Source organism: Vitis riparia, chromosome 19, assembly GCF_004353265.1.
Source record: "Vitis riparia cultivar Riparia Gloire de Montpellier isolate 1030 chromosome 19, EGFV_Vit.rip_1.0, whole genome shotgun sequence".
NCBI lineage: Eukaryota > Viridiplantae > Streptophyta > Magnoliopsida > Vitales > Vitaceae > Vitis > Vitis riparia.
Window position 1 is genome coordinate 5611165 of NC_048449.1, and position 107655 is coordinate 5718819.

Below are 107655 nucleotides of genomic sequence, written 5' to 3' on the forward strand. Positions count from 1 at the left end.
TGGGTGAACAGCAGAGCTAGTGATGGCTTGTCAAAGAAGAGAGAAACAAGAAAAAAGAAAAGGAGTTTTAGCGGGGGGAGCCGGAGGTCGGGTGAAGAGCTGGTGCGAGAACATGGGGGCGCGGCAGATTACGAGAGACAGAGAGGTGCCAGAGGAGCAAGGGATGAAAGCAGAGGAGCTTTTAAAATCTGGCTGGTAGAGGAGGCAGAGAGGGCGGTAAGATAAGTGGGCTTCATTGGAGAGGAGTTTCACAGGTATGGAGTATCGTTTTTTTTTTTTTAGGGTTTTCCTCATTATCATTGTTCCTCATCATCTTTTCTTACTACTTAAGCATTGTTAGTTTGTCTAGTTGTAAATTGAGTTTTGCTAAATTTGAGTTTGTTTTTATGCATGCTCTGTTTTGGTTCTTTTCTACCCTCTTTGATTTCTCCTGTCAATAACTGATGTATGGATTGTTTTTGAGCTGGATGTTTGATTAATCATGCCACTGCTCTCTACTTGTCTCACCTGTTTAGACCCATTAAGTGTAGCATGAGATGGAGTCTTGATTAACGGACTTTGAGTGTGCTCTGTTTCTTGAGCCTTCCCCTTTTGCTTTTGAAAAATACCAACCATTATTATGTAAACTACCTGGAAGTCCCGGGACTATGGTAGTATAGGATGGAAGTTTGAGGCATCATTTAGGTTGCGGAGCCTTCTAGATTTTCGCCAGCACCAGTCAGCATGTTCATTGCTGACACACAAGCTGATAAGCTTCATGGAAATGATGTCCTCGGGAGGGAGGTCCGACGAGGAGGATGAGAGGCAAGCTTCACTTTTATTCTTCCATAAGTGGCAGCCCACTGTGACATGTAAAAGATTAAAAAAAAAGTGAAAAGTGGCAATTCTAAGGTGACCTGGGAATCACCATAAGTGGCATAAACATGTGACCAAATTTGATTCCTACAAATTCTTTTTTTTTTTTAAAAAAAAAAAACAATCCTTGAAGTCCCGGTTTTTTTAGATAATTTCATGTCAAGTCCAAATTTCAAATGACTACTAAAAATTTGATTTCCGAAACTCCGTTTTTTTTAAAAAAGAAAAGAAAAAAATTATTTCTTCAAGATTCAATTCTCAACATTATTTTCTAAAATCATAATTTTAAATTTAACTTTCCAAGGTTCAAACTTTTAAATTCAATTTTTCAAAATCTCGACTTCCGAATTTAATTTCTCATTTAAAAAAATTCTCATATTCACGTCCATTTCTTTAATTATTTATTTTTCATTATCATTATTCTATTAATTTATTCATTTATTTATTTTAAAATTTCATCCTTAGACAATTTATCAAAATCCCGACTCCCGAATTTAATTTCCCGTTTCAGAATTTCTAATGTTCACTAATCATTTATTTTCGTTATTATCATTCCGTTTATTTATTCATTTTAAAATTCTATCTTTAAACAATTTTCGAAACTCTTATCTCCAAACTTAATTTCCTATTTTCAAAATTCTAATTTTCACATTTATTTATTTAACCATCATTTTGTTACTATTATTATTTATTTATTTATTTATTTATCTATTTCTAAAATTCCATCCTTAAATAAATTTTTCAAAATTCCGATTTCGGATATTAAGTTCCGGGCTTCAAAAATTCCACTATTCATTTTTTATTCGTTTAAATATTATTTTCGTTAATTAGCATTATTATTCCATATTTATTTATTTATCCAATCATTATTATTTTCGTTATTTTACTTATTTATTTACTTGGTTGTTCGTTCATTTAAAATTTCATTCCTAAGTAATTCATCAAATTTCCAATCCCTAAGTCCAATTCCCAATTTCCGAAACCCCTAACTTCCGCAATTATTTATCCAACCATTATTAATTCGTCATCATTATTTCATTCATTTATTTATTCACTTATTCATTTATTTAAAATTCCGTCTTTAAATAGTTCCTCAAAATTCCAATTTCGAAATTTAGTTCTCTAAAATTCCAATTCTCTAATTTCCAAACTTAATTTTCAGTTTCCCATGCTCCAATTCTCGTATTTATCCCGTTACTTATTATTATCATTATCACTATTATTTTATTCATTATTTCTAAAAATTCTGCCTTCGAATGATTTACAAGATTTCCAATTTTTTATAATTCAATTTCCATAGTTTCTGCTTCTCAAATGACTTTCAATTCTGATTTCTTTTAAATTTTAATTTCCAAGGTCCCAATTTTCGTAATTGATTTTTTTTTTAAAAATCCCAAACTCTCAAATCATTTTCAAAATTCCAATCTCTTTCAAATTTAATTTCTAAAATTCTCATTCTTACACTTAATTTCTAAAAGTCTGATCTTCAAATAAACTCTAAAACTCCAATTTTCAAGTAATCTTCGAGATTCCAATTTTTCAAATAAATTTCAAAAATCCAATTTTCTCTCAAATAGTTTTAATTCCACTCTGGTTTTCAAACAATCTTCTGCTCCTCTTGATTTTAATAAGCATGAACGAATTTTTCGTAATTCCGAATAATGGAGTTTATGGAATTAATTCATGCAAAAATAAATGGGTTTTGGTGAGGGCCCGACATATATGATTTTATGATCGATTAATTGATTGACTAATTTAACTGCCATGCATGATTGATCTTATTCTGCTTTATGACACGCATGCTATTATTCCTTAAATGTGCACTAACCCTTTCTCTTGATAGCGCACTGTGGCTCGTTACCCAGGTACGCACCTACTTTCACTCTGGTAATTGTCTAAGCATATTTTGATTCTCACGTGTGCATGATTTATTCTGGGTACTCATTGTTTTCCTCATCAATTGCCATGATTGCTTCATTTTATTAGTAGAGACCCGACTTTAGGGGCTTAAAAGGGTGCTACGGTTTTTACCGTACCTTCCCGATGAGTAACCTGACCCCCGAACCCGATCCGGTTTTTCGCAGACCGTCTTTTCCAAAATAAGGAGTCACTCTTAGGGTTTTCTTTCTTATTTTGTTTACCCTTTTAAAAATAAAACAAAAATAAGTGGCGACTCCAAGTCATTTTCTTAATCAATTAAAATCAATTTTTCAAATAAAAATCGAGCTTGCCATCGAGTGGGAAACGCATGAGCCGAAATGCGGGGTCCACAAAATGGTGACTCCACTGGGGATCTTTTAGAGGGTCAAGCTTGAATTTAGGATGAAGCAAATGTGGCATTTGATGAGTCGATCGGTGGATACCTATTTCTTGATTGCACATTGAGAGTTCCCGATATCATTGGATGCATGCTTAGGAGTTTGTTTTTACTTGGGACATTGACATGTTGATTATGATGCTTGTTTATCTTGATTGAGGATCCCGATTGTGGTGACGTTTCCCGTGCTTCATTGTTATTATTTGTTCGAGACATTGATATGCTGTTTATGTTGACTGATCATCTTACCTTGCTTAGCATAGTGACCCTGTTTTTGCCATGTTTTGTTATGATCACTTCACATGTATAGACTCACCATTGTATATCATTTGATTCGACATGATTGATTCTCTCGGCTATATATTATCTTGTTTATCATAGAACATGCTATCATTTGTCAGATATTCTTCTTGATTAGCTTATGTGTAGATTTGGATGATATATACCTATTTTGCATGACTGTCTGTTGCATGACTTCTCTTGTTCCGTGTGATTGCATGAGTTGCCTGTCTATGTGGGACACACACTTATCCCCTTATTTCCAGGTCCCTAGTCTCGGTCGACATTGTTTTCCTTGCTCTTGTATTTGATATGAGACTTGTTGCCTTGTTTGTTCTTCGACCAAGCTAGAGATTAGGAGTAGGGTCTAGTGACGGGCTATATTGATGTACGGGAGCATTCTGGAAGAGATCGACATATCGATGCTGATTGGAGTTCGATCATTGAAGACCTGTATAGCCCGGAGCTAGGTTTCATGGATATTTGTGCGACCAGTGTGTTTCACATTCTGCCTTAGCTTCATAGGGTTTCGGATGCACCCACACCATTCACTGTGCACTCTAGTTGACTTTTGAGCGTTGAGAGTTTGAGAGGTTTCACCATAGGAAACCCCTTGGGATACGAGGTAGTGCATGTGTGGAAGTGATGACCACCTTGCATGGAAGCGCCCCGTCTCTTCGGAGGCGTGCAGAGGGTTGCGTATCGCCGGAGGGTACGATCGCTTCTGCTAAGGATCTTTTAAAGTCCACCCATCTTATTTTAGGGCCACCTTGACCTTGTAGGTTGAGCCATAGATCCTTCGATTAGGACTTCCTCCCTACACGTGGGTGCATCTGAGGGCCTTCAGAGCCTCTTTAGTTACAGTTCGGATCCAGTATTCCCTCTTTTTAGTCTCCATTTGAGAGTGCTCGAAGATAGGTATGAGTTTGAGTATCGGTTGGATCACCTTTCGTCTTGTCACTTTAGTTTGTTCTTGTCACTCGATGAGTTTAGCATATTTTCTCTTCAGGGCTTTCATCTTCCTTTTCTTGGCTCGACACATCCATTCACTTTGTTTTCACTCACTCGATGCTTTGGGATATGTTCATCGGTCATCTTTTTACACTGTACACCTATCATGGGCTTAGTACCTCATGCTTTGTTTGATCCTTAGTTCGATTTTCGACTCGATGCTCATATTTTCATTACGGAAAGGTGAAAGACACGTTTTCATATTCACACTTTTTTCGAGAGAGTTGCCTTGATCACCTTATTATTTTTCTCTTATGGAGCTCGAGTTGAAGGTTGATTCAAGGATATGTGGTTACAGATGGAGTATTGATCTCGTGATAGCGTATTTTTCACACCTCTTTTATCTTGGATTATTGATAGGAATTCTCTGGTCACATTTGTAGCCATCTCACAGTGGACACCTTTATGACTCAAGAGTTCTCGTCATACATCCAGATTTTGGATTGCCATCACAGGACCGTATTTCATATGATGTATTGTACTTTTGATTTGAGATTTTCACTTATACATCATGATCACTTTGGCCTGACCTATCATAGAGGATATTGAGCCTTTTGACCTAGGATCAGGAGATCGACCTAGGGAGTTCGAGATTGTGACCCATTTCATCTTTCATTCAGAGCAGTACCATATCCATATTCGTACTTTGGCTCTGTGGACTTGATGACCTATCCATTTTGAGCCTGACATGACACCACCCCTTGGTACCATTACACGACTTTACTACCCTTGTTCGCCTTATCATGCTACAGTACCATTGCCTTTCCTTTCCATTATTTCCTTGATTTGACTAGGTAGAATCCGAGATGGCTATACCCGAGGTGAGCTTTACACGATGATAGATGGATCATGATGAGAGAGTGGTTTGACTGTTTGGCGATATTGTTGAGATAGAGGGGTTATCATGGAGCATCCAGATTTGAGTCATTGCACATGACTTCAGAGAGTCGGGATGATTAGAGATGGTGATTTTATGAAATGATGGTGAGTGGCTTATGATGATGGAGTGAGTTGATTTTCAGAGTACATTGATGGTTGTCATAGAGCATCAGTGGGAGCTTTCGCACGATTTCAGAGGAGTCGCCATGACTATGTTAGATGGATGTCAGTCTTTAGTATCGGCCATGTGAGATCTCGAAAGCACGATGTTCGAGGTTTTGGTCAAAGGATGGGTGGCCATCATTTCATGAGTCTATTTACTTTATCACCCTCACATATAGAGTTACCCGTTGCTAGCCCTTTGAGCCTCACATGAGCACATAACCTTTTCTTTCATCACCTCATTTACCTATTACACCGGGTTGGGGACCCTGTAGTGCTTGCATGCTATGTTCGGATGCGTCATGAGTTCCAGACCTGACATATTTGTTCGAGCCTCATTCTTCACTCTTCACTGTGATATTTTCCACTTAGACATCATTTCATCACTATTTTTCTTATATCACATATCACCACTTGTGATATTCGTTCTCTGTCTTTTCTTTCATTATTGCTTACTCGACATTATCTGTGTTTCACCTTGAGTGGTGGTTTTCACACGTCACTGCATGGAGGATTGTCATGTTCCTCCCCCGTTCGCCCTATGGGCAGTGGTTCAGAGATGTTATTTTGAGAGGTAGTCTTGTTAGTGAGGATTCATGTTACATTCGTATGTGGAGAGGGTTTGATCATTTGGGTATGTATTTTCATGGGAGTTCATTCATTATTGATCAGAGTAAGCGCAAAAAAAAAAAAAAAAAAAAAAAAAAAAAAAAAAAAAAACCAAGGAAAAAAAAAAAAGAGGCGCATTCTTCATTTTATCATTCACCATTGGGCATGTGTATGAACGTGCTAGTTTGCTTCATTGAGTTCATGTGTTAGAAAGAGTTCGTATGAGAGCTTCTTTCTGGGATTCATCTTGATGTATATTTTGGGTGAGAGTATGAATCATCCATTCGATTTTTGTGAGAGAGGCGAGCGACCTTTTCTTTAGTATCTCTAGATCCTTGCTCTATCCATCATTCCATCTATTTCAGATATGACTATTTTCCATGCTTTGATGCGAGTTGACCATCACTCACTTTTCTATCTCTTCGTCTTCTTCTATCTTTATTTTATTCCTCCATTCCACTCTACCTCATCTGATTTCTTTCTTTTCTCATCCTGCTTGATGTTTGACTTGGGTTCAGCATCCACACATCATACTTGTTCATTCGCTGTGACCATTCATTTATCATCACTTTTCGTGTGGGGACCCCTAGGTCCGGGACTCAAGACGTTTTCTACGCATTGCATCTCATGCATGAGGGGTATGGGGATTATATCATTGGGATCTTTGAGCCTAGTTTCCTTTCATTTCTTTCACCCTATTATCTTGGCCTACGTTAGGTCCCGTGTCTGAAGACCACCCTGAGGCCATTACTTCACATTGTGTTTGATAGCTCACATGTGGGCAATACTCGAGATTAGTCGGAGATTTCCTTGGAGCATGATGGATGAGGAGTCGAGATGATGATTTACACTGGGGCATACCCCTCTTATCAGTGACGGATTTTCGGAGGCGCCGTTATCTACACTGGGGCATACCCCCCTCATCGATGACGTTTTTCTTTCGGGATGATGCTTTACACTGAGGCATAGTCAGTTCGTTTCTTCGCATGGATTATGATGGATTAGGAGTTGTGGGATGACCCTACACTGGGGTATAGCCCTTTCAGAGAGCACTTTTATTGGAGATACAGTCACTCTACTCGATATTCTGCATTGGGACACATTCTACTCATTGATGGTTGATTTTTGAGATGACGTTTTATTTGAGACGTAGCCCTCTCATTGGTGATGGACTTTGATTTTCATTGGAGCATAGTCACTTCAGGTGGTTTATACCGGGGCATAGCCAGTTCATTCGTACTCATAGAGCTCGGGGATTGTGATTCATATGGATTATGTTGAGATGTTTCCATTTTTGGCGTCAGGAGTGGAGATCGATTGATTTATTGATATGCACTATGCGTGGTCCTTTTCAGCAGTTGTTGACTTGGATGCATTGATTTACACTGGGGCATAGCCGGGATGGAGAGCATTTTTTTGGAGCATAGCCACCTTATTTGGATCCGTTACACTAGGGCATGTCCATCTTTTGGAGGGAGATCAGATTGGTTCTTGACATTGGAGCATCTGACAAGTGATATGGAGATCATTGGATTATTTCATGTTGTCCTCATTGCATACTGGAGCATAGCCACCTAGTTGGATGTTTCGACACCGAGATTTGACTTTCTATTTGTGATTGCCGCTTTCGATGGGTTATGGAGTTATCGACACCTCGGGTTTAGTCTTCTCGGCATACTTGGATGATCTCGGATATCTCCCTACCTTTCATTTCATACTCAGACATTTCACCCTGGATACTTTCATGCCTCCTATCATATCAGAGCCTGATCATCACCTTATTTTATCCTACACATCCCACCGTGACACCTGACCTCACCCTTATCTCGATTAGGAGGAGACGTGGATCAGTCCTTGGTCACTTTGGTTGTGTTTTCATACATCTTTCGGACTTTAGGTTCAACATCTTCCATGATGGCAGGGCCTGACAGATTGCTGATTTATTAGTGACGATGTTTTCACTTTGACAGTTGGCATGTTGAGTATTGTTTTGCTTGTTCTTTGTATTTCGAGCACTAGTCATCACTGTTTTATCCATTAGTTATTTTTTGTTTTGTCAGCATGGTATCACGATACATGGTCTTGTTTGGCATTACCTATTTGAGATTGGACATTTTCATTGCATGATGGATGAGCATATTTCAGAGCATACTGGTTTTGAGGCATTGTGTATCCTGGTTTGTTCACCGTCACATACTGAGGCATATCCCCCTTCCCTAGGAACATCAGACCTTCCACATGTTTCATTCACTTTTTGATCTAGTTGTTGACTCCCTTGAGTTACATACTGGGGCATACCTTCCTTCCCTAGGATCATCGGACCTCTCATGGGCTTCGTTATCTTTTGACCTAGTTGTCAATCCTCATGAGTTGTCATGCTGGGGCATATTCCCTCTAGCCGAGTTTGCTTGCATCATTATCTGAGTCATCCTTTGGTTTTGGGTCACTTGATCAGGTCAGTCATTTCTTTGTCATGTCAGTTCAGTTTCTGGGACCGCACCTATATCGATCGGTCATTATCGTGTCAGTTTGAGTCGGGACCGAACCTATATCGATCAGTCATTATCGTGTCAGTTTGAGTCGGGGCCGCACCTATATCGATCGGCCATCTCATTGTCATGTCAGTTCAGTTTCTGGGACCGCACCTATATCGATCGGCCATCTCATTGTCATGTCAGTTTAGTTTTTGGGACCGCACCTATATCGATCGGTCATTATCGTGTCAGTTTGAGTCGGGGCCGCACCTATATCGATCGGTCATCTCCTTGTCATGTCAGTTTGTGTTTCTGGGACCGTACCTATATCGATCGGTCATTATCGTGTCAGTTTGAGTCGGGGCCACACCCATATCGATCGGTCATCTCCTTATCATGACAGTTCAGTTTCTGGGACCGCACCTATATCGATCGGCCATCTCCTTGTCATGTCAGTTTGTATTTCTGGGACCGCACCTATATCGATCGATCATTATCGTGTCAATTTGAGTCGGGGCCGCACCTATATCGATCGACCATCTCCTTGTCATGTCAGTTTGTGTTTTTGGGACCGCACCTATATCGATCGGTCATTTTCATTCATCGTGTCAGTTCGAGTTCTGTTTGAGTCGGGGCCGCACCCATATCGATCGGCCAGCCATTTTCCTATCAGTTTGTGTTTAGTTTGAGTCGAGACCGCACCCATATAGATCGGTCATTCATTTTTCCTATCAGGTCAGTTCAACGTCCAGGTCTTTGTTTCAGTATGACATTCAGAGTCACTTTCCTCACCCGGCTACTCTGGAGCTTATTGCTTATTCATCAGGCTCTTCTAGATTTCCCCTTTCACTACACATGGCATAGTCCTTTGAGATCACGAGACGTACTTCTGTCATGTTGTTAGGCACTCTACACCTATCATTCTCATGTAGGTCACATAGGGAGTCTCCTTTGGACACGTTCTTTCTCGTACTTCAAGGTGGTTCGACCGTTACTCATCTTTGACATCGACCTTTGAGTCACTCTCGGAGACGTTTTAGAGGGAGTCTGGGTCCTTCGTGTGGCTTCAGAGGCATTTTGGGATATCATTTTCCTTTAGGGTTAGAGCCTTTGTTCATTTGTTGGCTTGAGTGAGTTCTGGTTTCACTCGTGTCCTTTTGGGGGTCTCCTTTGTTCTTCGGTAGAGTTCACTTCATTCCACTCATTACTCACACTTACTTTTCACTTCAGTGTTCACATTCCTTACACTCGTGAGCTCTACCGAAGAAGGGCATATTTGTAGACCCCTTTTGTGGGGGACCCGGGAGAGAGTTTTTTTTTTTTACTTATTTGCATTTCTTTTTTAAATAAGTAGGGGGACCCCTTTTTCTGTTGGAGGGAAGCCGGATTGGACGGGCAGCAAAAGAGCAAGGAGGCCATGCTGCTGATGGAGGAGGCCATGCTGCTGATGGGTGAACAGCAGAGCTGGTGATGGCTTGTCAAAGAAGAGAGAAACAAGAAAAAAGAAAAGGAGTTTTAGCGGAAGGGGAGCCGGAGGTCAGGTGAAGAGCTGGTGCGAGAACATGGGGGTGCGGCAGATTACGAGAGACAGAGAGGTACTAGAGGAGCAAGGGATGAAAGCAGAGGAGCTTTTAAAATTTGGCTGGTAGAGGAGGCAGAGAGGGCGGTAAGATAAGTGAGCTTCATTGGAGAGGAGTTTCACAGGTATGGAGTATCGTTTTTTTTTTTTTAAGGTCTTCCTCATTATCATTGTTCCTCATCATCTTTTCTTACTACTTAAGCATTGTTAGTTTGTTTGGTTGTAGATTGAGTTTTGCTAAATTTGAGTTTGTTTTTATGCATGCTCTGTTTTGGTTCTTTTCTACCCTCTTTGATTTCTCCTATCAATAACTGATGTATGGATTGTTTTTGAGCTGGATGTTTGATTAATCATGCCACTGCTCTCTACTTGTCTCACCTGTTTAGACCCATTAAGTGTAGCATGAGATGGAGTCTTGATTAACGGACTTTGAGTGTGCTCTGTTTCTTGAGCCTTCCCCTTTTGCTTTTGAAAAATACCAACCATTATTATGTAAACTACCTGGAAGTCCCGGGACTATGGTAGTATAGGATGGAAGTTTGAGGCATCATTTAGGTTGCGGAGCCTTCTAGATTTTCGCCAGCACCAGTCAGCATGTTCATTGCTGACACACAAGCTGATAAGCTTCATGGAAATGATGTCCTCGGGAGAGAGGTCCGACGAGGAGGATGAGAGGCAAGCTTCACTTTTATTCTTCCATAAGTGGCAGCCCACTGTGACATGTAAAAGATTAAAAAAAAAGTGAAAAGTGGCAATTCTAAGGTGACCTGGGAATCACCATAAGTGGCATAAACATGTGACCAAATTTGATTCCTACAAATTCTTTTTTTTAAAAAAAAAAAAAAAAAACAATCCTTGAAGTCCCGGTTTTTTTAGATAATTTCATGTCAAGTCCAAATTTCAAATGACTACTAAAAATTTGATTTCCGAAACTCCGTTTTTTTTAAAAAAAAAAAGAAAAAAATTATTTCTTCAAGATTCAATTCTCAACATTATTTTCTAAAATCATAATTTTAAATTTAACTTTCCAAGGTTCAAACTTTTAAATTCAATTTTTCAAAATCTCGACTTCCGAATTTAATTTCTCATTTAAAAAAATTCTCATATTCACGTCCATTTCTTTAATTATTTATTTTTCATTATCATTATTCTATTAATTTATTCATTTATTTATTTTACAATTTCATCCTTAGACAATTTATCAAAATCCCGACTCCCGAATTTAATTTCCCGTTTCAAAATTTCTAATGTTCACTAATCATTTATTTTCGTTATTATCATTCCGTTTATTTATTCATTTTAAAATTCTATCTTTAAACAATTTTTCGAAACTCTTATCTCCAAACTTAATTTCCTATTTTCAAAATTCTAATTTTCATATTTATTTATTTAACCATCATTTTGTTACTATTATTATTTATTTATTTATTTATTTATCTATTTCTAAAATTCCATCCTTAAATAAATTTTTCAAAATTCCGATTTCGGATATTAAGTTCCGGGCTTCAAAAATTCCACTATTCATTTTTTATTCGTTTAAATATTATTTTCGTTAATTAGCATTATTATTCCATATTTATTTATTTATCCAATCATTATTATTTTCGTTATTTTACTCATTTATTTACTTGGTTGTTCGTTCATTTAAAATTTCATTCCTAAGTAATTCATCAAATTTCCAATCCCTAAGTCCAATTCCCAATTTCCGAAACCCCTAACTTCCGCAATTATTTATCCAACCATTATTACTTCGTCATCATTATTTCATTCATTTATTTATTCACTTATTCATTTATTTAAAATTCCGTCTTTAAATAGTTCCTCAAAATTCCAATTTCGAAATTTAGTTCTCTAAAATTCCAATTCTCTAATTTACAAACTTAATTTTCAGTTTCCCATGCTCCAATTCTCGTATTTATCCCGTTACTTATTATTATCATTATCATTATCACTATTATTTTATTCATTATTTCTAAAAATTCTGCCTTCGAATGATTTACAAGATTTCCAATTTTTATAATTCAATTTCCATAGTTTCTGTTTCTCAAATGACTTTCAATTCTGATTTCTTTTAAATTTTAATTTCCAAGGTCCCAATTTTCGTAATTGATTTTTTTTTTTTAAATCCCGAACTCTCAAATCATTTTCAAAATTCCAATCTCTTTCAAATTTAATTTCTAAAATTCTCATTCTCACACTTAATTTCTAAAAGTCTGATTTTCAAATAAACTCTAAAACTCCAATTTTCAAGTAATCTTCGAGACTCCAATTTTTCAAATAAATTTCAAAAATCCAATTTTCTCTCAAATAGTTTTAATTCCACTCTGGTTTTCAAACAATCTTCTGCTCCTCTTGATTTTAATAAGCATGAACGAATTTTTCGTAATTCCGAATAATGGAGTTTATGGAATTAATTCATGCAAAAATAAATGGGTTTTGGTGAGGGCCCGACATATATGATTTTATGATCGATTAATTGATTGACTAATTTAAATGTCATGCATGATTGATCTTATTCTGCTCTATGACACGCATGCTATTATTCCTTAAATGTGCACTAACCCTCTCTCTTGATAGCGCACTGTGGCTCGTTACCCAGGTACGCACCTACTTTCACTTTGGTAATTGTCTAAGCATATTTTGATTCTCACGTGTGCATGATTTATTCTGGGTACTCATTGTTTTCCTCATCAATTGCCATGATTGCTTCATTTTATTAGTAGAGACCCGACTTTAGGGGCTTAAAGGGGTGCTACGGTTTTTACCGTACCTTCCCGATGAGTAACTTGACCCCCGAACCCGATCCGGTTTTTCGCAGACCGTCTTTTCCAAAATAAGGAGTCACTATTAGGGTTTTTCTTTCTTATTTTGTTTACCCTTTTAAAAATAAAACAAAAATAAGTAGCGACTCCAAGTCATTTTCTTAATCAATTAAAATCAATTTTTCAAATAAAAATCGAGCTCGCCATCGAGTGGGAAACGCATGAGCCGAAATGCGGGGTCCACACAACTATTATAAGTCATTCAATAATGATTTATGTAAAATAAATAAGGGTTGGAAGTACACTAATCTAATCTAAGATGTTGGATTGAACTCTTTTTTATGCATTAAGAAATGATTTAAAAAATTAGAGGTCTATATGGATGGCCAAATTGAAGTTGTACGTCATATAGTTTAAATTAAAAGGTCTTATTGACTCATGTCAAGCTTTATTACATCAAGGGATTGGTTGTGTAAAGTCAACACCGTGGAATTTTGGTGCATATTGAGGTTGTTGGGGGTGGAAAGAAATTTTGACCATAAATTAGAATGTGAATATGTCAAGAATTTAGGTGTGTCATGGTGTTATGGTCACCTAATAAAAAGAATATTTGCCCCATTTTCACTTATGAAAATTTGTCATACTCATTTGGTATTACATATATACATACATACATACCTATATATATTTTTTTATTAGATGAAAATTTTTAAAAAAAATTATTTAAGATTATTTTTTGATGTGGGATTGAAAAGTGACTTCATCCATAAAAATAAGTAATTTTTCTTTGGCTATATTTGCTTTTTGGAAATATTTAAGGAATAATGTAAAGGAAAAAATAGCAAAAATAAAATAAAAATGAAAGAGAATAAAAATTAAATTTGAAGATAATAAATATTTTTATATGTTATTTTAAACTTTTTTTTTCTGTTTTTGCCTCTTTTTTAGATATAAATTAAATGATTTAAAAATATATAATTTTTTAATTAATTTTAATTATATTTAATTTGCTTTCTAATTTTCCTTAGTAAAACCCAATATAGAAAAAAAAACTCTCTCTATCGCTTTTATTTTTTTATGGGAAAAAAAAAGACAAAGAGAACTCGGGAAGAAAAGTTTTCTACAAAAGAAAATAAAAGGTTTTTATATTGTGAAATGAAGTAGTTATCGATTTTATTATGGTTCCATTCACGACTTGAGGTGAAAAATTATACGGTGAAACAATTATTATTATTATTATTATTAATATTGGGCATTTTAAAAAGGTAATCCGAAGTTTTCCTATACAATCAATATAATTCATACATTCAAAGAGTCATAATTCATACTTAAGAATCCATTAATCAAATAAAAAAAAAAGTTCTAATAGTGAAGACTCTTCCTCTTTTCTTAATTGTAACCATATTTTGATTTTTTTTTTTTTCCTTTGTCTAAAATCAACATTCTAAATTACAAGGGCATTAAAATATAGTGTAGATAAGCTCATCATTTAATAAATAAATAAAAATGTCTAACCTGATCACAAAGCACATTATGATTGATTTAGACTTAATAATTCAACATGTTTTACATGTAATATATGAATAACATGTATAATGAGAATTCATGAAGGGAATACCACATCTCTTAAAGGTGACAATAGGATGAGTTTTTTCGGGTACCTGTGTTCACCTCACTTCCAATGGGATAGGGTTCAAATTAAAAAAAATAAGTTAGGGACGAGTTTGGGATTTTTTTTAAAAAAACCTTGGATAGGTTTGGGGCGGATTTAATTATTGCCTTGTTTCTTTCCATCTCACTCTAAAGGGACGGGTTTGAAATTTAAATAAATGGATTAAGGGTATATTTGAATTTTTGTTTTAAAAGTGGAAAGGGTTTGGGGTGGGTTCAAGTGTTGTTTTGCCCTACCCCACCTCGCCGATTATATATAAAATTAATTTAATTTAATTTTTATTTTTCTATAATAATAATAATAATAAATACTTTTCAATAAAATAGGTTATAAAAAAAATATAATATTTTAATTATTTATAAAATATATTCATTTTGATGTAATTAAAATAATTTAAATTTAAAAAAAAAAATTAAACTAGATAGAGTAAGTATGAGAAATTTGTATACTTGCCTCATTTCGTTTAAATTTTTTTAATAGAATAAAAATAAGAATTATTTTGAATAAACACGCAAAGTTGAGATGAAAGCAAAAGTAAAGCTTCATTATCATCCTGACCTCTCTTAAGCATTGGTCTCATAAAGGGAATACAAACAAGACCACCTCCCCTGATACAAAAGCCCATATATGCATCAAGTAGCTCCCTTCAACATCAAAGGAAAACCAGCTCTCTCCTAGGTTAGTTACCAAACAAACTCTAATAAAAATTAAAGAAAAAAAAACTTTTTCGACTTATTTGTTGTATTATATAATATGCAATACAAAAGTTTTCAAAATATTCTCTATTTTTTCAATTTAGTTCACAAACTCTAAAAAAACAACTAAAAACACCTCAAAAGTATTCTAAAAAACAACATATTTTAAAACAAATTCTTGAAAAACTATTTCCTAAAAAAAATAGTCATTCATGTTTTTTAAATTAAAAAAAATAGTTTTTTTGTTCTTAAGAACAAATAGTTGTTCATAAGAACCCTTTATTTTTTATTTTTTAATTTTTAGATATTTGGTTGAAAAAAGTTAGGAAAAGAAAATTAGATTTGATATCATGAAAAGAAAAAGAAAAAAAAAAAGAATGTTTGCCGGGCCTGAGACGGGCCAATAACTGGGCCCGTACTGCAATCTCTGTTTTTGAGGGTTCATATCTACCAAGTCCCTCCAACTAACCATGTGACTCCCATGTGATACTACTTAATTTTTTTATTAATAAAATTAGTGAGAATATATTTGGAACGTGGGAGCAAGAAATTGAAGACGATGGAAAAATGGGAATACCCAAGAGAAAAAGTCAACCAAAATTGATGGAGTTAAAAGGGTGGATTTGGTTAAGGGTCATTCATCTTATAATCTTATCCAATTTATTTACCCATTCTTGTCCTAAAATTTTATTTCCATTTCCATCAAAAAAATTAAAAATTAAAAAATAATCGAGATAGGTGAGATAGATATAAAAAGTTTTCATCCTATTTAAATTTTTTGAAAATTATATATATATAATCTTACAAATAGATGAAACAATATTTAAGTTCAACTCAAGTTTTTAAAAAAAAATCTCAAATTCATTATTAATCCGTATATGCCCGTCTTAAATTTGTCCCATAAGGAATGTGACAAATTTGTCCATTAGAAATGAAACGGATGCTCAAAAAAATCTATAATTATTGTCCTAATTGAGGAGAGAATGGAGAAAAATTCAGCCATTGTCTTCCCTTCATGAGGAGGGGAAAGAGACTAAAGACAAGAAATAAAAAAAGAAAATAGGAGAAGAGTGGAAGTGAAGATGAGTTGGATTGGGACACCTTAATCATATCTCCATATGAGAGTCCTCCAAGTACATGTTGAGAGAGTATGGGAGCATTGAGAGGGAGAATGGCACATGGGATACAGGTGTGCTGTCATGATGAAGGAGAAAGAGGGAAGAATGAATAGTGATGTGGCTTCCCTTGAAAGTTAACAGGCCACCTTGTCCTCCACGTTAATCCTACGTGACAGCGCACACACCAGAAAATAATTCTTCCTCCTTTGAAGCCTAAGTTGGATGTTCATGGTTTAAGGCCCCTTTCCACTTCTTTTGCCGGGACGCTAACGTGATAGAGAGTGAGGGTTTTTTAATTTAATATTAACATACCATCTATTATTTATTTCACCTGCTCTTTCCATATTTTTAATGTCTAAATCTTCTAAGTTTTCGTCAAATATGTTGTCTTGGGTCAAAAGTCACCTCCAATTACAAATAAGCTTTCACTCCCGTCTTCTATAATCTGAAATTAAATGGTATTTAGCGAGGGTGGGGTGAACTTGTCATTTGGGTAATACTTTTTTTAACGATACCTTCTGGAATACAAGGCTCTCGTGACTTAAATCTGTAATCTTTGACTTTTTAACCAACTTTTAGATAAGATTTTGATTATCTTATCTAAAAACCAATTGATGTTCAACAAAAGTGGATCAAGTCTTTTATAATATTTAACATCACATCTTACATGTTTGTTCTATGAACATCATTTAGGTGACCCATTTTTGGGTTTAAGAGTAACATTGTTACACTCCAAGATAATATTAATTTTTTAATTAAAAAACTTAATTACAAAATAGCTCTAATAAGAAATAATATTTTTACTCTTTAAAAAAAAATTAAAGATAGTAGTAACATGCTTCAAGCCTGTTTGATAGTGCTTTTTAAAAACAATTTTAAGGTAAAAAATAAATGTTTGGCAATATTTTGAAATTTTAAAAAAAAAATTAGAAAAACATTTGAAGTGTTTCCCATAAAAGTACTTGGGAGGTGTTTTTTTTTCTTTAAATACTTTCAAAAATTTCATAATTTCTAAAATACCCTTTTCCCGCTATCCTTCGTTTTACTCTCTACTTTCTTCTATCTCTCATTTTCCTCTTTCACTTTCCTTTCATAAAAATATATTTTTTTAACAATATAAATATTTATATTTTTTTATAATAAAAGTTTTTTATTTATTTATAATATTTTGTTTTTGTAATACATATACTTTTTAATAATTTATTATTATTAAAAATGTTTTGTCCTTATACAATATATTATCAAAAACGCTATTACAACCACTTTTTTAGATTTTCATAAAAGCATTTTTTATATAAATATTATAAAAGAAAACACCTCCACTAAAAATAATGTCAAACGGGGTATCACTTTGACTGCTTAATTATATAATAATTATTTGATATTCAAAAAACGATTCCCATTTATTAAATGAAATTTTTTATCCATATCATCATCTATCATCCAATAATATAATAAAAATAAATGGTCATATCACCAATATTTTTTAAATTAAACTACTTAAAACATATATAAAATTCTATTTAAAATTTTTTAAGACAACTATTATAAGTCATTCAATAATGATTTATGTAAAATAAATAAGGGTTGGAAGTACACTAATCTAATCTATGATGTTTGATTGAACTCTTTTTTATGCATTAAGAAATGATTTAAAAAATTAGAGGTCTGGATGGCCAAATTGAAGTTGTACGTCATATAGTTTAAATTAAAAGGTCTTATTGACTCATGTCAAGCTTTATTACATCAAGGGATTGGTTGTGTAAAGTCAATACCGTGGAATTTTGGTGCATATTGAAGTTGTTGGGGGTGGAAAGAAATGTTATGGTCACCTAATAAAAAGAATATTTGCCCAATTTTCACTTATGAAAATTTGTCCGCTCATTTGGTATTATATATATATATATATATATATATATATATATATATATATCCCTTATTTTGATTTTTATTTAAGATTATTTTTTGATGTGGGATTGAAAATAAAAAGAATATTTGCCCAATTTTCACTTATAAAAATTTGTCTGGCTCATTTGGTACATATATATATATATATATATATATATATATATATATATATATATATATATATATATATATATATATGTCCCTTATTTTGATTTTTATTTAAGATTATTTTTTGATATGGGATTGAAAAGTGACTTCTTTGGCTATATTTGCTTTTTGGAAATATTCAAGGAAAAAATAGCAAAAAAAAAAGGAAAAATAAAATAAAATAGAATAAAAATTAAATTTGAAGATAATAAATATTTTTATATATTATTATTTTTTTTTTTCTGTTTTTGCTCTCTTTTTTAGATATAAATTAAATGATTTAAAAATATATAAAATTTTAATTAATTTTAATGATATTTAATTTGCTTTCTAATTTTCCTTGGTAAAACCCAATATAGAAAAGAAAAAAAAAACATTCTCCTTCATTTTTTTTCCCAAACCTTACTTCTTATTTGCTAATATTTTTTAAAATTGGAAAGGAATAATATAAAGGAATAAATTAATTTTTTCTTATTTTACTCAAATAAAAATATAAATGAAATTATATTAAAACTACAAACAATATTATACTATTTTTAAATTTATGTATCTTAAACTCATATTTTACCTTAGTTTTTTTTTTTTTTTGAAAATTTCCTCCCCCATTTTATTTATGTATTTTTAAAAAATAAATAAAGCATAACTAGTATATCTTGCACCTTAAGAATCAGACCAAGAACCACCATTAGAGCCCAAGTTTAGCATCAAATCATCCAAAAATTTGCTCCACTTTATTAAACCAAAATTATTCTAAAAATAGAAAGAAACAAAAATCCCACCCACCAACCCTTAAAAAGGAAAATAATAATAATAATAATAATAATAATTTCCGATTATTGATCCACATCTAAAGTTTAAACTCACAATAAAACCAAAGGAATTAATGATTAAAATGTCACCCAAACAGGCCCGTTTGGCATACTTTCGGCTTGGGAATTTAGACAAAGAGACAATGCCGTTTCCCATTCCCAAAGGCAACTTTCTATCTTTTTCTTTTTTTAATTTTTGGCCTCAATTGACCGTTTTGTTGATAATTAAATTGGCCACATTCCCTTAACCTTATGGAAGATTGAAAATGAAGTGTGATCTAATTTTCCTTCCTCAAAATCATGGCGGCCAAACACTGCTTTGCCACTTTCTTCTTTAAGCTTTCTAGTTTCACTTTTATTATATTATTTCATTTTCCTTTCTTTCGAGGGCATATGCACATTTCGCGCTTCCTTGTCCTTTTTCTTGGAAGCATCATGGGTACCTAGTCAAAAACATTCCTCTACACCTTATTGTTAGGTTGGAATTACCAAAATAACCTCATATATTTGGTATTAAATGGTTTAGGGTTTGCCAAATAGCAAAAATATAAATAAACTTTTTGAAATATACGCAAATGTTTTATATTGAAAAGCAGGATCAATAAAAAATTGTTGCGTAACCGGTCTCATTACTTTGTATCGTGATCTTATTTTTTCTATATACTCATCTTTTTTTTTTTTTACCTTATATTTATTTTTATTATTACTCAATAATTTAGATTTTACGGTACACTTTCAATAGTTCAGACCTTATATTCAATAAATAATCAATACCCCCGAAATTTCCATGATCTACAAGGATTAGAAAATTTTAAAGCTTATTTGAGAAGAGTTTATTAAAAAATGAAAAGTATTATTTCAATTTAAAATCAATTTTTAAAAATATGAACATAAAACTCTTAACTAAAATTTATAGTTCTGAATATGATTGATTCACATTTTGAAAAAGCATTAGATCCATGTTATATTCAAACATAAAATTCAATAGCAAATATTAGCACTTTCTCGATCTTTTGTCGGTAAAAAATCTCTTGTCATTTTCAATTATCCTATAATCCAATAAGAAGTTAATTGTAGGGCTTAAAATGAGATGATATGATATTTTCAATTAAACAAGAAGTGTTTATACAAACTTGGACTCAATACTCATGTTGACATGAGGTGTTTTTAAATGGCATTCAAAGTCAAATAATTAGAATAGACATTAAAGATTACATAATATCTTGGTATGATACACATGTATTAATATCATGGGTTCCAATTTAAGGTGTCATCTTCAATAGTATTGAAGTCACCTTCATATGGGCCAATTTTTTTCTCCAAGTGTCCTAATCTTGATACAATGTTTAGGGTTTTGGAGTCATTTTCAAAGTGTGGGTTTCACTTGCTCTCTCCCAAAATTTCTTCTTCTTTTTGTAGTTTGATTGATTATATCGTAGACAATTTAGGTGTGTTAGGTTGGGAGTTACTAGCATCCTTCTTTCTTTTTCTCACCTATTAACTGCCCACACATCAACTACCATTTCCATTTTCTAAATTATAAGAAATTCTACCATCTAACTGCTCATATGTCATACATGATACCTAATCACCATTTTTTTTTTGTTATAAGATGGCATTAGTCCAATTTTTCTAGCTTCATTTTAATTTTAATTTCAATTTTAATTTCAACGGACTTTTTGTCGTTTCTGTATTTATATATTTTATGTTCGGATGTTTTTGACATATCGAAAGAGGACGAAAATAAGATGAAAAAAAGTTGAATCAGAAGTAGAAAAAAAGAAATCAAAATCCTAAGGAAAACAAGGTTTGATTTCTGTTCGGGTGTAATAATATCGCTTTTAATTATAGAGACTAGTGACTCAAATGATGTGAATGTTATAAAAGATTTAACTCATTTTGACTATAAGCCAATTAATTTTAGTATAAGATTGTGAAAACTCGCTCCAAAATTTGGTATAAGAGCTAGTAGTCTTGAATCTCAAGTCATGAAAATCTCTTGTTAGAAGAAAGATTATTGGGGTGCAATAATGTTTACAAATGATGATGATCATTAATGAGTTACTCAATAAAAACATAAATGCAACCTTAAATTAAATCATTTCATATGTCCTATGTTACATTAATGATCTTACCATTACACTTACTATCTTTTGTTTAAATATGCATATGAAGCTACAAATCATGGCCTTAAATCTATGATTAACCCAACCGGGGTTAATTTCAAACCCAAAATCTATTTATTAATGAATGGAAGTAATCCAATCGGATGGTCCATAATCAGCAATCTCAATCTCAAACTCCACTAACGAAGCCTACACGTGCCAGTTGCTCAAACAAGAGAGTGGTCCGAGAAGCTCTCTATCCTTTCCCACCACGAAGGCAAATCGGTCTTTTCCTTGGTAAGGGTAGTTTGGGAATAACACAAAAATCCCCGTCCCCGAGGCGCGGTTTATTACACAAACGGCGACTCACGGTATTTCAAAAACAGCCCACACTAGTTTATTTTTTTTACTTTTGAAAATTCATTTTTGTGTTGGCTCTGTTTTCTGAAAGCACTTTCACTCCAGAACAGGTCGAATTCGAATCTCTTCCGCTCCAAACTCAAACTCTCCACTCCTGATTCCTTTCTTTGTTCTCATCCTTCAACTCTTTTTTCTTGGAACCCATCTTTTGTTTCCAAATTCTTTAAAATACTTTCAGTGTTGTTTTTTGAAAAAAAAAATATATATGTATATATATCATGTAACTGTTTCAAGTGGTGTCCCTCGCTTTTGCAGGTAACAGCCTCCGAACTCTTACCAATTCTGTCAAAATGCTTTATTGTTGCTGTTTTCAGGACATGTTTTCCTTTCTGTGATATCTTGATCTGTGTTTGTTTCCTTCGCTTGAGTTTTGGTGTTTGCTTGCTGAGAAAAGAAAAGGGAGGAAAGGAAGTGTTGAATTTTGTGATGTGGGGTTTTCTGGTTGCCAAGAAAAGTTAGAGACTCTCATCAGCTTAAGGGTGGGTGTAGTTGTTTTTCTACCTTTTTCTCAGCAACCACCCATAGGCGGTAGTGTTGGTGGTGGTTTTTAATCTGCAGGTGGAGGTTTTGATGTGATTTGAATTGGTATCAATCGACGAAGAGAAATCAGATCAAAAAATGTTTGTTTGCCAGTTCAAGCTGAGATGGGCTTTGAATCATATCCGAACTGTCGTTGCTGAGTCTTTCTAATTTTTTTTTTTTCCTTTACGTATGTTTGGTTTCTGAGAAAATTCAGGGAAAGAAATGAAATTACTGGGAAACAGAGAACCTCCCAGTCCTCGAACGGGTTTCCCACTATGTGACTATTCTTCGTAATGCGAAATGGTCCTTTGTGTCAATGTGGATCTGTTGCCCTGATCTCCAATTGACTTTTTCATGCTTTGAATAGCGTCTGAGCTCTCTATATTGACCAGCCGGTTATCAAGTTGGATTAATCAACTATACTGCAGAATAGGAAACCAATAATACACTTTGACCGGTTTTTTTCTTTTCAGATATTGATTTGCCATTTTTGCAGTTCTGCCAATGGCCTTGATGCTTGAATAGCGAGTGCAGCGAAGCCCAAAAGGAGAGATGAAAGGCGAGTCATCGGGACTGATAATCGGGATTTCCATAGGGTTGGTAATTGGAGTGCTTTTGGCTATATTGGCCTTGTTCTGCTTTAGATACCATAGGAAGCGATCACAGATAGGGAATAGCAGTTCCAGGAGGGCTGCAACCATCCCTATCCGATCAAATGGAGCTGATTCTTGTACTATATTATCGGACTCCACCATCGGTCCGGATTCACCCAAAGCATCTGGACGGAACGGCATGTCCTTTTGGCTAGAAGGATTTAAGAGGAGTAACGTGGTTTCTGTTTCTGGGATACCCGAGTACTCTTACAAGTAAGAATTTTCTTAAATATTTTTGGATTCATGCATTTATTTCTTCATTTATTTATTGATATTTGTACTCACCCTTCTCTTCTAGGAATTATTTTCTTGATGTTGTGTGAAGCTTGGAATATTGCTTGATGGTAGATTTTCCATATTTAGACTGTTGAATCATGAAACTGGGACTTTAGTTTTTTCTTTCACCCCTGAGCATGCGAAAGAGTGGAATGATTCTAGATAAGGGGCTTTTATCAGTAGGCCTTTCATTAGGCTATGTTTGGTTTTTGGAAAGTACAAAGAAAAAAAATGCTTAGGAAAATTATTTTCTCTTTGGTTTTGCTACGAAAATGTTAAAAGAAAGTAAAATATAATTAAAATTATTATGAAATTTTGATATCTTTAAATTATTTAATCTTTACATAAAATAGTTAAATCCGTGAAAAAAGTATACAAAAATAATTTATTAACTTAAAATCTATTTTTTATATTCCTTCACTGTTTTTTTTTTTTCTTAATACTTTTCCTCTCTATTTTCTTTCCTTCACATTTTCCTTAAAACTTTCTGGAAACCAAACACAGCCTTGGTGTTTGGATACAAACTAAAAAAAAGGGATGCTTTTGTAGTGTTTTTGGTAATGTGTTATATAAAAAGTGAGTTTTAGGTTATCTATGAATCACTTCAAGTCATTTTCTATGTTTTTGAAAGTGAATTTATTAAATTTGTCAAACATTTAATTTTTGTGAGAAAGTTCCAAGTATGAGGAAACACTTTTAACCATTTTCAAAATTACTCCAGAACGGGCTCTCAATCACTTTTTTTTTTCTTTATATATTATTATTAAAATTTATATCCAAAAATTTTAGTAATTTTCCTCTAAAGTGTTTCTAATGGAAGTACTACTAACAAAAGTACTACAAACTAAAAGCACTTTAACCAAAATCACTCTTAAATGGGTTTAAAATATATAGCTTGGGAAAAGGGAGACCATGCTGAATTGACTTTGCACTGCCGCTAATCATCTGGTACTAGCTAAATCCTTAGCATGTAAACTGAAAGAAGAGACAAAGATGATAGTTCTCTTAAATGTGGCAGAATGGTTTGAATGATTTGGATGGGGCAGAAAAAGATTACTTACAGTTATGGGTATACACAGACCTCTGATATTCAAGTGTGTTTCCTGCTGTCAAGGCTTGAACACGGGAGTCTTTCTTGATCCATACATTTTGTTACTGAAAGCAGATAATGCTACTTCTGCCTATCAATAAAATTCACAATTATGTTTGATTTATTGTGAAAAACATCTATCTCACACACCAAGTGCTTTCCCTTTTAGTCTGTTTGCTCTCACTTTTGGTTCCTGTCAATTTATAAATTTCTTGATTTTCTTTTATATTTACTGTGCTTTTGGTGATATTGATGCAGGGATCTGCAAAAAGCAACTTATAATTTTACAACATTGATAGGACAAGGTGCATTTGGTCCTGTTTATAAAGCTCAGATGTCAACCGGTGAGACGGTTGCTGTTAAAGTGCTTGCAACTGACTCTAAGCAAGGGGAGAAGGAGTTCCAAACAGAGGTAATAATTAATTTTTAGGCGGCCATGTTAGATACAAGTATTCTTCCTGAATAAGTTCCAACACACATAGACATATGTGTACCTTGGGCATGAACATTATTTGGTTGTTTTAATAAATTTTTGATTACTTTTAACAGGTGGCGATTTTTTGGGGCCGTGGATTTGGTAAAAAAAATTTCTTACAGTACTTAATAGAATAGAAATATTGCTGACGCCTTGTTGAAAACAAATATGTCTCATAAATTCTTATAGTTGCATTTGCAGCATGAGAAGCTATGACATGCTAGTTTCTGACAATGCTCATTAGAGTAGAGATATATGTTTATTGTTGTTGCATCTGCAACATGAGAACCTATGATACATAGACCCTCCAAATGTATGAGTACCCTGTTGAAGCGTATAGATGCACCTAACAGATTTGCCAACAAGAAGAGAGGTTTTTTGTTCACTGTAAGAACCCTAGGTACTGTCTTGATCTGTCCCTATTACATTGATATTTCAATGTAAGTGAATTATCCTTGCTGGATGCTATGTTTCCCACACTAACACCATAAAGTTGGACATTCCTGTTGTTCAACTATCCATAAGGTTGGAGTTTAGACTGATCCAGCACTAGGAAAAACCACATTCAACATGCATACCCAAGTCCATGCAACATCAATGAAGAGAAGAGTAAGGCAAGAATGAAACTATTACTCTGCCAAGTCTAGTTTTCATAAGTCTAGTTTTCATACTACCAAGATGCGTCTTTGACAAAGGAAGAGAAAACCTTCATAAGTTGCTTCCATTTGCAAGGATGTTTGTAAATGGGTATTCACAAATGTATAGTAGAGAAAGTTGAATGCTTCCTCCAATAATTCAGTTTGCCTGCTTGTCCTAAGATATGGGGACCTAATGGCTCAGACACTGAGCAACACTGATACCAGTTTTGCCAGCCCGCACGTACCAATTTGGATTAGGAAAAAGGGTTTTTCAATTGGAAAGGTTAAACTAGAAATCATGTTTAAGAAATTTATTTTGCCCAAAGTGGATATGTCCTGGTTCTGCCTCCTATGCATGGCATGAATGTTCCTGCCTCTTACTGCAAAATGTAATAAACACTTTTCCCCTTATGGTAGCTTTGCTTGTTATTACATTTAGCCTATTTTTATTTGTTCTCAGGTTCACTTACTGGGAAGGTTACATCATAGAAACCTCGTGAATTTGGTTGGGTATTGTGCCGAAAAGGGCCAGCATATGCTTATATATGTCTACATGAGTAAAGGCAGTTTGGCTTCTCATTTGTATGGTAAGCTGGCAATCAACTCTCTCTATTTTATTCTCTATGCAAGTGACAAGTTGTAAATTGGTTGACACCTGACTCCTTAACAGGATTAGAGTGTGTCTGAATGCATAATTTTTAGACTTCTGGCATTACTAAGGATTCAGTAGTAAAAGGGCATAGACTTTGTACACAAAAAAGAACGCTGTTTTCTGAGGCATGTCCATATTCCCTCTGGTTGGAAAACATCTAATCAAATGAAGTGAACACTATTCTTGCAGCCTTTCATCTCTGCATAAAACATCCAATGCACCTACCTACTTGTAAACTGTAAGCCTGTCCAGAAAATGCATAAATGTGTCTCTGTGGCCTCTTCATTTGGACAGGACTCAGCATTTTATGGTTCTCTAGTGTTAACACTGCTAGCCTATTGTTAATAAGCTAGATATACATTTCTGGCTCATCAACTAACTGCTTAAGTTTCCATTCTAAATTGGTAGTTTGACACTTACTATTGCATTGAAAAAAAAAAAAAAAAATAGAAGTTGGGAATAAGGTTTATGTATTGGCTGTCCACAATTTCTCTGTTGTCTGTCTTTTTGGTGTGCTAAATCCCCTCAGTGTTTGCCACATATTCAAGTTGCCATAATCAAATCAACTTTGTATGGCATGTTGACCTTTTATACTTTCAAGAACAGTTGACTTGGAGACAATGTATTCTGTGTATTTTCCTTTTTCCACCAGCATATAATAATCTCATGGACAATAACATGTAACTTCAATTTTTGAACATGCAGATGGGAAGTATGAGCCATTGAGTTGGGATTTGAGGATTTACATAGCTTTAGATGTGGCAAGGGGCTTGGAGTATCTTCATGATGGGGTAAGCTTTCATCTAATATGCACTAAAACATGGATCTATTGTGTGTTTGTGCGTAAAAACATGCTTGCATGTTGTGCTTATGTTAATTATTTTATCTTACTCCAGGCTGTTCCTCCTGTCATACACCGGGACATCAAATCATCCAATATTCTATTGGACCAGTCCATGAGAGCAAGGGTATGCCTCAATTTTTATTTTTAATTGTTTTTTATTTCTTAGAAAGAAAGACATGATAAGCATAAGAAAAAAAAAAATGATTTACACCATATTTGTCCATGCCAAGTGGACTGTTAGACTTTATCCTTTCTTGAACATCTCAGTATGTCCTTGTCATTTTGGATTGAGGAAATAAAATTATCTGATGTGGACTGAAAATAGAGGTCTTAATTGTGTTTTTTCATATTAAGCACCTAGGTTCTTACAATCTTGTTGGATGTTTAAAACAGGTTGCTGATTTTGGGCTTTCGAGGGAAGAGATGGTTAGCAAACATGCATCTAATATACGAGGAACTTTTGGATATCTTGATCCTGAGTATGTATCAACAAGGGCCTTCACTAAGAAGAGTGATGTTTACAGTTTTGGGGTATTGCTTTTTGAACTTATTGCTGGCCGGAATCCTCAACAGGGGCTCATGGAATATGTTGAGCTTGTAAGATCTCTTTCGCTCTCTCTCACACACACATATGCGTGCATGCACACACAAATAAGCATATCAGAGGAAGTGAAAAAAGTATGGAATGCTAATGGCTGTTATTATGCCAGCATGAGTGAACAGAACCAATATTGAGTCATCATAATGTTTATTTTCTTTGAGAAACGAACAAAATTGAAAATCAAAGAACCTATGATCACATATTGGCTTGTATTGCTTAATTGGTACCAGTAGCACATAAGCTATCTGCTTTCTGATTTTGTCTTATGTGATGGTGATTAACAGGCAGCAATGAATACTGAGGGGAAAGTTGGATGGGAGGAAATTGTGGATTCCCGTCTTGATGGTAAATTTGATACGCAAGAACTCGATGACATGGCAGCTCTTGCATACAAATGTATCAACCGTGTTCCAAAAAAGCGACCGTCCATGAGGGATATAGTGCAAGTTTTGTCAAGGATCCCAAAAATGAGGCATAGCAGGAAGCATCATACGCAATCCTTGTCTAGCACAGCCAATGACATTGCCATCGATGTCGATCAACCAGACAGTCACACTCCAGTCAGTGAACACAAGAGGGAGGAGTCCATGGACAGCACTGCTGACACCTTTGAAGTTTAAGTGACAGTTTCTTTCATTTTTTCATTTTTTCTTTCCTTGTTTTTCAGTTTTGTTTGCTTTGTGACAGAAGGGTAGCATAGCTGCTGTAGCTTGGAGTTCTGCTTGAGTGAGTGAGAATTCAGTTCAGTTTCCCTTGTAACCATCTCTTGTAACATAATACATTCTCTATCTCTTCCTTTTGCTAGATTGACAGATCCCAAATTCTTGTATATTAATACTAGAGAAATGGAAGTGAAGGAAAAATAGCCTTTCTTTCTTTCTGTACCCTTTTTCCTCCATCTACATGTTTAGCAGTGATGGATCCCAAAAATATTCCATTTCAATCAAAGTCTTTGTCAACACTTATAATGTAGTTTGGCAACTTCTTGTGTGTCCCTCATCAAAATAACATGGGATTCCATGTGAAACTACTGCATCTGCAGGTGGGGAATGGGGGGATATCATCACATGTATCCCTTCAAATGGGGTCAGCCCTGCTTTCCAAAGATTGAGTTTTGGCCATGATTTGGCATAAGAGAGATGCCAACCTTCCCTTCATACTCATAATATTCACTCCTAACTCTTGTCAGTCTTTTATTTGCTTCCAAGAATGCCTGCCTCCACTGAATAAATATTTTTAATTTTGTGTGAAATAACATGACATATTTTTTAAAATATACTAACTTTTAAAAATTATTTTTTAAAAAAATTTGAGGTATTAAAATATTTTTACTACCCCAAATTTTAAAAATTTTAAAAATAATTTCTCAAGAATAAAATAAGTTCATATTTTTTGTTGAAGAGTTATTATATTTTATATAAAAAGTCATTACTATTTTCTATTTTAAAAAATAAAAAACAAGAAGTATATGCAATGACACCAAGTAAATCATTTTTTTTCTTTTTCTAGATGGCATGTATCATGTGTGTATATTTGGGGAGGGGTAAAATATGGGGCTGAACATTGGGCTAGGCTAACCCAAGGTCCAGTCACGTAGCCCAATCTAGTGATTTTGGACATGGGCCCTGGTCCAAATTTTAACGCCTCAACTTGAAGTCTTGAACTAACCCAGTCTCCTGCATTCCAAGAGGCGCACTTTATCCTCAATGCTTGGTGCCGCCTCTACCATACACCCCAGGTGCGCAATACTCCTCATCCTCTCTCCACAGTCCCCACCAGTCCTATCTTTGAATAGATAATCCTTACTCTTAAACTGCAACAGCAAAACTCAGAGGGGTTGAAACAACAAAAATGGCAGCCATGGCTGCTCTGCAGAGCTCATTTACTTCGCTTTCTCTCTCCTCCAACTCTTTCTTAGGCCAACCCTTCTCTCCCCTTCTTTATCCTTCTCTGGTATGTCGTCTTCCTCTTCTTATTTATCTTTTATTATAATTTGTGGCTTTTAATTTATCATATTTGAAGCTCTATATGATTTTATGGTGATGTCTGAGAAATTTTTGCTCGAAGTGTGATTTTAAGCGGGTGTGGCAGAAATTGGGTATATTAATGAAAACCCATTTGTAGTGATAGTGTAGCTTATAGAGAATTTTCAGTATTTGTTGATGAGTTTGAAATGGGTCTTGCTCAGATTTGGGGAATTAGTCTTGGTTTAGTGAATGGATATCAAATGTTTGTCTCCAATTGGTGACCATGGATTTGAATTTTGACATGCTTGAGGAAAACAAGTCCAAGTTAGAGTGATGTTTTAGGGCCTTTATCACCTTGGTGGCACTTTACTGTTTGGTAGTGTGGGGGAACAAATGCAGATTCTCCGGTGTCTGCATTTTTGTCCCTGTGCTTGGTTAGGTCTATGTATCCTTGCTACTAAAATCTGCCTTTAGGGTTTAATTGTAGCTTGGGCGTCAGCTTGTAGTGTGATTCTGATTTTTTTAGGTTCCTTTTCATTCACAATGTGGCTGGCTGATAGTTATTCTGAAAATATACATCTAGGAAAGATCACTGGTTCATTTCACAGCTTCAGTTCTTCCTCAACCTCACTTTTCCCCTTGATTGTGCTGATGCTTTCAATAGATTAAAAGGAGTAGTGGTGATAATTTTCATTCCTGTCAATAGAAATTGTAAAGGCTCAATCTGCAATAGAAATGGATCCTAAGTCTTTCAACTTTAATTAACCTGAGTAGAATGGTGTCATTTGCAAGTGTTACTATTGAGGGAAGTTTGAAGAATTGAGGGGTATGATGGGGAGAAAACTGACAGTACAGAAGAAATATCATGAGGGAAGAAGATAATATGCAAAGGTCACTGTGAAGCAAGCTGCATTAACCGACTTTTGCATTTAAGGAACATCAAGATTATTGAAATGAATGGATCCTCCATTTATTATTACTTTTCTTTTTTATAGGTGATACTCTCTTCATTTATGTTCCATGTAATATGCAAATGACCTCTTCCCCTATGTATCACGGACACAACATGGCATAGATACACTAACACATTATGGGCCTTGAGGAGAGCAAGGATATGATAGTCTGTTACCCACATGATACCTTTGAGTTATGCCCTTCAACAGGATAGTTTTTAAAATTATGTTCTTGGTACAGAGGACCTTGGTTTTAGGATAATTACCAAGTGATGAAATTATGTTTTTTACTAGGTAGATCTCAAGCTTAAACTGCAGCACCTTTTTTATTTTTTGGTTCTCTTTTTAATCAGCCTCTATTCTTTTTCCTCCTTTTCTGTGCCTTTCTTTTTTGGGCCTTTTTTTTAAGTGGGGTGGAGTGAGATGTATTGGTGTTGGTGATGATGTTGGAAATTTTTAAGTGGGTAAATTACCAAACAGAATTGTATAAAAGACTTCTTTCATATTAGTCACACCCGAACAGTTTGATTGTTTTTCTGTAGATGGTATAACTGGCAGATTTTGTAACTATTTGACCTGTGTTCACCTTGTTTATTAGTTCTGGCTTAGCTCTCAGTTTGAGAAAGGATGTTACAAGTTCTACAAGTGAAATTCTCAAAGAGATTGAAATATTCCATGTTTCATATATTACTTTTTTACCATTCTGAAATTCTTGTTATTTTGAGAGGCAAGAAAAAATTAATACCTACTAAAGTAGCAAACTTATGCTGTATTTACTTTTATAAATTTACCTTATGAGAGAAAACTCATCTTCCTATAAAAAGAAAAAAGAAAACTCATCTGAGTTGATCTTGTATCAATTGAGCATGTCTTTAATCTTGTATAGGGTTTGATTCAATCCAATTTACTAAAAACTAATGAGTAATATCTTGATGATAATCTCTTGACATGTTTTACATGCAGGCCAAGTCAACAGAGAAGCCATGTCCTATTGTAATGAGGGTTAGTATTTTGGGCCCTTATCTCATTTGTCAACCTGTACGGTTCATGTCAATTATTTTTCTACCACTGAACAGACTATGAGATATGTATGACATGAGAGTAAACAGGAAAAGGAACAAAAGATGACCCACCAAGAGGGCAGAGTGTGTGAGTTGTAGATGACATGCAAAAGTGTCTAAATTCCAATCTGTATTATATTTCCATGCTGATTACAACGACTACTGTCCCATTCAAACCATCTGCCATTGGAATTGTTACAAGGAGAGCATTTTGCTGCTACCTATGTATAAAATTATGTTGAGGCTAATCCAAGGCTTAACTAAGAAAAAATTTGCTGCTATCTTATTATTTTCAGCCTCCCAAAATGGTAATAAGACTGGCTGCTTCACAAGTAAGCTCTGTCTGAGCAACGCAAAAATCCATGAGTTATTTGATGATCATGAACATGGCTTCTCTTAAAAATACCAAGTGGTTTTACTTTGTCTTTACCTCATGCAGCTTAAGCGATGGGAGCGGAAGGAATGCAAACCCAACAGCCTTCCGGTGCTACATAAAATGCATGTTAAGGTGGGAGATACAGTGAAAATAATATCTGGTAGGGAAAAGGGTAGAACTGGGGAGATCAGTAAGATATTTAGGCATAACAGCACTGTGGTGGTGAAAGACATAAACTTGAAGACAAAACATGTGAAGGGCAGAGGAGAGGACGAGCCTGGACAGATAATCAAGGTTGTTTTCACCGCTTTACTATTCTATATATATTTTCTCACTAACTCTAAAACACCAGCTGGGTAGGTTCACATGCCATGAATGTGAATGAACAGTCATCAAACGATCCTAAACATGGAAACATGTGCTTCCTCTTTAAGTTATGTGGGTTCTTGTTTCTTCTGTGATTAAGTCATTAATGAGTATTTAAATAATGATTTACAGATTGAAGCGCCTATCCACAGCTCAAATGTGATGCTCTACTCCAAAGAACAGAATGTGGCTAGCCGGGTAGGTCATAAAATCCTAGAGAATGGAAAACGCGTTCGCTACCTCATAAAAACTGGGGAAATAATTGACAGTGCAGAGAATTGGGAGAGAGTGGTCAAAGACAAAGAGAAGACTGAAGTAGCTGCTACTGCGGGTGCTGCTGCTGCTTCTTGAGATCCCAGCTTACTACTCCAGCATCATCAATTAATGTAATTTCCAAAGCTCTTTTAGATTTTGTTTCTCTCATTCTCTCATATTCTTTACTGGTTTGAAGTATTTTTGTTATGACAACTTTGTTGAATCACATTTCACATGATAAAGAAAGTTTTGTTGATCCTGTGTTGGTTTTATGGTAGGTGAAGCATTCGAGTTACTGTTTGTTTGTTTGTTTTCATCTCGTGGCTGATGCAGGTTTGTTACAAACTTACAGAGACGATCAGGTATTTCAAATGTTTGATTTTGATATCTTAAGACTTGAGTATGGAGTGATTTCTTGGAATAAGTCCATTTTCATTATAATTTATAAGGACATGCAAAGACAAAACTATTGAATAGCTTAAACTGAGGAGGTAGCTGCTTGAAAGTTGAAAAGTCTCAACTGTTTTTAAAAGCAGTCTTAAAAAATACAACCATTTTCGAGACTCGAATTTGACAGAAACAGTTTTTTGAAAGCATGATGTTTTTTGTATCATATTTGAGCTTTTTAAATTGTTTTTATTTATTTTTTATGAGTTGTTTTGAAAAATAATTATACAAATATAAAGAATATTGAAAATAAAGTATTATAGATAAAAATTATTTTTAAGAAAAATTTGAAAACACAAAATTATTATAGGCAAAATTATTTTTAAGAATATTGAAAATACATTAAGAACTTTCCAAGTTTTTAAATAGACTTTTGTTTTAGAAAATATGAAGGTAATTGTTTTTGAAAATATTCCCAAATAGGTCCTAAAAGCTTGTTTTGAAAATATATTTGATAATTTTTTATAGAAAACATTTTTTAAGAAAAGATATTCTCTAAAAATATATTTTGTTTGGCCATATTTTCTAAATTTTGTTTTAAAAAAACTATTTTTAAGTTCGAAAATAAAAACCTGTTTTTGAGTGTTTTATAAAAATGAAGGTATTTGGCAATTGTTTTTAAAAAAACAAAAAAAAAAATTGTTTGAATAAGCTATTTAAAAAAATGATTTTTATGTATCAAATACAATTTGATTTATAATTTATTAGTTTAATGAAGAATTTTAGAGAAAAAAATTTAGAAAAACGATTTAAAGGTATTGGTATTAGATGGTGAAGAGAGAGAAAGAATGATATCATATTCACTTTTATTTATTTTTATAGTTTTTTTTTTAAAAAAAAAAATCTATGTTAACCTTTTGTTTTTAAAAATCGGTGAAAAAACAACTTTACTTGTTTTTTAAAAATTGTTCTCTATTTTACTTTATTTTTAAAAATCATTCTTAAATAATAATGACCAAACACTCTTATGAATTTTTAAAAACAGAAAACTATTTTTTAATTACACTCGAACAAACTCATAGTTTTAACTTGTGTTCAAGATTGTTTTAAAAAATAATATATAAATATAAAAAATAATTAAAAATAAAATATTATAAAAAAGAGAGAAAGTTATTTTTAATCATTTTATGCTATGTCGTATAATCAATAATAAAAAATTATTTTCCTTTATATATTTTTCCTTATTATTGTCTTGGAACTGAACTCAAATGTAAAAGATTCTCATTTTCAAAGTGACTCCAACTGGTTCCTTGGTGATTTAATTTTAAGAAAGTTATAACAGTTTTTTAAATGTTATAAAGCTTAAGCGTTTTCTAAAATTAGATTTTTTTTAATCTGCTCCATTTGGATTAGGCCCAGGCTAATGTCCTTAAACTTAACCATAACTCGTTTTGATGTTTTTATAATATTTATAAATTATATAATATTCATTTTCTTTTAATTTTTTTAAATATCAAATAATATTATATCATATATTATTTTTTTAGAAAGATATATAAATTTTTTTTATTGTTATCTTAAAATTTTATTTTATTTATTGTTTATATATATATATATATATATATATATATATATATATATATATATATATATATATATATTATAAATAGATTTTCAATTATGCAATCACGATTAACTCAAGTTTACTAATCAATTCAAATTTAGAGAAATGAGATTAGGTTGATTTGAGTTTATTATCTCAAATTAAAGATTAGATTGAACTCGATTGATTGTTTTTTAATTTGATCCGACCAATCCGCTCATATTACAACCTTATCACAAAATCTTTACATTGATGACAAAATCAATCAACCACGCTCCTAACATCCACATGCTTAATTTGAGCCCTATTTCAATTAAATTTCTTACATTTACTCCCATTTCCATATATGAAATCTTTTCATGATTATTTCAATTTTATACTTTAAATAACTTAATATATTTAACAAATTTTCTTCTTTAGAAAGTTTGACAAAAAAATATCAATATATATTTATACAATATCCACCGAATAAGTTTAAAAAAAAAATCAAATTTATGGAATTAAATTTCCCCTTTTTAAAAAAAAGAAAAAGAAAAAGAAAAAAGAAGGTAGAAACATTATTAGAGTTTGTTTAAGGAGTTTGCGACAAGTAGCTTTCTCAAACTTATGATCAAATTAGTGCCTTGATGTTACTAAGACTCACATAATTTTTTCTTTTAAAAATTAGGTTAAAACCGATTTTTGGAAATACAGATTTTAATTTGGTATTAAAGTTTCATTTTGAAAAACAATCCCAATCTTGTTTTCAAAATTGCTTTCAAAACAAAAACATTGGTTCTCGACAATATGAAGGAAATAAAATAAAGAAAAAAAGTAAGATAAAAGAAAAAAATGAAAAAAAAAATTAAAATTAATAAATTATTTTTATATGTTAATTCAAATTCACTTTACCCATTTTTTTTCTTTATACTCTTTCACAAGCAAACATACCTTTAACCAAATTGAGCTAAACATTATCTATGGTACGGTATTGTAATATAATTGATACAAGTAACGAAGCACATGACATTATGTGGAAGAGATTAGGAATGACAACGGGGCGAGTTCAGGACGGATCACCCCCATCCCAACCCCACCTCATTTATTCAAAACAATTCTCATTCTTGTCTCGTTTTAAAAAGTAAATAGGACAGGCGGGTATGATAAATTTCTATACCGGCCCCGTCCCGCTCCGTTTAATTTTTTTTTTTAAATTTAATTTAATTTTTTTTAAATTTCATTTAAATTTTTTAATTACTTTAAAATAAATATATTTTATAAATAATTAAATTATTATATTTTAATAACTTATTTTATGAAAAATATTTTATTATTATTTATATTAAAAATAATAAAATTTAAATTTAAATTAAATTAATTTTATATATAATCGAGGCAACCATTACCATCCTAGAAGAGATATATAGACCCCGGGAAGACTCTAGATAAGTCTGACAAACCTAACAAAAAAGGAATAAAAACATTTGTCACGCACATGCGTCGGCGGCACCACAGCTGGTAATTTGCATTCTTTATATATACTATTGTCTATTTCTGTATATTAATTAAAATACCTCCCGGTCCTCATTATAATATTATATGTATAGGCCACCGTCACAAGGCGGAGAAATCCACTCGGTGCCTTTCTTCTTCCACCTTCTGCCTTCTTCATCAGATTCAACTTTCCCTTTTGGAGGTTGGTTTTTTTGGTAGCTGGGATTTTGCAGGAAAATAAAGGAATGGAAAATGGTTCAGAGAGGAAGGTGGAGGGGAAAAGAGAGGAGAAAATGAGGTTTTGTGTGACTGGTGCAACCGGGTATATCGGATCTTGGCTTGTCAACACTCTCCTTCAAAGAGGCTACATGGTTCATGCCACTCTCCGTGATCCTGGTTTGTCTCTCTTTTTAATTATTCTTTTGTTTATTTATTTCCATCTAATTTTTTGGGTTGCAAAATGTTTGGAAAAAAAATATATATATATATATATATCCTTCATATTTCAATTCAATACTTAGAATTTTGGCATATGATGATTCTATAAGTATCATGTGATTTTATTTTATTTTATTTTAAAATTTTTAGCATCTAAAATTGTATTTTAGATAATATATTTTAAAATAAATATTAAAAAAAATATCGTGTATCGAAATTGGATCTTATTAAACCCAAGTATTATAGACATTTCCTCATTTCCACCCTGAAACTTTTTTTTTTTTTTTTTGTATTTATCTTCTATATCAATTTTATTATTAATTTCTTACTTTTTTTTAATTAATAAAATAAAAAATATTTAAAGAATCCAATCCCCAAATACAAAAGAAGAGTCACATGATATTTTTTTTAACCATTTTTTGTTTTTATTATCTTCATCTTCTTTAAGCATTTCTAACTTCGAATTTTCTCAAACTCTTCAGCATATGTTAAATGTTCATGATAAAATCTAAAAATATGATACAAATAAATGATATCAAAATATAAGATTTTGACTGTTAAATGTTTTTATATAAATAAAATCGATGAAAATATAATAATATAAATAAATAAAATGGAATATAAAATTATAAACATAAAGTTCTATTATTAAGATGACACCACATGAGTCTTTTTGATGCCTACCAAAAAAAAAAAAAAATCTCCCATGGTAGCATGATCGTAAATATTTAAATTGGCCAAAATCACATTTTTATAATATGATTTTAAATTGGCCAAAATTCGCAAAATAATTCTAAATCTAGTCTCTTTTAGTCACGGGACCATCCATGTTACAAAAAATCAAAGTTTGATAACTATGTTTTTTAATTTTTCTTTTAAAATTTTTAAATTTGTAATCATTAACTACGATTTTAAATTAAACTTGAAATTATAATTGATGGTTATGATTTTAAATATTATTTTTTATTTTAAACTTAAATTTAAAGTTATAATGGTTTATTAATTATAAATTAAACTTATAATTTTATTATTTTATTTCAAATACTTTAATTTAGTTTTTAAAAAATTAATTTAATATCATAAATTTATTATATTATTTTTTATTAATATGTAAGTAATCAATAAAATTATGTGATTATCTTTTAGTCTTTCTATAAGTTATTTTTTCTTATTATTTTCACAATTTTTGATATTTTTAATTTTATATAAAAATTACAGTTAATGACTATAATTTTGATTATTTAAAAAAAAATCATAATTATTAATTATGATTTTGTCAAGTGGATGGTCACGTGATTGAGAGTGAATTTAAAATTATTTTGTTAATCAACTTAATTTATGATTATTTTTTTAAATGAATTATTTATCTCAAAACTCCCGAGTTCAGTGCAAAAGCTGGCATCCAGCGACAAGTCCAATCCATCAACTTTATTTTAGTGTAAAAAGCCTGCTCCCTCATTAAGTGCTTTGGATTTTTTCCCAGGCCCCCCATCCCCAATATTATCTCCACCTCAGCCTAATATCCCTACATGCCTACTTCACGAATTTTGCTATGTTTTTTTTAAACTTTATTATTACTAAAAAATCACTAATGGTACTAAAAAATGACAATCAGTTAAAAATAAATATATTGCCTAAATAGATCCATTTATTTATTTATTTATATATTTTGGTTATCTTAGTTTCATTTTTCGATTTATACTTGTTTGATAAGCCAATTTAATAACTTAATTTAAGTTATTAGATAAATTAAGCATTTTTTGTAAAATAGTTTAATGGTATGAATTAAAGTAAAAAATAATTTTAAGTAATAAGTAAAAATAATTAACTTATTTTTTTAATTTCACATCTTTATTTTACTTTTTTACTCTTATTTGCTTTACCTTCATGATTTCCTTTGTTACTCCATAACTTTCTGTTATGTCCTAAAACCCACTTTAAGGGTATGTCGGTCATTTCACACCTCAAACCCAAAGACTCAAAGTGGAAACAATATAAACATTCGTATTATAACTGAAAATTTACCAATTACCAAAATTCATGTTTAGAGTAGTAGAACAAAAATTCTAAAATCTCCTGATAACATTTTTTAAACTAACACATCAAACCAAGTGTTATTGTCCAAATAACTTCAAATTCAAATAATTCTAATGGAAAAAAAAAAATTTAACATCTAAACAATAGTCAAAATAAGAGAGTTTTGACAAATGTCCTAATAAGTCAATTTCCCCTCTTAATTGTTACTCCTTGCCCGAATTGTGGGTACTTAGAAAAATTATCAATAAAAGGAGATGAACTCAAAACCCAATACGAAATATTAACACAGTTTTATGGATCAAATATCTTCAATTATACTTATAAATATGAGATATAACATATACTCTATTTATAAAACTTTTGAATTAAGCATGCTAATACATTTAAACAGTTCAACAAACATTTTCATATATATATATAAATAATTTCATACTGGTTATCAAATAACAAATAGTACTCATTTAAGTGGAACTTTACAAATAGGTGGCTATCTTCAAATGTTTCTTTTAAGGTGGATGGAACCAAACACTACTAGTACTAGTAACCTCTAACTAAACCCTTAGAGGTTGGGTTCAAATCAATTATATTTCCCACCACGAAAATATAAAGGTCAACTATTATATCATGTTGACAAATATTAAACAAATTAGAGTCAAATTCTTTATTTTATTTATTCCAACTTATAAAAGCAAAAAATCCCCAAGTATTTCAATATAAACAAAATAAATGTTATAACACATTTTTTTCATACAAAAATATATTTGATCCATGCTTAAAAGCAAAATTAACAATTACACATTTGAAACAACATATATATATATATATATATATATATATATATATATATATATATATATATATATATATATATATATATATATATATATATAATTATTTTCTTTTTTGCAAAATCTATATTAATTTCCTTTATCTCATAAGAAGTCCTAAAAAACTTTAGAGAAAAATAATTATGGAAAATCTATTATTTACCTAACAAAGTATAAGAGAAATAACCATTACTATTTATATAAAATTATAGGTTTTACAATCCTTAAAATTTTAGGTATTCAAATTAATGTTTTTAATTATGAAAGATAATTTAATATATTCCTATTTTAGAAAAATTTATTCCTATTTTAGAAAAATTAATAAATTTCTAATTCATATAAAACTTAAATTTTATTTTCAATTTATTTCTTAGGACACAACCTAATTTAATTAAATTACAATTTATTTCACTAATTAAATTTTATGTTATTTATTAACTTGCACCCATCATTAGTATAATTATAATACCAAAAACTTTATTTTACTTCCTTTTATTTATAAATTCTATTATTTCACTATTAGTTTTTTTTATCAAACATAACCAATACACAACAACTCTTCATCATTGTTAATATATGTATATATATATATATATATTAACCACCAAACAATTTCGTACATATCTTCCTTTATTATTAATATTATTTTTATTATTATTATTTTATTATTCTTATTTTTCCCATCATACTCATTCTTTTCCACACGCTCAACACTCAAGTCCGCATAAAATGAACAAAAAGAGTAAAGATTAATAGATTTTAAAAACCAAGACGTTTTTCCTTTCTAATAGGAATAATCGATTCCTGTAAAGAATGGAGATCAGGTGGTTAAAAAACTTTCAATGTGAGATGAACTTGATGAATTAGTCATTACCTCTTAGATGGTTAAGTCTTAAACAAGAGGCCTAGTTCTGATACTATTTGTTAGAAAAATTAGGTTAATCCAAACCTATGGTAATCACCCTAGAAGGGGGAGGTGAATAAGGTATTGATCTCTTTTTGCAAATTTAAATTATGTGAATGTAAGAGACAAATATATGCAAGTATATAATAAAACAATGTAAAGACAAGTGCATATAAAGTAAAGGAGTAGGGAAAAGAGAATGCAAATACAAGATTTTTATAGTGGTTTGGTGCAACCCGACCTACATCCACTCTCCTCTAGCTTCAATCCCAAGCTTGAGGTTCCACTAATTCAAGGCTTCCAAACCAAGCCTTCAAGTAATACAATTGGATTATGGTTCAAATCCATCATCTTGGACTTATGTCTCCAAGCACCCTTTACACTTCTCAAGAGATACCCCACTCTTGAACAACCCCTCAAGTGATATTCCACACTTGAGAATCCCTAAGTGATACCTCACACTTAGATTCTTCCTCTCAAAGATATACAAATAATTTCACAAACTCTTAGTACAAAACTTTAGGTTCAAATGATACAAGTAAACTAGGATTGAATGGTGCACTAATAATATGCAAGTTTTAGAACAATGGTGTACTAAAAAATACTCTCCTAAGGCTCAAATATATTCAAAAAATATTTAGGAAGGTTAAGCTCATGAAACAATGAAAATTAAAGCCTTTTTATAGAATAAAACGACCAAACTAGTCGTTGAGGTTCGATCGGTCGAATTGGGGTTGACCAGTCGACTAGTTGTTAGCATTTAATGCTTGGCAGGTAACCTTTGGACCTCGACTGCCCCTTGATCGGACCTCGACCGATTGAGGTGGAGGTCGACCAATTCCTCATTCGGTTGAACAACCGTTATGGAAAAGAGAGAATGTTTTTTTCACCTCTCAATCGGTTGAGTTAGGGGTCGACCTGCTCATCGACCGGTTCAACCAGTTGAGCTATTTTTTGCTCAACAACCAGCTTTTTCAACTTAAAACCTTTTAAACAAGTTTGGAAAAAATTTAACACAACGTTTTAGTTGAAAACATGAAATCATCTAATTTTAAAGGATTTTTAAAAAAAAAAACTCTTGGATAATTTTGATGCATAAGTAAAGAATATAATGTATGAAAAATCTGAGTGCACCAACAACCTTACAAAGAGATTTTATGAAGTTTAGGTCTTAAAAAGAATTTCTCTTTGAAGTCTTCTTCTTCTTATTAATTTCTCTTTGGCTTATTTTGTCTTTGTGATTGCCACTTTAGAAATCTTCTTGCTTAATCACACTTAAAATATAATATTAGTTCCAAACCTTATTTTGTTATCATCAAAACTGAGATTAACCAAACCTTGAAATATTAACCACCAAACAACTCCGTACATATCTTTCTTTATTATTAATATTATTTTATTATTCTTATTTTTTTCCCATCATACTCATTCTTTTCCCCACACTCAACACCCAAGCCTACAAATTATACATTTCTTTTTTTTTTTCTTTTTTTTTAATATTTTCTAATACCTTAAGTTACATATAATAATATATTTATTTACTCATTTAATTTTTGAAATTTCATTGCTTAGATCTATTCATTTAAAACAATTTTGAATTTCTCTATTTTTATCAATGGGACAACTTATATTTATAATTTCAATATTTTGATCTAAAATTTTTAAATAGATTAACCCTAGCCTAAATCAAAATCTTCCAAAGATTTTTTTTTTTCCATCTAAAAACTTAAGATTTCCCAATTTCCAATAATAAATCAACCCATAATCTTAAATTTCCAATATTTAGATATTAAAAAGAATTAAATAAACTAACCCTAATCTATTTTTTTTTAAAAAAAGAATATGTAGTGTGTTTAGAACTAACTAACGAATATAATATATTAATTTAGGGTTAGAATCTTACCTGAAAAAATCTTAACTTCAAACTCTAAACTTCTAAACCTTCAGCCCTAAGATCTCAAATTCTTTAATTATGATTGATAGGGTTTTCTAAATAAAGAAGGTAAGAAGAAAATTTAATTTATACCTAGGATTATCAATTGTGAAAGGACTCTTTCACCTTTAATGAGTTTAATTAATTACTTTGTGATTTACTATTTTGCCCCTAGAGTTAATTTGGGGTGTTACACTTCCATGTTACTCGATCTTATTTATCTTAATTACAATTTATGAGGATAAATATAATCAAGATTTAGAATAAATTTTAAGTTAATTTTATTAAATAATCTTAATAATTAAAGTAAAAATTAAGTAATAAATTTTAAATCAATAATTTAAGTATAATTAAACTTAAAATCAACTTAAGTCGTTAAGTAATAAGTATTAAATTTTACCAAATACCTCCTTACTCATAGATATTAAGTGTTTAGATACAATGACAACCATTAGAGAGGTTCGGTTTCAACAAAATACTAAAAAATTAAATAAATAAATGCTAAGGGAATTTTTTATATTTGGTTTTATGATAAAAAAAAAATATATGAAAAAGAAAATCAAATATGACTAAAATTAGTTAAAAATTTATGCACTTTTAAATTATTTGATTTTTATATAGAGGAATTGAAATAAAAGCAATAAGTTTAAAGTAGATATAAACATAATTTATTGATTTTGAATCTTTTTTCTTCTTCTTTTTTTCCATTTCTCATATTTTCTCTAACCAAACATGGTAGAAGAATTTTCTTGGGCCTTACAAGAAAGGATTTTGGCCTAGTCCAACTTTACAAGCCCACAAAATCGGGCCTGGGTCCAATCTCGACATTACCTCTGGCAGATTTGGTCCAGGCCCATTTTTGAGGTCTAGTTCATATCAAGCCAACGTTGGGCATAAGAAGATTTAAACTTTAAAACATGGAAGAAAAACAATTAAGTCATCATTTTTCTTGGATCACCTCCAATCATCATGAGTACAAATTTTTACACCACAAGTAATTTACATATCTAATATCTTAGCAAAATTTATTTTTATTTTTTCTATTTTAGTAAACAGGAAAAAAAAAAATTACTTTCATTTTCACTAGGAAGACCTGGCTATTTTCAAAATTTCAATGGCTCAATCAAGGTAAAACTTGAATCAATTTGTCACCAACTTGAAATCCAAAATCCTGTGTCGAATCAGAGATTCATCAGTACATTACCTCTCCATACTTACATGTATATGTTAAGTTTGATAAAATGTCACCTTATGCTAAAATTCTCAGAGAAGGCTGCACATCTTTTACCCTTATGGAGCGGCTGTGACCGATTGAGATTGTTCAAAGCTGATTTGCTGAACGAAGGGAGCTTTGATGAGGCCGTAAAGGGCTGCAATGGTGTATATCATGTTGCAGCTTCAATGGAATTCAACGTCATGGCCACAGAGAATATTGGTAATGCTCCTTTGAACTACTCAATAACAAGTATAGGCATGAAGTCTGGTGCAGAAATGGAAGTTTTTGATGATTCTTCTTTGTTTGAACTTGAAGAGGCTTACGTTCAATCAAATATCATCGACCCTGCAATCAAAGGAACATTGAATCTTCTCAAAGCCTGCCTAAAATCAGAAACTGTAGAGAGGGTTGTGTTCACATCTTCTATCAGCACCATCACAGCCAAGGACAGCTTAGGAAGATGGAGAGCTGTAGTTGATGAATCATGCCAGACCCCCATTGATCATGTCTGGAAGACGAGAGCGGGTGGTTGGGTAATGCTTCATTCTTCTCACTCACCTGCATTGTTGCACATAAAGTTGTTAAGCTTGTTTTAAGTAAAAAGAGTTGCTTTCACAGGTTTATGTGCTCTCAAAGCTTCTGACAGAGGAAGCTGCATTCCAGTTTGCAAAGGAGAAGGGCATTGATCTTGTGTCGGTAATAACAACTACTGTTGGTGGTCCATTTATCACTTCCTCTGTTCCATCAAGCATTCGAGTTCTCTTGTCGCCAATAACAGGTGATTATGGCATATAATTCAACTCACAATCTTTGTCACAACTCCAAAGAGTTAGCATCATCACGGTAACTAAAGCTCGACTATATTCAATAGCTATTGTATGATCCCTGAAATTCAATCTGAATTCTGCCAATACAACCTTTTTTTTTTCTGAATTTTCCATAGAATATGCTCCATGTCGAATAATCTAACCAAGATACGTCACATTCAAAGATATACCAAAATGAAGTACATATTTAATGTATGCTAACATTTTTCACAGCCCACCTGGAGACTAAGTATAGGATATTAACAATGAGGATTTGACCATTTCTATAGGTGAACCCGAGTTTTTTTCCATATTATCTGCTGTGAATTCCAGAATGGGGTCATTGGCTTTAGTTCACATAGAGGATATATGCAATGCCCATATATTCTTGATGGAGCAGGCTAAAGCAGAAGGTCGATACATATGTGGTGTTCAAAGTTATCAAATGTCTGAATTGATCAATCATCTGGCTAAAGTGTACCCTTGCTCAAATATTCAAAGGTACTTCCTTCTTTCAAAATATAAGGATAAATTCGTATGGGAAGTTTTCACAATTTCTGATATTGATTGTTTTATATTTTCCCAGGTTGGTGGAGGAAGAATGTGGTTCAGCGCCTTCTGAAATTTGCTCTAAGAAGTTAAATGATTTGGGCTTCAACTACAAGTACGGCTTAGAAGACATTATCCAACAGACAATTAATTGTTGTTTAGATCATGGATTTCTACCTCAGATTAGAAGGTAATTTTTGCAGCTGACTTTGACAATATTAAGCCAGCTTTAATAGATGGAGCTAGAATATAATTGTCAGCAGTAGTAAATGCAGAATTTTATTTTTATTTTTTTCAAATGATCTAAATCATTGATGACGTTTTAGTTATGAATTGTTTTATCGGTGTCTCTATTGTTTAAATTCATAGTCATTATAATTCTAGCAAAATGGATGCGTGATCGGCGGAAACAGGATTATTCAAAGGCGTTGATTCTGGAACCAAACTGATCTACAACTTGATGTCTAGCTTAACTCAATGAACTAGAAGGCACCGGTCATTTTCAAAACACTTTAGTCATCTGACTGTTAAACTTATTTAATGTGTTTCTTAGACAAGTGAAGGGTAAAGGGATATTGTATGACCAGAGGTAGGTTTATGTGCTGACTTCATCTTTAGTTCTAGAGCTGGGCCACATTATTAAATGTGGAGACCGGTTTGTTGAGGCCAAGCCAACATGACCAATTCAACAACAAAGAGAATGATTTGGGAACACAGTTTTGTGACCCTCTACACAACCCCAGATAACATCCTAGTATGCAGAACTTCCACATTTTCGTTTTTCTTTTCCTTTTGGGTTAGGGTAAAACTCATTCTGGTAGCAATTGCTTGGATTTCACCTGGTTCTAAACCAAAGGCTTCTCATGTCTTCTTCGTCCTTTTTTTTTTTTTTTCTTTTCATGTTTGTTGTTTGTGTTGTTGTTGTTCGCATGTCTTTTGCACCCTCTAAAATTCCCTACCCGTTTTCATTTTCCTTTCTTGAATAAGATGCTGTTTGCATTCAATTTTTTCAGATGAGAAGTCCCTAGTGGTTCATAATCAGTCAGAAGATGGAAATAATATTGAGTATGGCTCTGCAAGAGGGCAGGCCGTCAGATGGATACCAGTCTAAATCAAGTGAGTGATGCCAACTGCACTAAATATCTTCATTTGTGTTCATCTGCTCCCAAACTACCCCCTATTCCTGTATTTATGACCAACAACTGAATTCCATTCAATTTTCTGGATCCAAAAAAATTTGCATACAAGCAGTTATGAGGGGTTAGATGCATTTAACAAGTCCATGTGCCAGAGAGCCTTAAAAGCTCTCCAGATATTGCAGCAAGAAAATGATAAAGCACACCCAGCTACATGCTGTTAAGGACCCTTTGGAAAGTCTCCAATAAAGTCTACCATTTTGAAATGCAGACGAGGAGATAAAAAGAGGAGGAGAGATGGGTCCCTGACCTTATCTTCAATGTTAGCTACTCCCACATCAAGAGGATGAACAAGCCCCAGAGCAAACCTGACAATCAAAGCGTGAGAACAACATTTACAGCACAAAATCAAAAAACAAAAAATTTTATGCAAGGACAGGGAAGGAAGAGACAAAAAATCATCCTGGACAGAGAGCATATGCTGTTCAATCCTACCTCATTTTTGGACTACCCTCTGTTTTGTAACATACCTATCAAGCAAGGACCACATTCCCTTTTCCAACCCAATAATACTAGTCACAAGTTATATTCATTAGCTCAGAACTACTAATAGCAAAGTAATATAGAAACCATACTTAGTAGTAATGTTCCCCTAATCACAATCCACCAATGTGTAAATCACATGGAACCTAAGCTTGATTTATTTAACTAATGGGATTATTCTCTTCCTACTACCTCTTCAAGGACCATAGAACTCAAAAAACTAGCTTATACAACTGGTTCTGCTCTGTCTTTCCTGTAAAATTTAAGGTGACTGTCTGTTCAAGGTTTTGAGGTTTCAAATTATGTCACTATATGACGGTGCGCGCCATTAATTTTGAGGTATCATAATGGCTCTACCTGTGAAAAGGTTTCAAATTATATTAATACTTGGAGGTGCGTCGGTGATAATTATGGTTAGCACCTCCAAGGACACCATTAATACTGAGGTGCAAGTTCAACCTAAGATTGATTCTGGAGAGAACTCACCTTCCTAAGATAGTTGCATATTTTCATGCACTACCTTCTGACCTTCTGATGATGTTTTCTGGGTTTATTTCTGAATGCCGAATTCTGCAACTAGCTGCAATGAAGTTTGTTATATGTGGTATGTAGCTCTCAGTATGGTGAAGGAAATATACAGATTTTATAAGTGTTTGCATCAACAAATACAAGCCATTAATGAATAAAGAGAAGTACAATACCATGACATATGAGAATATTCGGAGATGGCAGATACAGTTGACATAGAGAATCACAAATTTTATCTATGGGCAAATCACAACAAGTTTGAGAAGAATCAAAATTCTTTCAAAAGGGAAAAAAAAAAACAAAAAACCTCTACCAAAAACTAAAAAAAGGATTCCCATGACCTCCATAATATCAACTTAAGCATGTGTTTTTCTTTCTTTTTTTCTTCAAGGTTTGCAGATTACCACAAAGCAAGGAAGGAGGGCTCTAGGATTCAGCAAATAGAGCTCCTCAAATTTGAATATAGACCCACTTTTCCAGCCAATGAATCAAACCCGGATTGGCCAGCCATGTCTTGAATGTTCTCCAGGGGCCTATGAACCCTTCCAGCAATCACTCTGCAAACTATCAATGCCTTCCTTATAGATGGATCTTCGTCATAGACTCCTATAGATTCAAAAGCTCTCCCACTTGTGGAAGTGGTGAAAACCCCTATCCCACCCTTGAGCTCCTTCTTAGCAGAGAACCCATGTCTTATAATTCTACAAACACAGCATTTATCTGATATGCAGAGATTGGAGGAACCATTAACCCCAAGCGCACAAGTCATGGTTGTGCCATAGAACCTCAGGAGCTCATTCCCATCGGCTAGGCAGCGTGGATGTTTCTTGGGGAGTTTGCTGGCTTTTGTCTTCACCATTTCCCTATATTCTTCAAATCGACCAAGAGTCTTCTGCATGTTGTGAACCTTCAGCACCCTCTCAATTCTGCCACAATGATTCTCAGATTTCAACCAACTTGTACGGCATATTATTTCAACGATTTTCCTTGATGAGTCGCCTTCCACAAGTTCAGTAACTACCACAGAGAACAGATGGTGAGCTGCTGAAATTTAAAACTACTCCAAAATCTTAAAAATAAGAACTAATTGAATTCTAAAAATTGCAATTGAAAGGTATGGTCGTCATACATTTTAGGCAGGTAATAAGATACCAGAAGCACAAGAGGAGACTAAACTATTGATTCTATGGATAGATTGGAATAGTAAATTTTGGAAGTTTTGTCTGCAAATCTGCAGAAAAAGGGAGATGGGTGTCTCAAAAAAGATTGAAAGGTGCCGGTATTTCAGAAAGGAGAGAGGAGAAAAAGAAAAAGTTCTTGAAGAATGGGAAAGTTGCTAAGGAATCAAGACTACGGTTTCAAATTAACAGGACATAAATCAACCCAATATGGCAAATTACGATGTGGAGTTTATAGGAATGTGCGTACATGGTTATAGTATGCTGCATTTAGTGGTCAGAAGGATGTATGTGATTTGGAAATCAGAGGATAAGAGAGCAAAGGATTCAAACAGGGGGAAAACAGAACAATGGGTGCAAATTAGAATAGAAAAAACGAATCTGTGACTTGGAAAAAAAAAATTAGAAACCAAGCACTGACCCATGAATGAAAATGGCCGAAAAAACATGGCGATGAAAATGAAAATAAAGGTTTTTTACCTGCATGCTTAGAGAGATGATGAGTTTCAACAGCTTCCCACTTGCTAAACTGCTCACCACACTTATGGCATGTGACTGCTGAAGCCCCATTAGAATCTGTGTCAAGGGAAGCCCTATTGTTTGAATGAATAGCTCCACTTCCACCCCCAAAAATGGCAGAACCCCCAAATCCAGACCCTTCTCTATCTGATAAAAGAAAAGGGGACTTTCTTGGAGGAGTTGATGGGCTCTTGAAATAGTGCATTGTAGGGTGGCCTCCAGGGCCAGGTGTACCAGGTCTTAAAGTACCCACAAAGGTTGAGCCACCACCAGTCCCAACACCCCACCACCACCACCACCACCACACCACCACCACCACCGCCTTCTTGGAAACCACCAAAACCAGTGATTTTAAGCTCACACCTTGAATTGCTGAGAATCACTTCATGGGTTATTGGGTTTAGAAATTCACTGCTCCCAATAGATCTTGGGCTGCAACTTGGTGGCTTCTCCATGTGTCTCTTACTTCCATGTATGACATCTTTCAGATTTGCTATAGACCTTGAACAACCAGACCTGCATGGTTTTTTAGTCAAGATTGTGCTCAGTTGTCTCCTGGCCTTTGGATCATGGACATCTGATGGCTCTGATTTGCAATGCAGAGATCTCCTCAGGGAAAGCCAAACTGTTGGCATATTTTTCCCCTTATTTTCTTTCTTTTTTTCCTCCAGCGTTTCTTCTATTTTCTTTTCTCAATCTTCAGAGCTTCACAGCACTTCTCTGCAACTTTTTTCTACTGTTCACTCCCAAAAGCACATCACTTTCCCTTGCCATTTTCCTTCTTTTTCCACCATTAAAGCTGAAAAAGAGAGCCAAATACTAAAGAAACAGACTCTTCCCCTGCAATTTCCTTTCCACTTCTTGAACCTACCAGTGACGCAACAACTCCGCTAAACCAATATTTATGAACAAACCAAATCGGAACTTTACATCAAACACTCAGAAAAAAAAGTTCAAACTTTTCTTCTCAAAACCACAATGTACAGAGCCTCACCAAAAAGCATTTTTGGAGGGTTTTGTGAAACGGGTGTCCTCAAAACCAGAAACCAAGGAAGCCCATTAAGAAGAGAGAAAACAAAATACATAAATTCAAGAAAATGAGAATCTTTCTTTGGGGCTTGGGGAACATGACAAGGATCCTGAAAAACCTTGTTCTGCAGCACCAATAAATAACATTAACTGAGTTTAAGGCACACTGTAAAACAACCAGAAAGGGACACTGATTTTGGTTTTTATTGCCTCCCTCATCTGTCACTTCTCAATTTGAATTGAAATTTTCATTTGAATCACAGCTCATTTACTCCATCCCCAGGTCTCAAGAATCTTTCTTCATAACCCATACAACTAAGAATATCTGCTAAATTTATTATAACCCAAAAAAAAAAAAAACTCAAGCTTATGCTATACATATATATACGTCAAAAAGTTTTCAAAAAGCAACAAAAGAAACCTTGCTTAGCTCTTATATCAATTAATTTTGTCCTATAAGCTGAAGAAAAAAGTATTATAACTCAGACTTATTTTAAGATGTTGATTGATAGGGTCATGCCATGCAATCAGACCCATGATTAACTCTAACAACTTTTTTGGTCTAATAAATTACAGTCATCCTCAATCTGTCAAATAAAATATTATTGGTTATGAAAACTAATTATCAAATGTACAAATTATTATTATTTTATCATTTTAACTCAAATTTGGAGACTATTCAAAATTATTTATTTAATAATTTTATAAATCACAGAGTCAACAAGTCATACAAACTTAGATTTGAAAAGTCAAAATTATCCGATAACTCGAGAATTAAAAAGCATGAGGGACCATTTTGATAACCTCTATTATTAAGTTACTTTCCTTTTCCTTTTCTTAATTTTTAAAATCTACTATCCTGTTTTGGACTATTAAATTCTCAAAAAAAAAATATAAAGGTTATATTTGATTCTTGAAAAATAGTAACGAAAAGAAAAAAAAAAAAAAAGGAAAAAGGTTTCTCATATTTGGTTTCATTATTAAAAATATAAAAAGAAATCAAATATAATTAAAATTATTAAGAAATTTATATATTTTAAAATTATTTAATCATTGTATAAAAGAGTTAAATATGTGAAAAAAAGCTTAAAGGGATACATAAAAATAATTTATTAATTTTAAATTTATTTTTTATTTTTCTTCACTTTTCTTTTTCTTTTTATTTTCCTTTTTATTTTATTTTTTTACATTTTCGTTCAAACTTTTGTAACCAAACATAACTTTATTAGAATAAAAATTATTTACTTGTTTGAAATATTATTATAAAATATGTCATTTTAAATAAAAATATTATTTTCGGCATTTTAGTAATAGAAGAAGATGCACAACCAAGTTTATTATTTTTATCTTTTAAAAAATAAAAAAATTTGTAAAAAGGAAAATGATAATTTGGGAGTACTGCCAAACAGAGGGTAAATATCTATGTTGGAATATGGAAAAATTATTTACTAATTTCTAATGGTTCGGTTTTATAACTTTTTTCTGTGGGACTTGTTGGTCCCAAGACCATGCCAACTTTTTCTTGGAAGATAATGTGCTTTTAGAAAGTTTTCAGCTGTTGAATTCTATTTTATAATTATTAAAGAAATAATGAATTTGAATATTAATGCCGTGAAATAAAGGAGAAACTTTCAAAATGTTGTCCCTACAAGTACAAAATGGGTGCGTTACTTTTAACTCAATGGTGCATTGGTGCACATGTGATGTGTCCAAATATTATGTTTTTCAGCTTGTGCAGCAATGTAACCGATTTTTTGGTAACGTTTTCAAAAAAATTTAGGATTTGTTTAATCATATTTTCTGAAACTTAATTTTAAAAACTGCTTTTAAGTTAAAAGAATAAAAATTAGTTTTAAAAAACAAATTTAAGAAAACATGATTAAACATGTTTATATTTTTTTTTTGTTTTTAAAAATTCATTAAAATAATTTTTACTTATTATTTATTTCACTTTATTTTTTAAAATTATTTTCAAATAACAATAATCAAACAATGTTATAAATTTTTTAAAATAGTTTTTTATTTTTTAAAACGAAAAAACTATTTCTAAATCACATAATTAAACAGACTTTTAATTTTTTTACTTATTTTAATAGAGGTATTACACACATTTATGTATAATATAAAGATTTTTAAAATATTTTCTAAAAACACAATTGATAATACCTCAAGTTTGTTTTAAAAAATAATATTTTTAGAGTAAAATTTTAAGAAATTTTTTTTTTTTTTTTGTTAAAAGCTTGTCAAACATCTATAATGTTGAAATTTTAGTTTAAAGGTTATGTTGCTTTTGTAAGAAAATTTAGAAAAATTATCATTCAAAACTAGAGTTTATATGTGGGATAGTTGTTTTTCGACTTTTTTGTTGTAATAGTAGAAGTAAAATTTAAAATAGTCGAGCTTTGAAGTATTTTATTTATTTATTATTTTTTTAGAAGTTAAAAATTGCTATGTCATAATTCTAAATATATATATATATTTGAACTTAAAGTCATAATCTTAAGATAATATTGACATAATTTTTTTTTAAATATGAAACAATTTTTTATGCAGCCTAAAATAAAACTTCTATGAGAAGTGATATTTTCATAACTTCTATTTTTAATTTTTTAAGTCATATTTTTTCCAAACTATTTGTCAAACAAGTGGACAGATTTTTATTAAATTTAATTTAATTTAATTTTTTTTTTATCTTCTTAGCAATTGAAATAAAAGCTTATTGTTCTAAATAATTGAGCTTTAAAGTTTGCAAATTTTGATTCTGAAGTACCAACAGGGGTAGTAACTCCTTTTGGCCTAAAGTTTTTATTATTAGGTCATCTTTAATAATTAGAGTAGGCGAAGAGAAATTAATTGCATAAGACATAATCCAAATTTTTTTTTTCAAAATTTGCATAAAAGGAAAAAAAAAAAAACAACCCTTATGGCATAGTATTTATAGGATAAAAAACCTAATGAACGAAATTTAGAATTTTCTTTAAAATATGAAAAGAATTATGTACAGAATTTTAGAGCATTATGTCTTAAGCACCCTATGGTATTTTCAACTTAGGTGGTGTTTGGTTTTTTTACTTTAACTATAAATAAAATTTTAATATTTAATAGTGTTAAATATTAAGTTGTTTATTTTTGTAATATTTTATTAAGCATTAAAAAGTTTAAAAAAAATCAACATGTTATTTTTTCCATTGAGTATTGACTTTTTCTATTCAGCAAAAAGTTTATAATAAGTTATGAAAAAGTAGAAAAACAAATAACCTAAAGTTAAAAGCAAATTGTTTTCAACAAAAAATTAAAAAAAAAATAAACACCCTCTTAATCTTTTCCTTACCTCTTTATACTTACCTATGGTATTTTAGGTTGATCATATAACAAACTTAAATATTTAATAAAAGATAAAATATAATTAATTAAAAAAATATTAAATTATGATAAGTGGAACAAATTTGTTAACTTAAATTAACAACTCAACGTAAGAATTTACATTTAAAGATCATGTTTCATAATTTTATTGAAATTAAGGATGATGAGTAACTAATTGATTTCCTTTCTTTCATTATCCTTGTACCACTTCTTGGTTTGTTTCAAAAATGATAGATAAATTATGTTATAGTTTAAAACAAGACCAATATTTTATACAACAAAAAGAAGATAATCTTAAGAGAATAATAACAAAAATAATTCTTTCTTATTTTCTATGATTGATATAAAAGTTATAGTTAGAATATTGATTGTGGACTCATTAAATGCAAAGAATAGTGATCATATCTTCGATAGAGTTTATAAGTAAAGTGCGTGTATACACCATGATATTGAAGTATTTGTGAGCCTTGAGATCAAATGGTGCAAAATTATCCATCATATTTACCGAATCCATGAATAAAATGAGTGTATGCACCATGATATTAAAGTATTTACTAGCCTTGAGATCAAATGCTACAAAACTATCCATCATATATGAGAAAAGTAAGTAAAAACAGAGATGGAGCTTTCACACATTCTCCTTTAGTACAAAAGGTGGCTTTCAAGGGAAGAAGGGAAGAAGTGAAGAAGAGAACTCCGAGCATATGAAAATCTAGACTAGTGGATACTACACTATATCAATTGAATCCCCTATCCAAAGTAAAGTAAAATTGGATGTGTGGACCCAAATTCTTTCAAAGTGTTTGGATGTGCCCATAAGCCATGAGCACTTCATACGGACAACACCAAATGTATAATAGTTATATTTTGGATTCACCCACGCAAACCCTTAAATGGAAGGTGAGAGGGCAAAAGCAATAATGGAATCCAAACTTCAAAGACAAGTGGTATTTTCGAAAAAGGAGAGGATATTATTAGCTTTGAACACTAGTCTCTATGTCCACTTTTCTTTCAATTTTGAAAAGTAGAAAAAAGTTGTGAAAAAGAGAAATGCCAAAAGCACTTTTTTATCATTTGGGGTGGTTATTGATGTATAAATTTGTTACATATTGGAATTTAGAATTAGAATGAACCTTAAAAGGGTGAAGTGGAGATGGGGGCAAGTCCATGAAAAAGTGATGTGAAAGGAATTTGATTACAATTCTTGGGTTTCTAAAATCCAAGGAAAATGTGGGGAGCAAAAGCCATGGAAGGAGGAAGGGAGGTTGTATTCAAAGGGTTTGTTGTATGTAGATTAGGCCATAAATGCAAGCACATGATCCTTTTAGCTTTCAATTTTGTTGCCACTTCACATTTACCCAAATGGACTCATATGCATTTACAAGTGGGTGGTTTTCCATTTTCCATTTTTTATTTTTTATTAATTAATTTTATGGATCCTCCTTGGTAAAACAAACCAAAGATTAAGTTTGATTTGCAACATTTTCAAACTTAATTTAATATATATATATATATATATATATATATATATATATATAATAATTCTGAAAAATATTTTAATTATTTCTCAAACAAAATGTTTTGAAAAGTTAAAAATAAAATATGATTTTCTCGATTTATTCTTTATGAAAGTATGTTAAATAATTTTAAAAAGCTAATAAAAAAATGAAAACATTTTAAAATTGAATTAAAAAATAATTTATTTAATAATTTTAAAAACAATTCTCTCTTCTACCAAAGTAGGCCTTAAATGTCTAGTTTTGAAGCATTTTATTTTATTCTAAGATTAGAAATTAAATAAATTTATTATTTTTTTGTCAAATTTGAAAAGTGAATGTGCCCCATTATTTATATGGTTTTTTCTTAACACAATGCCTTTATTCTGAGTCGGTGGCGGTGGGATAGGGAAAAGCAGGGGCCAGATGAAAATGTGGGGCCTCGTTAGAGTCGACAATGGGCTTTGGGTCCAGGCTAGGTCATGGCCCAATCTGACTGCGTTGCAAATTTTGGGCTGCAACTACGCCAACGGGCTTCATTTTTTAAGAGGCCACTTTGTCATCGTTGGTGGTTTTTTTTTTTTTTTTAATTTATTTCCCTCCTCTCTTTAAAAATAAGAGAGAGGCTAGAGAGAACTTACGCCATTCCTAATTATATATAAAATTAAATTAATTTAAATTTTATTTCTTTTTTTAATATATATATATATAGAGAGAGATAAAATAAATTAATAAAAAAATTTTCAATAAAACAAGTTATAAAAAATTATAATATTTTAATTATTTATAAAATATAATTATTTTAATATAATTAAACACTTTTTAAAATAACGTTTTTAAAAATTAATTTTTATTGAAAAAAGTTAAACATGGCAAACATGACAAATATGACAAATTCAAATACCTGTCTCAACCTACATCATCTCATTTAATATTTTTAATGAGACGGAAATAAAAATTATTTTAAATAAACAGTTTTAATAAAATTAGTTATAAAAAATTATAATATTTAATTATTTATAAAATATAATTATTTTAATATAATTAAACATGTTTTAAAATAATGTTTTTAAAAATAAATTTTTATTAAAAAGGTTAAACATGACAAATATGAAAAATTCAAATACCCGTCTCATCTTGCATCACCTCATTTAATATTTTTAATGAGACTGAAATAAAATTATTTTAAATAAACGAAACAGTTTGGGAGGGAGACGAATTTGTCTTCTTACCATTCTTACTTCGTAGAGATGAAATAAATTAAAAAAAAAAAAATGCTTGGCAGGCGCAGGCATGTTGGTGCCACGTCCTTCTCATACAGTTTCCATGAATTAATGTTGTTTGGAAACCTTCCCAAACAAACAACAAAATTTGGATAAGCCCGGTGGGAATTCTTGTAGCCAAAACAATATACACAGAACCCCATATGGGCTAACATGGGGTGCAAAGTCAAATATGTTGCAGGTGTGGCCAATTTTTTATTTTGTCCCATTAAATTAAATAAATAAATTAATCAATTAATTAATAACTAGATAGGAGCCTAGGATTCTATAAAATAATAATAAAAAACTCGAGAAGGAACTCGATCCTACCACCCTAGAGCACTCTCTGCCCTCCATCCTTGTTCATGTGAACACAGAGGACAATGAGGGATGATTCGAGGTACAACCGGAAAACGGTTTACTAATTTTAGCACTAAGAATGCCATCAAATTATTCCTTTTGTTTAATTATATTCAAATACCAAATAATTGTTCTTCGACGTATTTCAAATCAAATAATTATTAAGAAGACGTTATAAACTAAAAGCACCTTAACTTGAATCATTTTCAATTATTCAAACGGAAGCGTTATTAATAATTAAAAGCAATATATATCGGTTAAGAGTGTTTCAATCTAAGAATCTGTTTAATAGTAAATTTGTAAAGTATTTTTAATATTTCTAATATTTAAAAATTAAAAAAATTTAACAGTTAAAAAACCAAAAACACTTTTTAAAATGACTATAAAAACCAATGTGAATCAATTCCTAATGTTAGAAACTTTTAATCAGACAATAATTATTAAAAGACTTTCTTTCACATCATATCTACATGGAAGTCACGTGCATTTAAAAGAAAAAATGACTCGTCTTTATTACCGAAATGTAAAGTTGAGTGTATTTTGATAGTTTTGAAATTTTATATAATAAAGAATAATTCCAACAAAAATATATATAAGAAAATATTCTAAAATTAATTTCCTTTCACTCTCTTAGCCAAGGCATCGAATAATTATGAAAATCACCTCTAGATTCTCAAGATTCTCCTTGGATGAGCATGTCTCCCTATGTATCATATAAGACGATGTCTATGACCATGATCACGTACCCAACATTAATAACTTGTCTCGCTTCCTCCCTCGAAACTTGGGCACCCATTTCCTAGAAGGTGGATAACTTGTCCTATATATGTATCCAACCTAACCAACATCTTAATTTAGACCATCAATGTGGATCAGCCCCACCTACAAACTTAAAAAACTATCCAATACACAACAACTAGATTCAGAAACCATGAACAAACACCTTGACAAAACCAAGTCTTACAGAGTATAGGACTGAAACTTTGGAGAACAGTCCAACTTCCAGTCACCTCAAGCTCCAAATCCCTCCCTACATGATAAAGATCAAAAATCATGAGCCACATTAATTTCCTAGTGACCGTGCCGCTAAAAAGCTAATTAACCTTATACCCATTTTGGACTCATCCCATGATTCATGTGCTTCATGTTCAAATTAATTAAGTTACCATTTATTGTGAAAATTTCCAAAAAAAGGGAATTGATAGATTTAGTTTAATAATCAGACCTCACCAACCGGTAAAGAATCTTCACCTAATAAAGAGACTGAAGAAAAAGATATAAGAAACAAATGTGATACAACCAAATCTAGCATTTAGCTAATGAAAAGGCCGGAGAGAGAGAGAGAGAGAGAGTGTAATACTACCAAATATAGCATTTAGCTAATGAAGAGGCTGGAGAGAGAGAGAGAGAGAGAGAGAGAGAGAGAGAGAGAGTAATACTACCAAATCTAGCATTTAGCTAATGAAGAGGCTGGAGAGAGAGAGAGAGAGAGAGAGAGAGAGGGAGATCTAAAATCATGCGTGATTGTATTGACAAAGAAAGCTGAACTTCCTTCATCAAATCACTCTCTCATATACTAGCAAAATGTGCTGAAATATAGGGTTCTGCCTTTATGAGAATTGCTTTTGATAGAATCTCAAGTGAAGTAGACATAGGTAGGTTAGGTACGAAGGAGTTAATCTCAGCCATCCAATAAAAAAAGCAATGATGAATCATAACTTTACATGTATACTTTCCTTATTGATCTGTCCAAAAAGTGTAAGTACTTCAGAGAAAAAATAGAGATGAGTACCATCGTAGAATTTTCCATTCATCGCGTGGCAATTATTTGTTGTTTCTGCAAGTACTTATTTTCCTACCCATTCATTTCACTAGTATATTATAGTGAGCCAACTCCCCATCAGTGATGTTTACTTTCTTTCATTTTCATCTTCTTCTCTATATTATATGCTGTTCCGAAGCCCTAGAGTTGTGAAAAAATGGCAAAAATATGCGCCTTTGTATGTTTTTCGGTCCTAGTAATGGATGCTGCTGCTGGGATTCTAGGCATTGAAGCACAACTTGCCCTAAACAAGGCATGTTTTCATTTCCATCCTCCCCCTCTCCCCCAGAAAAAAAAAAGGCTTCTGTCTAACTTTTCATTTGAAACCTTGCTAGGGTTTCAATCAAGATATGTTGCAGGATTCATAGATTTGATTTTGTTTTTGTTTTTGTTTTGGGGTTGGTTTGTATGAACAGGTGAAACATAGGAGGATGTGGGTATATGAGTGCAAAGGGAGCTATGAAGCTTTCAAGCTTGGATTGCTTGCGTCTGTGCTGCTGGCTCTAGCCCACCTTGTAGCCAACGTGCTCGGTGGCTGCATGTGCATTTTCTTGGCAGATCAGCTAGACAAATCAAGAACTAATAGGCATTTATCATTTGCTTTCCTCATTTTCTCATGGTATGTATACTTCTATATCTATTTTTAATTTGATTAATCTTAGGTTGATTAGAGCCGATTGATGATGCTTTTAGAAAGCGTTTTTAATTTTTTTAACACTTAAAACTTTTTATCATTTAAATATTAAAAATGTTAAAAGTGTTTTCTAAAATCAATATTAAATAGATTTTTAATTATTGATGATAAATATATAAAAGACATGTTTGGAACATTGGGATATACCAATAATGTCACATTTATTAATCCAAGTAGAAGATAATCTCATAAAGATGCGAGCTTCAAGACAAGACTGCCAAATTAATTTAACCATATCTAATAATTGGCTTAAGAATTATTGTGGTTGCATAATTGTATACAAATACATCTCTCCCACGTTCAAAAGTGATCTTTTAGTGCCAGTCCGTACACTTCTTATTATTCTCTATTTTTAGCTATGATAATTTTTATATAATATATAATTTTTTTTATTAAAAAAATATGATTAATAGATTAAAAATGATGAAAACATTCCAAATTTGTAAAACTAACCTCCCCTGTATTTGAACTTGAAGAATAACCTATTTTTGACATAAATACCATTTGATATTTTCATTATTTATATGTGTATTTTAAAAGAAAATATTACTTTTACAAGAAAAAATAAGGATATTTTTTATTATCAAAAATTGATATTTTTTAAGTTGAAAAAAGTTGAAGGGATGGTATTTATTTTTTGGTTGAATGGAAAAAACCAAAATATTTGGCTAAATAGAAAAAGCAAAAATTATTTGACTTTTTCTATTCAGCTAAAAGTAATTCATTGACATCAATCAATATAATTAAATTAAATTTATTGATAATAAGTTTATTTTAGTTATGTTGGTTAATATCAATAAGGTACTTTTAGTTGAATAGGTAAAATATTTTGGCTTTTTCTATTCACCCAAAAAACAAACATTTTAGTTTTTTAAAGTACCAAAAATGTCTAATAATCTATTCACCTAGGATTCTCCGGTTGGACTAAACAGAAAGTTGATGTGGTTGGGAGGCACAAACAAAACTCATGCTGTAATGTACACGTGTTTGTTTGACAGAAAATCTTAATAGAAATAATTATTAAATATTTCAAATAATTTACCCGAAAAACTAATTTGTTTAGAATATGTTTGGTCCGAAAGATAGTAAAAAAAAAAAAGAAAAAATTTGTTAAAAAAATTATCTTATGAAAAATAATAATAAAATAAAATATAATTAAAATTAGTTAAAATTTTATATATTTTCAAATTATTTAATCTTTATATCGATGAATTCAAATAAGTAAAATGAATTTGAAATAACATATAAAAGTAATTTATTGAATTTAATTTTTTTTCTCAATTCTTCTTTCCTTCTACTTTTCCCTTTATATTTTCTTTTCCTTCCATTTTCCCGCAACCAAATATACCCTTAAGTTATATTTGGTTCCGAAAAGTTTGAAGGAAAATACAAAGGAATGAAAAAAGAGAGGAAAAATAGAAAAAAGAAAAAGTAAAGAAAAATAAAAAAATAATTTAAAATTAATAAATTATTTTTATATACTATTTTAAATTTATTTCACCTCTTTTTTTTCTATATAAAAATTAAATAACTTAAAATTTATAAATTTCTAATTAATTTTAATTATATTTGATTTTTTTCTTATTTTTTATAATAAAAGTAAATATAAGAAAATTATTTTCTTTACCATTTTTTTTTCTTTTCTTAGTAATCTTGGAACCAAACATGGCCTTAATGTTTGGAACATTAATTGCGCATTCCCTCAATGGCCTTCCATTATTTCTTTGGGTCATTTTTCTCCTTACCAAGTCTCACTGTGGGTGGACCTTGTAATGAGATTTAATAAACCCAAAACCCAGGCCCAAGCTCGGCCCAAACAACTCCGGCCTTTAATAAAAAATATAAAGCCCAGTGGCTGCCATTTGGACCACCCTCATCCTATATATAGCCCATCACAATCATCTTCATTCTTTCTGTCTATATTAGAGTTCTGATACAAATTATGGAAATTGATAGCATGAATTTTGACAAGAAAAAGCTCCATGTTCACTGCTCAGGATTACAATGGCGATCGGGTTCCCCACATTGATCATAGGGATGTTAGAGAACTACAAAACAACAAGTTCATGCGCCATTTTACACCATCCTTTCCTATCCACCGGCGGGATATTATGCTTCATTCACAGCCTCTTCTGCCTCGGCTTTTATATTTCAGTCATCACTGCACCTGGAAAAGGGAAGATTGATACAAGCGATCAGAAAGGCCTGGATCTTTAATGCTTTTTCATGGATTTTCTTACTTGTGAAGCAAGGTTGATGATGATATTTTCTTCCTGGTTTCTTTCTTTCTTTCCGGATGATACAAACAGACCTTAGTGTGAAATGCAGCATGATATCCCATTCCCATATAAATTTTTTGGTTTGAAGTAAAACAGGGAGTTGATGAGATTACAAAGGTTGTGATCATTTGAAGTGGCGTATGAATCTCCCATGCATTGTAAATTTTTTTTTTTTTGGTAGTCCAATTTTATTTGTGCTGAGTTAATTAACTATATGAGTTCTATTTGAAGATTTTGGAGTTTTTACCCTAACCTTTGCTTTGCATTTTACAAAAGCTTGGCCTAGATTATTCCTATTTGATTTAACACTTTACGCTATATTTGATTCCCAAAAATTATTAAGGAAAGAAAAAACACTAAGAAAAATGGGATTTTCTTATATTTCATATAATAGTGGAAAATAAGAGAAATAAGGTTGAAGTAATATATAAAAATAATTTATTGATTTTAAATCTATTTTTTATTTTATTTTATTTTATTTTTATTTTACATTTTTTTCTATTTTCTTTCCCTTCTATTTTACTTCAAAATTTTCAAGAAATATAGCCTAAGTGCTCTAGTATACTTTGTTCTAGTATTGTCATCCAGGTAAACAAGGGTTCTATTTGGGAAATGTTTTCAAAAATAGTTTTAAAAATGGTTTTTGAGAATAATTTTTAAAAATTATTGTATAATATTTTTAAAATAAAAGTCTATTAAAGAATTTGAAATATTTTTTACTTTATTTCCTTTGATTTTAAATATGTTTTAAAAATAACTTTTATCCATAGTGTTTTGATAGAGTATCTTTGGCATATATATAAGTAATTTTTTGAAAAATTACCTATATTGTCTAAGAATTACTTCAAATGATTCTATAATTTTAAAAAAATGACTTTCTATGTTTTTTAAAACTTTGTCAAACACCCGATCTCTCTATAAGAAGGTGCTTTCTAAGTATTTCTAATCTCTCTCAAAGTTAATTCCAAACGATTTCTTAATCACAACCTTAACTCAATCGAGAGAAATAAAAAAAAAAAAAGATAATAATTATTAAGGGTGATTAATTTGAGGAAGGAATAATGATTTTAATTAGTAATGTGCAAAACTCGATCTAGTTATAATCCATTAAAGCAATACAAATGATGATGATTATGACTAATACTGTAATAAGCTCCATCATATAAAGATTTGATTAAGGTGATACATGGCCTTAATTTATGATATGAAATTAAAATAATTTTGGAAATTTTGCAATCCGTTTATACTATGTTTTCAAAATTTGGTAACAAAAATGTAAAAACTAAAGACAATTTTTGAATTTTTGTAATTTTATTAAAATTTAAAACAATTTTTAAATAGAAAAACTAACCCCAGTGACTCATATATGATCATTAAAAAATTTGGTTGATAGTATTATTAATAAATTTTTTTGTCTTTTTTATTTTTAAAAATAAGAAACCAAATTAAAGTTATCAACTATATTTAATATTTATAAAATTTTAGAACTTAATTTAAAAAGTTATATTTTTTGTTTCCAAAAATAAAAATAAAAATTGTATTCAAACCACAAGTAATTTAACAATATTATTTATTCAAGAATGATAAATTGAAAGACTCTAAAGCTATATTTGGTTTCCAAAACATACTAAAAAAAGAAAAAAAAAATAAGAAAAATAATTTTCTCATGTTTGATTGTCATATCCAAGATATCAAATTTATCGGTTTCAAAAAATTATAGTTAAAAACAAATTCAAAGAAAAGGCAAAGTTGTCGAATACTTTTCTTAATCACTTTAATACTTTTTTTTTTTTTTGGTCCCAAAAGAAATAATGAAAAATAATAAAATAGTGCATTCATTCCTATTGAAATTTAAATTTAGACTCTTGACATTATATGGTGTTCAATAAAATATAAGAAGATTAAAATACAAATAAATAAAATCAATGTATAAATGAATAAAATCAAAGTACAAGCAAATAAGAGTAAATTACAAAGTAATGAGACTCTATATGTGATACAAGGGAATGAAACCAGGGTTCAAAATAATAGGACTTGAGTTGCACATGTAGTATCATTTGATTTGTAATGTCTTTTTGATAATTATCCGATAATATATGAGAAAATAAAGGTTAATCTTAAATGAGAAAAACACCCAAGAGGGGGGTGAATTAGGTTTTTCAAATTATTTTTTAACACAACAAATTTAAGCATAATAGAAGCAAATATAAAGAAATAAAATTAGAAAAATCAAACTCAAATTTTATAGTGGTTCGACACTTCCTTACCTACGTCCACTCTCTTCAAGCTCCTAACCGAGTGAGGGTTCCATTAACTTGAAGCTTCAACCAAGTTTTTAATCTCCTTTACACTTGGATTCTAGCTCCAATGGGCTCTTACACAAACGCTTCAAGATTTAACTCACTTGAAGGCTTTAACACTCAATTTTACAAGAATGAATCCCTTAACCTAGCTCAAAGATAGCTCAAATACAAATCAAAGTTAAGATGAATCACAAAGATGCACTAAAGGATATGCAATTGAAGATTCAATGCACCAAGAAATAAATGAAAACTTTTAAGGCAAGAACAAGTGGGTAGACAAATAAATGCAGGTGTTCTATATCTCATAAATGAAGTGAAACTCTCTATTTATAGGTTTCTAACTTCGGGAGCCAAGAAAAACAAAAAACAGCCTCAATCGGTCGAGTTGGGGGTCGACCGATTCACTAGTTGTTGGAGCATTTAATGATTTGGTAGGTTACCGTTACTTCAACAGGACTTCGATCGAACCTTGACCGGAGATCGATCGGGAAAAAGATACCTTGACCGGGAAGGGAAGACTACTGGAAGAAATAGAGTGTCTTTGCACTCCTCGACCGAATCTCGATTAGGCAAAGGGAACCGGTCGACCGATACCCTGGTCGGTTGAGCCAGTTGGCTCAGTACCTTGACTGGTTCAACATTTTGACCTTGAAAACTTATTTTTTTATGTTCTTTTCTCTTCTAACACTTAAGCAAAGTATTTAGGTAAATTAATATGTCAATTTTGAAACGTTTTGCCTAGGGGTCTTCAATGGGCGGGCCGGGCCATAAATAAGAGGCCTGCGGCCCAGCTCGGGCCGGGCCTATGGGCCCGTTGACTGGTCAACGGGTCGGGCCGGGCCATGCAACAATGGTAGGCCGGCGGGCTGGTGGGCGGGCCGGGCCGGCGGGCTTTTTTATTAAAGCCAAAATGAAACAAGGGAAGGGAGAGGGAGGGATTCAAACCCCTCCCCTCATGCTTTAATCTTGAGGCTTTAACCAACTAAGCTACATTCTTTTTATGTTTATTAATTGAGTTAGTTATATGTATATAAAAATAAAGTATATTATTTTTTTTAAAAAAAATTAAAGGCTCCAACGGTCACATGACCGTTGGAGCCTTAGCTCCATCCCATTATTCCCATATGACCGTTGGAGCCTCCAACGGTCACATGGTCAATTTTTTTTTTTTTTTTTTTTAACCTTCCTATAAATACATCTTCTTCCTTTTTATTTTTTCATCAAATTCTATCTATTTCTCTCACATTCTACAATATTTCAAATTTTTTTATTTTTCCATCAAATTATACAATATTGTTGGTGGTGTAAAACAAGCATTGGTGGTTCCAAGAGTTCAAATTTGCTAGGAATTTCTGCATCGATTCTCTAATTGAGTAACATACTTCACCCCTACTACTTTATTTTTTTGTTACATTTTTTTTTATATTTATTACTTTATTATTTTTGGCATAATATTTTATCAATAATTATAATATGACAAGTGCTTCTTCATCTAGTCCATGTGATGAAATATCATCAAACAAAAAATTTACTTCAAATATATGGAATTTTTTTGATAGAATAGAAATAATTTTAGAAAATAATAAAAAAGAAATAAAAGCAAAATGTAAAATTTGTAATAAATTTCTTACTGGTGGCTCAAATGCAGACACAAGTCATTTAAAAAGACATCATGAAAATTGTAAAACTAAAAATAATGTAGATATTAGAAATTATATGCAATTAGGTAAAAATGAAAGTGGAAATTTAAAAACATTTTCTTATGATGAATCTAACTGTCGTGAAGAAATGATTGATTATATAATAAGAGCAGAACAACCTTTCAATATGATGGAAACTCATGATTTTGTAGGAACAATTCAACGAGGTATTAATCCTCAATTTAAAGGTTGGTCTGGAAATACAGTTAAAAGAGATATTATGAAAAAATTTTATACACAAAAAGAAATTTAAAAAATTTTTTCTGCAAATTTTGAAGGAAATATTTGTTTAACATATGATATTTGGACATCTTTAACTCACACTGGTTTTTTATGTATAACTGCTCACTACATTGATAATGAATGGAAATTAAATAAAAGAATAATTTCATTTAAATTAATAAATGCTCCACATAGTGGTAAAAATATAACATCTTTAATAAATGATGAAATTATAGATTTAGGCATTCGTGATAAAATATTGACAATAACATTAGATAATGCTGCTAATAATGATGCAGCAATACATAGACTAAAACTATATTGGCAAGTAAAAGAAGATCATGCTAAAATATTTCATGTGCGTTGTTGTGCACATATTTTAAATTTAATTGTAAAGGATGGATTAAAAAATGTTGATAGTACATTGGAAAAAATTAGAGGCATTGCATATAGTATTAATAGTTCTCAAGCAAAACATGAATTATTTTTTCATTGTTGCAAAATGTTAAATATGAAAAGAAAAAATATAAATTTGGATATGGCCATTAGATGGAATTCCACATATAAACTTTTACAAAATATTACAAAATATAGAAAAGTAGTCGAATTATATGAAATACAATTAATTAACAATGATTGTGAAGCAGATATTTATGCATTAAATGATTATGATTGGCATATTGCGGATCTTTTAAGAGATCTTTTTGAAATTTTTGATACTTCAACAAACATTTTTTGTGGTGTATATTATCCAACTTCAAATCGAGTTATTACGCAAATAACTAATATTTTTCTTGTATTTCAAAAATATTTAAGTTTTGAAATATTTAATGATACAATATTTGCAATGATAGAAAAATTTAGAAAATATTGGGGAGAAATACCTTTAATTTTTTATATTGCTTTAATTGTGGACCCTAGATTGAAATTTGAAGCTTTGGATGAATGGTTAAAAGTTATTTATTTTAATGACCAAATAAAAATTGAAGAAATTAAAAATGAAATAAATTCATTATTATATAATTTATATAACTATTATAAAGAAAAATATGGTAATGATATTAATACTATTAAATTACCACCTACATCTACAAACTCCTCATCTTTTTATAAAGGAGCTCTAGAAATGTTGAAAAGTCGAAAAAAGACAACAAATAGTTCTCCAAATAATACATCTGATTTAGATAAATATCTTAATACCGATACAATTTTATTTGAAGATCAAGAAGATTTTGATATTTTAATATGGTGGAAATCACATCAACACAAATATCCTGTGCTTTCTATAATTGCTCGTGATGTACTAACAATTCCTGTGAGTACAGTTGCATAAGAAGCTGCTTTTAGTGCAGGTGGAAGAGTAGTTAGTAAAAAACGATGCAACTTAGCGCCAGATGTTATTGAAGCAGGGATATGTGTGAAAAATTGGGAAATAACAGATTAAAGGATGTACGATTCCATTCAAGAAACAGAGATGCTTGCCGATATGGAATCTTTAAAATTATCAAGATCTTCATGGATGCATGATAGTTCGCCATCACCGCCAGAAAATAATGACTAAATGTATATTATATTTTTATTTTTATTTTTTGTGGTTGAAAAATACAGATGATTGACAAATAAATAAGTGCCAACCTAGTTGGGATGTATTTATTTTGTAGTGATGTAAACTTTTCCCACATTTTCAAATGTAATTATACATTCAATGAATAAAATTTTGAAATGAATATTTTTTTTAATAATTTTTATTTTTGTAGTTTTTTTTTAAAGAGGCGGGCTGGCGGGCCGGGCCGGGCCTAAAATTAGGCCCGCTGCCCGGCCCGTCCAAAAACGGGCTCGGGCCGGGCTTGGGCCCGTCGGGCCAGGCCGGGCCTAAAGCAGGTCGCAGGCCGCGGGCTTTTTGGAGACCCTTAGTTTTGCCTAAGGTATATTTGATAAAACTCGAGTTTTAATGAAATTGTAACTTTAAGGAATAAATCGAGTTTTCCAAATTTGTATGAAGTGATATGTAAAACTTAAGTGCACTCATGCATTCATCTTACATTTGTTTCCTATTATTAAAGGTCTTCCAAACGTTTTGATATTGTATCCATTAAGTCATTTGATGAATTTCCAAATTAATACCTGAGATTCTTTACAATTCAAACTAATTAGTAACTTAACCATGATTTGTTATTATCAAAACCGGATTAGGAGAACTCTTGGACTAACAATATATACATCAATGTTTTAACAAGACTCTAATAGAAATAAATGAATTGTTGTATGCATGGAATTTTTTTTTATAATTTTATAAAACTGAAGAGAACATAAATGATTAAGATAACAAAATCACTTATAACCTTAGGCATTATTAGTTTTTTGAATTATAGAATAATATGAGTTTTAATTACTCATGGAAGAATAATTCCATCTTATTAGGAAAAATGATTTTTTTCCCTTTTTTTCCACTTTTATCTTAATGAAACTAGTGTTTTTTTTTTCTTTTTTCTCTTTCATTTAACAAAATCAAATCAATTTTAAATATTTTAAGTTATTCTTAACTTAAAAGTAAATCAAACTATATCTAATTTTGTACCATTTAAATGAGAAATGAATTCACTATAAATTAAATATGATCAAAATATGTTTTTTTTTCTTCGTCTTTCCTCTTATATCTAAATAAAACTTAGATATAAAACTATCTTGTAAATTCTTACTAAAAATGAAACTAATAACATAAAATCACTTAATTTAGAGAATAAGTAAATCTAAAATAAATCTACAAATTTTCAAAATAGGAATCAAAATTTACACTTGCAACAATTGTTTTTATTTCATAATTCATTCAATTTTCAATGAAATTAAACCTCATAAATTTTCATAGATTCTTCATTTAAAATCAAAAGTATAAACACTAAAATCATAAAATTCATATTACAAATGTCAATGTAATGTTTTTCAAGTTTCTCAATTAAGTTTTAATGATAGAAAAATAAAGAATTAATATTTAATTATTTCCCATAATTTGACACAAGTCTTCAAATTCAAAAACAAATTACTTATAATTTTAAAAAATAAAATAAAAATTGAAGAGCACCCATTGTACAGCAAATCAATCTTTATAAAATCACCCTTAGCAAAGGGTTTTGCTTTTTTGATTTTTTTTAAGGAAAAAATATATTCTTAAAGCATATATATATATATGCTTAATACTTCCAAAAGATTCGTTTTAAAAGATAATAGTTTGGATGATGGGTCAATTGGTTAATGATTTGTACTATTGCAATTCTCCAAAAAAAAGATATTCATTTGGTAGTGACCAGAAAACAAACGTTCAGGGATCTAAAAATCGATCAATCGGTTAGTTTGCCTTTATAACAACTGTCACTTGCAAAAAGTATTTCTTGTTAATGACTAGTTAGGTGGTTGATGACCAGTTAATCGATTGAATAGAAATTACTATCTAATGGCTAGTTCTCACTTATTCTCAACATAAAAGGCTCTTGAATCTTATTTACGACATTATTATTCATTGTTATAAGGCTTAGATACTCTTTCTTGCTTATTCTTAATATAAAATGCTCTTGAACCTCATTTATGATATTATTATTCATTATTATAAGGCTTAAATACTCTATTAAGTGTAAATGTTACAAAATTTGCATAACATTCTTGATTATATTGTTGGAGACTAACTACTTTCAATTGTATTATGATGTTCAATAGCTAGCCCTTGTATTTATTGCTACTCGGATTCAAATGTATTCTCTTAACAAAAGATTTTGAGTTCATTTTATTTATGAGGGATTGTAAAGAGTGATTGATACTTTAAAAACCAATTATACTTAAAAAGAGCTTCGCATTTGGAGGATTCTTTGTAACTATAGAGCAACTTTAAAATTGATTGAAACTTAAGGATCATGAATGTAGGTGTAATTGAGAACTAAATCACGTTATATAACATTTGCATTTTTTTTTTATCCCTATCAATGTATTTTTTTTTGTTGTTGAAAAATATTCATTAATTGACAATTTGTAAAAATTAACTATGCTTAATTTATTTCCCTTATTGATAATTTTAAAAATCGATTCAATCAATGTAGAGAACTTAGGGATAAAAACTAGTCCAAAATGACTTCATTGTTTCCCTTCCGCGTGGAACTATATATATATATTTGGATTTTCTCACTATATAAATGAATTGCAATTTAAGAAAGACTTAATTCTTGGATTTGTTAACAAGTCTGTTACTTTTGTTTTACATATAGTTACGTTATTATAAATTTTCCTTCTGATAAGATAGATTCAAAATCAAAGAAGACTTAATACTTTAATTTTAGTAAGGAATCTAGTAATTTTAAAAGTTAATTTGGAACTAAAAAATAAAACTAATTAATATAAGAAAATAATAAACCAAAAAAAGTATAGAATGAATCATTGCTATACTATTTGTCATTCTCACAAAACTATATTTTAAAATATTTTCTTATCATGCAAATAGATTTTGAATCAAATCAGACTAAGTACAAGACTTAGGGTTTTAGATTTTTTTAATAAATCTATTAAGTTTCAAGAATAATTAAAAATTCAAAAAGTGACCAATTAATGGTAGATTGGATAAAATTGGTTTGAAATACTTTATTCATAATTGAGTAGTAAATGTGTACATTGAAATTTTTTGGCTTATTTATATATTTATAAAAATTAATCTTTACTTTTTCTTAAATTGTTTTTAAATTAAATATTATTAGCCATTATTTATTTTAAAGTATTAATATTAAAAAGAAATGTTATCAAATAACCGACGTTCACCACCCACGTTCCGCTGCCCTGAAGTGGTCCAACACTTGGCCACGTCCTTCATCATGTAGCTGCTGTTAAGGAGCACGTTTCTCTCAATTGCTCATCGTGTGGCAAATAAGAGAAACGTGGCTTTGATGGGAAGCCACGTTTTCTTTGTATTTTAAATATCCGTCTTGGTCCCAAGCTCCTCTCTCATGCTGCTGAAAATCTTCAGAAATTACACCATCCATAAGGAGAGATAGAGTTTTGGAAACCAAAGACTTGCAACCCAACAATGGCTGGAGGTAAGTATGGCATAAGTTACATATGAATGAATTGTTTATATGCATTATGAATTGCCTACATTTGGTATCAGAGCCATGCAATCTTACCTTTGCCTTGGTATTAGGAGCTTGTATAATGGTTTCTTTTCTGGAAATAAGAACAAATAAATTTGGAAACTTCTGGTTGGGGTGTCAAGGTGGGTGGATGGTTTGTGTGGGTAAGGCCTAATGTGGATAAATGTTGGCCTGTCCATTCCAAGTTAGCAGATGAGTCTCGACATCTGCTAAGTCCTATGTGGAGTGGCTCCTAGAGTGGAGGAGCCTGCGTGTGGCTGGTTTCACACAGCTGCATCCACCTCTCGTTCCCGTCAGAGGATGACAGAGACGTCGTTTTGGCGTCATAGTTTGTGGGGAACGACGTTCAAGCACCACTACAAGCGCCATTCAGGCGTTGTTTAAGCGTCGGTACAGGCGCCCGTTTTGAGCTCATTCAGGTGTTATTCAAGCGCCGCTGTAGGCGCCTATTCCGAGCGCCATTCAGGCGCCTATTTCGAGTGCCATTCAAGCGCTGTTCAAGCGCCGATGCAGGTGCCTGTTCCGAGTGCCATTCAGGCACCACTGCAAGCGCCATTTAGGAGCTATTTAAACGCCGCTGCTGGTGCTAGTTTTAGCCGCTGCTGGTGCGACTTAAGGCGTTCCAAAAACACCATTTCTGGTGTTTTTTGAGGCTGCAGTTTCAGCAGCTAAAGGCGCCATTTTCAAATATTCAAGAAGCGTCATTTTCAGTGTTGTTTTGGGGTTGCAGTGGTGAGCCGCTGTAGGCATGATGCCGGCGTCGCTTAAAGATCGGTTTGATGTTGTTTTGGTGCCACGGATGATGCGGCTGCAGGCGACTAGGGGTGGTTATGATGCAACGTGCTGAATGTTGGAACCCATAAATAAATAAATAAACTAGAGAGAGATTGGGTTTTACTTTTGGGCCTATTAGGCAAATTACATGTGCAATAATCCAATAAAATTATTAAAGTCTTTAAGTGTTGGGCCATGGGTTAATTATGATATTTGGGTTGATTTAGGATCTAATGGCCCGGTTTGAATTATTTTATTGATTATTTTTATATATGTGATCCTTTATACATGCATATTAAATCATTAATTTTATTGTTTGTATGTATAAAATGTAGCTTAATCTTGTGTTAGATAAATTAAATGTTGTAGCTATTGATGCATGTAAATTTTATCTAAATTATATAAGATATATTAAAATATATATATCATATAATCTTAATGTCTAGTGAACCATATAATTTTTTAATAATTAAGGAATAGCCACAACGACCTTAATTATATAAAAATTATATATTAAGTAAATCTGGATTACATTATGGACATTAATTGTAATTAACTATATAAATATGATGATTTTACCCCACAGGGTTTTCATTATGTTTATATAATTAATTAGGATAAAATATTAAAATTAATTTTTCCTAATTTACCCACAGGAGTTAGGAATAATTAATTTAATAGGTTTATTATAAAGATTATAGACAGAAAATATTAAACTATATTCATAATAAATTTCATAATTCAATAAAATAGTTTGATAAAGTCTATCATAAAGATATTTAATCTGATTGAATTAAAGATTTAGCCCACAGGCAATTTTTAATAAAATTAGATTCAATTTTAAGCATGTTCTACATTGGTAAAGCATGAATTTATATTAAAGCCTCAAATTTTTAATAAGCTCGTAATCCTTTTGTGCAGTTTTACCTAGCATATCTGATATTCGTTGTGAGGTTCCCAAACTTAGAGGAGATAACTTTAAGATATGGAAGGAGAGAATTCTTCTTCAATTAGGATGCATGGACATAGACTATGCCATAAGGAAAGATGAACCACATAAGATCACTGATACCAGCACACCTGAACAAATTTTATTGTACGAACACTGGGAGAAATCTAATCGACTTAGCGTGATGTACATTAAGACAAAAATCAGTGCTGGTATACGTGGTTCAATCGAGCAACATGAAAATGTTCGTGAATTGCTAACGGCTATTGACGAGCAATTCGTCACTTTAGATAAAGCCTTGGCAAGCACCCTAATTATGAAGTTCACATCCCTGAAGCTCATCGGTATAAGAGGTGTGCGTGAACATATCATGGAAATGAGGGACATTGTGGCTCAATTGAAGAAACTCGAGGTAGAAATGTCTGAATCTTTCTTGGTGCACTTTATCCTTAACACTCTTCCACCTCAGTATGGACCTTTCAAAATCTCTTACAACACACATAAGGATAAGTGGTCTATCAATGAATTGATAACGATGAGTGTTCAAGAGGAAGGAATGTTAATGATGGAACAAGGAGAAAGTGCCATGCTGGTGACGCAAAGGAAATGAAAGAAAGGAAAATCTCAAGCTAGTCAGAAAGGGAAGCAACAAATTCCTCCCAAATCTGACATTAAGAAAGATGAAAAGTGTTTTTTCTATAAAAAGAAAGGACACGTGAAGAAGAAATGTCTGAAATTTCAAAATTGGCTTGAGAAGAAAGGTAACCCTACCTCATTTGTTTGCTATGAATCTAATATGGTTAATGTAAACACCAACACATGGTGGATTGATTCTGGATCTACAATCCACATTTCAAATTCCTTGCAGGGTATGCAAAACCTAAGGAAGCCAGTGACAAGTGAGCAATTCATCTTATCCGGAAACAAGATGGGCTCGCATGTGGAAGCAATAGGGATATGTTATTTAACTTTAAATAGTGGTTTTGTTTTAGAATTGCAAAAGACCTTTTATGTACCAAGTTTCTCACGAAACTTGATTTCAGTTTCTAGACTTGTACCGTTTGGATATTCCTTTCATTTTTTAGAAACATCTTTCAGTTTGATTTATAAATCTGAATGTATTGGGAATGGTATCTTGTCTGATGGTCTTTATTGTATATTCTTACAAAATGATACCGTTCATAATTCATTACATGTCCAAATTGGCATTAAGAGATGTGTTGTAAAAGAGGATTCCTCTACATTGTGGCACCAGAGATTAGGTCATATCTCCATAGATAAAATCAAAAGATTGGTGAATGATGGGGTACTTAGTACTCTAGATTTTACTGACTTTGAGACTTGTGTGGACTGCATTAAGGGTAAGCAGACCAATAAGTCAAAGAGAGGTGCTACTAGGAGTTCCACCATACTAGAGATCATACATACTGATATATGTAGTCTTGACATGGACTCTCATGGTCAGAAATACTTCATCTCTTTCATAGATGATTTCTCACGATACATGTATCTCTACATACTTCATAATAAAAATGAAGTTTTAGATGCCTTTAAAGTCTTCAAGGTAGAAGTAGAGAAACAATATGGTAAACAAATTAAGATCGTGAGATCAGATAGAGGTGGAGAATATTATGGTAGATACTTGGAAGATGGACAATCACCTGGGCCATTTGCGAAGTTTCTTCAAGAGCATGGGATTGTTGCCCAATACACCATGCCTGGTTCTCTAGACCAAAATGGTGTAGCAGAAAGAAGAAACCGAACTTTATTGGACATGGTGAGGAGTATGCTTAGCAGCTCAAAACTTCCTAAATTCTTGTGGACTGAAGCACTTAAGACAGTTGTGTATATATTAAACTGAGTTCCAACCAAGGTTGTTCTAAAAACGCCATTTGAGTTATTGAAAGGTTGGAAACCGAGTTTGCGACATATGCGTGTTTGGGGATGCTCGTCTGAAGTGAGAATTTATAATCCACAAGAGAAGAAACTGGACCCAAAGACTATTAGTGGGTATTTCATTGGATATGCTAAAAAGTCCAAGGGGTATAGGTTTTATTGTCCATCTCACAGCACTAGGATTATGGAATCAAGAAATGCTAAATTTCTTGAATATGACTTGGCCAGTGGGAGCGATCAATTTAGAAACATAGTTTCTGATATTGATCATACAGAGTCTCAACCTTCCACTTCAAGCGATAGATTGTTTATTGTTCATAACACCCCTCAAGTACAAACGGGTGTTGAACGAACAATCGATGAAGTTCAACCAGTCATTGAAGTTCCACAAGTTGTTGACAACATTCCAGTAGACCAAGTTGATCAAGAATTGTCTAACACTTCTGAATAACAAGTTGAACTTCATACTTCCTCGGAAGATATTGGTGCAACCTTAAGAAGGTCTGCTCGAACTAAGAGGTCAGCAATTCCTAGTGATTATGTAGTGTATCTACAAAAATCTGACTATAATATAGGAGCCGAAAATGATCCCGAATCATTTTCACAAGCCATGAGTTGCAAAGAATCAATATTGTGGTACAATGCCATGAAAGATGAGATGAGTTCCATGAGGTGCAACGATGTTTGGGACCTTGTTGAGTTGCCTAATGGTGTAAAAACCATTGGTTGTAAATGAGTTTTTAAGACAAAGAAAGACTCATCAGGCAACATTGAGAGATATAAGGATAGACTTGTTGCAAAGGGGTTCACTCAGAAATAAGGAATCAATTACACAAAAACCTTTTCTCCTGTATCTAAGAAAGATTCCTTACGCATTATATTGGCATTAGTAGCCCACTTTGATTTGGAATTGCAACAAATGGATGTGAAAACAACATTTCTTAATGGAGAGCTAGAGGAGGAGGTTTACATGAAACAACCTGAAGGATTCCCCTCTAGTGATGGTGAGCAATTGGTTTGTAAGCTTAAGAAATCCATATACGGTTTGAAGCAAGCATCCCGCCAATGGTATTTAAAATTCCATAACATAATTTCTTCAATTGGTTTTGTTGAAAATGTTATGGATCAATGCATATACCTTAAGGTCAGTGGGAGTAAAGTTTGTTTTCTTGTTTTATATGTGGATGACATCTTACTTGCAACCAATGATAAGGGTATACTTCATGAGGTGAAACAATTCCTCTCTAAAAATTTCGACATGAAGGATATGGGTGAGGCATCTTATGTCATTGGCATTAAGATCCATAGAGATAGATTTAAAGGTATCTTAGGTTTGTCTCAAGAAACCTATATCAATAAAGTTTTAGAGAGATTTCGGATGAAGAATTGTTCACCTAGTGTTTCTCCTATAGTGAAGGGTGATAGGTTTAATCTGGACCAATGCCCGAAAAACGATCTTGAGAGGGAACAAATGAAGAACATTCCATACGCTTCTGCAGTTGGAAGTCTGATGTATGCTCAAGTTTGCACAAGGCCTGACATTGCATTTGCTGTTGGAATGTTAGGACGATATCAGAGTAACCCAGGTATAGACCACTGGAAAGCTGCAAAGAAAGTGATGAGATATCTTCAAAGAACCAAAGATTACAAGATTATGTACAGACGAACAACCAATTTAGAAGTAGTTGGCTACTCAGATTCAGACTTTGCTGGCTGTGTTGATTCACGTAAATCAACATCTAGATACATTTTTATATTGGCCGGTGGAGCTATATCTTGGAGGAGCGTTAAGCAGACCATGACTGCTACTTCTACTATGGAAGCTGAGTTCATATCTTGTTTTGAGGCTACTTCACATGGTGTATGACTTAAGAGTTTCATTTCCGAGCTTAGAGTTATGGATTCAATATATAGGCCATTGAGTATATATTGCGACAATTCAGCTGCAGTCTTTATGGCAAAGAACAATAAAAATGGAAGTCGAAGCAAGCACATCGACATTAAGTATCTAGCCATAAGAGAATGTGTTAAAGAAAAGAAAGTGGTTATTGAGCACATTAGCACTGAGTTGATGATTGTTGATCCTTTGATTAAGGGCATGCCACCGTTGAAATTCAAGGATCATGTAATGAACATGGAACTTAGTTCCCTTATGTAGTTTTTATTGTACAAACTCTTATTATGATGTTTTCTCGTATTGATGTGCACCTTTATTTAATTTTGAGAAAATTCAACTTCATTGGACCAAGAATGAACATAGGGTTTATTCATTAAGTAATATTGCCACATAAAGTAAAATGTTAAGAAATGAATACATTGTAATACATGGAAGATAACACTCGTTATATAGAGGACTTATCGCCATGATTCATATATTTGTTACTTAATGCGGAAAAATAATGATCTAAGATAGGACATGAGGTTAAAAGTGTGGACCAAGTGGGAGAATGTTATCAAATAACCAACGTTCACCACCCACGTTCCGCTGCCCTGAAGTGGTCTAACACTTGGCCACGTCCTTCATCATGTAGCTGCTGTTAAGGAGCACGTTTCTCTCAACTGCTCATCGTGTGGCAAATCAAAGAAACGTGGCTTTGATGGGAAGCCACGTTTTCTTTGTATTTTAAATATCCGTCTTGGTCCCAAGCTCCTCTCTCATGCTACTGAAAATCTTCAAAAATTACACCATCCATAAGGAGAGATAGAGTTTTGGAAACCAAAGACTTGCAACCCAACAATGGCTGGAGGTAAGTATGACATAAGTTACATATGAATGAATTGTTTATATGCATTATGAATTGCCTACAAGAAAATCAATCATGCCTATGTGAAGATGCAAATACTCATATTTTATATATATATATATATATATATATATATATATATATATTAAAAACCTATTCTACCAAAAATAATTCTAAAATCATTGTAGTTTGTGTGAAATTGAATCCGAGTAGAGTTAACTCATATTTTGAAAAAGCAATTCAATATTAAAAAAAAATGAATTCATCTTTTGAAAAAACGAGATTAATATTAAAAGGGTAAACTTATTTTTTAATATATCCAAGAATGACAATAGATTGAACTTGGAATGGGTTATCCCATCCTCAAAATCATTTAAACATATTATTTTTCCATCCTTAAAGAAAAATTTTTAAAAAGTGAGATGGGGCAAAAGGGTATGAGAATTTTTAGAACATTTTTTTAAAATTTAAATTTTATAAAGAATAAATATAAATTATAAATAAATAAATCTTATATTTTTATAATATATTTTAATAAAAACATATATTAATGAAAAAGAAATTAAAAATATTTTACAAGACAATAGTTGGACTTATCCCAAATTTTAAATAATAGGAACGGGGTGGTGTAGGTAACTAAAAAAATTTGTCCCATTTTAATCCCTAAATATATCTTTTTTGGAAAAAAATATTATAACTTTATATTTAGTTTTTAATTAATAATATTTTTTAAAAAGAATATTTATTTATTTTTTAAAATCCCCAAACATGTCGTTAGAATTGCATTAAAAAAAACTCTAAATTTGAAGAAAATTGTCAGATCTCTTGAAATTTGACGTTAGTTTTTCGATGATATCCTAGGTTTATGGTTTCGGACACCTAATTATCACTCCAATCTACTCTATAAGACTCGCTCATTACTTTCGTTACACAGCCGCCTCAACACCACCCTTCACACGACGTCGTTGCACGTGACACTCTCCAACCCCACCCTGATGGAAGCGTCACTGGCTATTATCCGACCGTCCATTCTCTCATAATCTGACGGCTACCATCCTTGATCCGCGTACTCTCTTCCCATTGGTGGGTTTTCAAACCCCAGACCCTATATAAACTGCGAAACTCCACCCAAATCCTCCACCGCCTCTCCCTCTCTTTCTACCGAGCTCCCGTTTTCTCTCGTTTCGTAAATCTGTGAAGCTCTGCAACGCGGTCCAATAATGGCAGGCAGAGGCAAAACCCTAGGTTCTGGCGCCGCCAAGAAGGCCACATCTCGTAGTAGTAAGGCCGGCCTTCAATTCCCTGTGGGTCGTATCGCTCGTTTTCTCAAAGCCGGTAAGTACGCCGAGCGTGTAGGCGCCGGAGCACCCGTCTACTTGGCCGCTGTCCTCGAATACCTAGCCGCCGAGGTAAACCATCTTCTCCTTAAATTTCACCGAAGCCCCAATTCTAGGGCTGGGTTTGGTTCAGTTAGGGTTAGGGTTAGGGTTATGACTGATTTGTGACTGATTTGATGTTTTAGGTGTTGGAATTGGCCGGAAACGCCGCTAGGGACAACAAGAAGACTCGGATCGTGCCACGACACATCCAATTGGCGGTGAGAAACGACGAGGAGCTGAGCAAGTTGCTCGGAGATGTGACGATCGCAAACGGTGGTGTGATGCCCAACATTCACAACCTTCTTCTGCCAAAGAAGGCCGGCGGATCGTCAAAAGCCTCAGGCGGTGACGACGATAGTTAAATCAGAGATGGAGAATTTTCTTAACTGGATCTCAGTGGCTTCTTCAAATTTAGGATTTGAGTTTTCCCGGTTGTGTTTGCTGGTGAAATTTGTAGTTGGTGGGGCTAGGTTTTAGGATTAGGGCTTGCTAGTTACATGAATGTGAATATCCTTCTATTTTCTCGTTTCCTAACAGACCAATTGTGGAATCATCTTCTTGATATTTATCAAAATTTTAATTTCAGTCATACTCTCTGGTTTTTGGTTCTACGATTCAATTTCAAATCTTGTTCCTGATCAACCAGAAATTGGGATGAATCTTTTTGAAAAAAAAAAAAAAACAGGTGAAAGAAGTGAAATCACTCGACGGATTTTGTCCAAATGGGTAATTGCTCACTTCCATTAACCTCTTTGGGTGTTATGTGCTGAAGTTGATGGAAAAATTCAAGATCTATGCCTAGTGGGATTCGTTCCAAATTTCCAAATTTGGTATTAAAATGTGCTTTAGAATTTGGGTCGGACCCTACTCACTTTTTAGCTTCTTACAAATGATTGGGAACTTGTCACTCATTCATGCTCATAAATGTGGTGCAGTTTCCGTTTAGATTGTGCTCCTCCCCTCCTAACTTTCTTTCAGTAGTTTGAATAGCAAGTGGCCACAAATTTAAATATCTAACAATTGAGATTGTGGATGGGTGTGCTTACCTAATTCTAGTATGAAGCTACTATGGGAGTTAATGCATTCAATGATCTATATATGAGTAAGCATAGATGCCTCCTTGATAAAATAGATTTCTCAATTCAGTTAAGTGGAATGATTGGATGACCTACCTGTCATAAGCAGGAATGTTAATGACAATGTGTTAATGAATTATCATGCATTTTCTTGAGTAGCCTATTCATTTTATAAGAGAATTATTATCATGCACAGATCAACTCACTAGTTGCCTTACAAATTTGGGATGTGTAAGGGATATAATGCAGTGATGTTGTCGTCATTCTCCTTTCCTATTTTGGAAAATGAAACAGATCTAGTGGAAGTTGAAATGGAAAAACCTTCAACTTGAGAAAACATTTCATTGTTGTCAAATTTAAGAAAACATTTCATTCTTTGAGTGGTTGATGTAAGTCTAAGTTGGGATGAAATCAAATTAGAGTTTGTTTGATAGTGATTCTAGGAAGCGTTTTTAATATTTCTAATACTTGAAAATTTTTATCATTCAAGTGTTAAAAATACTATAAACGCTTCCTAAAATCATTGTCAAACGGGTTCTTAATAAAATTTCAAAATTTTTGTGTAGAGATGTAACCATGCCTAACAAAATGATTCTAAAATAGTTTTTCAAAGCATGTTATTTGATATGGGTTTTCTTTCTTTCTCATTTGTTCCTTGAAAAAAATAGAAGAATTCACATTTAACCAAGATAAATAATAAGGGTTATTTCTTAATTTACGACTGGATTACACAGACTTTACAATAGATATAAATTTAGCAGTAAGTTATTCAAGAATTCTTAGAATATTATTGAAGCAACATCATCTTTTGAATACATGATATATCACCACTGTATGCCACTGTTTATGTTTATTAACAAGAAACCCACAAACCACCATGAGGCCCAAAGCTTCAAATTTCTAAAGAACAAAAGAAATGATGGAAAAAACAAGTGTACAACATTTGGGAAGAACTTGACATTTTTACAGAAGAGAATTAGTAGAATTTTTACAGAAAAGAAAACTCTAAAATTCTTGAGAGGATGCCTTGGAAAACCCATAGATTGTTTGATGAAAATACCTGAAACAATTACACCTCATCTAGATCCTGGTCATCCAAAGACTCATCATCACCCTGAGGTTGATAGTTGGTAACGATATCCAGTAAACGCTGAGTTTGGTTCTTGATTGTAGAGATCCGCATCAAATACAGCTCTATTTCCTTCATCTGTAGCTCCCTCCATTCACCATCAAACTGCTCCATTTCGGAGCTCTTCAATCGTCCCAGACCCTCATTCACAATGGCTTCAGGTAAAACTTTCAAAGAAAGATTGTTCGGATCAGACTGCATTGATTCCTTCAAGAAAGGATACATGGACAGATAGTTGTTTGTCTGCTCAGACAGATCCATGTTTGGCTGCTGCTGCGGCTGCTGCTGATCATCGGTTGGTTTTTTCCCCCATATTTCCTTCCACAGTTGGAATGCTTCGTGACCGAGGGGGTCCATAATCATGAGGTTATCGCCATGTTTCTTCCAAAGCTTCTTGTACTTCTTTCTCAGCTTCTCGATTTTGCTACGCACATCGGTTGGGTTACCATGAATGTAAGGCAAATTGCAGACGAAATGGTTCATGGTAACCATATTTTCAAAAGGGTATCGGCCCATCTTTTTGAAGTAATAGAGAATGCCACTCAGAAGTGAAATTGCTTCCTTGTTTTTCTCCCTCTTCCTTTTCGACTTCTCTTTCCTGGCCTTTAGGGCTTCCGCAGAGTTAGGTTTCTTTCTTCTCCGAGCTCTGGCTGAAGTAGGCACAGTTCTTGCACATTCTCGAGGACGGGCATAGTGACGATATCGGTTGGAGGGGTTTCTTGGAGGTGAATCTTCTTGGAGTCCCGGTAGTAGCTCCCGTTCTATTGCAGCTGCAGAGGGATCCATTTCCAGATTGTAACAAGGTCAATAACGAGCTGTTCTTCTACCTTGCAGACAATTCTTTGGCCTTGTCCGAGCACATATTCACAGAGAAATAGACCCCTTTCTGAGGACACTGAGAGAGAGAGGCTTCTTGTAAATACTCTCTCAAGAACACAACTAATAGAATCCAACGGTTTTCAGTGGAGAGTTGAGATGGAGGTTTATAACAACCCTGTGTGTGCTGGGTGTTCCCTTTCTCGCATCGAACTTGATGGAAACAGGGGCTTCATTCTGATCAAACAAACACAACCCAAATCAAAATATATGCCAATAGACCCAGAATCGAATCCAAAATTTTCACTTGTTCTGGTTAGTTTCGATATAATTTTACAAGCCCAAGTTGATCACCATCATTAGGTGAGGTTTCAAGAAATTTTCAATGTTTGGAACTGTTATTTAGAATAGTTTTTTTTTTTTTAGAATAAAAAATACACAAAAACACACGTTTGATAATAAAAAAAATTATTTAAAAATAGAAAATATAGTAACCTATTTTATGTTGTTTTTGGAGGGATGTTTTAAATAATAATTATATAACATATAGAATGACTAAAAATAAAATACTAGATATAAAAATTATTTTTTAAACTATATTTTAAAATATTAAAAGTAAGTTAAAAACATTTTACGTTCCAAAACAGATTTTTTTTTTTTACAAAAATTATAATACAATTTTCAAAAACTATTTTTTAGAATTATTTTTTAAAACAGTTATCAAATAGGTCTTAAAGGTGATTTGGGATAGATTTTAAGAAAATAGACATTCTAGATATATTTTTTATATTTTTAAATATTTCTTAAAAATAAGTATTATCCAATAGTTAATTTAAAAAAATAATTATACTATAAAAAAAACACCCTGTTTCTGGAAACAAGCTCTCAAAAAAAATCCTCCAAAGGTTTTTGGAGAATGAAAACAGAAAACTGATTTTGAAAACAATTCCCATACAGACTAACACCCTCCAAGAATGGATTTTTGAGCTTGTGAACATATATGACAAATAGAGCATCACATGTGCACTAGTATTATAGGTGTTCGAAGGCGGTTTTCCCAAAGTAATCACTAGGCGACCTGTTTCATGCACAAGTTTTGTCAATATTCCCCAACAAAAGTGGCATTTGAACCAGGAAGAAGAGAGCAATTCTATATTTTTAATGGTCAATAGGGGCCATTCTTCCTGCATTTGATTTAACTTCACACATACCCTAAAGTATCGAAGTCAATTTAAAATGATGTACACTGAAGTAAAAGGAGTTCCAGAGTTCTAAACAATCCAACTGGATTCTCCTTCAGTTCCAAGAACAAAATAATATCAAACAAAAAATAATGCAAAGAAAAAAAAAATTAAGGTATTGTTAAATCTAACTATCATGCACAAAATGGACTCCATGGATCAATTCCACATTGAGCCTCCATATGATGGAAGTGGTGCTGTTGGTAACTATCAAGATGTCAGCTGGAGTCGAGTGTCTGTTTCACTGAGATTGATCTTGAAGAGAACTATGGTGAAATTGGCTCAACCCCTTTCAAGCTGATGCTTCAAGTCAAATAGTATCCACCAACCATAGATGACACCTAAAAATAAATGGAATATGCATCTATCTTGTTCATATGAGAACCTTGGTGCCACCTGAAAGGATGCCAAAACAAGCAAAGCAGTCTTTAGATTAAAATTTTGATACAAATAAACAATGAGTATTAGAGATTATAGTCATCTAAGCTAATCTATTGTAGGATAAATTTTTGTAAATCACTACATATAAAAGGGAGGAAATCTGAAAAAGAAAATATTGCTTGAAAAAGAGTAGAAGAAGGGCAGATACCTTTTCCAACAAAAAAATCTAAGGACTCTCCTCATCTGAACTAGAATAATCCATCCGCCGATCCACTATCGCCGGAAAAAGCTTCTGGCGAATATCAGGAGAAGCTGGCTGCCGGGTATCAGAAGAAGGTTGCGCTGTAGGAACCTCTTTCTTCTGTGGCCTAGGCTTCTTTGGAGCATCTCTCACCTGTTTGCATGCCTTGTCTAACATTATTAGGAAATCCCGAACTATAACAAACAATCTCAAGCCCTCATCCTTCCCTGCATTCCCATGGAAGTAATCAATCGTGCTCTTCACCAAAGCTGTTATTCTTTTTTCTTCCTCCAGTAGCCATGTGATGTCAACCTCAGCATGCTGCACAAAACTCTCTAGTGTTTGGCAAAAACCATTTTTGTTGTCTATATTCCTCATATCTGAATTCAGGAAATTACGGGTTTTTAGCAGTTCATTGCCGACTTTGGCGACAGTTTCTTTTAAGCCATCAGTATCTAAAACTGAGGCTTTCTTGACGTTTTCAAGCTCATCACTCAATCCTGAAACCACCTGAAGACCAAGGCTACGATAGTGCTCTTCAGAATCTTGGGAAGGGTCCTCCAGGAGATCATCAGATTTGATGCTGGACAAGCTCCGACTTTCTCTAGCTGCACGAACTGCTCGTACACCTTCAGAGCGAATTATCTCCAGAACAACAAAGTGCAATAGGGTGGTCTTGCCATCTACTCCCTTTACATCTGCTAGTTTCAGAAGCGTGTCAAGTTTAAATGCTTGTGCACCACCACGAAATGTTCCATCATTCATGCGATTGCCGGTTTTTAAAACAGCCTCTAGAAGTTTGAGGAACAGCCGACTGCTTTTGAGTTCCTTACAAGCAGCCTGCCACATAAAATGGAGAAGCCATGAGTTAATATCCAGAAGTTCAAAGACTAAACCAGAAACAATGGACAAATAATGAATTAGTGACGAGACAAACTGCATGCATTTGCGTAAATACAACAAAATGTTTTGCAACTTCACAAAGACAGGCACGCTTGTGTAGATCTTATGAAATATGTCCTATAGCTGCATATATTGAGTACAAGGAATCCATGTACAAGAAAGCCTACATATGAATTGCCATATACTTTTATCTAAAAAGGTGTGTCAGTTAGTTGCTTCTTGATGGATTTAAGATAAAATCTAAAAAAAAAAAAAAAAAAGAGAAAGAGGGGAGGGAAGGTGGGGTAGAACTTTTGCATACCCAACCCACTCATAGAGATTTGTAACTAGACAATTTGCTCAGTACAATATACTTGAATCCATCAGAGGTTTGTCAGGAATGTGTTTGTTAGTATATGAGTGTATGGGCAATTATTCCTATTATTGGACATTTTGATTGATTAGTGATGGATTTTGATTATTTATTATCGTTCTTTACACTTGTGAAACTTTTGCATACCCAACCCATTCAAGGAGATTTTGTAACTGGATAATCAACTCAGTAGAAAATAATACTTGAATCAATCAAAGGTTTGTCAGAAATGTGTTTTTTTCAAATTTATGAAGAAAACTGGGGGGAGGGATGGAGAGGGGGGTGGGGTGAAGGAGATGAGATCAGATTTATAGGATTAATAGGTCAAGTGGATGTAAACGTCAAGTTTGATGATTATGACTGCTTAGTTGATAAGATTTGGATTTTTTTTTAATATTCCAATTATTGGATATATTTTGATTGATCACTGATTGATTTAGGTTATTTATTATTGTTCTTTACACTTGTGCCACTGCTTCTTAGGTGTTATTGTTTATGTGTAGAGAACAGGTTTCATTTTATTCAAGAGCAACAGTTATAATTTGAGGGTTAATTGAATTATTAGATTACTTTGTCATTGTAATTTGAGGTTTGGGGGCTTACATTGTAATCTTATTGGTTTTACCACATAATTGTCAAATGGGGATATTGCTAGTGTATGAATGTGTTGGCAATTTAGTCCAAGTTTGTGCCCTAGTCTCACACATACTTCCAAGGACTTACGCATCGAGAAGCTCAATTTTCCATGAAAGATCATCCGATGAAGCTGAGGATTAAGGTATATATGTGAGGTTTCAGCATTGAGAAGTCAAAAATCAGGATATCATCAAAATGCAGGTTGTTCAATCAGTTATCAACTGCACTTAGCATGGTAAATCCATTGGTCCTAAAGTGTGATCAATCAGTCCTGATATTGCTCAGTTGCTAGGCAGTAACCATCAGCCCTCCATTTTTGGGAAATTCAAGTTATTTTTTGCCACTTCAAGCTGCTATTCTTGAAGGTTTGCAAATTTGGTTTTTCTTCTGGTTGTTTCTCTATAAATAGCCTTCTGAAAATCTAAAAAACCCCGAGTGAGAGACACTGGTGTTGAGAGTTCAAGTTCAAGTTTAAACTTTTCCTTTCCCTCAAAAGGTGAAATCTGGAGGTATCAAAAAGGCTTACATGTTGCATGTTACATGTTTTGAAGCAAGCTTCAAAGTGGAACCTTCTGAAGTGGATCAGGGACCCTGGGGCTGAGTACAAGTCCCTCAAGAGGAATGGGTTTCTAGTGTCAGTTAAAATAATATAACTTCTAATTTCGTTAACTTTCCCTATGGTCATTCTGGCCAGTGGTTCCAGCAAGAAATATTTGGGAGGGGATTCTCCAAGTATATCTGAAACCTCATGAGTTTTGCATATTTTATTTTCTTGTGATGGTAGTTGATTGCCTTAAAGAATCTACTAATCAAGTTTTAAAATTTAAAAGGTTCCAATTTTTTTTGGACTGCCCATTCAACTTTTAAACGCCTCCACACCCTGCCCCATGCCCACTCCTCCCTCCTGGGTAGTTTCATAAAATTAAGAACTCATACTTCAGTTTTTACTGGTATGTCTTCTTCTCTCTTCAGTATGAAGGCTTTGCTTATCGTTTATAAGGATTTCCCCAACAATTTCAGATTAATCAAAATATGGCTCATTAGATATCTAAAGCACATTTTTTTATGATGATATTTGCTCTTGAATTTTGCCCTTGAGGCCTAACTCAAGTGGTAAAGGGTTGGGAAGGGAGGTTCCAAGTTTAAGTCGCAGTGGGAACAAAAAATTTACCTATAAAAATATATACATATAAAATAAAATTTGCTCTTGAATTTCATTTTTCCATCGGTTTCAATTATTATAAAAGCATCAGGATATTTCTTTAACTGCTTGCTGTTTTTACCCTTATTATGACTATTGTTGATTTTTGCAATGCACCAGTGATGATAACATTTTCTTTCCTGGAGAGTTTGGCGATATTAATGAAAGAAATTATGAACAGCCTTTAGGGGCTACAGATTTTTCTTTTCCTCTTCATTTTTTTTCCCTGGTGATTCCTAATTTCAGTTAATAAAAACATTTGAAATTTTTATCTTCCTAGTAATAATGGTCAAATTTAATACAGAGATACTCCAATGTTTGGCTACTATAGGCAACAATAATAATGGCTTAGGTTTAGTATCATTGATGTAGATAATCATGGCTTGATCTTGTTATTTAATCAAAACCCTCACTCTGCCATTGCACACAATCCCACCATACAAGAAAATGAAGAAGGAATAACCTGCATACCAGAGATGGAGGGAGAGATTGGGGGATAAAAGGCTAGGGAAGCATCTATTTGTTCAGCAAGGAATATGTGGTTTCCCAAGAGGAAAAAAAATTCATGGGATTTTAAGAATATATTATGAATTATCTGAAAACACATCCATATTTCTAAGAATATACCATGTACTATCTGCAAAAGCCTTGTCAGAAATATAGTCAACCAATCATTCATGGCATCCAGTTTCTTCACAGTAGAATAAGCATGAAGAGTAACTGCTTTGAGTATAAAACAGCACCACAAACACAGGATTACCAACTTCTTCTACATTTACTATACTCTTTTAAGATTTCAAACTTATTTACCCACACACACACACAAGCAGCAAGTAGTGAGACAGAATTGAATAAGAACTGCAATTCGGAGATCCAACGACTTACCTCTAGAGTTGCAAAGGATTCTTTAAGCATTGAGATGTCCTCCTGAAGAGAACCCATGAAAAGTAATGATTCAAGCCGTTTAAAGGCAAATGGGATGTCGACCAAGACTTTGAGGAACCGCTCTGCAGGCCCAAGTTGGGAAAGGTTGCCACTGAATAACCTAAGTTTTAATTCTTCTTCTGCTGTGGGTGCCATCTTCAATAACGTCTGAAGCAGCTCCACAGGAAGCTCATTTCCTGCTTGAACTAAGATGGGTTAAAATATGCCTAGCCACTGGTGCTCAAACTATCTAAGAACTACCAAAATTCTGCCACTAACAATGGGGTAATGAAATTCACACCAATGTAACTGCAAATCAATCCACCAGTGCCTAGCAACTGAAACTCACCTTCCTGAATGGCATCACAAAATTCTTCTGTTGTCACATTCAATGCCCGTAGAAGAATAGCTAAATTTTGTGATTTTTTTGAATCGATAAGTTGAATATACTGGCTAGAAGAATCTTGGGCAGAAGACTCCTTGCGCACAGTTTTGTTTTTTTCTGGAGGAGCATACCCAAATAAAGTTTCAATCATCTCCTCACTGAACCTGAAGAATTAGTACAAACAGTGTTAGCATATTAGGCTTTTACTGGTATTCAATGGTTCATAGGCAACATCAAAGAAGAACCAGAACAGTTGATACTCACTGGAATGAACCGGATTTTATTTGATGCCAAACCATTGAATGATCAGGGTTTGCTAGAACCTTATCCCAGAAGAATGGCTTTAGCTTGGTCTTAGGAGCATCAGCTTCACTCCCTGAGACACCTCCTTCACTAGGAGCATTTGGCGCAGAAGTTGATGGTCGAGATGCCTTTAAACCTGTACCTATAGGTTGGGGTGGCCGAGGTGGCATTGGGAGACCGCTCTTTGGAGGCGGTGGTGGGACACCGCTCTTTGGAGGCGGTGGTGGGACACCGCTCTTTGGAGGCGGTGGTGGGACACCGCTCTTTGGAGGCGGTGGTGGGACACCGCTCTTTGGAGGTGGCGGTGGGACACCGCTCTTTGGAGGAGGCGGTGGGACACTGCTCTTTGGAGGAGGTGGTGGGGGACCGCTCTTTGGAGGAGGCGGTGGGGGAGGACCAGGCCTTGTGCCAGGAGGTTTAGGTTGTGGAGGAGAGGGACCATTGCTACCAGAAGAAGGTTTCAGAGAGGAAGATGGTACAGGTGGAGGAGGAGGAGGTGCCTTGCCAGGAGGTGGCTTCAGAGGAGCAGGTGGTTCAGGTGGCAGGGAATCTAACATGCCAGGAGGACGTTTTAGTGGAAGAAATCCAGGACTGGGTGTAACCACCCTTCCAGGAGGAGGCTTGAGAGGAGGAAGCGGTGGCTGTACATTAGTTTTACTGGAGATGTCAGCACCTGCAACAGTTTCTAATGAGGGAGTTGCAGCTAGTGAGACATGGAGAATGTCAGGCTCCACATAGAAATTGCCATCCAAGGATGAAACTCTCTTGGGATCAGGGTTAGTACCAATTGATTGATTACCAAGCTTTTCATTGTTAACTGGATTTCCTAAGGCAAAAGCCTTAGGAGAAGAACCTGAAAGATAAGAGTTTGCACTAAAATCAGAACTGTATCTAGCAATTAAGGTTCAAAATAACAAGATGGAAAAGAGAACCATATGCATACCGATAGAGAATTCGCTTATGCTTAAGTTGAGAAGGGGCCTCTCATCATTTCTTCGAACTTCTGAGCCAGTCCTGTGAGCCTTGCGATAGCAACAAAAGAGCAGTGCAACAACAAGAAATGTCACTGATGCAGTTACAACAACAGCAATGACAACTGATTTATTGTTACTGCTGGACTTATTTTGTGTCACATTTGAACCAGAAGTATCACTGTCTGAAGATTGCGAACTTGCGTCAGGGGAATCTGATGGAAAAAATGGTGGAACTGGAGACGGAGGAGGACCCGGAGAAATAGGAACCCCAGAGCTGGATGGTTCTGGAGCAGGAGAATTAGGCAATCCACCTACAGGGGATGGAGCAGATGCTTCTGCATAGCTCACAAGCAATTCATTACTCAAATATCTCCTAGGAACATCAAGTCTGGAAAATAGAGAGCCAAGATACTTGGTGTACCAATGCTTAGAGACACCCTCTTCTCCAGAGACACGGAACGGAAGATTTTTCTCTCTTAAACAATCCAATAGAGTTTCCTTCATCTGTGGATCCAGGATTTTGATAGTTTTCTGTATGCTTTCTTTTGTCAATGACTGACTTCCAGAAATGAACCCATTGATTTTACTCAACTTCTCCTCCAGGACATACAGGTCAAATTCTTCAATAGCTTCCTTGACATGTAACAAATCTAGCCTGCAATTGATCCACAATAGCCGTGCCTGCAGTCCAAGAATTCCATCAAATTCTAATATCTTCTTAAGCATTCTAGAATACCAAGAATGAATCCACAGATAGTGCTCTTAAAATACATGTGAAACTTATACAAGGTTGGAATCCTGAAGAGCCTAAAACTATATGTTACATTAGTTTGCCCAGTACATTAGATCAATGAAAAATAAAGGAAACTACTATACAAATAAAACAAGAATACAGAATATAGTACTGATTAATATGTTTTGACAACAAATATGGAATATGATACAAGGAAAAGCCATGATTTCACAAACATGCATACATGTCTGTGTCATATGTATTGTGTTTATGACAACAGTGGTCAAAGGAGATCTATGGTACAGGTGAAATTTCTAAACACAGAAGACAAAAGGAAAAGGCAGTATGGTAGTAATGACTAGTAGTAAACACTAGATTCTATTTAAATTTAGAAACTAAGTCTTGAGTTCATATAATGACAGATATTTAAACAAACATTTCAAAGTAATGGGATAAGAATGTGATGTTCTCTTCACAAGGATCCCTTCTCAAGTCCTCATAAGAAGGGCTGGTGCAGGAATTGAATATATATATATATATATATAGATATATATATATATTTGCAATATGGGAATAATGTTCTATTGAACAATGCCAAAAGGGTGGAAACCCTAGTACATGGAAGAGAGTATTGCTACACACATGAATCCTCTTCCTCTGTCCTTTTGTTCCTCAAACACATCTTCCATTAAATTAATCTTCTAGTCACAACTATAACTTAACCTACAAAAACACTTTTGAAAGCTTCTATTGCCAAAACATTGAAAATGTTTCCTTGACCACCTAATTGAATACATCATATAATAAAATCAGTAAGTAGTATAAATAGTCACTTCAAAACACATACTTTTTCCGTGGCATATCCTCCGAAGACCCCTTAAAAAACTAAGAAGCAGACCATGGAACCGTTCTTACAAAACTATCAAAAGATATGAAAGCAATCATCAACACACTTTTGAGAAGCAAAAAGTATAATGTTGCCTCCACCATATACACATCGAGTTTCAATAAACATGATTTGTGAGGTTATTATCATAAAAACAATCTCCACACAACTTTTAATGCTGAACAAAGTTATGGAAACATGCATTTCATATCAAATTTAGGCATTTGCAATGAAACAACCAAATTGCACATATAAAAGGAGTTTTTGGTTAATTCACTTGTCTGAGGAAAGAGTAACAGATTCCTACCATGTCTTCATCTATCTCCCAAGAACCCGAGCCAATTTGATCGCCATGAAACACTTCCTCGGCCTCCTTCCTGAATCCTGAACTGGCAGCTCTCCAAACACAAATCAAAAGGACAAAAGCAATTAAACAACTTCTTGTGACACCCATTTGTTCTTGAATCACATTTCAACCACATATTTTCCTTTTCATTTCATCAATGCCTAAACCTCCCACACAACCAAAACCCTACAAAACCTTCGTCGCCTAAAACCACACCAAATGCTCAAATTTTCCTCAATTTTCCCCCCACCCGATTAATTTTCTCTCAAGAACACCCCAAAACTCCCCAATCACCTCCGCGTCTACACCTTTTCCCGCTATCCACCAATCCCTTCACACGAAATAATTGTAACCCGCAATCAAAACACAACGAATGGAACAAAACCCAGAATCACCCCTCGCCAAACCCACCAAAATACCGAATCAAATCAAGCTTAAAGCAAAACCCACCAAGAATCAACCAAATACAGCTAAAATATAGAACTCTCACAACGTTCAGATCAAAATTTCAGCTGATTTCCCAACAATATTAGCCCAGAAAATCCGAATTTGTTATCTGCTCAAATGGGTCCTTGCTTAAGACCAGATCCACCAAGACGAACTCAAAACCAATAGCTGTATGCCTATGAGGCTATGACAGAGGCAGATAGAGGCGTTGACCATGAAATGCCGAAAAGCTCCACTTATTGCTCAAAGGTTTCCGTGGAAGAGCTGCCGAGAAATATTTTCTTTTCTTTTCTTTCTTTTTCTTTGAATTCAAATTGGGATTTTTTTTCCCCCACGCGAAAATGACGCGGAAAAGAGCCGTCCTTCGGAATCGGGCGGGTCGACCTAATTTGATAAATGGGTCTTATATTAAACAGAAAATTTCTATAAAATAACCTTATAATATAATATTTATTTTAAAAAATTAAATTACATTTTATTACTTGAATATAATTTTTTTTCATTAATAAATCACCTCAATGGTATGATACATGAATAGATAAATAAAAATAAATATAATAATTCATTCATTTCATAACCCGTTTAATAGTGATTTTAGATAACACTTCTAATATTATTAATATTTAAAATTTTTTATCATTTAAGTGTTAAAAATGTTTTTTAGAATCACTCCCGTATTCTTAATTTAATAATCTTAATTTTAATTGGAAATTCCTTAATGGTAGATATGGGTTTTATCCATTTTAAAATAATTATAAGGTATGGTAGTGATAAATTTATATTTGTATATTGGAATGAGCGTGTGACATGGACTTTTTCCATATGTCTTTTTCAACGGTCTTATTTGGAAGGTTTGTTTGTGGAAGAAAAGTTCAAATTTTGGCAACGGACGAAGAGCTACGAAGAATGGATTACGGATGTGGTTGTTCTCATATCATCATCCTACGCCCATTTCTAGGAAATTTGATAAAAATAAAATAAAATATAATGTGACATTTTTGTGATTCCGACCTTAGATTTGGACCAACATGCTACAAAATTCATCGTGGCCATAAAGGTAAAAGCAACTTTTTTGGAATTTATTCTAGAAACATATTATTTTTTAAATAAATTTAAGATGTGTTTACATTACGAGAAATAAGAGAGTGTTTGTTTGTTTTTTTTTACTTTTTATTTAAAATAATTTGTTTTCAAATTTTAAATTATTTATTTTTCTATATTTTTAATATTTATTTTAAATTTTTTGTTGAATAAAAAAAGTTGAAATATTTGACTTTTTTTAAATGAAAACTAATATATTGATTTTTCTTTACTTTTTAATACTTAATAAAAATAAAATATTATAAAAATAAACAATTTAATACTTGATATTATTAAATACTATTTAGTTTTAAATTTTATTTAAAATCAAATAGAAAAAAAAGAAAAAACACCACCTAAGTCAGTGCGATTTCTAAAAAAAAAAATCATTGTTAAAAATTATTTTCAAAAAATATTTTTAAATGGTGTGTAGATTCACTTTGATATCTTAAGTTTAAAGTAATGTTTATATTATTTATCCCTTATTAATTTTTAACTATTGATTCACCTCTGATCTTTCCAACCCATGTCACTATCAACATACCTCAATTTTGTTTTTAATTATTTAAGAGCTTTAAATATAGTGATTTTATTTAGGTTAAGAGTGCGTTTGAAAATTATTTTATAAAACGTTTTTAGTATTTTTAACTCTTAAATGATGAATTTTTTTAAATATTATAAATATTAAAAATATTTCCTAAAACCACTATCAAATAGACTCTAATATTGGTGTACCTCTCTTCCTACCATATACCATCTTTTCTTAACAAAATCCTTTATGATTGATGTAACATCATTTTAATCTTAAGTTGCATATTTTTCCTTATGCTTTATTTTTAGCAAAACCCATTTTATATGAAACTAAACCTTATTTATATATAAAAAGAATATTTAAAAATATGCTAGGAACAATGGATTTTTCATGAGTTAATTAAGCAACAAATAGACAATGAAGATACAAAACAGTCAATTGATTAATTTTAATATGTATTCTTAATTTACATTCTTTTAACATTAATATGTATATATATATGTTAAGTTGTTCTTGTTTTAACAGTCTGTTTGACAATGATTATAAAAAGTATTTTTATGGTTAAAAATGTTTTTAAAAAAAAATTAGAACTCATTTGATAATGATTCTAAAAAACACTTATAATTTTTCTAACACTTGAAAATTTTTATTATTCAAGTGTTAAAAATGGTAGAAAGATTTTATAAAATCACTTTCAAATACACGATAAATATTTTTAAAAAATTAGAAAACATTTTTAAAATTTTGAAAAATAATTTATATTGTTAAAAAAATCATTTATAGTATTTTCTAGAGAATTTCCCTAAAAACACTTTCCAAAAAAATACTTTCACTTAAAACACTATAATATATTTTTTAAAGTTTCACTTTATGAAATAATAAGGATTAGTTTTACAAATTATTCGAATTGAAGCTTTCAATTACAACTCTACTAAATTTTTAATTATTTATAACCTAAAAATAAATAAAAATATATATAAGTATGAAAAAAATATAGAAAAAGAAAAGGAATGATATACCATGTTTTGTGAACAAATGCTAATTACATGACAAAAAGAATAAAATCTTAGGAAAAGATAAAGAATTTCCTTAAACATTTATCTTCAAATAATTATCCACCACTTTTTTTTTTTTGGATTCAACATCAATATGATGGCTATTTTTCAATTATTAAAAAATATCATAATTCTTATATGTTTTTATTATGCATCATACAAAATGGGTAACTTAATAACAAAGTTAAAGGTGTATTATAATGTCTCAAATATTCAATGTAAAATTAGAAAAAAAAAAAAAAAGTAGACATCACAAGGAGGACCCTTGGACTTATAAATTTAATTTATATTTTAATAAAAATTAAAAATAATAAGTTGGAATTAATATTTAAAGTATAAAAGATTCTTTTCTTAGCAGTATGTTTGTATTGAAGATAACATTTTTTTTTGTTGACAGCATTGTTGGGGAAGCAATTGAAAAGGAAATATTAAATTATTAATATAAAAATGAGATTTGGAGGAGGTGTGGCCCACCGCCGCACCGACACCATTCTCCAACCCCTTATTGGATGAATTTCAAAATATTGGATTCATGTAAGGATGGTGGTGGGCCATCAATTGCCCTTCAAATTTCAATGGCCTCCCCCCAAATTTTATTTATTTTGAGTTTCCTTGCCAACTCAAATTTCAATGGCCTCCCCCCAAATAAGTAGGGTATGTTTGAAATGTTAGATAAAGAATGAAAGTGACAGATTAATTTCATATCCTATTTATTAGGATTTTGATTCCTTTTCTCTACATCGTATTATAATTTAGTTTTATTTTTATCATATTTTCATTCTTATTTTTATTTACCAAACACACCCTTAAAGAAATAAGTAGAAAATAAAAAAAAAGGAAAAAAACAATGGTGGACCGTGGACAATACGTTAGTGGAACTAAACCTGAAAGCTAACTTTATGAAAAGTTTGATATCGATGATAGAATGTTATCATTGTTTTGATTCTTTTTTCACTCAATTTAACGATTCTTATAATACCATTGGTGGTGCTAGCTCAAATCCTATGAAAGTTGCTACAACTAATATGACTAATATCATGTCTAATAAGCTACGATTTCCCGACTTTAGGACTTCAAACCATGTAACCAATGATTTCAATGATCTCAACATTGATATTATCAACGTGACATGATAATTAAACCGGTTACACATGAATGGGGTCAAATCACCATGACACGATAATTATATTGGTTGTATGTGAAAAATTGTAGTTGTATTGATTTGATATGATTAATTAGATGTTTGATACTTGCAATCCATTTATTGGTTTGATCCCAAGAAAACATGCCAAAATTGTTGGGGTCCAGTGGGCCGGACTTGGTCTTTTCCATTTAAAAACAAGCCGGCCCACTTCAGGACTTGGCCCTCCTATTGATTAGAATTTCAAAGAGAGAAGAAGAAAAGATGTGACCTTTATTCTTTTCCAGTTTGGGTTCAACTTCAGTAATGATAAAGATGATGAGAATTATGACCTCAAAATTGACCCCAGGTTACTTTATTTGAACTGTGGCATGTGGGTATATCCCATGACTGTTAATCAAAGCACCTCATTAACTGCAGAAAATAATTCTTGTGATGCCTTTGAGAGAGGGTAGAATTAGAAAGAGCTTTGGCCAGTAATTGTTTCCAAAAACAGTTATAAAAAAATAATTTTTAATTTATTTTTTTATATTTTTAAATATGTTTTAAAAATAAATTAGTTTTAAATATCATATATATAAGTAAAATTAGTTTTAAATAATTTAAGAATAGTATTTTTGGTAATTTATTATAAAAAAAAATATTAAGTGATTTTCCAATATTTATCTTTATTTTTTTAATAATAAATTATTATATTTAAACTATTATTTCAATAAAGATAAATTTGTCGTAATACAAATAAATTAATATATTAAAAAATAATAAATTAAATATCTTAAATTAATAAATTATACAGTTTTATATATTATTTATATGTTATATAAGTTTATTATTTTAAAATTATTAATTTATTAATAAATAAAATATTTATTTATAATATTTTCTATTTATCAATTTATGTTTGTTGAAATAATACTAAATCCTTAAGTTTAAATAAAAATAATTTATTATTTAAGTATATTTTTTTAAATTTCGATTATAAATTGAAATTTAATAATTTTTAATTTAAAAAAAAATTAACTAAAACCTCAGTTGACAACTGTCGCTTCAATTAAAAAATGAAGTCTCAGTTACCAACTGAGGCTTTAACTAAAATGATAAAAAAAAATATTTTTTTAATGATATGCCATTTACGTGGCACCAAAGAACTCAATTTGAATATAAGTTTCAAAAAGTAATTAGATCTTATATAATTTTTCTTTTAATAAATGAGTCATTTTCACCCAAAACTCTCAAAATTGACCCAAGTTACTTTATTTGAACTGTGGCATGTGGGTATATCCGATGACCGTTAATCAAAGCACCCATGGTCATGACTCTGAGAAAGGGTAGAATTAGAAAGAGCTTTGGCCAGTAATTGTTTTCAAAAACAGTTATAAAAAAATAAATTTAAAATTATTTTTTTATATTTTTAAATATGTTTTAAAAATAAATTAGTTTTAAATAATTTAAGAATAGTATTTTTGGTAATTTATTATAAAAAATTTGTGAAATATCTCATTTTGAAAGAAAATGTTTTCAAACATTTAAAAGTGTTTTCAAAAGAATAATTGATGGGGTTACGTACTCTATCTGCCGAAGCCCACTTTCACAAGTGGCCACAGAATTCCAATTGGCTACAAGTTCAAACTCCCATCAATCTGATACCCATCTTGCTTTTTGAGGAAAAGTAGCTCTGGAGATGCCAATATCGGATGTATCTAGTCTAAATTTATTACCAAAAGTTTTAGGGTTCAATAAGAAAGATGTGGGAACTGGGAAGGTGCTTCGTGACAACACACACACCTTACAATTTGAAATTATTCCTTTCACACCATAGTGCATTTTGAAGGGTCCATAGCATTTCCATTCATAAAGTCTGGGGTTACCCCAAAAAAATAATGAAAATTCAAGATGTGGGTTGGTACTCCAAGAGCTCTATGGTATCATTTACCCAAACCCCACACAAGAAATCAAAGTCTTTTTTTAGTAAATATTTTTTAAAACAGTTTTCTGCTCTTAAAAATATAAAATAAGGTATTTTTAAATAACTTTTTTTAGTTGTGTTATATTATTTTTATTTTTTTTATAATTATTTTAAAAAATAATTATATAAATATAAAGAACTGTTAAAAGTGTTTTATAAATATAAGTTCTTTTAAAAATATATTTAAAACACAGAAAATATAGTAAAATTGTTTTTCAAAATTATATTTGAAAACACTTTTCAAATAGAGTCCAATATTAAGATGAAAATATGAATGAAAATAAGATGGAGACAAGAGTGGATTATAATACCAAATAGAAGGGAGGAATCAAAATCCTAAGCGAAGGAGGATTTGGTTTCTCTTCTATTTGAAAATCAATCCAAAGACGATAATGAATGAGAATGGAATCTATTTCTCATTCTCTATTTTAATGTTCCAACCATGGCCTAATAGTTTGGTGACACTAACTCATCGGAAACTCTATAAAGACTTGGAGATGAATAATACTTTCGATAGTGTAACCTTGAGGAGGACTAGTGTTAGAACCGGGGTTTGTCTGTTAAGCATCCAGAATATTGTCACTATTAGAGCATAATATACATTAAGGTTTCAAATTCTCAACGTCTAAGATTTTAGACTAAATAGTAACTCAACATGATGATATTAGAGGTGTAGTTAACTCAAGGTCTGTGCTACCAAGTCTAAAGACAGGGTTGGTTAGTTGTCGTGGGATGCCACATGGTGTCCACCAATGCCTAATCTGCTTCCCATTGTTGCTTCTAGCCCATGAGAAAAATCTAGAAAAGAAATATTCTCGCCAGCTTTAAGTCCTCTAATATTCCAAAGGAATTTGTTCTCTGCTTTTCCAAAAGGCACCTCCTAAATTTATAAGGAGCTTAAACACTAAGAAAAATTCAACTTGTTTCCTGCAATGACAAGTTCTAAACAGCTTGAAGTTCAATCAGAAGATCGAACTCCACAGAAATGGTGCGTTTCATTGAGGGAAGATAAGTTTGAAGCATTTCTCTCCCAAGGCAACCCAACAGTGAGGAAGGTTTTTGGTGATGGGTCACTGTTCAGCCCCTTCTTGTTCAGAAAATTCTTTGATCCTTCTGATGCCTTCCCTCTATGGGAGTTTGAGTCTGATATTTTGCTGTCTCATCTTCGGAGTTCCGGTCAGACCACGGTCGATTGGCTCCAGACAGATAAAGACTATGTACTAAAAGCAGAACTACCAGGTAAGTGATCTGAGCTCTGATCAGAAATATTTTTCTCACTGATACTTTGATTATAATTCTCATGATTCAAAGAAAAAACAGGACATGAACCTGAGGAGTAGGGGCATTATTCCTCAACTCCTGTAAACTTTTTTTGCTTTATGGGGTTGTACCAAAGAAACTAGAAGTGATCAGATTCATCCATCAGTTACCATTTAATGGGGCAAATACAGGAAGAGTTGGGGGATAAAGGCCAAGACTCCATAGGTTTAAGTCGAGCTTATCGAAAATTTTCTTTGACAACATGATCTGTGGTTTAAACAGGAGTTGGGAAAAATAGTGTTCAAGTCTATGTGGAAAATGGGAAAGTTGTGGAGATTAGTGGACTATGGAGGCATCAAAAGGAGCCCAAGACAAAGGAATGGAGAAGTGGGCATTGGTGGGAACATGGATATGTCCGGAGGCTTGAGCTGCCGGAAAATGCAGATTGGAAGAGGATTGAGGCCAGTGTGAAGGATGAAATATATTTGGAGATTAGAATTCCCAAGTGTGATATCCCTCATGGAAAGGAAGAGGGAGCTGAAGATTCTGAATAAGGTAGAGGTTGCAATGAATGACAAACACTGCGTAAGGCCATGTACTACTATGATGAAATGTTCATGTGATCAAAACACATGGCATGGAACATATATTATATGACCAAATGTTCATATATATACCGAGCTTTTCTGCTATTATAGTATATATAATCCTAAAGATCTAGCACTACATAATCTTTTATCAGTGGATCATGCTCTTATTCATCTTATTCAGAGTTTCACAAAGTATAGAAACAGTAAGCAAATAGGGAAGGGATAGATTTTCTTACAGTCAGAAGAGGTCTCCTAAAAACAGTCCCTGAAAATGTGAATGTGAAGGCATGTGTTGAAACAGCTTCACCAAAGGTAGATCATTGTGTTGGAGTGCATATGGGAATATCTCATAATTCACAGAGGATGCTCCACCAAATTAAAGGGGAGAATAGCTTCTAGTAGCTACATATTTTAAAAAACAAACTAAAAATTCACGGCTCAATCTAGATAGGACCTTACGTAGGAAGGTTGTTTTAACTTTTAAGTTCCTTTGCCGCGTGTAGGAAAAGGATAGGAGCCAAAAAGTGGGTCATATTGAATCCCCATTTTCTAATCCTTATGTGCTTGTGGTGAGAAAGGGAGGGCCCATGTGCAGGCATGGTCCGAGCCCATCTGGTAGGATTTGTTCCAAGAACTATTTAAGTGGGCACTCGTCGACACCAGGGGACCCCTTAGGCTCAACGCCTCATTGGTGCGCCTGAATTGGGCCATTTTTGCACCAATTTGTTTAACCCAATTTTTGGCCTAAACTAAGCTATTCCAATCAATGATCTACTTCAAGGGTAATGATTACACGCCTTAGCCTTCGTCGATAAGTTCTCTTAGTTTCTATTCAAATTTGTTATTTTATACTTTCATTCATTCCTCGATTTGTTATTTATGTTCCATTTTACTGCCTTGGTTTTTAGCCTCTTAATGGTAACAATTTTAGGTGGTGTTTGTTTTTTTATTTAATTCTAAATAAAACCTTAATGCTTATTAGTGTTAAATATTAAGTTATTTATTTTTGTAGTATTTTATTTCTATTAAGTATTAAAAAGTAAAAAAAAAAACCAATATGTTATTTTTCTATTTAGAAAAAGCTACATATTTTGACTTTTTTTATTTAGTAAAAAGTTTATAATAAGTCATGAAAAATAAGAAAAACAAACAACCTAAATTCTAAAAATAAATTGCTTTCAATAAAAAACCAAAAAAACAAACACCACCTTAAAGTAGATAAGAAAACATGAGGTTTCCTTGCACTGGTTATACCTAACAACTCCAACATAGGCCAATTTGAGAGATGGTTGGAACATGTGTTCTTTGCCATTGATGTTGTTAATTTAAGACACATCTTAACTTAGCAAAAACCGAAAGAAAACTTTGATTATTATGCTAATTGGGAATCAGGGAACAAACAAGTTTGCCATATGCTCTTGAGTGCAGACTTGAGTACCCTATCCAATGAGTTGTTTGATATTTACTATTTAGGAAGAAATTGAACAAAAACAAAAACTTTTTCTTATAGGATAGTAAAACCCAAATATATGCCATATGGAACTTTGGGAAGTTTCATATGACTAAGAATAGAGATATATCATCTTGAATCCTTGCCTATCATGCCCTAATTAGTGACCTGGAAAATGACAACATTGAATTTCTTGAATCTTGGAAAGACTAAAATTAATATGAAATACAAGAGGGAGCCAATGTATCTAAAATACACAATAATCCATATTAAGATTGAATAGCATAACAAAAATTGAGATGACATTAGAAAAACTAAGGAACTTGTTTCCAAGGCAAATCTAGTAGAAGACAACCCTCAAAACACTCAACACAACTAGGGGTAGAGCTAGAAATAGGATTTTGTTAGGGGGAGAAGGGGCAATATGAGAGAGGGATTAGTTTTAGAGAGGGCGAATGTGAACCAAAAATCAACATTTGACTTATTGGTTGGTTTGTTTCTCTTTAAAATTGAGGTCATAGGATCAAACCTCATATTACATGGGAATTTTTTTATTTTTCGACGGATAGGTGGCATATGCCCCTTCTAAGCAATAGGCTTGAAATCTAACAAAGAACCCCAAATTTAGGAAGAGGAGAAGTTATTTTATTTATTAAAGCTCAACATTATGCAACACAATGTAGGCTTATTTTGCGAACAAATCTTCGAACCCTAAATTTAGGAAGAGAGGAAATTGCTTTATTTATTAAAAGATTGGCAGTATACAACACAACACAATACAGGCTTAGAAAGAGGAGTGAGTTTCAAACCCTTTAGGGAGAGAGAGGAAATTGCTTTATTCCTTGAAAGCTTGACACTAAGCAACACAATGCTAGCTTAGAAAAAGGAGTGAGGGACCAAGATACAAACTTGGCTAAAATTGATACAATAGTTATAGTGGTTTCCTCTAAGAAGAACATAGCCATTAGTATGAAGGATTAGGTAGACTTTAGATGTACCAAGCACACTCACATCAACAAAAGTGCATTTACCTCCTATATATATATGAGAAAGTGAAGAACATGCATTTATAGGTGATTTGAAGCCCTTGCTCATGATCAAAAAAGGGAAGTTGTTTCTTAAATTGACTTCAGACGAAATACTTACTCTTAATGATGTTTTTCATGAGCTAAACATATGTTAGAACTTAGAGTTTATCTCTTTACTTAAGAAAGTAAGAGTTAAGATCATGTTTGAGTCTACTAAAATTATACGTACAAAGAATGATGCATTTGTGAGAAGGCCTACTATGATCAGGACTTGTTCATCTTAAGCATTTTTGAAGTTACTAATCACAAGGCGTCTAGTTTTTTTGGATATATCATTAACTCTTGTGATTTGTGTCATGGTAAATCAGGACATGTGAATTACTCATATATAAAGAAGATGACAAATATTGAGTTGATATTAAAATGTCATTAGAAAACCATTGAAAATGTGAAAGCTTTATGGAATAAAAAACGTTTGAGAAAACTTGCATGATAATATAACTCAATGACTAGAAGTGTTAAAAAAAATAAGGACTCTTAAGCCTTATTCATGGTGATTAAGGAGACAAAAAATACAGTGACTTAAAATTTTTTATATAACTTTTATAAATGATTAATAAAATATATCTTTTAAAGAACAAAGATGAAGTTACAAATATTTTATGAAAGTTGGACAATTGACTAAATATATATAGATATATGAGAGCCCATGCTATGAGATTAATGACGGTATTTTACAATGGTTGAAGATGAGTGCATACTCTTAATGAATACCATACTCCCTATAGGTATTGTATTTAAATTGCAAGACATACTTGACGAATTTGCCTATAGTAGAGTGGAGTGTGGTCGCTTGCTATAGGATTAACGTGGGCAAGTCCTTTAAAGCTCTTACTAATATCCAAGTAAAGTGATTGACCTATCCGATCAACCTGTTTACATAGTTATTAAATAGAAAAAACGAATAATTTGAAACTTGAAATGGATAGATGGGTTGGATTGGTTCAACAGACAATTAGACCATGTTTGGATTGAGCAATGCAATTGGCTTATTTTTATTTATTTATTTATTAAATCATCATATTTGACTAGCCAACTCAATAGTGAAATCGCTAAATTGGGTGAGTGGCCGATTTTTAGTTCAATCCAAAAGCTCATTAAGGTGGAACTAGTTTAAGGCTAAAAGCGCACTAAACCACTCTCCAAAAGCCTACTAAAACCACTCTCATTTTGGCTTACTTAGGTAGTGTTTGTTTTTTGGTTGAATAGAAAAAGTTAAAATATTTGATTTTTTCTATTTAACTAAAAATACCTTATTGATATTAACTAACATAACTAAAGTAAACTTGTTATCAATAAGTTTAGTTTAGTTATGTTGGTTGATGTCAATGAGTTATTTTAACTGAATGAAAAAAGTCAAATATTTTGATTTTTTCTATTTAGCCAAAAACAAACACCACCTTAATTACAAGCCTATGTTTTCATTTTTTTTTCTTCAGATTTTCGTCACTCAAAAAGTTTGTATAAATATAAATATTTAAATTTACATTATATCGCCGAAATATCGTGTATCGAAGGATATCGACACTACAGTATATAAAGAAAATATTAAAAGAATATTTTAAAGAGCAAATTAATTATAATTATTTTATAATTAAATGCAAAATCTTTTAATTAATTACCAAAAATATAAAAATTATATAATTTTCTTCATAATGTTTTTAATATCATTAATAATTAATTAAATATTAAAAAATTATATATATATATATATATATATATATATCATAATTTATTTTATATTGTTTAATACAATTGAATTAAATGGATCTTATTTTAATATTAATATATATTTTAAAATTAGACATATTATAATCAAATATCATAATATTAGGTGTAATTTAATAATAAATGTACACTTATAAAATTCATATTTTTATCAATGCATACGATATTATTATCAAATATGATAAATCATGTTATACATATATCAAAATTTTCAATAAAATAACTTTAAAATGTCTATTATACTTCTAATTATATTATTATGAGGTTTTCCTTATATTTTCATTAGTTTTTAACAATTTTAAGCTTATCGAAATTTTTTCCCAAAATATCCGCTGATATATCTCCGATATATCCGATATATTCGTAAAATCGAAGTACCGATATATCCGTGATTACCGATATTTTCATCCTTGGTTGTAACAACATAATAATTTTTAAAAGTATAAATTAAATAATAAAAATTTTCTTTTATCTTGAATATATCTTCACACTTGAATATTAGACATTTTTTTTTAATTTTATTTAATAAAATTTAAAGTATTAATGTATTTATATATGTCTTTATTATAATTTAATTTGATAACATGAAAGATAAAAAATAAAATAAAATTTATTTTTTTAATATATACATGATAAGAATCTTTGGTTAATAGTTTAATTTTGAAGAAAAAGTGGAGGATGACGTGTCCACGAGAGGACGAAAATTATCTAGCGGAGTTCTCGGGGCGGAACCCATTTACCCTGGAATTTCCACACCAGCCCACGTCCATGACGTGAAGAATTTAACCAAAATAACTAATAGCAACACAACCATAAGCTCAGTCCTCATTGCCATAATGCAACAAATTTGGAATTTCAATAAATAAATAAATAAATAAACCATTCTCAACTTATGTTCATCCAAGTTTTATTTCTCTCACTCTATTTATATATATATATATATAAACTTGAGAATTGCCTTTTTTTTAAAAAAAATATCAAAGGTGGTAAAGAGGATATGATAAACTATAAAGGTTTGAGAACCCGTGTAATATATGACCGAAATCCTCAATAATTATTGAGGTAATTGTTTCTCATTATATAGAGTGTAAATATAGTAAGAAAATCCTACAAACTAGGAAAAGATAAATATACATAATAACAAATAATCTAAGATCAAGGAAATAATCAATCAGGAAAGGATTCTGCCTTATCATCTCTCTTGCAAGATGAGTGTGGTAGAAGTAATAACATGAAGCTTGTTGCGAAAAAGTAGGAACTGAGGCTTGGAGACGCCCTTGGTAAAAGAATCGGCAAGCTGAAGATGGGAGGGAGTAAATGCGACTTTTAAAGAACCATTTGCAATCAATTCACGAAAAAAATGATAATCAATCGCAATGTGCTTAGATCGAGACCGAGTGACTGGATTGACCACCATAAAAAGAGCACTTCTGTTGTCGCATAATATCTTCAGAGGGGAAGGCAAGGGAAAACGTAGATCACGAAGAAGCTGAACAAGCCAAGCAACTTCAGCAGTAGTAATGGCTAAGGATCTATACTCAACTTCAGCACTGGAGCGAGAAACAATAGATTGTTTCTTAGAGCACCAAGAGACAAGATCAATGCCAAAGAATATAAGATAGCCACTGGTAGATCATCGTGTATCAGGACAACCAGCCCAATCAGCGTCAAAATAAGCAAGCAACTCATGAGAGGATGTGCGGTGAAGTTGAAAACCATGATGGATTGTGCCTTTAACATAACACAATATGCGTTTGAGTGCTCGAAAATAATCTTCAGTTGGAGCATGCATGTACTGGCAAATAGAATTGACACTGAAAGAGAGATCAGGCCGAGTGATGGTCAAATATTACAAGGCTCCTACAAGAGATCGAAAAAGAGTGGGATTCGAAAATAGCTTCCCTGTAGTGGAGAGATGTTGACCAACAACAAAAGGAGTAGAAATGGGTTTGGCCTCAATCATGTCAGCACGTTGTAGTAAATCAAGAGCATACTTGGTTTGGCTAAGAAATAAGCCTTGAGAGTTATGTTGGACTTCAACACTAAGAAAATAGTGTAGAGAACCCAAACCTTTCATTGAAAATTCTTTGGATAGCCAAGTGATAAGAGTCTTGATCAAAGCTAGATTGGTGCCAGTAAGCACCATATCATCAACATAGAGCAAAAGATAAACTGTGCTTGCTGTGGTATGATGGACAAAGAGAGATGAATCAGCCTGACTAAGAATAAAACCAAGTTTCATAAAAAAAAGAGTTGAATCGTTGGAACCAAGCACGAGGGGCTTGTTTGAGTCCATAGAGAGCACGTTTCAAACGACACACATGTTGTGGAAATTGTGGATCAGTGTAGCCACGTGGTTGTTCCATGTATACTTCTTCAGAAAGATGACCATGAAGAAAGACTTTCTTAACATCTAATTGATGTAAGGGCCATCCAGAAGTGACTGCAATGGATAGAATAATCCGAATAGTAGCAGGACGCACCACAGGACTGAATGTATCTTCAAAATCAAGGCCATGAATTTGAGAGAAGCCTTTGGCCATGAGACGAGCCTTATGACGCTCAATGGAGCCATTTGCATGGAGCTTGGTCTTAAAGATCCAACGACAACCAACCACATTATGATTGATAGGGCGAGGTACAAGATCCCAAGTATCATTCTTCTTCAAAGCTTGTATTTCATCATCCATAGCCGAGAGCCATTTAGGGTGTTTGGCCACAGACTTGAAACCCTGAGGCTCTTGGATGGCAAGAAGGACCTGAAAAAACTGAGACGAAGGTGAAAGTGTCAACGCATGATAGGCCTTAGGTTTAAATATACCAGCTTTTCCTCTAGTAACTATTGGGTGAGTGTTGGTAGAAGTCGTCGATATGGAAACAGATGGTGACAGAGGACTAAAAGAAGGAATGGTAGATATGACCGGAGATGCATGGGAGGAAGCATGAAGGTCATCACTGCATGGCAAACAATTAGGATTCGAAACAGGAGAAGATATCAACAAATCAGGAGACATATTATCGTCAGACTTGAAAGAATCAGAGAAAGTAATATAAGGTGTTGAATTATGAATTTGTTGCATATCATTACCCGCATAAGGAAAGATAGTTTCATAAAATTGGACATGTCAAGAGACATAAAGACGTTGTGTCTAGCGATCAAAACAATGAAAACCATTGTGAAGAGGGCTATAACCTAAAAAGACATAAGATGAGGATTTGGGAGACAATTTGTTAAGAGCATAATCTCACAAATAAGGAAAGCATAAACATCCAAAAATACGAAGCATAGAGTAGTTTGGTTGTTTACCAAACATGAGCTCGTAGGGAGTTTTGCCATCAAGAGTTTGTGATGGGAGTCGGTTGATGAGATAAATAGTTGTTGAGAAGGCCTCAACCCAAAGAAATAATGGAACACAAGCATGAACCATAATGGTAAGACCCGTTTCAGTGACATGTCGGTGTTTACGTTCAGCAATCCCATTTTGACTCGGTGTATAGGGGCAAACAATGCGTAGCACAATACCACAAGACGTAAGGTGAGAGCGAAATTTATTATTTGTAAATTCAGTTCCACCATCACATTGGAAGGACTTAATTTTTGAAGAAAATTGAGTCTCAATATAATATTGAAAATTGATAAAGGTATAAAAAATAAAATCAGACTTGTGTTTTAATGGGAAAAACCAACTGAATCTGGTACAATCATCAATGAACACTGCATAATAACGAAAACTAGTAAGAGAACAAATGGGTAAAGGGCCCCATAAATCACAATGTAAGCGATCAAAAGGCAAATGACAACGATTATTATTAAGTGAAAAGGGTAAATGATGACTCTTGCCAAGGTTACATCCAACACATAAACGTGAATCTAAACCCATCAATTTATTACTACAAGAAATAAAACCAGACTTAGAAAGAGAGTTAATGGTCGGAAAACTAGGGTGGCCTAGTTGAGCATGCCACTAGGGAACAAAGGCACACAACTTATTTGAAGAAACAATGGAAGTAAGGGCATGATTATTTTGATCGAGCACATACAAGCCATTCTCACATCTGTCGACCCCCAACACTACTCTTGTGACCCGATCTTCTATGGTAAAACCAGAGGGAGAAAAAATGACACAACAATTGTTATCCTTTGTAAGTTGACTAATGAAAATAAGTTTTTTCTTAATGCTAGGAACAACTAAAACATTGGATAAAAATAAAGAGCTTTGGGGAATAATAGTGGAAATGGAACCAATATGAGAAATGGAAAGGGACTGACCATTACCAACCATCACTCGTTCATTACCAAAGTAGACAACAAGAACATCTACACCCTCGGGATCATTTGTCAAGTGAGAGGTTGCACCAGAATCTGGATACCATTCGGAGTCGTTGGAATCCAGAATTGAGCAAGCTGCGAAAGCCTCAGCAAGGTTGACAGATTGTTTTTTCTTGAGATTAAGGAACGTCCAACACCGTTTATCCAGGTCCCTCTTTGTCGCAAATTTGACAATAAACAAGAGAAGATGGGGACGATTTTGAGGCAGAGACAGTGGAAGGTTTGGGATTCTCGCTCTTGGGGCTTTTCAGTTTGGTGGAATTATTTCGTTGAGCGTAGAACGCTGAGTTGATAGATTGTTGGTACACCGATCGTTCAAAGATTTCATGACTCAAAGCTTTTGGAATGATATTTGCAAAAGAAGGTAATGGAAACTAGGAAAGCATTGTAGTTGAGAAAATTTTATAATCGGGACCTAAGGCTCTCAAGAACCAGTGGACTTTATCCAAGTCGTCAATG

At 32.5% G+C, this 107655-nt stretch overlaps 9 protein-coding genes across 15 annotated transcripts; 6 read left to right on the forward strand and 3 right to left on the reverse strand.

Annotated features, from left to right (window-relative positions):
- Positions 1 to 21772: 21772 nt before the first annotated feature.
- Positions 21773 to 28500, forward strand: LOC117909547 (calcium/calmodulin-regulated receptor-like kinase 1). 4 transcript variants are annotated; one of them, XM_034823585.1, is made up of 8 exons: positions 21773 to 22056; positions 22797 to 23189; positions 24601 to 24754; positions 25916 to 26042; positions 26813 to 26898; positions 27004 to 27075; positions 27345 to 27548; positions 27837 to 28500. In XM_034823585.1, exons 2-8 carry the CDS (start codon positions 22876 to 22878, stop codon positions 28170 to 28172), a joined length of 1293 nt encoding a protein of 430 aa, XP_034679476.1. In that variant the 5' UTR covers positions 21773 to 22056; positions 22797 to 22875; the 3' UTR covers positions 28173 to 28500. The 4 variants fall into 4 exon arrangements, with proteins under 4 accessions (XP_034679476.1, XP_034679474.1, XP_034679477.1 ...); XM_034823583.1 differs by having other exon boundaries at positions 22820 to 23189; XM_034823586.1 differs by lacking the exon at positions 21773 to 22056 and adding an exon at positions 22063 to 22280 and having other exon boundaries at positions 22820 to 23189.
- A 779-nt stretch (positions 28501 to 29279) lies between these two features.
- On the forward strand, positions 29280 to 33006 carry LOC117908402 (50S ribosomal protein L24, chloroplastic). 3 transcript variants are annotated; one of them, XM_034821980.1, is made up of 5 exons: positions 29280 to 29505; positions 31436 to 31474; positions 31973 to 32203; positions 32408 to 32661; positions 32809 to 33006. In XM_034821980.1, exons 1-4 carry the CDS (start codon positions 29404 to 29406, stop codon positions 32624 to 32626), a joined length of 591 nt encoding a protein of 196 aa, XP_034677871.1. In that variant the 5' UTR covers positions 29280 to 29403; the 3' UTR covers positions 32627 to 32661; positions 32809 to 33006. The 3 variants fall into 3 exon arrangements, with proteins under 3 accessions (XP_034677871.1, XP_034677872.1, XP_034677873.1); XM_034821981.1 differs by having other exon boundaries at positions 32815 to 33006; XM_034821982.1 differs by having other exon boundaries at positions 32864 to 33006.
- A 2918-nt stretch (positions 33007 to 35924) lies between these two features.
- On the forward strand, positions 35925 to 46573 carry LOC117909225 (putative anthocyanidin reductase). 2 transcript variants are annotated; one of them, XR_004650318.1, is made up of 9 exons: positions 35925 to 36017; positions 36107 to 36389; positions 43400 to 43567; positions 43664 to 43881; positions 43967 to 44126; positions 44445 to 44655; positions 44741 to 44893; positions 45717 to 45819; positions 46111 to 46573. XR_004650318.1 is itself a non-coding variant. In XM_034823169.1 (8 exons), exons 2-8 carry the CDS (start codon positions 36239 to 36241, stop codon positions 45718 to 45720), a joined length of 1065 nt encoding a protein of 354 aa, XP_034679060.1. In that variant the 5' UTR covers positions 35925 to 36017; positions 36107 to 36238; the 3' UTR covers positions 45721 to 45953. The 2 variants fall into 2 exon arrangements, 1 of the variants encoding a protein (XP_034679060.1); XM_034823169.1 differs by lacking the exon at positions 46111 to 46573 and having other exon boundaries at positions 45717 to 45953.
- A 433-nt stretch (positions 46574 to 47006) lies between these two features.
- On the reverse strand, positions 47007 to 49874 carry LOC117909224. The gene is given in 4 exon segments (XM_034823168.1): positions 47007 to 47364; positions 47367 to 47927; positions 48569 to 48893; positions 48895 to 49874. Coding segments are annotated over 4 exon segments (1302 nt in total). The 5' UTR covers positions 49243 to 49874; the 3' UTR covers positions 47007 to 47296.
- Positions 49875 to 58042: 8168 nt separating this feature from the next.
- On the forward strand, positions 58043 to 60981 carry LOC117909436. Its single transcript, XM_034823479.1, has 3 exons — positions 58043 to 58192; positions 58356 to 58558; positions 60631 to 60981. The coding sequence occupies exons 1-3, from the start codon at positions 58097 to 58099 to the stop codon at positions 60848 to 60850; spliced, it is 519 nt and encodes a 172-aa protein (XP_034679370.1). The 5' UTR covers positions 58043 to 58096; the 3' UTR covers positions 60851 to 60981.
- A 16776-nt stretch (positions 60982 to 77757) lies between these two features.
- On the forward strand, positions 77758 to 78591 carry LOC117908396 (probable histone H2A.2). Its single transcript, XM_034821975.1, has 2 exons — positions 77758 to 78032; positions 78146 to 78591. Exons 1-2 carry the CDS (start codon positions 77844 to 77846, stop codon positions 78362 to 78364), a joined length of 408 nt encoding a protein of 135 aa, XP_034677866.1. The 5' UTR covers positions 77758 to 77843; the 3' UTR covers positions 78365 to 78591.
- Positions 78592 to 80147: 1556 nt separating this feature from the next.
- LOC117908090 lies at positions 80148 to 80993 on the reverse strand. Its single transcript, XM_034821767.1, has one exon. It carries the CDS (start codon positions 80991 to 80993, stop codon positions 80148 to 80150), a length of 846 nt encoding a protein of 281 aa, XP_034677658.1.
- A 1154-nt stretch (positions 80994 to 82147) lies between these two features.
- Positions 82148 to 91245, reverse strand: LOC117908960 (formin-like protein 5). Its single transcript, XM_034822822.1, has 7 exons — positions 90491 to 91245; positions 88534 to 89245; positions 87552 to 88443; positions 87252 to 87451; positions 86864 to 87099; positions 82854 to 83726; positions 82148 to 82660 (listed from the first exon to the last, which is right to left on the reverse strand). Exons 1-6 carry the CDS (start codon positions 90635 to 90637, stop codon positions 82872 to 82874), a joined length of 3042 nt encoding a protein of 1013 aa, XP_034678713.1. The 5' UTR covers positions 90638 to 91245; the 3' UTR covers positions 82148 to 82660; positions 82854 to 82871.
- Positions 91246 to 97620: 6375 nt separating this feature from the next.
- LOC117908625 (21.7 kDa class VI heat shock protein) lies at positions 97621 to 98736 on the forward strand. Its single transcript, XM_034822284.1, has 2 exons — positions 97621 to 97989; positions 98293 to 98736. The coding sequence occupies exons 1-2, from the start codon at positions 97683 to 97685 to the stop codon at positions 98562 to 98564; spliced, it is 579 nt and encodes a 192-aa protein (XP_034678175.1). The 5' UTR covers positions 97621 to 97682; the 3' UTR covers positions 98565 to 98736.
- Positions 98737 to 107655: the final 8919 nt, after the last annotated feature.

What these genes read in the sequence shown, in the direction of transcription:
- LOC117909547 (XM_034823585.1), top strand. Translation starts at nt 22,876, where the DNA reads ATGAAAGGCGAGTCATCGGGACTGATAATCGGGATTTCCATAGGGTTG. An exon ending in TTTGGCTTCTCATTTGTATG is followed by an intron (nt 26,043 to 26,812) that starts GTAAGCTGGCAA and finishes TTGAACATGCAG; the next exon opens with ATGGGAAGTATGAGCCATTG. An exon ending in TGGAGTATCTTCATGATGGG is followed by an intron (nt 26,899 to 27,003) that starts GTAAGCTTTCAT and finishes ATCTTACTCCAG; the next exon opens with GCTGTTCCTCCTGTCATACA.
- LOC117908402 (XM_034821980.1), top strand. Translation starts at nt 29,404, where the DNA reads ATGGCAGCCATGGCTGCTCTGCAGAGCTCATTTACTTCGCTTTCTCTC. An exon ending in CCCTTCTTTATCCTTCTCTG is followed by an intron (nt 29,506 to 31,435) that starts GTATGTCGTCTT and finishes TTTTACATGCAG; the next exon opens with GCCAAGTCAACAGAGAAGCC. An exon ending in CATGTCCTATTGTAATGAGG is followed by an intron (nt 31,475 to 31,972) that starts GTTAGTATTTTG and finishes TACCTCATGCAG; the next exon opens with CTTAAGCGATGGGAGCGGAA.
- LOC117909225 (XM_034823169.1), top strand. Translation starts at nt 36,239, where the DNA reads ATGGAAAATGGTTCAGAGAGGAAGGTGGAGGGGAAAAGAGAGGAGAAA. An exon ending in TCTCTTGTCGCCAATAACAG is followed by an intron (nt 44,127 to 44,444) that starts GTGATTATGGCA and finishes CCATTTCTATAG; the next exon opens with GTGAACCCGAGTTTTTTTCC. An exon ending in CCTTGCTCAAATATTCAAAG is followed by an intron (nt 44,656 to 44,740) that starts GTACTTCCTTCT and finishes ATATTTTCCCAG; the next exon opens with GTTGGTGGAGGAAGAATGTG.
- LOC117909436 (XM_034823479.1), top strand. Translation starts at nt 58,097, where the DNA reads ATGGCAAAAATATGCGCCTTTGTATGTTTTTCGGTCCTAGTAATGGAT. An exon ending in CACAACTTGCCCTAAACAAG is followed by an intron (nt 58,193 to 58,355) that starts GCATGTTTTCAT and finishes TTGTATGAACAG; the next exon opens with GTGAAACATAGGAGGATGTG. An exon ending in GCTTTCCTCATTTTCTCATG is followed by an intron (nt 58,559 to 60,630) that starts GTATGTATACTT and finishes TTCACTGCTCAG; the next exon opens with GATTACAATGGCGATCGGGT.
- LOC117908396 (XM_034821975.1), top strand. Translation starts at nt 77,844, where the DNA reads ATGGCAGGCAGAGGCAAAACCCTAGGTTCTGGCGCCGCCAAGAAGGCC. An exon ending in TCGAATACCTAGCCGCCGAG is followed by an intron (nt 78,033 to 78,145) that starts GTAAACCATCTT and finishes TTGATGTTTTAG; the next exon opens with GTGTTGGAATTGGCCGGAAA.
- LOC117908090 (XM_034821767.1), bottom strand. Translation starts at nt 80,993, where the DNA reads ATGGATCCCTCTGCAGCTGCAATAGAACGGGAGCTACTACCGGGACTC.
- LOC117908960 (XM_034822822.1), bottom strand. Translation starts at nt 90,637, where the DNA reads ATGGGTGTCACAAGAAGTTGTTTAATTGCTTTTGTCCTTTTGATTTGT. An exon ending in CATAAGCGAATTCTCTATCG is followed by an intron (nt 88,444 to 88,533) that starts GTATGCATATGG and finishes CTTATCTTTCAG; the next exon opens with GTTCTTCTCCTAAGGCTTTT. An exon ending in AATCCTTTGCAACTCTAGAG is followed by an intron (nt 83,727 to 86,863) that starts GTAAGTCGTTGG and finishes TTTATGTGGCAG; the next exon opens with GCTGCTTGTAAGGAACTCAA.
- LOC117908625 (XM_034822284.1), top strand. Translation starts at nt 97,683, where the DNA reads ATGACAAGTTCTAAACAGCTTGAAGTTCAATCAGAAGATCGAACTCCA. An exon ending in ACTAAAAGCAGAACTACCAG is followed by an intron (nt 97,990 to 98,292) that starts GTAAGTGATCTG and finishes TGGTTTAAACAG; the next exon opens with GAGTTGGGAAAAATAGTGTT.